We start from the raw sequence: 144,179 nt of genomic DNA, 5'->3' as shown, positions 1-144,179 counted from the left end.
GGGCTGAAAAAACTCACGAGGATGGAGCTTCCAAACAACACATTAACCCAATCCTTGACTGTCTGCAATGCATTCCTCTTAGGAGACCTAGTTACATTTAGGGTTTACCAAGTCTTACAGTCAATCCCCTGAAGTAAGGTGAGGACAATAAACATTTTGCTTCCAAAGAAGCAAACTTGATGTTACTTCCACACCACTCAGTTAAGCTCACATCACAGTGCTGTCTTGGTCCCTGTTAACAATCATAGAGATATCAGACATTTCATAAGAATTAGGTTACAAAAATGTAGCTGAGAGACATACAAGGACATAAAAATTCCAATGAGATAAAAGCATCCCTGTTTACATAGCAATTCTGCTTCATTAGACTCAATGTTGTTTCATTATATTCAATGTCATTTAGTTTTGATGTTCATTTCAAGGCTGCTTTTTTATACTGATGCAGAGAGAGGGAAACAGTAAGCAACTCTGTGCTGAATGCAATGTTGAAATGGGTTTTAATATGCAATAAAATGTACATATTGTGTTCTAGTTAAGAAAGAGTCACTGTTTGCTTACATATGTTACTGTACAAAATATATCCTAAAATCAAATTAGCCTTCACTAAATGCCACAAGTAGAGAAACTCTTGATTGAAACTGCTCAGAGACTATTCAGAATAAAGATATCTTCTTTACCTATTTATGCAAACTTTCTGCTAGGTGACATCCACTCCTATTCAGGGTTTTAAAGAAAGTGATTTTGGGGGGATGAATTTCTCTTATTAGTATTGAAGCATAAATCCATTTGGAGTCTTTTGCCAATGGCAAAAATCCAAGGGACATGGGCTGGTACCTTGAGGCAGAACACACTCCTCTCTACACTTTCTTAAAATGCTTTTCATCAATTTTCTTACATGCAGCAGCTCTAAGCCACTAGGGGCTTAATTTTTCATTTTATTGTATGCTATTTTGCACATCTTGCTATAGGGTTTCCTTGAAAGCGCATAAACTCATTTTAATTGTTCCCAGTGCTGACTCCCATTTAATTAAACGGTAGTATTATAGCAAGACTTACTATACAGAAACTGAGACTTTTTAAAAGCTGTAATGGAACACACAATAGATGTGTCACATTTTAAAAGCCTAACTAAATATATTGTTTCTCTATGTCCTCAGCATGTCTCTCTCAAGTGTAAAATATAATTTTAAATGGCTGAGATGTTTATTTCCATGATCATGAGCTGGATCCACAGTTAGGGTTGTTGCTCCCAGCAAAGCAAAAGGAGCATTTGGTAAAAGCATGTGTGGTATGGGGCACTGAATATAACTCAGATAAGTGAAAGGAGTGAAAACAAGAGGATATGTTTTGCAATTTGTGTTTTTCATATGATGTCCTTGGATGAGAAGGGGAGCCGAGTCAGGCTTGAGGAGGCAGGTGGAAATGCAGTCCCATTCTCTCCAAACGCGCACAGCTTTCTGGCCTTCTTCCCGCCCAGCCTGAGCCTGACCCCTGCAGAGGTGAACAGGGGTGGAGGAGCAGTGAGCCTTCCCACCTGACCAAAGAGCCTTCAAAACTCAGACAAACTCATCATAAGGGTGTTGCGGGGATTGGGCTTTACTTGCTTCCAGGCAGGGAGCAGGGTCGGCTGTTCAATCAACAAGGAGAACAGCAGGGGAGCGGAGCAGACCAGACACGGGAATGCTTTCCTTCAGGGATGCCTCCCAGGACAGGCTGTTCCAAACTGCCCCTGCCTCAGCGATCTGCCTCATAAATAAACGCCATTTGTCTGAAGCTGACTGAGATACCATCTCTGCATGAACTTCCCTCCCAGCTCAGGAGTTGTGGTATTTTGTTTCTTTAACCACCTCACACGATAGCTTTCAGATGCTAAGAAGAAAAAAATTAGAGTGATTATTATGACAAAGCCGGATAGGATTTTTTTTTAAGCGCCCAGCATTATGCAGACTCTGCTCCCAAAATGGAAGCTCCCAGCACTTGCAGGGATAATTAGGCCACAGCCTTCCTTTCTAAGAGAAATTCCCCTTTGTCCATAATCTCAAAAGAGAAGAGATGTACAACATTTCAGAGACAAGCTGAACTCCAGCTGAGAGGAATGATTTCAGCCTGTGAGGCCGAATCCCACCACCCCAGTGGTGTTTCAGCAGAGGAGAAAGCACAGGGCTCAGCTCAGAGCTGCTACTGCCGTGAGCAGAATCATTGCACTTCATCCCTTCTGCACAGTTAATACAATCACAGCTGATTTTAAGGGCAATCAAATACAGCAAGACCCTTAAAAGGAGAATAATAAGAGGCACCAGGGGAGGCAAATTCCCTTAGAGATCACTGGTGATTATCCTGGAAAAGATAAGAAAATTCAGTACAAGCTAGATATCAAATGTAATAACTCCAGCAAAATACCTTTTTATGGCGAATCAGAAGCATAGTAGTTATTTAGTCTTTGGCATCTATAACCTCTTACAGTGAAGAATACATTGTAATTATTTAGTCTTAAATAAGTAATCACTTTTTTCCTGCTTTAATATTCTGAAAATAATTATATTACTTGAGGTTCATTAACTGTTTCCAGCAGAATAACCAGCTTTATTTAATTAGCTGGATGAAGCTTCTTAGTTACTTTCTTTCTTTCCATCACTGATTAAGCATTAGTTTCAGAAGACTAGCAGCTATTTTCTTCCAGTCAATATGCTCTAGTTTATAATCTTTTCATGGGAGAAAAAAAATTACAGCAAATCAAACTGAAATGCTGTGATTACTTAGAGAAGACATCAGTGAGAAATAAGGTTTGCTGAACTCTTTCATCCACTATTCTGTGCTTAGCAGTAGAAATAGTAAAATGCTCAAAAGAAATGTGAATAGTACTTGTAAGGGATCAGGTTCTCTTGCTACACTATTTTCATTGAGCAAGAACTGTGATCTGGATATCCTCCACGGAACACTGTAAGGAAATAAGTATAAACCTGATGTAATACATCAACTGTGTATTCCACTTACCTAGATTCGATGCCAAAGCACATCATTTTACAGGTTGAAATATGAACTGTTACTGTCCCAATCCAATTCCAGCATGTGGAAGTGACCATCACATTACAGACATTGAATATTCAGGATTTATTCTTTTCCTTCAATCTGAGTTTAGGAAATTCCTACAGCAGTCAATTCTACATGTTTTCTGCACAAGTGGCAAGTCAACCTTGCCTCTGCGTACTTCAGTTGACCAAAAAGGACAAAATATTTAAGTCTGTACATATGAGACCTTTTTGGCAAAGTACAACTCCTTGGATGCTACCCTGGAAGAAAAGGCTGATGAATGGGAAGGAAATAGTGAAAGTAAAGCAGAAAGCAACTTGGAAACAGAAGCTATACATGTGTTTACCAAAACCACTATCCAGGAAGCAAACAGCCCTGCCAAGGGGAGGTAAAGGGTTGCAGGCTGTGGTCCCTAGGCAAGACCTGGGCCACTGCAAAGCCAGCACAGGGAAGCACTTTGCTTGCTCAGCTGGCAAAGAATATTTTTATCAACAGTTTAGATTCCTATCTGACCAGTCATGCAAAAGTCATTAGCCACCTCCTCTTGCTTAAAACCATCTAACCTCCACAATGCTGAAGATCCAGACTACCAAAAACAAATGACCATGGGATGATAACATGACTTCTACTGCATTAAGAGAATTAAATTTATGGAAACAAGATCCAACCACATCAGCTGTCAACTACTGTCTTATCTTTCTTAAATTTTAGCAAACAGAGCTTCCACATCTACAAAGCATATAAACACAAACATGAAATTTTATATCTCTCTTTTCAGCAAGGAAAGAAATAATGTCTCAGCTTCTTTGCCAGTTTATTTTTGTACCCTTCACAAATCGTGTTTGTCTGCAGCAGTAAAACCAGAACTTTCTCACTGTCCCTGCAGCACATTTCCTTGGAAGCAAGCACAGCAAAGCAAATGCATGTGCCTACTGCAGACTTCAAAATGGTGCAGTGTTTTGACGTGCCATGGGTTTCAGGTAGTGCATATTAGTAAGCGGGATCATGATTGGTATAGCAAGGGCATAAATCTATCTATTTCATTATGAATAATAAAAATTTGAAATGCAAATCCAAATTGTTTTAACTGAGAATTGCAAATTTCTATGGATTTTAATTTTTAATTATTAGTCATTGTTACCTTTTCTGTGCTCAAGGCCTTTTCTTGCACATATCATAAAAACACAGACCTAAACTGTCAGTTATGCCAAAGATTCCTTTACATTTGGCAACATAAACGTCTACTGTGTACTGCAGCTACAGGAGGTCTTTTATGACTTGGGTATAAGGAGTCAAATTTAAGGTAGACCAACCTCTTTCTGTCCTTGTTTTGACAATAATACACTTGACTACAAGAAAACTGCAGATATGCCAAACAGCCAAAAGCAAGCCAGCGAGAACAATTCTGGCTCCTAATGTTTCTGCTTCTGAGTCTTTACCTTTTTATGCTATTTTATCTTTTTATGCTATATTTTGCTTATTTGCTGAGCGCAGACATTCTACCAACTAATGTAAAAGCCACCTCTGACTGCTGTGGTGCATAGATGGATAAGGGCAAGCTCTACTCAGAGCACTGAAGTAAAGTAAATCACTCCTAACACATACATTATTATATGTACTTTCATGGTGATCAGGAAAACAAATGTGATAGGAATTGACTCTAATATTCGTACATGTCATGGATGTTCACATAAGACCCACTGCAGCAGAGGGAGCAGTGCACTATAGGTGACTGACAGGGAGGTTTGGCAAAGAGCTTTCTGTTTATTTGCACAAAGTCAATGCACAACCAGCAGACAATCCAAATTCAGGCACCATTTAACACTGTTGTCAGTACAGTTGTTTACATGATCTCTTTGAGTATTACATATATTTTCACAATGGGTACATACAATCTGCTCAGAACTCCACAAAACATGCCCATTTATTGTCTGAGTATTGCAGGAAGAAGGATGAAAGAGAGATAGGAAAACATTTCTCTTTCTTTTTAGACAAGTGATAGGGTCATGAAGCAAGAAAAGATTTCAGCCTCTCATTTCCTCCCTGCATACGCAGAGAAAGTCAGAGAAAAGCCTTTACAAAAGGACTTGATGTGTGCTTGTACAAAGGATGAGGGAAAACTGATAGCAGGTGGCACTTCAGTTCCTATATTCCCTGAGTAAATTCAGAGTTGGAAGATAACTTAATTTCAGTCTGTGAAGAAAAGTTTCTCCTTTAAGCATAATACAACTAGACAGGCTACTGCTATTCCCTGCAAAAACAATGGTATTGCTTAGTAGCAAAATCTTTCAGTGCAAGATAGTAAATACACAAATTCTGAAGGATTAAAGGATGAAGAGATTTTAAATTGTTTTTAAACCTGATTTTGTTAAGCATGTTGTTCCACTTCCTTGTCCCTCAAAGTCTGACTTGCAACAAAACTGGAGGATAAAGCCAACAGCTCAGAGTCAGATATGGCATTGATTTTAGACACCAACTTCATTGACTCCAGTGAGTCACTTCAGGCTACCACAATAAATTTGCACGAAGAGCAAGTTCACTGGTGCAGTTTAGCCAGTCTGTAAGAGAAGATCCTCATTAAACAAAGGGACTCCTAATTATAGAGAACAACTAAGACCTGTAGCGAGTATTAACTGGCACAGCTTTACTGACTGGAAGTTTGGAGAACTACAAAAATTTCTTTTGAAGACTTGTGGCTTTGACAGCCATTTCACAGATACTCCTTCCCTCCAGCTCCGAGCCTCTCTGCCTGCTCTGCCATGCTTTTCTGTACTTTTTTGGCATATCACAGCTCTGAAAATTATCACTTGCTTTAAATTTTCTAGTCCATGTTCATAGCCAGCGACTGTGTTTGTTGTTGTTCCTTTTTAATTTCATGTTGTCATCTTGACTGAGTAAATGGCAAATCTTTCAATAGGTGATGCATTTTTCAACTCACCATTTACAAAATAAGACTCTAGTGCTCATAATCACAGAGGGGAATTGGGAGAGTAGGAAGAAAGCAAACCCTAAAAGCCAAAATAATAGTTTAAAAGTAATTAAATCCTGCCATTTACTCTTTTCTCTTGCTGGAGTAGTTTGCAGGAAAGCTACATGTGATTTTTAACTGCTTAGGACTATCAGAACACACAGTTCTCAGTCTGAAAATATGTGGCAGCTTTTGGCAGCACAAAAAGTCATTACAGTCAGTCCCCATTCACTGTCCACCCAAGCATAACCAACCTGGCTTCCGAAACTGGCCTGTTGGGAACAGGTCATCTGGGAATTTTTGAAATAGCTGGGCACCAGGAGCAGTTTTCATCTACTCTTTTAAGGAATCAATAAAAATTCTTTTCCCAGATGTTTGTATGGCACCCTGCAACAGGGTTTCATTGCATCTTGGTAATTTAGGATTTTCTTTCCCTGCTGCCTGTAGTTAAGGACTTTTTTTAATCTGTTCCATCTGTGAAGTGCAATGAATTTCAGACAATCTTTATAGTGACTGTCCTTCCAGTTTAAATCTTAACAGAGAACTTGTTTACCTGTGCTTACTAACCCGGCTGTGGTGTAATAAATAATTTAAATGGAATTACAATTCGGTTGTAAAACATCGAGAGATGCTGACCAAGAACACTATTACATTATAAGCAGAAAACTCTTGTGCTATAAACATTGTTCTTATGCATTATACACAGTATAACGTCAAATATTTTATGCAGTAATGGAGGCAATAGAGGAGGTTTTTTCTAATAACATTATCAGTGTATGGAGTTATCCTGCATACAACAATATCTTGAACCTCACAGTGGACCTGATTCTGCCCTGAATTAGACTGTTTTCATTAGGATTCCTTTCATTTTTTACTGGAAAAGTAAACCTGAATACTCCTTGGGAGCTACAAACATGTGTGTACATGTGAGTTATATATCGTAACAGCATTTGGACAGTATTACAAACATGATATCTTTCTATGGAACAAGGTTACCACAGATGGTACCCCTGCAAGGCTCACAGGTGTCTGCTGACATCCCTTCACCCCCAGCCATCCCCATTGTTCACAGCGAAGTCCCTGGACATACAGAAGCTGGTGGGACTTAGAAATGATGGATGAAAGTCAAAATATTTTATTACAGTCAAGCAGAGGCCAGGGCATCATTGCAGTAGCTACTTTAAAACCATAACATAAAAATTCTGAGGTTGCAGGCACAAAGGAAGAGGTATTACCATCATTTGACAAAGAAGAATTCAGATGACAGATTTGAAGATGACCACACTGAAGCATCTGTCAGAGCCTTGCGACATGCCCACACAATCTGGGTCATCTGCCTTCACACAAGAAAGTGCCTCCTTCTCCTTATTCAGCTGCAAGTCACTCTTCACTTACATAAAAAAACACAGCAAACAAACATCAGTTCCTGAAACATCCCATGAATACATTCACATTATCTGGGGAGATAGTGCTGTCACCTCTAAAGGATAATACAGGGATCAAGAACTGTATCGATATGATATGGATGGGACCAGAGGGCCTGCTAAGTTACAGAGATGACAGAGCTGCACAGCATTACTGTTCAGCCTAAAAAACTCATGTTTATGCAATTTAACTATTGGCAACTTGGGACTCTAGTGAATTAAAGCAAAATAGGGATGCTATCCCATGTGGAAGGCCTTCTGAGGTATTGGAAGGAGTGGCAGCACACTGTGATACTGTGCAGGAATGGTTGCTGAGTTTAGTTAAATTTAGTCTTTTTCTTGTGATTATCAAGAGACTTCACGAGCCATAACAGAGATAGGATTATAACCCACAGGCATTGCAAAATTTCATGTTAGGGAGTCAAAGGAGAGAATTAGGTCAAAATGATCTGAAGCAAAATCTAGTGATATGGAGGGAGAAGAGTAAAATAAAAAGAAGGAAAAAAATTCCATACCACACACATCTTCAGAGAGTGGGAAGGCAAGTGTCACAGAGGGATGAAGCCACTGAAGTATAAAGCAGGCATGATGAGGAGATGCAACGAGGTAAGAAGCATGTAGTTTTCCACTTTACAAAACTCTGCTAACAAGTACCATGTGTGCATCACCACATTCTTGTTGTTACCCTTCTGCTGCAAGTTTCCAAAGCACCTTCTGAAGCAAGAAAGATGATATGACCATTGTTGTTTCTTTGGCCATAGAGGTAAATCTTACTACAGACTTGACAGCTAAGTGGATGAGGAAAGTTCACATGATCTTTTACACTGTCTGACAAGCATGAGCTGTAATCTCCAGCACACTGGCCACAACAATCACCTGGCTAAAGCTGGCATGTTTACCAGACCCAGAGGAGGACATCTGCCATCCCCCAACATTGTCCTTCTTCTTTATAAGCTCTGTAGACCCTCCATTCTGAGAAAGAGTCTGAGAAAACCCACACAGAAAAGCAATTTTTACTCCTTGATGGATAAAATGTTGGTTTGATTTATTCTTCTTTTCCTAATTTATAGACAAAACATATGAGTGTGCCAAAGTGGGGTAAAGGGATGATTCTCTGTGTCAAATTCTGATCCCAGCTGTATGAAAACAAACTTTTGCATTTATTTAGTTGGTATTTACACTAGTGTAACCAAATGAAAAAATTATCTAGTCAACTCTGATCTGACTCTCACACTATGAAAATTGAAAGCACCAAAAATTCCTGTTTAAATAGGCAATTTTATGCAATAAACAGCACTGTAAAGTAAGAACCTAAAGGGCAGATTTATAGACAGAATTTCAGCCTTTTTACAGGCCATGAAACCTACTTTTTTGGAGATAAAAATTCAGTTTAAAGGTTGAGGTTAAATTCCAACTCCCAGAAACCTAAGAGACAGAGGGTTTTTTTTTCAACTTTGCCTCTCTACCCTGTGCCCACAGACACAAGCCAGCCTACTGCACAAGAGCAGAGAGGTACTCATGGCTCTGGAAATTCCTGGGTGGCACTGGGACAGGGATCCCCAGGGCCATCCATTAGGATGCATTGTCTAAGCCTAGAACATGACCAAAGAGCTACAGGTATCACCTCTTAGTACCACAACTGCCTCATTTTTAGGCAAAAACTTCCATTCTTTCTCCAATAGACACCTTATCCTAAGAGGGTATTTTTCTATATATCTCCAAAAGCCACTACACGGTCCTCCTTGCAAGCCTATCCCAAAGCTTCGCTACAAGGCCTACAGGACTAAGGAAAAATAAAAGTCACAGCTACAGTGACGCTGCTGGTGAATCAAGGTCCCTGTTGTCTGTGCACACAGGCACTGACCCAGAAACCTTCTCCTCTATTCATTACTTCCTGTCCATGCTTCCACACGCTCACCAAGATCTGTTTGTACAGCACTTCAGTACTTCTGTGGCCCATACTGACTGTTCCCAGGCACAAGTGTAACACAGACCACAGAGAAATCATTATCAAATCAAAGGGAAGCTAAAAAGAAGCAGCTTTTCACCCACTTCCAACAGACAAGAGGGAACTCATGTTATCTTTACTTCTACTTGTACAATTAACACTCCTTGGTTTCACTTTATCATCATGGGGCATTTTCCTATTTGAAACTGTTTATTAACCTGAACAAATTTTTTTACTATGTGTTTACATTTAATCATCCAGCAAGCCTGATTATCTTGAGTACTAATAATAATCAACACATTACTAACATCACTTTAGTTTTAAGCTTTATGACTAAACATTGCAAATTAATTCCAAGTTAATCAGTTTAATTAGCTATGCAAATATATTTTTGGCTTAAAGCATTAAATCAGATTTAATTTGCTAAGACAATATTCGTTGGGAGTTTATGCAATCCATTCTTGCTTTCCATTATTTAAGGCACGTTACACTGTGGGATTTCTATAAAAAATCTAAAAATACTAACTGTTAAATTTGTGCCTTCATTTGCAACTTCTGTATTATTACAAGATCTGAAGGCAAAAATAAAAATCAAGTAAGTCAAGGAGACACAAAAAAACACTTTCCCCTAAGCAGAATATAGAATGGATTTAGAAGCATTTAAAGTTATATCTATCATAAATGTCTCCCAAGATCACTGTATTGGGTTTGTCTTCCTGCAAGCATAGTAATACGGTGTCAGAGCGCAGAACAGTGATCACACATGTGTTTCAACTCTGAAGTGTGAAAGTGTGAAGCAAACTCACTCAAGAGAGCTGATGATGCTAAGGTGCAGAATTAGTCCTTACAGAATGTGCAGACATGCAGACAGAGGATAGTTTGTAAGAAATTAGTACTGTGGATAAATACTCGGCTGATCCTTTAAACTTATTCAGGCACATTTCCTTTACATCAGTGGATGTTTTGCTTGTGCAGGAACACAAATATCAATGTCATTGAGTAGGGAATCAAGTACCTGGCCCACTGGGCAGGAAATTATTAGAGATTATCTCAACACCAGGTTCTTAATCCAGAAAGCAAACAGGGAAGTTGAGTACTTGAGAACCATATGAATCAGTGGGCTACTCTGGAGACTTGAATGAAATGCAGCAGATTTAGCTGTGGATGTGCTCCTTGCCACATCATATCTGGGCCTGCAGGTGGAGAGGTGAGCCCCCAAAGTACCAGCTCACACAGAAATCACTATTTACCCCTGTAAAAGAAGGAAATATCAGTGATTAAAATTAACTTGAGGTCCCCAGGTGCCATTGATGAATGACTTGGCTTCTAGATGCCTCAGCTCTTAATTTTCAGCAACACTTTCCTATGAGGAGGAATGCTTAAAGTACTGGAAAAAGTGCTAGAAGTGCTGAACATAAAAGCACTATGTAAAAGTTTGCTATCTATTTAGGTATTGATGATGTTGGATTTATCCCAATAGCATTGTGGAAACAGTAGATCCATGCTTGGATGTTCTGTTTTCAGGAACACCCTGACATTTCAGCTATCGAAATGGAATCCTTACAGTCAGTTCTGTGAACACCAATTTGAATGGCGACAGGACCACAAATACAATGCAGAGGCAGTGAAGGGTGCAAGTTATTAGAAGCTAGTTATTTGCATTTTACATCATGTCTTCACATTTCTGCCCTGTGCATTTCTTACTTGTTGAAGAGTTAAACTTATCTAAAGATGGGCCCCAAGCCACAAAGTATGTACATTTGTGTACAGTTTTAGGGTTAGTAAGCAAAGAAAGAGCAGTGGAAATTAAGAACTGAACTTAGACCTAATTTTCATTTGATGGATTATAACTATTACAGGACTTCAAGAGATTTCTCTATTTCAGATATATCTTGGTCTATCAAGTACTTTTGATTTCAGTGAGAATGGAACTATGCCTCTCAATTGTCATCACCACAGTCAGACCATGACTGGATGTAAAGGAGTTACACTCTCCAGTCACCCAGAAACTTGCCCATACTGCCATGTGAGCTGACTTCCCATCTGCACTAACAATGGTCTTCCATTAAATGGTCCTTTGGGAAATGGATCAGGTTCGATCCGCTCTACTTGAATTTGAGAGGTGACAGAAGGGTCTTCCCTTTGCACCTTTGGTATGCATAACAAGTGAAATAATGCCACATTTGAATTCCCTGTGCTGAGGTGCAGCTCTCCCATGACATCCCAAGGCATTAGGCCAAGTGGACAGGAGAGACTCAGACCTATCCTCCTCTCCCATAGCAGCTTGTGCTTCTCTTCTGGAACAAAATTTCTGAATCAAGACTGAGCCTTTACAAACCAAACAAAACTTCCTGCTGATATTTTCCATTCTTTCTCATAAGCCATCTGCCTCAACTTTGGTTAGATTTGGGTTGGCACCAAGCCTGTTATTTAAACCAGTGCTCTCTCAAAAATATGATTGCTCAAAAGGAAGCTTCCTGGATCACCCATAATTCAAACACGTTTCTTTGGCATATCTAAATTGCATCAGTTATTATACAGAAGCAAAATCACATCTAAAGACTGATATATGGCTAGACCCTGGGGCAAATACCACCCTGTCACAGCTATGTGAACCTGGAGTAACTGAACTTAGACAAATGGACTGAGTTATAACAATTGGATTCATCTTTCATCATGGAAAAATGAAAGATGAGAGATGCACCCATCTCCTGTAGCAGCTTCAGCAAGTATTTACTTCTTCAGCAGATCTTTGCAAGTCAGTAGCTATTACTCCATGGATACACAGACCCACAAGTAGCTGTATTTACAACATTCTTCTAGACCCAGTGGGATTAATAATTCAGTCCTATGAGTGTTCAACTTGTTTCCCATGAGATTGATCACATGCATGCAATTTCAATAACTGAAAAACATCCCACACATCAGGGACAAATTAAAAATAGGCAACCACTTCTTCTTGTTATAGTACTTGATTCTTCACAAATACTCAAAAATTTAAACACTCATCTCCTTCAGTCTTTATTCATTACAAATTAAGATATTTGCTTTTATTTTCATTCTGAGCCCCTTACTCACTTCAGCAGAATACAGATCTGTGCAAAGGTCTCATGGATACATAAGGAGTAATGAATGCTTTCTCCTTCTTTTAGGATTTGGTCAATCAATCATTTATTTAGTTATTAAAGATTAAAGCAATAAAAAAAAATTTAAGAGACTTTTTTCTTGTTTTAATTCAGTTTCTCAGTTACTCATCTAAACAACATGGCAACTCAAAAAGTAATGAGGAAAGGTGTGAAAAGGAACTATCTTGACCTCTATATTTTTTACAAACAAGAGATGTGCTGAATGAATTTCATCTGTGGAGCTGCAGCAATTACAAACTCACAAGCAGTACACCCTGTTCCTAATTATTTTAACAAAAAGAGGCCAAAGTAGAGGATTAAAGTAACTGACATCCCACACAAATATCATTTGGCCCCATACTAAGCAGCTACACCAAAGTGTCCTCATGACAGCAAAGAAAGATTAGGATCCTGTGGCCAGCCTGCCTTTGGGAAAGGGACATAGCACACCCGAGAAAAAAGAGAAAAAGAAAAATAGGGGAAGCTCCATTAAAAGTCGTTCTGATATTTATCCCACCAATATTCATCTGCCTAATTTTATCTGGAAAACACTCTCCTCTGGCAGCCATGTGTCCGTGCATATAGTGCCACATTTAGTCTGAGCCAAAATGAACGAGGTGGAGGCAGGAGAGTTGAGCCAAAGGGTGCTTGCTGTGTGATCTGGGCATGCAGCTACTGCTGGCTGCCTAAGACAGAGTTCTTTCCAGTTCCCTTTCATACCCACACATGCTTCATCTGTGCATGGGTGAGCAAGCAAAAGGCAGAGCAGCACAGCTTCAGACCTACAGCTGGTGATGCCTTTGGCTTTTTGGGCTGGTGTGTGCAGATGGAGGAAGGTAGGTGAGTGTGGGAAACCAGCGTAGAAAGGAGTAAGAAAGGATGCTGCACAGGAGCTGGAAGTGGAGAGGAAAAACCACATCCCCTGCATGCCAGAGTAGTGGGGTAGCAGTGCCTGCTGACAGCAGGCCAGGGAGTGAATGTATTTGGAGAGCCTCATCGACTTCAGAGACCTGTTGTTCTGGGCACCTTGGGCTGGCAGGGCCAGAGGAGGAGCAATGGGACTGGAGTGAGCTGAAGTGTGCCAAGGCAAAATTTGCTGGCACAAATGCAAGGATTGGTTTTGGAGGGAACAGTAACTTCCTCCAACTCAGTGGAGGCCTAGGGACAGAGCCTGGAGAACATCAGGGAATGCACAGGTGGGAGGTTTTACATGGGAGAAGAGCTCAAGAAGGACAGTGGGACTTTCCAAATTAACATATAAAAGTAGACAATTATTTCAAATCCAAATAAATAAATAATCAGAAATGCTGCAATAAGATGTAAACTGTAGCCCTTTCCCACTTCATTGGACTTTGGTGATGTGAACCATTACCCAAGAACTTGCTTTTATCCTCTTTTGGCTGATATGCAATGAAGACTCTGGTCCTGATCAGTCTGAAAACAATTTCCTTTCATCCACAGTAGGCTAAACTCAGTGGAAGAACAAGTAACGGCATAGCCTGATAACAAAACAAGTAGTCAAGTTTCTTGTGACCATGTGGCATCTGCTGATCAAGTAACTGCTATCATTACTGTACGGCTACAGCAAGCCTGTCCCAGGAAAGTTTTGCCATTGGCTTCTACAGGCTTGAGAATTAAAACCCCTTTGGACACACAGAGCACCTACCCAGCACACTACCTCTCTGCTAGTTAGGGAAGGCAATTATGTGAGGGTCATTCACAGAACACAGATCTAGAGCAAGTGATCAAGCCCTGTTTGGTGCTAACCCAGAGGAAGGAAAGAAAGACCATACCAGAAGCCCTGACTTCCAAGCAGTCAAGCTGAGAAACTAAAGGAAACAGTGAAGTCTGCTGGAGAAGACAGTGCGAGGATTTAAGTGGAAGCTTTTTGCATCCGTATATCAATGAATACCTGGGATTCTGCTTTCATAGATATACAAAAAAAAAAAAAGTGTTCCAGACATAACTGGTGGAATACAAATCTCAGGACATTAGCAATAACAACACAAATAGAAAAATGCAATAATGTCACATCAGCAAAGATCCCTCAGCTAATCTGAATCAGAAATTATAGATGAAAAAATAGGGACAAAAGTTATAGTAAACTAAACAAATAAGAAAAATTGCCTCTTACCTTCCTTTTTGCAATGCAGCTGCTTACGGGTGCCCAGGCTCTTGCCAAGAGCTGTATCACTCATTTGGGAGGTGGAAGCCCAAATCCAGAAGTCAACAGGAAAGGCACCAAACCCAGTTTCCCTTTCCCTTACAGAACGCAGCACTTTTTCCCCTTGTGGAACTCTCTAATATACAAGAATGAGTCTGCAAGGATTTCCTCCTCCCAAATGATAGGTGTAGGGATTTGCAACTCTGTATCCTGAACAGATGCAGTGTTTGCCTCCAGGAACCTGGCTCTAGCGTGAACTGGCCTTCATATTCATGACTTTTCCCAGAAAATCCTGACTTACTCTGGATGGCTTTTTATACATTTTGCATGATTTGGGATTGCTTTCTTGGAGGTGTTTAATTCCTTCCATGAGCTTTACAAGAAGCTTACAGAGCAACTTCAGAGATGGTTGCTGCAGCTGCAGTGGCTGGATAGGTAACAGGTAGACAGAGAATTTTGGTGTCAGCCCCAGTTCTTCAGCCTCAGGTGATACCATTAACTTGTGCAAGCACATGTCACAGCTGAGCTCAGGTAAGACATGAAAGAATTGGGGTCAGGCACCTCATGTTTACACTACATGCATTACACTACCTCGCTATACATACCAGTGAAGAACTACTGAAAGAAAAACAAAAAAGGAAAAAGGACAAAGAGGTGTATGAGACTAATGCTAAATAAGCCAAAAGTGCCTGTCATTTAGAACTTGATTCCAGTCTCACTTCATGTTAGTGCAAATCAAATTGTCTTTCTTTGTTATTTATTTCTGCCAGTAATCATTAAAAGGTTTTATGAAATAGTCTTTCTTTAAGGCTACTAGGCACTGTATATTCAGAGATAATCTGCTTGTCAAGATGGTTGAAAACATTCATCTTTCTGGATTTTGGCCTCAAAATGCAACACACACATCTCCTCAAAAAACACAACATCTGCTCTAGCTCATTACCTAAACAGGTGACAAAATCCATTAATTTGACATTGAGTTGGGGAAAAAAAACCCTTTGTAAGTCATATAAGGGCAAGCAGAAATCGTTCCCCCATGCTTTATCATTATTAATGCATTTTCTGACTGATGGCCAATTACACAACGTCCCACACCCTTGGAGAAGATTACACTCAGAAATATTGACCTTGAAATAATGTCAATTGGGTGTCACTGGAAGAGGTAAGAAAATGAACAAGTTGAAGATGGCTAGCAGTATTTCTATTTTAATCAAACAGCAAGATTTGGCATTATTTTCCCTTCTCTAAGACTATATATATTTGTACAATTCAAGAACCTCCACTTTAATGAACTCCCAGGAAAAAAATATAGTAAGGGCAGTTCTGACTTTTTATCAACAGATTGGGAATTATTTTTATGTAATGAACTTGTATTCAATATTAAGATAATACATAATTATTGAAATTACTGCAGTCTTTTTAGACTGTCCCCTATCCATGTCTGCATTGTCAGAATCACACAAACTGGTGTGTATTATATAGCAAGTGAAACTCAATGTAATTGCAGCCCTTTTGAACCTGAAAGACCATGAAATACTTGAACCAAAATCTCAAGATCTAGGCAGCATGCCATTATTTTCTCACACAGTATCCAAGTATCTTGGAAATGGAAAAGTATAGAAACTTGGTGGAATTTTACCCATCTAGCCACATCTACTGTTATAATAAAAAATACTCATTCTGACTAGAACCATTAAAAAGAGATCAAATGTGCCACAGGTACTTTTTTCCAGGGTGACATGCCACAGCACAGAGTTAGTAAGAGCATACACATAGATAAAATTAGCAAGGCTGGGTGCAAAACTTCTTCTTACCTTATGAACTTTGGAAGTCACATTTTGGTCTCATTTGCAGCAATGTTAATCCAGAATTCAATCAAATTCAAATTTATGCCATTATAAACGTGAGCAGAATTTAGCTCTTAAATTACAGCAGCCAAGCACAACAGATTTTGTTTCCCTTGGAGTGTTTTTAAGCTCCTGATACAGAGACAGCTTTTATGTCTTTAATAATCCCTTCTTCCTGAATTCAATGAGGTAAGCATCAAACACAATTCAGAAATGCAGGACTTCCTTCATTTCTCATGATGGTTTTAATTTATTTTGAAATAGTCTTTAAATCAGTGCATAATACATACTAAAAGTGACAGAGGAATCAGGCTCAGACTTCATTGTGAATGGCTCAAACCTGATTGCAAATGGCTGTACCACCCTCTTTTGACATTTTGAGATAACAGACAAAAAAGAAATGAGAACGTGAAAAAAAGTCTTCAGAAGGAGGAGTGAAAAACTTCACTGTACTTAATTATTGGATTTATCATCCAACTGACATATGGATTACTGGATCAAAGACCAGGGGTTTTGTCATCTAGTGAATAAAGCTTACAACCCATCCTGCTTCAAAGCTTATACAGCCTTTAGGCTTTGCTGTGTGACTTTGCATATAGAAATTCACAGCCTGCCTTTTCAGTTCTGTGCCCCCTTCAGTCACTCAGACATTCTTGCAAACAAGGTGCCCGCTAGCCTCACTTAACACCTGCAAGTGTATGCTCACATAGAGTTATAAATAAGTAAGACTTCACTGATGGATCAGTCAGAGAACTATGTACTATGGCCCAAGTGAGAAAAACCCCACTCCTTGACTCCCCTAATTTACCCTGTACTGCAGCGCTGGTACCATCATTGAGATCCCTGGGTTAACTCCCCAGTGCATTCACAGCCTCCACATAAAGATGCATAATGCTCCCAAGACAGTCACAGTCCTCTAATTCATAAAGGCACAAGCATTAAGCATATGACATCATATTCATGAAGAACCAACAGCTCTAGCACTACACTGAAATCACACACAGTAAAGTTCTGGGGCACAGTTACAAGTGTAGAGAGACCTGACCAGAAACAGAGTCTTTTCAAACTGCTTATGAAGAAGCCACAGGCTTCATTCTCTCTCAGTGTTTCCCAAAAATTTAATATATTTTTGTCAGGAGCTGCCACAGACCATAGCGCAAGGCTGCCAGGCCAACTGGGAAGGAAGCATCAGTCATTAAGTAATTGGGTAAATAAGAGAGACACACATTCCTTAAACATTAACAGAGACACACATTCCTAAAACAAACCCGCCTATTAATCAGGATCCAGGAGGATGGATGTGGTCCAAAGTTACTTACTACTTGCTGCTTTGCAACTATAGTGACATATTTTTGATAACATCTTTATGGATGCATTTCTCTTTGGAATTCTGGGCCTGGTTAAGGCAAAAGAGTGAAATGTTAAAACTTCAATAAAAAATAAAATAATGGAAAGGAGCTGAAGGTTTTCTTAAATTTGAAGCAATACTTGACTAAGCTGGCTCAATCACTGTCAACTCTAATTCAATTGTAATTAACACAGCTCAGCATGTTGAACAGTGTACTAGCAGGGCTATATCAGGTATTCAGGGATGTCTTGGACGAGGCCAAGGTAAGTTATAGGATAGAAAATAATGAGCCACTTTAGATTTAGTTCACTAAACAGTACACAGAAAAGCACTTCAGCTTTCCAATACATAGTGAAAAAAACTATCATGCAGAAAACAGTAGTTCATCAGTTTTATGTGGTAATTCAGTGAACAATGAGAAACACCTCAGAGCTGAGCACAAACTCCTGTGATGCCACACTGCCTATACCCTCTACACTGTTCTTAGTATGACACTTACCCTTAGGATGAAGTGTGCACTCAGGAACAACGGGATCTGAATTACCAGTGCATCATTATAAGTCCATCTGCATGAAGGATTCTGAAGCCAAAAAAACCCCCATAATTCCTCATGGCAGATGTGTGGAGTATCAGACATTTCTAACAGAGTTCTGGTGGAAGAAATAGTGGAGCATCTGTGGGCTGCTCTGCTCGTCACGCAGAAAGCACAATCCATGGCAGCGTACATGCTCACTGTTATCTTCTAGAAACTAGAAAAGCATATGTTACAGCAGATGCTGCAGTATGATTTCCCCCCTTGGACTCTGTTAAGGGCATTCAGCTAATTGTAGCACTGTAATGAGCTGTGTTCTGTATCTCAAAAGCAATTTTTTTCTACACGTGAGTATTCCACTGGCAGTACTTCTCTAAGGAACTGCAAAAAGGCATGTTAAGGTGAATAAATGCAGAAAGAGAAGGAAAGATAGTAAATTGGAATAACTGGCCTAAACTGGGTCTACCATGACTGCAAGTTCTGCGTTGCCCTCTAGGAAAGCAGGCCAACAGATTGCAACCCTGAATGAGAAACCTTGTATTAGCTCCTCCAAGCCAGATTTCTCAGTCCTTGCTCCATCAACCCCACATTTCACATCAGTGGGAGATCCAATAGAGTAAGGACTGTGGGGTTTTCTTGTTTGCATTTTTCGCCTCTGCAGAGCAAACCTACAAGCCACAGCTGCAGCCTCAGCAGCTGTTATCACTCCTGCCATTTCTGTGTGCAGGAGGGCTCATGTAGACTTCTGCACAGCGGCCTTGAGGCAAGGATTCAGGAAAGCACTCCAACATGTGTAAAGCAATCCCTACCTCTGCCAGCACTTGAGTAGAAGAGTAACAGCAGGCATATCTTTAATTCCCTGTGACTTCAGTGAAACTTCAGCCCATCAAAGTTAAGCTCCCACTTAAGTACAGACAGAGCAGAGATGGTTTCCTGAAATGTTAAATGTATGTGTTGCCATTCATTATGATTATATAGCCGTGTATGAATGTAACTGTAAAATTCTTTGTATGTGCAGTTACAGAGCTGTATAAAGCTCCTCTATGTATGAACTGCTGTTATTCTTGAATCTGCTAATTTAGGTTAAACACCATGTGTTTATATGCCTTTACTTATGGATAATTACTGCTTCATTTTGGATACGTATTAACTCAGGACCAGATGTGCAAGACAGCATGACTAATAATTGTGTCTTTCCATCAGAAATACAGCTTTTGCTTACAATTCTAATTTAGGTATGTTAAAAGTAATAGGGTATCAAAACATTTATATATATATATGGCTAACATTTCTCCATTTCAGGGGCCATGGTGTTCAGGGATAGGCACACTTTTGGGGGAGGGCAAATTTTCTTCTCCCTATGTGAACAAGACTCCCTATGACAGCTTAGGTTAGTTAGTGGGCTGAATGCAAATCAATGGGCTGAATGTAATTAAGGGTGTATGATTCTTACAGATTATTAAATGGTTTTTGCTGTTGATCACAAGATATATATACTCTGTACACACATGAGCATAAGACACATTGTCTTAGGTTTGGCCTAGTTTTTACTCTTTTCTGTATAAATACATGTAGTTAGTTTCAGCATAAACCTGGTTTGAAGTAGTTTTTTCGCTCTCCCTCTTCTCTTTCCCTTAGCTGGTTGGGGGGAGGAGGAACCCTTTTCACTCTGTCCTGGACAGTTGGCGTTTTGCCAGCTCAACCCAAGACACACATAAATAACAAACTGATTTATAATTACATGGCTAATTGCAATGCTCTACCAAACTTGCTGAAAGAGGGAAGGGGAGGCTCAGAGATCTGATATGTCTTTATATCCACACAAATCCAGCCCACAGAGAGCCTTTAGTCATAAAATACCTCACAGCACTTTACTTAGAGGTCAAAATGCTATAGGCAAAAGTCAAGCAGGTAAAGAAAAAGAAATGCCCCTACAGTCTGTGCTAGGTAGACTGCAGCTCCTACCCAAACTAGCTTGAGCTAGCCAGCTGTCATACAACTGCAGCACACATCTCAGGGCAGGCTGAATGCTGCAACCAACACTGCCTAGAAAACCCCCTTAACACAAAATGGATATATCTAAGCTATTTCAGCCTGTCCCTACAATTCACCATTGCAACCCGAATGAAACCCAGCAAGCCTCGAAGGCCACAGGGGCTGTTCACAGTGCCATGTCTCCCAGACGTGGCACAGGCAGAGCAGTGCCACTGCTCCTGTGCTCCTGGCAGGGACCGTGCTGAGAAAAGTAGTCAAGTCCTCAAACAAACACCTTCGTTAAAAATATCCTCGAAGGCATCTGAGCATCAGTGAAATCCTGCAAACCACCAAATGTTGCACATAATGCGGGCAATCCACAGCACCTGCCAGGCAAAGAATGACAAAGAGTGACAGCAGGTGTCACTCAGCAGTGTTGCTCCCTATGCTTTTCCAAGACGGCTTGTCAAAGAAATTTTCTTTCTTTTCTTTTTCTTTTTTTTTTTTTTTAGATGATGCACTGTTTTGCCTGAGTTTGGGAATATAGGCAGCTTTGTGGACAGACAAGCTATCTGGCAACATGGAGTTTGCTTCTTGACATCAGAAACCAATTCAGAAACCAAGCTGCTCCCTAGGAACCAGTGACTTAGCAGAAGTCTGGAGAGGGGACTGGGGACTTTCTTTCTAGCTCTCTGAGTGTTTCCTTCCCAAATCAATGTATATGACCACGCACAAATAATGCAATATAACCAAACTTTTCTTCACTGATTGCTCCTCCCATACGAAACCAAGTTGCAGGATCCCAGAAACCTGTTACTGCTCGACACTGACAGCTGAGTGTTGGAAAATGGTCAACAGTACCATATGGACAGCTCTCAAGGAAATTGCAGGTCCTCGCAAGAGCACAATGTTAGCCCACATTTGTCAGCTGAAATGGTTCAGTTGGTCCCCCAGTTTCCTAATCCTATCACTTTCCTTGATTTGAAAGGTGATGAGGAAGTGGAGAGGAGGAGAACAGATCAATATAAAGGCACATGCTAGCTGGAATTAGGTAGACCATCCATCAGAATAACCCTTCTGTACTGGTGGATAAAAGGATATGCCAAGCATAGTGGAATAAAGTGACAGAGCACACCTCATAACCATTGCAAGGTCAGAATAAAAGCTCACATCCCTATCCGTTCAAGTGGAGCATATGATGCTGAAGGAAGAAGGTTGAGTGGATGGTAGGGCTCATGAAAGGGATAACAAAGCAGGGCTTTGCCACCCTACCCTTCTTTGCAAGATTTGTTTCCAGTTCCTGATCCAGACGGACACAGGTCGTGTTGTTGAGGCCAGTCCAGAGGAGTTGCTTAACAGTTGCTATCTCCAGCATACAGTCCCTGCTAAGAATACAGGGATGCCCCTGGGTTAGATGTCTTGTGCCTCATTCTAGTCTGACATTTAATTCCTAAACACCAAAACGTGTATAAGGCTATATTGTTTGATTCCATGATTTTAAAGCAACAAGAGGAAGTATTGTGTCAAGCAATTCCCATATTATATTGTGTCGTTCCCTCAACTCCAATTGTTTTCCTGGGTATACTTGAAGAAAGGGGTAGCTTTTGATGACATACCCATACCCTTATACTTGTTTTACAAAGCCTACTTTATGGAACAGTTATCTTTTTTGGTTGTTTGCTCCATCACTTCCCATAAAAAAGGTCCGTATTTCTAACTATAGCATCCAGAAGCTACAGTTGTAGTAATAAACAATAATAACAACAACAGTAATAATTATAGTTAGGTGAAAACAGTCCCTTACAAAATGAATGGACCTTTGTGAAGATAAATAGTCTTTACAACATGATTACTGCTTTCACACAAAGAGTATAATTGATCATAAAGTAACAAGTCACACAGTATAAAATGCCTCTCTGATCACTCAGCAGGCAAATTATAATTCTTCATCAGTGATACAGTGATGGTGCATGGAGCCTCCAAGACAGCATTTGACATGGATATTTGTAACCCAACTATTTCCATCTTCTAACGAGGTTGTTATATCTGCACGATAGGCATTTACCCCATTAAGGGAAATGGACATATATCCCCCAGATATAAACTCCCGAAGCAGTTAACAGACAGATGAATGAGAGTTTCCAAGGCCCACACCTTCACATCACTAGCTTCCACACTAGGGATAGGGAGTGTTGAGAAGCTCATGATGCGTGAGCATCGCTTGTGCTCCCTCCCAACCTTTCTGTGGCAGGACAGTGGGGACCAGAACTTCTGAAAATCCAAGGAAACCTTCTGCTAGCCACTTGTAGATTTTGCAGCCACCTTCACCAGTAAGAACACACCGACGCAGGATGCTTTCCGAATAGCCCTGGGGGCCGGGATGAAGGGAGGGTGGAGGGCAGCGAGCCCGCCCCGAGGCGGGGGCGGGAGGAGGCGGGGGTGGCGGCCGCGTCCCGGGGGCTGCGGACGGGCGGGCAGAGGCGAGAGGCGCGAGGCGGCGGAGGGGAGCGCCCGCCGGCCATGGTGCCTGTGCTGCCGCCGCCGCTGCTGCTCCCGCTGCTGCTGCTCCCGCTGCCCGCGGGCGCGGGCGGGCGCTGCCCGTTCCGCTGTGCCTGCAGCCAGGGCGCGCTGCGCTGCCCGCCGCCGCCGCAGGGGGCGCTGCCCGCGCCTGCCCGCGCGTAAGTACCGCGGGACCCGCGGATGGACGGGGGGACCGGGAAGCGGGTCCGGGAGGGACATCGGAGTCTTTCTCGCCGGCCCTGCAGGCTTGGAGCATCTCTCACCTCGAGGAGGTGGGGAAGTTGGGGCTAAAGTTTTCAAACAAACCCAGACGCGGCGTTTGGTTGTCCCTCTTGGGAAGGAGACGCACATCCTCTCGGGACGTTTTCTCAATGGGTAAAGTGTCTCGATCTCCACTGCCCTCAGTGACAGAGGAAAGGGGTGCAGGTGTTTCAGGTTTTTCTATGTTCTCCCGCTGTGGCAGGAAGTACAAGCTGTCGTACCTATAACAAAATCAGCGCTTTGTAGTGGCATGGTTGCCTTTAAAGAAACCTGACTAAAAGGTTGAATTATGGCCTTAAGCCTTCTGTCAGATCTGGGATTTGTTTTTTCTTTCACAAATCTGTCGGACTTCTTGCAACCTCTTCTCCCGAAGTTTGTGTAATTAATTCTCTCCTATCCTGAGCATGAAAATCCTCCTCACTGTGCTCATTGCTCCTTTTTGAGGTCCAGCTCACTGACAAGTTATTAATTATTTTCTTTTCCCTCTCTGTTAGTAAAATAGCTGATGTGACTTTTGACAGCTGCTTAGATCTTTGTATGGTGGTCCATCATATCTTTGTGCCTACCCCTTACCTGGTAATTAGGATTACATTATAACTAGGAATCACAGGCATTCCCTTTCCCACACCATACTCTGAGCTCATGATCTAATAGACCAGACCAAATAATTGATATATGTAGGTATTCAAGTGTTGTTTGTTGTTTATTGGCTCAATTTCAGCACTGATCTAAACAATCATGACATCAAAATACGGGATTAGAGGAGCAGCAGATAGAATGGTTGCCATTTCTAGGATCCCTTGGCCATCTGTGCACAAATGGCGTTTTCTTATTGTGCTTCTTTTGGTAACAAAGCCTGTGTGTTTTATTTTCATCTAATTTGTTTGTAAATTTAATATGCTCTTGAAATTCCCCAGGGATGATACTAACCCTGATCTCTTTCCTTTCTGCCTACCTCGAGAATTGCTAATTTTTATTAATCTAGAGTCATCTGAAACATTTTTTCCAAAATCAGAGATTTTAGAAAAATCTCTGTCCTGAATTTGGTTTCTCCCTATTTCCCTGTTTTACCTTAGTGTCAGAAAAAGCAGAGCCTGTAGAAGCTGAAGACACTCTCTCTTGTTATTGCAACAAGTACATTTCTTCCCTAGTATTCATACCACACGTAGCAGAGGCAATGGATCAGTCAAATCCAGGATGCCTGCAGCAGCAGAAACAAACGGAGAGGATAGTTTTTGCAGGGATTTAGCATGTTTATCAAAAACTCTAAACTTCTCTTTTTTTTTTTACTCTCTTATTTCTCCTTTTTCCACCTGCCACCCCAAGAAGAACCACATCTCAACCTCAGTGATTGGTTTAAGACAGATAATGGGTTTATGGTTGTGGCCATTTATGCTTCTCCCAGAGCCACAGGGCTAGGGAATGAACAAAAAGAAGAGGAATTTTTCCTTTCAACCTTTAATATCATGTTTAATCTTGATGATTGTACACGAAGTCCAGCTATTAGGCTGGCTGTAGAAAACAGTTCAAACGAAATTCTGCTCAATACTCTTATAGAGAAAATATTTATACTTGGTAAAAAATCCCTCTTTCCATCTGCATTCACAGACATATGCAACTCTTTCTACTTCCAGGCAACAACCAACCTGATTTATTTTGAACCCAAAACTATAATATTAAATATTCATTTCTTTGTGGTTTTGTTTTTGCTTTTGTTTATGTTCATCATGCAATTACGAAGCTGTACAGATGAATGGAGTCACTTAACCCTACAGGTGTACATGTATTCTTGCTCTTTTATTTAGTTCTTATTCAACCTCTTTTACTTTCCTTTCATCTCTTTGATTTTCATACTGCTGTCTTATCCATTTAGCTGTTGTCTTCCCCCTCTCTTACTCCTTCCCCTCTCTGTTATTCATACTGCTTTTTGAGCTTTGTTAGTTCTGACTCCCTCTCTTTCCATACTTTACCAGTGTTTCTAGCTCTCTTCTCCCTCTGCACAGCTCTGTGCATGAGAGACAAAGCAGGAGAATGTTAATTTTGTTCCCTCATAGTCACATGTGTACCTGTGTGCACAAGGGGGGATTGCAGTGTGGTGCTTGCAATGCACTAATAATTTTGGGGAAAATGCTATTTCAGGTTGTTCCAGCACAGTTCTTAGGGTGCCCATGTTCTTTCACCGGTGCAACTAAAGCACAGAATTCAGGCTCAGAAAAGACCTTCTTAATATTATGGTCACTCAAGAAAATAAACTTCAATATGTAACTCCAGATATATCTGAGCAATTCAGACCCTGATGCTGTAATGAGCTGTGCTTCCAAATGTACCTTCAGTAATTTTTTATATCTCAAGTATGTATCCTGTAGGGAAATTTCAGCCATTTTTTTACCTGAGTTATTCTTGCCATGACATATTATTGCTGAAAAGAGTTTTCAAAATTATTAGACTTCTGACAGGTTGCAGAATTATGTGTTTTATACAGTCCCGAATTGACCATATTTTTCTCAAGCTCCTGTTTACAATTTGGACATTACACAAACACTATAGAACCTCCATTATTCCACATCTTTGTATGCCATTTTGGCTATAGCAGCTATGTGTCTCCTTAGTCTCAGCAGAAAACTAATTTGTAATACACTGTTGTATTTTGAAACAAAATATAATTTTCCTTCTTTTGAAGTCTTATATATACTATTGGGTTTTTAAGCAAAGTCTAGATGGAGAGGTACCCAACTTCAGCTCTACAGTAATGGGCATTGAATACCTAATACCTTGCCGCCCCTTCAAAAAACTTCACTTCATAGTGAGGTTCACTTTGCTGTCCCTGTATGCAGAGCTTCTGCAGTAGGATGAATGGCACATGATTAGGCACCAAATCAGGAAACATGAAGTTCAAAACTTTATAGCAAAAGCCTAAAGAAGTATTAGCAGTTCTACCATGTCTCTACTAGGGGCGTATTTGGCCTTTGGGGATTGTCAGAAGCATTCAGTTTCAGGGCCAAAGTGTCTTTCATAGGAGATATTTTATCAGTCATCATCACCTAGTGGAGGGTAGTCTACTCTGGATGCTTCTGTGATATATCCAGCATCATAGTTTGCATTTCAGGTAGGTAATGTCCGATATACAGGGCTTTAAAAATCAGTGCCAACCCTTTACATTGCCATTCAGAAGCTGATAAAAATCCTAAGAAAACTGCATTTCCAGTTGTGGTTTCAATCAAAATTTTCAATCCTCTCAAGTCAAGTCTAAGGACACCACAAAATAAAATGCTTGCCAACAAGAGTCTACCTTACGTGTTCACCTTTTTGGCATTAAAAATGCAAGTAACCCTATAAAATGGAGACACTAAAATATAACAGCCAACCCAGCTACAAGAACTCATTCATACCTATTGCTATTGGGCCTGTGGGGTTTTTTATTATTATTATTTATTATCAGTTTAACTAAACACTTTTTGCAAAAGGCCAATTCCATAGTACAGGGATTTCCTCCAGGGATCAGGTTAGGAAACCTAAAGCTTTTATGGAATTAAGAAAAGGGGAAATATAACCCCTATTTTTACCAAAGAAAATAAGGAAGACACAGAGAACTACAAGCCAGTCAGTCTCACCTTCATGCCTGGCAAGATCATGGAGCAGATCCTCCTGGAAACCATGCTAAGGTGCATGGAAACTAAGGAGGTGATTGGTGACAACCAACATGGCTTCAGTAAGGGCAAATCCTGTGCCTTACAAAGGGGCCTTCTAGGATGGGGCTGCAGTAGTGGCAGATGAGGGAAAAGCCACTGATATCATCTATCTAGACCACAAAGCATTTGACAGTGCCCTGCATAACATCCTTGTCTTTAAATTGGAGAGATGGATTTGGTGGGTGGACCACTCAGTGGATAAGGAATTGGTTAGATGGTTGCTCTCAAAGCTGCAGTCAGGGGCTCAATGTCTGAGTGGAGACCAGTGACAAGTGGGATTCCTCAGGCTCCAGTATTGGGCCCAGCTCTAATTTACATTTTTGTCAGCAACATGGACAGTGGGATCGAGGATACCTTCAGAAGGTTTGGTGGTGACACCAAGCTGTGTGGTGCAGGTGACATGCTGGAGGGAGGGACTTTGACAGGTTTGACTGGTGAAAGAGGTTTGAGTCCATGCCAATCTCATGAATTTCAACAAGGCCAGTGGTATCCTGGGCTCCATCAAAAGAAGCATGGCCAGCAGGTCAAGGGAGGGGATTCTGCCCCTCTACTCAGTTCTTGTGAGACCTTGAGTACTACATCCATTTCTGGGACCCCCAACATAAGAAGGATGTGGACCTGTTAGAGCAAGTCCAAAGGAGGTCACACCTTTAACACAGGCAAATTTTGAAATACAAACCACAAAGTTGAAGTGGACAAGAATAGGTATCAGGACATTCACCTTTTTGGTAAATCTAAGATACTTTTGTCAATGTGGAAGTGTATCTGTCCTACACCAATATTTTGAGGATGAGGTGTGAAAGCTGATTATAAATTGCCTTTTTCCTTTGTTCCTAAAGTTTTGAGATGCTTAATGGAATGAGGCAATATCAATGTAGATGAGTTCACAGGTCCAGCTATCAAGATGAAATTACAAGAATTAAAACCCAAAACTCAATGAAGTTGAACTACAGAATGGCTTAAGTGCCATCATACAGTTTAACTACATTACATATTAAAAGTGCTGAGTCATCCCACTTAAATTTAATCACATAACTGAGGTGGCTAAGCTCAGATCACTGTTGCCAGAGGTTTTCTGCAGGCAAGGCTGGAGGACAGGTGGTCTGGGGTAGCAGTTCACTCCAAGCCATGTACTGTTACAACCAGCATACTGCTTACCAGCACATCACAGGGAGGTTCATGAGCTGATGTAATTAAAAGCCAAGATTTGGTTTTATTTTTTGCATTTTCAGTCATATTTCTATTTCTTCTGTAAATGATATTACTTTTGCAAGCAGTTTCACAAAAGATATGCTTTGTTTTCCACGGAGGAAAGCTGATGGAGCAAATATGAGAGGTTTCTGCTGCCGGGGTTATAGAGCAGGAATTTCTCAGATTTTACTTTTTGCTTTTTCCTGAAGTTCTTTTCCTTTTGGCTCAGAGTGTCCAGCCCTTCTGCAGGTTATCTCTACCTGTCTCTCCCCTCAGAGAAAAATATGTTCTTCAAGTCGCTTGACAGTTTCATTTCTGATTTAACCAAACCTCACACAACAAAACATGCCAGCACCAATCTAGACCCAATCACAATGGTGTGAAAAACATGCATATCCTTACAATAAAAACTTGGTTGTAATAATGCCAAGGTCATGGGTTCAATCCCCTATGTGGGCCATTGACTTAAGAGTTGGACTCGATGATCCTTATGGGTCCCTTCCAACTCAGAATAGTCTCAGAATACTACTATTAGGTAGGGGAGCATTGCTATTCTCAGTTTACTTCAGGGAGACAAGGTGGAAGGGAACTAAATGATTTGCTCCAAATCTCACAGACTGTTTGGAATATAGGTAGGAAGTGAAGGCCAGGCTCCTTAGATTTGTAACCCCTAGACATATGTATGTGTGACAACCTGCCATTATAATGTGTGGGTATGACATATATGTACATATATAAAAATACACACATATATATATATGTAAAACTTGATAAATATATAGCATAAACATTGATCAACATAAACATATGTCTTCATATAAAGGATTATGACAACAAAGAAAAAGAAGCAAATTATATGAATAGCATCAAAACATTTCAGTCAAAAAATCTTGAGGGGGATTTTAAGGATGGGAAACAAATGTCTCTTACTAGATATTTGTAATTATAATGCAAAATGGAGCAATTATCTGTTTGTACAGAGATAACGTCTTGAAATATGTTAAATATTTTCCTATGACCATTATCAAGGTGACTGTGGTCATGGCTAGATAAATTGGCTGGTAAAAGTACTGCAGTTCAGATGTGGACTAGAGTGGTAAAATGCAAATCTGTTTCTCACATCATTATTAAGTTCTCAACCACAGTGATGGGATTTATTTAAAAGGTAAAAAATCAACAATATCAGACCTGATTTGGAGTTCTTCTACATCATGTACACAGCCAGAGCATTGCCAGTGAATTCAGGATGACATGCTGCAACACTACAGGGATACTGCTGGGCAGATAGCATGGTCTAGTGAATGCAAAGATATTGTTTTATAGAGAAAACTTTACATGAAACCCACTTCTGAGGATCTAACTGTAAGACTCTATCTTCCTCTGACTGTAAATGTAGCAGCCCATTTTCATCAGAATATAAATTTACTTAATACGTTATGATTATTATTGACTTGATGGTGATTAGTCTCAAATTTATGCTGTCGAGGAACTAACCCAATATCCTTTGAATTCCATTTAACTAAGATCAATGACAAATGGATCAGGCTCCAGAGGTAAAGAGAACTGCAGGAAAAATGAAGTGACGTTATCCTTTATCGGGTTTCTCCCTACCCTAATGGTGCAATCTATAAACAAGGAAACCCCATGCCTTACAATTGTTTCCTCCCTATCTTCTTTTTTTCAGATCATTTACTCATCTCCCCGTAAAAGTAATCCCATCACATGCGTTTGAAGGACTTAAAGATGCTTTCATCATGTAAGTTGTCAGTATTTTCCATAGACTTGTCCCTAATTTCTTGCTATAAATTCTATCATAAACCTCCATCCCAAACAATATCTCTTTATAAAAATATGAAAACATGTGGCTAAAACATACTACTGATGAAAAAAAGGAAGCATTGGGGAAGGATAAACATGGTGTTTCTTTTCTTATAAAAATTATATAAAAGATCCTTTGAAAAGGTGTGATTTTTGACAGTTGTTTAACAGATCACAAAATGAAATATTAGTTTTGTTGGAGAGAACAGCCTAATAACTGATGAGAGGAGCTTTTGATTAGCAGAGCATATAGATTTCTATCATCGAAGATTACCACTGCAATGATAGCTTTGGCATTATATAATACCCAAATCAGATACTTCTTCCACATTTTGCAGTGAGAGATAAGCTTGGCAGAGGATCAGTAGGACTGAATCCTTTATTTGGTCTTTCAGTTTGCAAGTTCTGTAACGTTACACACTGGATTGGTGTTGCTTCCTGACCCTTGGCTTATATCGAGGACTCAGATCACAAAGCTGGTCTTACCCCTCTTGCTCTTATTTCTGTTGTTATCCCAGCTGAAAGATTGCATGCTTGAATCTCCATTATTTATTATTTTTTAGTTTATCTTCACTGAATGTCCTCTAAAGGACAAAGCTGATGACACATCAGTGCAGTGAAGAACAAGGGAATGACCTCCCCCAGAACCCAAGCAGCAGCACAAACACTGCTGCTTTCTTTTTGAGGTGCACTTTTTGTAGTTCTCTGCTCCATGTATCCCACTGCAATATAGTGTTATAGCAGAATCCAGTGGTGCTGTTTTCTTGCATTCACTTGCATCTGAATGATTAATGAGAACTTAACCATTTTCACACAGGAGACCAACTTAAACCTACAACATTTCTCCTACTTGTATGACTTGAGGCTAAACTTTTCCAAACTGCACGCATGACATTCTCCACAGAGAATGGCTTGTTCATTGACACTTTCCCTTCCATAAAGAGAGAATTTGATTTCTTTGTGTCATTTTAATGAATCTATCCTAATTAACAGCATAGAAATCAATGTCTCTTTTCTGAAGTAAATCTATAGAACACTTCATAATTTTATTGAGATGTAGTGTTACTTCTAAAAATGCATATTTTTAAATTATAAACATCTAAATCATCTATTTGGCAGTACATCACCCTCTGCAAATAAGACGATAAATTATTCTCACTGCCATAAGTCATTCCAACATATGTTAATGGAAAACCAGTGGCAAACAGTGGGGATCCCAAGGAAGAAACACGTTTCAAATCCCAAACCTGAGTCTTCCAGTTCTGTGAGCAAGCACTAATCCCTCCCAGCCTGTGAGTCTCTGAGGATCAGGTGGCCAACAGGCCACTTATGCTACACCCATCTTTCATTTATAAATAACTAGCGCAATACCAGAAATAACATTCTTACTGAATTCTGATGATGAAAAAATCATTAACATTTCTTTAAGAAATATATACATATTTACTATATGAGTTCTAATGTGCATCCTCCTTTGCCACTATAAATAAAATATAAAACCCCTTAGATCAGAATGAATTCTCTATCAACAGCAAAAGAAGTTGTTTTCTCATAATTGAAATAAGCTAATTCTCAGGACTGTTACGATACTGACTGATTTTGTAGATGCATTCCAGTTGTTCAGAAAATACTTTTTCTCAACAGTATATAACCTTAGGTTTACTTTTGTGCCCTTCTAGTCAATTCTGTCAAGAAAAAACACTGTTTTGAAGATTTTTCCCATATATATGCATCAACACATACTATTTACTTTCAGGCTCAGTTTTGCATAGCCCCATAAATCTTAATCTAACAGGCATTTAACAAGCATCTAATAAGTGGATTTTTTTTCATCTATGTTCAGTATTGGTTATCCTTGAGTACACATGTGGAATAGGATCACCTATACATCAAAATCCTAGAGTTCCTACAAAAACAGTCATGTTGGTCGGTGTAATGATGAAAAAGAGCCACTTCCTTTCACTTTGCATGCATGTAATGAAAATGACACTTAAATCCAAAACTCATTGATAAAGTGTGCTGAATCAATATTTGTGTGTTCCTACATCTGTGTATTAGTTGACCATAATTCTGACTTGATAATAGCACATGAAGCACCATGAACATTATCTATATCCTTATCCATGCAAATAAATTCACTAAGCAGGACTAAAAAGCTCACAGGCTTGGGCTTACTTTATTTACATTAATTCTGGCCCTTAGTCTCTATCTTACCTACAATTTACTAAGAAAATGGAGATTAGTTGTTACAGAGATGCCTATTCCAAAGGGTTTGCATTCTCTTTTGCCAAGACAGCAAAAGGTTGGTCTCTCTCAAACCCCAGTGGCACAGGCTCCCAAGATGTGGAGGCACGGACACTGCTGCCAAACAAGACCAGTAGGAGGGGTTTGAACAGCTGTGTATAAAAGCAGGAAACAGTGGAAAGCCGATTGCTGTGACTTTTCTGTTAATATGTTGCTTTGTGTCTGCCATTTTCATTGTAGTGAAATCTCTCAGAGTGACTCCCTGGAGAGGATAGAAGCAAGTGCATTTGACAGCCTTCCCACCTTGTCTGAAATGTAAGCATCAGTTAAAAAAAAGGCATCCATGTCATGATTTAGGATCATCAAGGATCATCAGTTTGCAGAGAAGTATTCTTGGACCAAATCTGTCTCTGTTATTTTTGTTGGCTGTGGTTGAGATCTGTAATGAGAAACATTTCTCTCCAAAGCACTGTATAAAATAGTGAGCCCTTTCTAAGTTCTGGCCTTGGAGATCTAACGCATGCAAAGACATCCATGCTCAGAAAATCCCACTGCTTTCAGTGAGCTCAATGACAGGAGCACAGCTCTGTGTCTACTTCTGCTGATATTGTCAAGCTTTCTAAGCAGGGAAACAATTCGAGATGACAACAGATGAGAAAAATCTTTCCTTTTGAAGATGTGGTTTTCAAAGACCTACAGTATTTAAATTCAGCTGCTTAGCATGCATAGCTCTTCTTTTGAGCATGAAAATATTACTCAAACAGAACATGTACTGGTTTTAAACTTGACCTGCATAGTGCAGGGACATGAGAAAGAGAGTTAAAAGCAATGACTAGGAGAATGCTCAGAAATATTTAGTGAAATTGGAAAGTATAAATCGGATTCAATATCTCATGACTGCCTTTTTTTGCACAGCATGACCAGTGAGTGGCTTAAAATTGTGCAACTCAGTGAGGACAAATCCATCTCTTTTTTTTTTTTTTTTAATCTTATGTGTGAATGTTACTGAAGCCAGTTACTCACATAAGTAAGAGATGCAGATTTGTCCACCTCTGACTGGGTCCAACATCCACTGGAATCAAAGGTGCATTTAGGGAAGGAATAAAATATTTGACCCCATGCATTCACCTACAGTTTATGGATAGCTTGCCATATGCCTGTCTTCGGAAACCAAAAAGCTAAGCAAGACCCTTAAAGAGCTACAGGAGGCTAGTAAGAAAATCTGTGTGAATCTTGAATGCTCTAGAAGCCTCACATTGCAAGGGCTTGATGTCCCAAGCTGCACTCAAGTCAGAATTCAATGAATGATTGGGGTAGGTGTGTTCAATGGCACTGCTGAACTTCAACTTCTCTTGCAATTTCGTATGCTAAAAGCTTTGAATTATGTAAGTCATGCATAGGGAGGGAGTTGGACTACCATTACTGGACTTTAAGGGAAACAGGTTTATCAGATTGTATAGCTGCAGAAAGTGCTCCTTGATTAAGAGATCTGCCTGGTTTTTGAGTGACCACTAGCAAGCAGGATTTCTCACACATTTCTCTCCATCTCCGTTTCTGCAGATCCATGCAGGCACCTGGTGCTACCAACAACTGCTCTAAGGAAGTCCATGGTGCTCTAAGAGGGTAAACTATCTAAGCAATTGCCTTTCCTGGCTAGAAGAGCACCAGTAATATAATGGAAACAAAGGATTATGCAAAGGGATCTGATTGTGGGGCAAGGACCAGGCACACACACATGTATGAGCTCAGACTCCAGACTCAGCCACACCTCCAAGCCCACCTGCTGGAGGCACAGTCATCATGATGGTTGCACACTTGTGCCTCTGAAGGCAGAAGCTCAATGCATTAGGCATGTCACAAGTCCAGAACACATATCCCAAAGAACAAGCAGATGACAGCAAAATGCTAACTCCCACCAGTGACCAGGTATCCAAACCAGATCATCTCAGCTCAGTGAACTATGGCAATTCAGGTGATGACTTTTGTTGGCTACCTAACAGTTACAGGCCATTTTTATTACCAACAATGCCTCAAAATGCACCTGAGAGCATACTGGTAGGCTGTTTTCTGAGAAAGCAAATCACAAGCAAAACTCAGGACCCTCACAAATCTATAATGATTATAACACTGAAATATTTTTCCCTCATTACAGATTAATCCTGAACACGAAAAATCTGCTGCACATTGAGGATGGAGCATTCAGAAATCTTCCAAGGCTAAAATACTTGTAAGAAAGAGTTCTATTCCTTTTCTTTTTGCCTTATTTTGCCTTATTCTTTTCTCTAAAGGAGTAGACAAATCACTTAAAGGAATGTAAGGAAGAAGAAGTTCTTCATGCATTATAGTACACCAGAAGTACATACATCATTTACAATAGCTTTAATCTTTGTTAACCAATAGTGTGGTCTTTCAGTAGGCAAGAAAACAAAGTAACCCAGGGCAGGGTAGGGCAGTGATGGACAAAACAGACATCTACAAAACAGCTCTGCTAAGTCCTTATTTCTAGAATAAAGCTTTCAAACGGACAGGGTACTATACAAAAGGCTAACTGAAATCTCTTCCTCACGCTTAATGTAGAGAGTAGGCATACTGCTTCTCCAGTACACTGCTTGATAATTCTACAAAACTTGTTTTTTGCAGGCCTTAAAACACATTTGAAGCCTAATTAAAAATTACAATATTTGTCAGTCACCTATAAATGCCGTGTTAAACTCAAACCTACCAAGTCGGCTTCTTGTAGCATCCACTCTGGTAATATTTTCACCTATAAATAGGAATTATGCTTTTCTCTAGGAGCATTTGTAACACTGGAATAAGACAATTTCCAGACCTGACACAGATCTTCTCATTGGAAGCTCATTTTATTTTGTAAGTAGAGACAGAAACTAACCCATCTGTGAGTTTTTTTCCATCATGTTCCTGGATCAGTGACAAAAATATCTTTTTTTTGTCTTCTAAAGGGAGCTCTGTGATAACTTGCATATGACAATTATACCACAAAATGCTTTCCAGGGGATGAACAATGAATCACTGACACTGTGAGTAAAATAATCCTAGCTCCAGTTCCTTCTGCAAGGATAACATTTCTGCTTGAGAAAAGCAGGTTGACTTCATAAAAATTTTGACATTAAGCCCCATAAAATACATACTTGAATTGTGAATTAAATTTGAAATGCTTAAGAAACATAGGGATGTTCTTCAAACTGAAGAAGAGTTTTATCCAGAAGATTACTTCGTATAGGAAAGAAAACAGAACAAGGGATCTAAATCATCTTCAATGCAATGTTGTTTTAAAAATACCATCAACAGGATATAAACTCCAAAAGCTGCACTGGAGACCAAAGTCTCTCTTCTTCCCTCAAGGATGCAGTTTCATGAAACAATGCTTTCAGAGGCCAAGCAGACTGACAGAGGTGATCTAGTGCTGCTGAGCTTCAGCTACACAGGGTCCCCCTGAAGAGGAGAGAGAGAGAAGAAATTGGTTCAAAGTACCCAATGCTGCTTCTTATCCTGCTTTTTTTCTACTTGGCTTACATTGATTTCATTGATAACTCTCCACACCCAAGACTTTCCTTTTAGCCAACTGTGGATTCATTGCTATAGCTGCCTGTGAGATTGGTGGGTTTGATGCCCCACGTGAGGAATGCAGAAAGCAGCAGAAAGCCAAGGTGAGATGTTCTCTGACAGCACAGCATGAACCATGCAAGAAATTCACAGTGCCCTTGTCCTCACAAAAACTTCCACAAAATAATGTTGAAATAGGAAAAATCACAGACTGAGCCTCTTTGCAGGATGTGGCAAGAAAAATTTGGGTTCTCCCAAGGAAGGACCTGCTGAGCAATAGAGAGCAACAGCAGGCCACCCACTTCATGTTGTAACCACAAACTCCAGTGTGGAGCCTAGTAAAGCAAACAACCCTTGAGGACCAGACTGCAGGACACATCCAAAATGGGAGCTTTGACTTGAGACAATCATGTACCAAAACCCCTGCACAAAACTACATGAATATTTGCACCTGCAAATGAGCTGTGCACTTGAACAAGAACTGCAGTTGATGGACCAGGCTCTTTATCAAGCTGATGTGCCAGCATGACAGTAACTTCAACACAGATTTTATGTACTAACCAATACCTACTGAAACCAGTGAAGGAACTGGGCATAAATGTGACTGAATGCTACTCCTACGCAATGCTAAAGAGGAGCAATTGCTTAGATTAGTGCATCATTTCATCTTATGAGCCTCTTTCTTCCCAACATGTTCTCAAAATAACTTCAGCAAAATTATGATTCTGCTAATAGTGCAAGAAAATGAACATAAAAGAGATGGAGAAAGGTGTTTAAATTTTTTACTGTAATGCTAAAGTGTACTAAATTGGAGTGAGTCTAAGTCAAGAAACAGCCAACAATTCTTTTTTCTCCCATCCTTTTGTGATAGGGAACTCACCACAAGAAGAAAAGAATTATCTTATATGCAGCTTCCTAATTGTAGAGCTTCATGTTAACTCCACCCCATGCAGTTAGCTGTAATTAGCTGAATTAATTCCTCTTCTTACAGCATGGTTTGGTGAAACAAGTAATCTATGAAGGTGTAAAGTCAGCCTGCAGTAATACTTTGCACTACAAAGAGCTAATTTAGTCTTTTCAACAGTTAATGTTTCATGTGTTTGGGGAAATTGATCCTACATATTGTCGTGGCTTTTAAGGGAATCACTAATTCCAGACTGTGCTGATACAGACACCTTCTATCAAATGTAGCCAGGTGCTCCACACACTTCAATCATCCTTGGAAGCAGTTCTATAGGCCCACTTCATGCTCTCCAAAAAGCAAGTGGAAAAGCAGCAACATAAATGTTGTTTGATTTATAAATTGTGCCAAGTTTTCTATTATGGCTTAATACTAAAGAAAAAATACTATATGCAATTGACTATATTGAATTTTTATTGGAAACACGAACACACGCATATTAACAGACCCATAGGTTAGATCTCCTAGTAAAGGAAAAAAGGCTGGACTTCAGGTGTAGAAGAGCCCAGCCTTTAGGTATCCAAGGTGGGGTGGAGTCAGGAACCCAGGATGGCATCAACTGTCCCTGTGCAGCACAGAGGACAGCACAGTTTCCACTGCACCAATCAAGCTTGGCAGCAGCACTTTGCAGAAGCTGGTAACTCACTGACTGATGGATGATGAACAACTTGCCCCTGCTTCTCTGAAAAGCTGTCTCTTGGGCTTCAGGAAGATTTGTCTGTCCACAGAAGATCTGCAATCCAGCAACACACTCCAGGCTTTGAAGTTGCTTTCCACCTGACACTTCTCTAACCCTTGATTTGTACTTGTTGGCCACAAAATCCAGGTCTTCTGCCTCCAGGTTGTTGCCTGTGTGCCAGAAACTTACCTGGACTAATGTCTTATTTCTGGATCTCAGCCCCAGGTAGGCATAGGCAAACCTCTCAGAGAGAGATCTGTACATCAGCAGAAGTTCTCTTCAGCAGCTAAACAGGACGGTGCTCAGGAAATTTAAACTGGAACTTTCTTAGAGTCAATGTAAGTTGTGCTATAGTTACCTTTGTTCTTTATAAGCTTTAAAATGAATGCAGCATTAAGGTCTGAAACTTGCAGTACATACATCTCAGCTTTTCCAAATCTTTTTTCCTTACACATTTCTTTTAATCCACAGCAAACTGTATAAAAATGGATTTGAAGATATCCACAGCCATGCCTTCAATGGGACAAAACTGAATCAACTGTGAGTATGTTTCCCCTCCTCAGTAATGTAAACAGTAAATAATAATTCAGACGCAGTCAAAAGCTCTTCCTTCGGCTTAGCTGGCTGTGTCTTGCATTTCCCAATACTCATGAGAAAACTGCATCTTTCAGTGTCGCTGTGATTTTGTTGCTAATCCTGCAGCACTTACTGGCTTTTTCTGGAATACCATCCCTTGGAATATTGCCCTTTTTAAGAGAAAAGCTCATAATTTTCAACAAAATTTCACAAATTCTGAAACTTTGCAGCAATAATGGAAAACTTGAAAACACAGCCAAAACTGAGGAACCTACAGTTTATGTCTGGAAACACAAATAGTTTCTAAAGCCCTCTCACGCACTCTGGGACTAACCTCTTTGTTTGAGCAAAACTTTTGCTGCATTTTTGTACACTGCCACTCCAATGAAAGAAACAGCCTGGGCATTCCTGGTTTAAGTGAGAAAAATTTGGAATTTATCAGATTTAAGTGTAGATGATAATGATCTGATGGCATCAGCAGAGGGAAAGGTCACATGCGAGATACAAGTCCTCCCCAGCCAGGTATTGCAACAACCACATTCGTGATGGAAGAAAGAATTGAAATAGGTGTGAGGAAGAAACCAAAAGAGAGATATTTTAAAATACAGATGTAAAGAGAATTTATGTTTGATTCCACAGAATCCTGAAGGACAATAAGAACCTCAGGTGGATACACAATGATGCTCTGAGAGGGGCCACAGGTCCAGATATCCTGTAAGTACCCACAACTCTGTTACCTGAGTGTCCCCTGGGAACTGTGCAATGCCACAAGGGCTGTGTCATCACAGCAAACACCAGCTTTGAGTCTGAAAGGAGATTTGATCTGTTATCCTCTGTTCATGAAGTGGAAACATGTCAATGAGATGCCCTGAAATTACAGGATGAAAGGCTCAGTTTGCACCATGACAGACACATATCAGCCAGTTCTAGTGTTGGCATTGACCTCCACCTCTTAGATATTTTGGCCTTTGCTCCTGATCCTTTTTCTGTGGCATATTCTGACATTGCAAACTATCTTGTTCTTTGCTAGGATAAATATATTTTTACAATACATTATTTTAGAATTTTGTTATGAAAGTGAACTAGCTGATTGCATGCTATAAGCTTCTGCTGAATAAAACACATTATCATCCTCATGATTTATTAATCAAGTACTTACTGGAGGGCTGCACTGGCTGTAACTCCAAGCAATAAAGCACAGCATGTTCTTCTGTAAATGGCACTCTGTGCTGCACGTGCCTTTTTTGTTCCTTTTATTGATACTTTATGGTACATGGCATTACTAATATCACTTCCACAACTGTAGTCTTTTTTCCCCGTTTAATGGCCTGACTTTGAAAATCCTTAGTCATGCTGATGGCCTTTCCTCACAAGAAGAGCCCCTCTAAAGTTACTCTAAGCCAAACTGCTTGTTTGTGTTGGCAAGCATTGGGTGGGGTCTTTAATCTGTAGCCATTTAATTAAAACACCTAGAACAACCCTTCAGAGCCAAGCAAAGAGCCAGGAGGGCGTCCCACCTGTTAGTTGGCTGGAGAGTCATGCTCACCTGCTTTCTTCTCTCCCTGTTTCTGGCTTGAAGAGCCAACCCTCAGTCCATGCATGGCGGATTTCAGAGAGGTCAGGACACAGTACCTGGAGCATTGGGGTTTAGTTTTCCCCAGGACAAAGTGAACTTCTTGCCTTGCTGGGGCTCCTGAGCCACAGGGATGCTCTTACCCCCATTGCTCTGTAGTTTCACAGGCCATGTTTCTGAGCTGGGTATCAGGTGCTGAAGTAGCTTTGTAGATTTACACCTTTGTGAAAAACTGAGTTGCTGTTACCTACTGTCCTGCTTTGGGGGTATTTTTATGGGTATGAAAAGAAAAGAGAATGCTGTCTTTGTTTCACAGGGATATTTCTTCAACAGCACTGGAGTCCCTGCCTAGTTATGGTCTTGAGGCCATTCAAATCTTAAATGCAACATCATCTTACTCATTAAAGAGACTGCCACCACTGGATAAATTCAGCAGTCTACTGGAAGCTGTTCTAACATATCCCAGTCACTGCTGTGCTTTTCGAAATCTAAGGACAGAAAAGTAAGTCCAAATATCACATTATTGTACTGCAGTACTTTAGAAGCTCCAAAATTGCAATCCTGTTTTTTTCAGCTCACAAGGTTTGATTATCTTTATTCCATTAACGGTGAAGCTGTGGGATGTAGAAAGGCCCTGCATGAAACAACAGATCTCTGCTAAAGTCAGGAAAATTATTTCTGTTTATTTTAGAGCAGAAATGGATCCCATCCTGTGCTCGGAACTGCCAGCAGGAACCTTATTCCAAGTTTGCTTAAAGCTTATATTTTTCTTGGTAACTGGATTAAAAAGCCTACTGGCATGCAGAAGGTAGTTCTTTATCAATAGTTTGTTGCCTTAAAAAAAAAAAAAAAAAGAAAAAATAGAAATCCCTCAGCCTTTAGCCATCTAGCTTAATTAATACAGGTGATATTATGACAGTAGAAAAGAGAGGCTTTCAATTACTCACCAAAATTAGGGTGGGACACAAGTCTATAGAAAGACATTATTTAGTTTAGTTCCAATCGTTTCAGATAGTAGACAGAATTGTTTTCCCCACGGTGGAAACCATGGCACAGGGAGAGTTTTACAACTGCTAATCTGGGACAGTCAATCCAAGACAACTGGAGCAAATTTTTCAGCATTTATGTTTCAAAGGAACCAACCCTTGGCTGGCTTTAGGCACTCAAAGCAGCTGCAAAAGTTTGAGCCATGAGGATGCCTCCCTTCTCATCTGTCTCAAATGAAGGCTACAGGAGAGACATACTGAGCAGTCAGTTGTGAGAAGCCTGACCCATGTCACTTGCATGCCTTCACTTCAGGACTGCATTACAAAAGCAGAATAGAATACAATTCTTCAGGGTGAAATTAGGGGTGATGCTGTGCTTTCCCTGCCTACCTCATTTTACTCAAGGGTTCTTGATTCTGCAAGAGTAGAGCAAAGATTCTACTGTCAAGGGTTTCCATTGCTACTGAACTCTGATTCAGTCCCAGATCAAGTTTCTGAGAAGCAACTTTAGGACAGCAAGAGAAAGAAAAAAAAAAAACAAAACGTTATTCATTCTGATAAAGACAACTGTGTTTCTGATTAATTTTCAGGTGCCTGAATTTGCAACCATGCAATATAAGAACAGGGGAGCTAAAATAAGTCACTTTCTTATATGAAGTGACTGTTCTCCTAGTAAACTGGGGGAAAAAAACCCATGCAAATCAGGAAATGACTGCTCTCCTACCTGGGGCTTCAGCAGGGCTCAGAGTAGTGCTGATGCAATACCTGTATCAGCAACAGGCTGTTACCTCCTATACAAATGAAGGAGAGGGCAATCTCTGGCTGTTTTCCTTGCTATCTATTGAAGACTATGGAGATTGAGACCTCACAAGACCTTCCCAGGTTACAGAGGCAAGAATCTGTGTGGTTTTGTATAATCATGGTCAGAGAGCTGGAGTCTGTTTATCTCCTTTTACCTCTTTCTATTGCCCTGGACTCTACATTCAGTCAACCCACCCAGTTCTAATTACCAGTGTCCCATATTCTGTTCCTCAGCACCTATAGACTGCACTCTCTGGTCAGTGAAATACGGTGATGAGATAAGAGAATAAAGTCCTCAGACTAAATATTTTTTGAGATTTATGGGGCACAACTGTGGTGTACTCATTCCCTGAACCATGTAAGGCAGGTGGAAGGTAGCATTCCGTTCCCTAGACTTTCTTGCACTTGTCTGAATGGGCAGGGGTGGAAGCAGATGTATCACATCTTCAAATAATTACAAGAAAAAAAACCAACTTATGTTGCCATCCTGTTGTTACAAGCATCACATAGGGACTTAGATTGATATATTATTTCCCTCATTATACATAAAACTTTCTATAAGCTTCCAGGTGTCTGATTCCCTTAAGAGTACATAAATGAGCTTAGTGTTTTTGCTGATTCTTTCTACTCTTGCAGCAATAAGGTAAGAGAAAGCCATTTCCATTCACAATGAGAGAGTACCTGGTCCTTACTTTCAAAGCCTCAAATCAGAGATTTTGCCAAATATGTCATCTTTCAACTTACACTTTTCAAACTGCTTTACTTCCATCATGTAAAGTCTACCTCCAGATCCCAGACAGTTTTTAAAATATTCACCCAGGGAAGAATAGCCCCATGCACCAGTATGGGCTTAGATCTGACCTTCTAGAAAGCAGCTCTGCACCTGGGCGTCCTGGTAGACAAGCTCTCCCTGAGCCAGCAGTGTGCCCTTGTGGCCAAGAAGGTCAATGGGATCCTGGAATGCATTAGGAACAGCATTGCCAGCAGGTCGAGGCAGATAATGCTGCCGCTCTATTCAGCCCTAGTGAGATGCAGCTGGAGTGCTGTCTCCAGTTCTGGGCTCTTCAGTACAAGAGAGACACAGAGCTCCTGGAGCAGGTCCAGCAGCAGGTGACAAAGATGATTAAGGGTATCTGTCTTATGAGAAAAGGCTGAGGGAGCTGGGCCTGTTCAGCCTAGAGAAGAGACAGCTGAAAGGTGACCCCATGAGCTGTAAGTGTCTGAAGGGAGGGTGCCAAGAGGATGGCACCAGGCTCTTCTGGGAGGTTCTGAGCAATAGAACAAAAGATGATGGGCAGAAACTGATGGACCGGAAGTTCCACATAAATATGAGGAAGAACTTCTTTACTGTGCAGTAGAACGATGCCCTAGAACAAATTGCCTAGAGAGGTTACAGAATCTCCCTCACTAGAGATATTTGAGAACTGTCTGGGTGCAATCCTATGCCATGTGCTTTTGGGCAACACTGCTTGAGCAGGGAGATTTGACAAGATGACTGACTGTGGTCCTTTTCCAACCTGTATATCAGGCCAGTTTCCCAGTAGCTGTTAACAGTTGCTTCTCTAAAAGCACAATAGCATAACTGCTACCATTCATACCGGTGGACAATCTGGCCCACTTCAATACAATATTTCAAAACATACCTTTTAATTCCAGATCAATTTATTTCACTGTAAAAGAATATATCATAAACAATAACCAAGCTGAAAGACCATCCTTACAACCCCGCCATGAGGTCCTGCCTATTGTCACAGTATTTGAAGCCTTCTCTTCCCACTTCCAAATGTCTACATGAATGTTTGTGCTGCCATGAGGCCAACTCTAGCTTAACATAAAAGTCTGTGAAGACCACTTGCAGAGAAGTCAAGACTTTGGCCAACATTCAACCTGAAACTTAACTTTCTTTTAATCCTTCTTGCAGACAAAATTCTTTGCTTTCCATTTTTGACAACTTTTCCAAAGAGTGTGAAAGTTCCATGAGGAAACCAACTAACGAAATACTGTGAGTACCTCTCTGCATACAGATGCTGGAAGTAGCAAATACAGACCTCACCATCCTGCTGTTTGTGTTTTTTCTCAAACAGCATGTCTTTGGCTGCCAATTCAGTCGCCCTTACAAGTTACATGGTGGTAATTTTACTATCATTAAAACAACATTTGTGATTTAAATGCTCAAAAGGAAAGGAAAAAAACCCCTCACAATTTCAAAAGCTTTACTTCCTCCAGTTTCTCTTCTGAATTCTTAAAAGGCTTTCAAAGCTGTTACTAAATATTTACAAAAGTTAAAGGACTACATGGAGACTTCCCATACCCTGAGATAACTGCAGTTGTTAGTGTGATTCAAAGAAGAGCTGCTACTGTTAATATTTTAATTTTTGCCTATAGAAAGGATAATTAGAAGCCTCTATGTCAGTAGTTTTCCATGTTAAAAATAGAGTCCCTGAGTTAGAAGTATGATGACCCAACACCAGTGGTTTATTCAGTCTAAACATGTCTTTCTGTATCATGGGAGTTTTGTTTGACAGTGTTCAGTGTGACAATGAGAAAGGCTAATATCAAAACTGTTGTGTTAGCTATGCTGTGTGACACTGGTTCTAACCCATATTCCAGAGAGAAGTTTGAGGATTTGCCATTATTCATCCCTCCACAGCTAAAAGAGAGACCTTGGGACTTCTCAGCAGCCTTGACATGGCGCCAGGGCATTGCTGTCTAGAAAAAACAAGGCTATGGTCACAAAATTCCAACAGCTAAATACAGCTGAAATGTGATTGATTGATTGATTGATTGATTGATTGATTGATTGATTGATTGATTGAGGTAACAACTTCCTTGGACATTATCTTGTTTGCTGCTTGGTGAGGCCTCCTACACTTGCCATTTGGTTTTATCTGCCTGTTTGCTTTGGATTAGCATCTGTGGCACTCCTGCTGTGCATTAAATAGTCTGCCCGGCCACTGGGCCTGAAGCTTTTTTCTTTGGTAAATCCCAATCTCAGCAATTCTCAGAGCAGACATTATATTAAGCAAAAGAAGTAAGTTCATAGGCTGAATGGCTGCAGAACTACAGCAGAAATCATCTGAAAGTCCTGAGTTCAGAAAATCACCATCATTTTTAATTAAGAAACAGAGTCAAATGTATTCCCTGCTTTTCCAGTTTAAGCCAGGCAAGTAAACGTAAGACATTGCACAGTTTTTCATATACAAAGAGAAGAGTTAGGATAAAAAGACTGGGAAGTTATTCCCAACAGGAATAGCTGAAAAGCAGCTCAGCTTCATTTGCCAGTTAAGACTCTGCTCCAGAAATGTCATTTAATGTCCATGCTTCTGTAGGTGTGGAAGCTTAAGCATGTATTTAAGTTATCCCAAAGCTACCAGTTTTCTCTAGAATTGTCCTTAATAGGAGTGCTTTCCATGTCTCACACTGCTGACTGAATGTTTGCCCACCAAACACTCAGGATGATTGCGAAGTTCTGAAATAGGCACCTGTTATGGCAGGGAAGTTCCAGAAAAAACAGTTCTTGTTTAAAATTTGTATTCATTAGTGGGCTTATTACCACACACTTAATGATCTGGAGATTAAGGAGGTCTATTTTAAACATCCAAAACATTTATAACTAGGCATTGGGTCCAGTCTAGATTTAATAAACTCCTAGCCATCAAAATTACTTAGTTAACCATGCACTTCTGTGAATATCAAATTCCTCAGCACTTCCCAAGTCATATATAGTCTCAGAAATTCATTTGCTAAGTGCCTTTCCTAGGAGAGGTAACAGTGCACAGTTATTTTAGGTTATTTTAGTCTGGCTTCTATAACTGTCTGACAAACATATATCCAATCAAACCTGTAAACTATCAATTCAAGTGTTACTGTAGTTTGGACTACAGGCTACTGGCAGCATGAAAATAATGGCTTGCTTACAAAACAATCAGGATAAAGTACATACAAGTAAGTGAGTTGTATAAGAAAGCATTCCCATGGATGTGACTGTGACCTCTGCTGCTCTTCAAGGCTGCTACCCAAACACAAAGGACCCTTACAAGGCTTCATTACATGTAAACACCCTGCAGAAACACATGTAGGAAGTCACTGTTAAAACAACTGTTATCTGTTGTATTTTACAAAACAGTGCAAGCAGCATGTAACAAATAATTCACTTCTATTTGTGGGGGGATTGTTTTTTTTAATGGTTACAGAGATGACTCTAACAACACATTGCTGCGGTCAGCAGAAAAGAAAATGCACTCTTTCACAGATGAAAACTCTCCTTACAGCTACTCAGCCATTTTTGATGATAGTGAAATGATCGGCTTTGACTTTGAGTATGACTTTTGTCAGCCAAAAGTACTCACATGCACTCCAGAACCAGATGCATTTAATCCCTGTGAAGACATCCTGGGATACAGCTTTCTCAGAGTCCTGATCTGGTTTATAAACATCCTTGCCATTGCTGGCAATTTCACTGTACTCCTTGTTCTCATAACCAGTCATTACAAGCTCACTGTTCCTCGCTTCCTCATGTGCAACCTCTCCTTTGCCGATTTTTGCATGGGACTTTACCTGCTGCTCATTGCTTCTGTTGATGCTCAGACAAGTGGTCAGTACTACAACCATGCCATAGACTGGCAGACAGGCAGCGGCTGCAGCACTGCTGGCTTTTTCACAGTGTTTGCAAGCGAGCTGTCTGTGTACACGCTCACGGTGATCACTGTGGAACGGTGGCACACCATCACATATGCCATGCAGCTAGACCGGAAGCTGCGGCTGCGGCATGCTGTGCCGATCATGCTCGGGGGCTGGATATTCTCCATTTTAATAGCAGTGCTGCCTCTTTTAGGGGTCAGCAGCTACATGAAGGTCAGCATTTGTTTGCCCATGGATATTGAAACAGGTCTTTCCCAAGCCTACATCCTGCTGATCTTGGTGCTGAATGTTGTCGCCTTCATTGTCATTTGCGCTTGCTACATTAAGATTTACATAGCTGTTCAGAATCCAGAGCTGGTAGCTGCCAATAAAGATACCAAAGTCGCCAAGAGAATGGCAATACTGATCTTCACGGATTTTACCTGCATGGCCCCCATCTCCTTTTTTGCCATATCTGCTGCCTTTAAAGTTCCTCTCATCACAGTGACCAACTCCAAGATCCTGCTGGTTTTATTTTACCCTGTCAACTCCTGTGCAAACCCATTTCTCTATGCAATTTTCACCAAGGCGTTTCGAAGGGATTTCTTTCTGCTGATGAGCAAGCTTGGCTGCTGCAAGAGCCAAGCAGAGCTTTACAGGATGAACTATTTCTCTGCTTACGCCTCCAACTGCAAGAATGGTGGCTCAGCCACAGCCCCCAGCAAAGCCTCACAAGCGCTGCTGCTACTGTCAGCGTTACAGAAGCCGTATCCTGCAGTACAAGACAAGACGTCTTACAAGGAAAATTAAACCAGAATGCCAAGAGATGCAGCACTTTGCAAGGCCAATTTTAATTATTCTAGTAACTAGGCATTATTTTATAGTATCTTGAACATTTCACGATAAATAAAAATGCCAGTCAATAATTCTTAGGCAACAACTGTTCTGATGTTCAAAGTGGTATTTTCCATTTTCTTCCTTTGTAATAATAGATGTAGAAGGTGACTGTTAAGCAAAACTTCTTTAGAAGGACCAGGGGAGCCCAGGAGTTGTCAGCCTGCTCTTGATGTTAACAGCTACTGCAGTGATTGCAGTCTGGCTTCTTTTTCTCCAGATCTGCCTCCCTGGAGTATTTAAAGCCTGTCTGGTACCTTTCATGCCTTCTTTTTCCATTTCTATCAGCTGTGCTGCCATTGGTGGGTTAAAGAAAGGGGCCTGCAACTAGATGCCTCCCTTCATTTCATCAACAGAAACTTCCAATTACACAGCCACCTACACCCAGTTAAAGAGTTCAAGCAGTGGGTTGTAAAAATGTCACCAAGGAGAAAAGTGGATCTATTGAACCTTTTTAACTAGCAATTTTGCAGTTTATATTAGATCCCAGCCTGAGCTAGTAGGTAATCTACTTAAAATATTAACCCATGCATAGCCTTGTATGATCTGGAAGTCACAAGAGATGCAATAAAACCCCACCTGCTGCATATAGGACTCTATTTTGTGTATCATATGTGCGCACACAGGCGCGTATCAGGTACACTGTAAAGGCCCCCTCTTAGCAGCAAGACAGCTGCTCCCTGCACAGGCAAGTAAGTGCTGCCTTCTTTTCTTTCTAGGGACAGTCTCATGAACAATTTTCATCTGTTCACTCTCTGACATCACCAGTGCCAATGGCATTCAGAAATGCACTGGGGACTCTTCAGCACTTGAGAGTCCAATTGCATTTCCATGTGATGAAGCAGAGTAGTCACTTTTTAGTGGCCATGTTTTCCCATTAAACTCTTTTCTTTCACCATGCAGTGCCTGATGCTAAGTGATCATGCTAAATGCCTGCTCCAGATTTGTGGCTGCATTCCTATTTTCAGTAAGAACTGAGTGTTCCTTTTTTATTGCAGCATATTTACTCTCTTGTCAGCAAATAAGTTGCCACCCTTATGCAGTTCACTTGCCAGGCACCAACACCACACCGTAATGAAGTTGGAAACTGAGATTTGTGAGCTCTTACCTACATCATAAGGTGCAAACAATTTGTACTAGGCAACAAGGTGCAGACTGCATTGAATGCCAGGCAAGATCCCCGGGGGAGTCTGCCCCATATACACTGTAAGGAGGTTACTTTCTGCACAGAAAATGAGGTGCTTAATTCCTGCGGGCAAAACATGCAAAAGCTGCAGGCTCCAGATCAAGCCTCTTCTCAGGTTGCTTATTCTTGATTGGCTCCATTTCCTCTGATGGGAGGAACACACAAGTGCTTACATTTCATCAAACAATACGGTAGCGTGAGACCTACATGATACAGTTTATGGTTCACAGAAGGTAAAGCAATTGCATTTTACATGGGCTTGAAGCCAAAGTTTCAGCATCTTGGATCACATTCTGTAAATGATACAGTATCTGAAGACACTTCTTCAGCTGGTATAATACTCACCTATGAGGGGAACAGTGCTACCTCCAGAACAGGCACAGGCTAACAGTTCTTGATGGCCACGAGAAGTGCAGATTCTGATACATGTGTAAATGATATTACTGCAATAATTTAAACATTTTACATTCTCCTTTTCAACTGAGTTCATTGCTTTCAAGTCTGTGACAGCAACAAACTTCGAAAGCACAGCTCTTGTCGCCAAAACACTGCACTACAAGCTAAATTTGCTTCACATTAATGAAAGCAATTCTTTGTTCTAGTGACTGGTCTACCATTAGTTTATAATTGTGATAATTAGAAATAGCATCTCTGACCCACTCTTACCTTCAGCTCAATGCCATGATTTTAATCAGTACAAAATCTCTGTATGTAAGCACAGCTGTAAGCACAAGCAGTTTGCAGAGGTGGGTAACAAAGCAGGATCAAGAACACAGGCTGTTAAAACTCTAGGGTTTGGCAACCAGTAAAAATTCCACATGATGCCCTGCTTTATACATACCAGCTTCTGAGCAAACAGGACTAGAATAGAATATTTAACTATAATACAAACTAAAGACACAAGTGTAAAAAAATAAAAAGCTACCTAGAGTCTCTGTCACCTATCTCAAAACTGGATTTTTGAGACTTGTTTCTTCCAACATCACATGGAAGAGTCCTGCACGCTATTTAAGACATGACAAAACAGTGTCTGCAGTGGCAAAAACTGATTTACTTGCATTATATTTCAATAGGACAAGAGTTGGCAAGCACACCCTCCCACAACATTGTCAGGAAACCACATGGAAGAGAAATAAGTTAGAATTAGCAACAACTGATAGTACCCACTCTACAATGTTGTGTAGGTAACAACAAAGAAATAAGAGAGCTGTGGACATTTTTCTTTTTGTACCTACTGTAAGTTGAACGAAATCCACCATTAAAAAAATTGCTGATTTAAGGAAAAAAAAATTAAAAGAAAAACCACAGATAAACAATAAAAGTAATTTATATAATTAAAATCTTTCTACACACAAAAGTAAATAAATAAAAGCAACACTTTAGTAAGATATTGAGATTCATGCTAGAGCTTCTTATATAAGATACAGTTGTTATTCTATCTCATTATTTTGGTAAACCTACCTTCTTTCCAGTGTAGTTTTAGACAGCCCTTTACTGAAGTATCTTTGATGGCCACAACTGGTATTACCCACCTCATCCTGTCACAACTGCAGCAATATGTTTGCTGAACTGAAAGTAGCGGCAATCAGAAACTATTCCAATCAAAAGCACTGATTACTATTCAAGTTACACTAAATATCTAACTAACCTTACATTTTAATAAGAAACATTTATTGTCAGTATAAAAATTCCTGACTTGAGGTATATTTAGTTGTAAATGTCTTATTCAAAGCTGTAATTCTCTACTAAGAATATCAAGAATACTGGAAACAAAATGTAGGGGAATTCTGCAGGAGTTCAAATAGACATTTCATAGCTCTGGACTGGGAAAACCCACTGCAAGCACTTCAGAGGAGTATCTACAGTGTTATGAATTTAGTAACCATTTTCTCAAATACAAGAAGTTGAGATTGCAAGAGTAAAACCCTTAAAAGCTTCTATACATGCTCAGAAAGGCACTGGATGGAGCCCACATTAGGGGTCCTTCATATCAAGAGGTACTGGGTTACAAAATCTAACTAAATAAAGACCCAGAAGGTGCTTGATGGTGAAGCTAAGCCATCTTCAGCATGCCTTTTGATGTATGTCAGCAAAGATTCATGGGGAAAGGTGGCAAACAGTCCTTTGATAGTTTAATTGCTAATAGTACACATGATCTATGAAAAAGCAAAAGAGTATGAAAATATCACCAATACCCAACCCGTAAAACTTACTAGATGTTTAGAAGTACAAGACCAGTGTTTAAAAAATACTTCAATCCCTGATGTGTAGCCTAGGTAATCAATATAATAGATGGACTGCACGGAGGACGCAGCAAGCTATCATAAAAATGAAGTTGCAAAACTTCAAGGCGTAAGTGTTTCAAGAATGGAACAAAAAGCTGATGAGGCTAACAAGTAGAAGACATGAAATAACTATAAATTGCTGAGGCTTTAAAAAGATTGGGCAAGAATTCCTGCTGTAATCCTTTATCCCACACATCTCAGCATCCATTCACAGAGGAACAAGTCCTGAGAAGGGGCAGTGATAGGCAGTTACAATGAAGCTTAAAACTTGGACTCCTCACCTTCACGTATGTGCAGTCTTTTAACACCACAAGATACAACAACAGCCACAACAAACCACCAATGGCTTCTCATCTGAAAAACTGGTATTTTTCAGCCAGTTCATTTTATAGTGACTAACAAAATCAGGTCGAATGCAAAAGCAACATTCAGAGACTCTGTGGTGCTTAGTGAATGGTGCATATCTGGCCCTGTCTCGTGGATCCCAGCGCCACAATACCTCTGCTTCCATTCTTTTATGAAGTTGAAAATGGTCCCATAGTTCATAATGTTCACATTTATAGAGCACAACCACCTGTGAGAGAGTGCTGAAATCTAAAAGCATCTATCATGTGGTAACAGCTGCATATCCTGTGCATTTTATGGGTCTGAAGCATAGCACCAATGCAGCTACAAGTCATCTGAATGAGGAAAAAGAAATCACACACTGTAATATTTTACCTGTCTCTGAATACACAATACTTCACATCCCAGCAGCAGTATCTATAAAAGACAAAAGAAATGCCACACTTGCTTCAGGTGTTCTAGTTCAGCATCCTATCTTTGATACTGGAGAACAGCAGATACGTCAACAAAAGCATGCAATAAACCCAACAGTTCTTAAAAACCTATCTCCTGAGGGAAGCACCTCTTCTCTTTATGCCCTCAGCAGAAGGGTTGGCACCATTATGAACAAGGGCTCGGTTTTCTCCCCTCACCATTTCTTCTATATATTAATTCTCTTCAATTCTCATGTTTCTTTTCCTTCTCAAAGCCTCTGCATCCTCTCAAGGACTAAAGATAACCAAAATGTCTCACGATGCCTTCTTTCAGCAGACATGGGAGCAGCAGCCAGGAGGGAGAGGTGCCATCTGTTTGCATGTGGTACTGCCCTTCCATCCAGCAGGATTATCCTGTTCTGAGTCGGCCTGGCTGAGGCTCCACCATTTAGTTCCCAGTATTGCCCTACAAGGAACAGGAGCTAGCCAGGAAAAACTGCAGCTCTGAAGGGCCAGGGCCCACAATTCTTTTTGGCCTCTGTTTCTGGAAAAATTAGCAAAAAGTTAATGTTGAGGACTGGTGGGAATCCAGCTCCCATGGCAGGGTGAGCTACTGCCACATGCATGTACAAGTTTCTCTAAACAAAGTTTATATTTAAGGAACACAAAAACAACTCTCTGCTAGAAATGTGTATGAGATGACATTTTATTACTATGTACAATTTGTATCATTCACAGCTTACTGGTCTGTAGTCCTGGAATGAAGTGGATATGTACAGTGGCAAACTTAAATGATTTTTCATTAACAATGAAAATAAACCACATTTTAGTGTTACATCACACTATTCATTGCATCTCTCATAGATGGTATAGAATAAGTAATAATTCTCATATGCTGAGAGCTACAGGATCTTCCACCCTCATTTCCCTTACTTGAAGTCAAAAAACCACAAAGCAACCAAAAAAACCAAGCGAGGAAGGAAAGACAAGGGGGTTCAGAACTTGCATAGATGTTGCTTTCCTTGTTTTATTTTTTAAACTCAGCAGACTTTGAAAAGAAATACATAGGATCAGCAACAACCATATACTTTTATTTTTCAAGTCACATTTTTGCTTTTAAGAAGTTGGAAAAAAGGCATCAGAACCAAAATTCATCTAAATATAATCACTTTGTAATTCAAGAAAGCAAAGAAATACTAACAGAAACAACACTTAAGACTTTAAGGCTAATCATTCCAATGATGTTTCTTGACTGAAAAAGCGATGAAATAGTCAGAAAATTACCAAAAAGACAGCTGAGTAGCTAACAATACAGTGTTTCAGTGTGCAGGTATTAACAACACATATTTTGCATATTTTTATGACAGCTTCGTTGTTTTGTTGTTTTGGAGGTTTCACCATTCTGCAACTCCAATGGCTTTTGCAAAAACATGGTCTTTACCTCCAAAGGACATCACTCCATCTTTCAGGTAGAACTTCCATTTGTTCTTAGTTCGATGTATCTGATAAAAAACAATCAAAATCAATGCCCCTACAAATATACATTAGACCATCCATTTAAAAAAGATCTAAGCACAACTTGGTTTACACACCTTGCTTTTATTTTACAATCCTGATAACCCAAAATATTCAATGGAGGCAGTACATTTCATTTGCTCATAATGAACTCCCTGCTCCCCCAAGAGAGCAACCTCATGAATCTTAGCACATCTCCCACACTCCCTCCCCACCCCCAAAAAAATGTTAGCTATGTGACAGTTCCACACCAGGAGGACAAGACAACAGTAATGGAGCAATTTCATGAGTGATCAGTCAGTCCCAAAATAAACTGCACCTTGCAAACAAGTATAGCTTAACTGAAATGCAACATTTTTCTTTTTGCATGCACAGCAGTGTTAGAATAAGGCTAAAAGCATGAAAACTTTGCTAAAAAGCAAATAATGCCATAAAAAAAAAGAATTTGCATTTTTTTAAAGACCTGAAAAACCATCTATACAGCAAAAAGTTTCATTTGATACTAAAAGACAGAATTTTAAACATCTTTAGAAAATTCCTTGGATTTTCAGTAGTCTATTTTCAACTCCGGAAAGAAAAAAAATGTGACAGCATTCTTTTATGGGTAACAAGGTAATGTAATAAACATTTTTATCTGCTTTTTACTATGTCTACATGTTTATTAAATCTGTGTAGGAGAGGGGAAAGTTACCAACATCTTTTCCCAATTCTTGTAAGTGTTAATTTCTAATAAGGGTTGATATTAAATTTCCTGTAAGACATGTCCAATGCTGAACTTCATATATTAGGGGGTTTTTTTTAGATTTTCAAATAATTTTTCAGCTTATTACAGATAAAACTTCCTGTAGATGACCATATCCAATACTTACAGCATCTGTAACATCAAATTGAGTTACAAAGCTTCAAAACTTAGTGTGCCTTTTCAGTACAATTCAGACACCAATGGCTTCATTTCAGATGCCTTTTCTATACACATCCCTATAACTGCACTTTACAAAAATACTATTTTCAGAAACACTCAATTTGTCACAGTTTTATGAAGAATTTTCTAAGCACTTTGCTGTTTCCTAAATCACAGACAACCATTAAGGCAGGCCTAGTTGGACACACAAAAAATTATCACTAGTCACTTTTAAAAGAATAGAAATCAAGGCACATTCTCAAGCAAATTATAGCCATGTTGTTCCATATTTGCTTTAAAATAAAATATGCACTTTGTTTTGTTATCTTTTAAATTACTTACATATAAGCACCCAAAACCATGCCAGAGTTTTAATTTGATCTTTGGAAGTTCAAAATAAGGTTGAATTTTAAGCAATAAAATGAAGAAGGACAAAATGGCCCTTGACAACCACTTGATTTTTCAGCCACAACAGAATTCTGGTAGGAAAGTCACTCAGTAAGTACTTCAAAGAGAAAAACGTAAAAGAAAGTTCACACATTCCTCTTTCTGTTACCCATTCCAAAAGTCTTAATTCATGTGTGAATATGTCTATGTACATCCATAGAGATGCTGACATTACTTAAAAGTTAAAGAAATTATTAAGATTTTTGCACTTTTACACATATTAATTTTGCAAGACTTGTTCCCTTTTCCTTTAATAGGCCATTCTGATTATCCTCATTTCAGAAAACAGCAGGAAAGATTTCAGACTATTTTCAGCTAAACACACAATTTATACACTCCATTATTACAGCATTAGATTTTCTTTAAAAGGCATTGACAGTAGAACAGACATGGATTTGCTGAAGATATTATTTAGAATGATTAAGGAACAAAGATAAAAGTATCTACTGTACCTTATCATACTGACAAACTATCACATTGTCGGTGTCAAACAAGTCTGGAATGTCCTGTTCACTGACATCATCACCAGAGTTTAAGGGGTCCTAGGGATTAAAATTCTATTTTATATACTCTTTCAGAACAGCATTGAATATACCTGGCATCAAACACACCAAAGAACAACAAAGGTTACCTCTGGAAAAAAAAAATCAAGACATAGAGGATATGAAGACCATGTGGCACAAACTTCATTTATAGGCATGTTTACATGCTTGCATTCTCAAAAAAAAGAACACCCTAAACAAAAACACAGTTCACAAAAGCAAGACTGCTATTTTGATAAAGGTGATCCCAGTAACTGGAACACTGATCAACTTATGTTTATTTGTAGTCCAAATACTACCAGTTGCTTCTCTGGTGTACAAATCTCCAGGACACAAAATCATACATCTTTAAGAAAAAGGAAAACATATGTACTTGTATCACACTGTTCTCTGTTTCATCCTGTGGTCCTCCAGAAGGAAAGGAAAGCTAGATTTGTATCCTGATCTTACATGAATATATCTTATTTAAATCCAAATTTTTAAATTATATCTTATCTAAATAAAAAGCAGAACCCCATTCCACAGAGGGCAAGGTTTTACAACAGATCTTCAATTCTGATAATTAAGTATTTTAATTAACCCAATAAACAAATGATTTTTCAACATTTCTTTCATTTATCCTCACTCCTCATAATGAGCTTTCAAGTAATTTCTCAGCAGTCCCTCCTGTCTCCAGAGGCATGTAACTTCACTGTGCATCCCCTGCATTAAACTAACCAGGAATTATTCCATATCCAACAATTCTACAGTCAAGATGCATCAACTGTTGTTATGTGTTTCACAAGGCTTAAAGGTAAATTACCTCCTCAACTACATCTATTTGGAGGTCTTCATTATCACCACCACTGCAGCTAGACTCCACGTTTGAAGTACTGTCACATTCTTCATCATAGTCTTCCTCATCATCCAGAACTTTTAGATCCTCTGATTCAATAATTCCAATGAATTCATTCTCTTTCTTATCTTTTGTATGTGGTATTTCTTTATTGGAAGAAACATCACCAGTACCATCTAGCTGGATTATGCCTTCAATGTCACTGCAGATCTCCGTCTCTGATCGGAAATTAGATTCCGTCTGCTCGGTAGGTTCCATGTGACAGGGAAAAAAGAGACCAGAGACAGCTTGTGAATTAACAGTACAATGAAAGATACAGTCAGCACAAAGCCTGAGATTTTAGTTTAATAAATCAACCCCTTTAGGGCATTAAAAGAGTTTCAAGTCCTACTGCTTGTAAACCCTGAGTACCTTAGAAAACATTGTGATTACATCTAACCTTAAATTAAACCCATGTCAAATATTCCTCAGCAATACAGAAAAAAAATTCTCAGACTTGTCTTTAAACACTCTTGTACTCAAACTCTAAGAAAAAGGCAATCAAGCAGACCTTTAAAATTTCTATTGCAAAAAAAAACTTTCAATAAAAAAAAAAAGCTACTCCTCTGCCCCCCAAAACAGCATTTTTTATTTTTGAAATAAAACTCAAGATGAACTGATCCTTCTCCCTCAACTCAATAAAAATGCTTTGTTTAAATAAGATATAAAAAGTTGGGAGAAACCGTAAATATTTCACTTCAAGTGTTCATAAAAGTGCTAGAATTCCTAAGTAGAGCACTCACAGGAGTGTAAAAGGGCTTTAATGTTTCAGCCATCTTCAGTTTCTCATTAAATCTTTACTGTAGCACTTAATTCCCATCCACATACACTTTTTAGTTCAAGAAAATAACACTTTGTTTTGACCTTCCATTCTTACTATTGACAGTCTTTGTCATCCTGCCATCAAAGTTCAGATGAGCAACATAACATGCTTTCTATTTGCAGACATTTGGCATTACTGTCATTAAATCTGCATTTAATAAATTTGCCTCAATCACATATAAGCAGTACAACTCAGAGTTAGCAAGCCAGTCTGAACTTCAAACATCTTCAAGATTTCTGGAACAAAAATTAGGTAAGGTCAGGAAAGCAGTTTGTTAATTAAAGTCATTCTAGTTTTTCACACAGCTCTAGATGAGTTTTTTCAAGACTTTTTCCCAGGGAAATAAATTTTCTTCCAGCAGATTTTCATGTGTCAAATCTGACTTTTCATCCTCAATGAATTCTCAATGCAACTTAAATGCTGTTCATACATTATAGGCTCAAACTAATTCCAGCTGATACTGCAAAAGCATTTTGCCCACAGCTGACCAGTACCCATATGCCAGAATTATATGGAAATTCTCAAGGAGTCATTCATGTCTGTTTAGTCACCAAAAAACCCAAACCAAACCAACTACCATCCTCAAATACATTTTACTTATTCATTACACTTCACATTTTTAGATGGACATTCTCATCCAGCACAATATTTTAGCAGTAATTTTGATAAATTCTTAATGTAAAAATAAGCAGTTAGTTACTGCTCTTCTAAACAAGCTCAAGAATGAATTATAAGATGAAAATAATTTTAGTCTTACAAATTAGAGGTTCTAATTGTTACTTATGGATGTGTTAAAACAACCATCTCCAACAGATGTATTTTGACCAGCTGAGAAACAAAAGGCATTACCTTGTCAGAGGAGGCAATGCTGCCCTGACCTTTCAGAAAAGGTTTATCATCCAAACTTTCACCTGTGATAAGCAGGTCAATGATATCATCAGACACCTCCTGCTGCACCAGCTCTGAAGGCTCAATGTCCAACTGCCTCTCCACATGCAGCAGTAAACTGCTTGAGTTGTTTGCCAAGGAGTCATCAAGAAAAAGTCCTTCAGAGGATTCTGGAGTAAACACAGCTGTGTGAAGATTGTCGTGCTGGAAGTTTTCTGTGGAGTCTGCACACTGATTGAACACTGCATTAATTGCAAGTTCCTGCTGACTTGCAGGAGGCTGCTGGACCAAAGTAGTAGAGTTAACCAGGGTGTTTTTTATCACAGTGTGTGGTTCAAATGTCTGTTGGACAGCAGTCTCCAGGGGTTGCAATGTTTCACCAGCTACCTGGTAACAACAGGAATTCACCTGTGGAACACTAGCAATGCTGGCTTGCAGAACTGAAGCTTGCCCAAAGGGATGAATTATCTGCTGCATAGGAGGATGTAGAATACTGCTGTTTCCTGAGGCCTGTGTAACCATAACAGGCACATTTACGTTATAAAGTTGCCCTACAAAGAGAAGAGTTAAAAACTGTTTCAAGCAGGTTAAACTACAGGTTCATCCAGGCCACTGACCTGTTACCACTAAAAACCAGTAGCAAACACTCAGGCAAACTGTGAGAAAAAGCAAAACTTGCTCCAAGCACAGTTTCAGCACTTGAAAATTAAGCATTCAGAAGCTTTCTGAATCGTGTTTCACCATGTGTAACATCCCTTTTGGTTTTGGCCTACACAATAGCCCATAACAGTAACTTCAATCATTAATTGCAAACTAGATTTAAAACAATAAAAATCCTGTTTTGAATTTTTTCTATGTAATTTTGAAATACAAGATGAAATAATGAACTATTCTGTATCTACAGAAGAATTCATTCCTTTAAGGACCTTCAGGTATCCCTTCTAGAAAAACTGCCTAGGTTAGTTTAAAAAAAAAAAAAAAAGAAAAAAAAGACCACTCCTAAATTCTACACCTTCTCATTGTATGAAAACCACTCTAAACACTGAATCCTTAAAGTTATTATTATCAATGTTAGAATTACAATGCCAGAGCCAAGCTCCAAATTCCATTTGATTTTACTTCTCACACATAAGCTTACACACACAGAGCCACAGGTACTAATCTATAGGTCTCAAAACCTTAGGAATTACACCTGAAATAGTTATCTAGTGACATTAGTTCTCAAAGAACAGTTGTTTGAGGAAAGATTTAATGACTGAAATAAGCTTTCCACTGATCACACCTAAGCAGCACAAGCACATTTTTATACAAGCAACTTCATCAGCAAAAGAATGTAAGCAAAAAGGTTAATGCATGGTTGTATTTTATTTGAAGAAGAAATCAATTTGTTCCTGAAGCACTGGAGCATCTTTACCTTTTTAAAACATGGAATATTGTCCCTCATACAAGAGATAACATTATCTATGTTGATCTTGCAGAAGTACACAAATGACACACTAACTAATCAGTGCAATTACTTCCCCCACGCAGCAATTATGAACACAAACTACAAAGGAAGAGGAGGGTAAGTGGCTCAACCCACCTTTAACTTCACATCTGTTTTATCTACAGTTATAGGGATGGTCTTTCAAACTCCACAGTGCACTGTAATATTTTATATGTCCTCTTTAACCTTACCTGGTACTGTCTGTAGCGTCACTCCAGCTGGCACATGTAGGGGATACGCAACAGCCGAAGGGAGAGCAAGAGTTGCACAGGCTTGTGAGGGCCTCTAGATACATGAGAGATGGCTTTAGTAAGAAATAGTGCACACTTCACCCCCTGGGGCCCTGACTGCCACACCTAACACATCCATATGGAACACCAATGAGGGCCTTTCATCTTTACTGAAAAGTTGCTTCATGCTTTTGAGACTGAGACAGATGAAGAGTATTCTGCATTGACAGGGTAATGATTTGCCCTAATTGTTTCCTACTTTCCAGCTATCATATTCTGTGTTTGTTAACAGAACAATTCACATACCCCTTCCATGTACCTACCACCCAGAAAGTTATTTATCCACTCAGAGCCACTTTTTCCTCAGTTTATGCATTACTCCACATAGAACAGACTCCTTCCCTAGGCCTATGGAGTCATTTCACATTCTCTTTCCCTCCCGGAAGGCAGAGTTGGATATACGGTACCCTTTCAAACCAGCTGTTTCAGAGAAATTCAAGTATCAGGAAACTCATATGTTGCAGAAACATCTTCCCAATAGTGTCAGGAGGCACTCAATAAGTTCATCAAGTTCTGACAATTAGTAGCCCCTCCTCAAAGACATTTTTCCATGCCCAGAGTTCAGAACTTATCAACTCTAGTAAAATCCATTTGCTTCTGGAAGATTTCTACACCTGATAGATAATGCTGCTCTCCCAGCTTGACTAGTGGTAGTATTTCCAAACCATGGACTATTTTAACACCTAGTAATTTTATTTTTTTAAAGTGTCTGTAGATGTGCATTTCCACTAGACTTCCATCCCATAGGCTATATACAAGCAACCATATCTTCCAACACACCTCTGGCTGCACTGCTTGCAAAACCAGCTGGTAGATCCCCATCCTTTTTTACTACCCAAACAAAAGCAGCAGTGTTACAAATCTCCCCCTCTAAGCCTAATAATAAACAACAATCTAGGTGTTCAGGATAATCAAAACTGAAGTAAAATATCACTACAGCTACATACCTGTTCTGCTGCTGTGAAATGCTGAAAACCTCTGCCAGCTGGGATGACAAGTGAAGCTATTAAAAAAACAAAAGTCACTTTACAAAAAAACATTCATTTCCTGAACACAGTTATCTTTCAATAATTTACAAGCACATCTGAAACTAAAGCAAACTTCAACTCATACTCATTAGACCAACAACTAAGTGAGCACGGGTATAGCCTTGCTAACATGAGGAAAATGTGCAAGTATTTTTCTGCACCAGATCAAATCCAGTGGTGCTAACAGTAGGAACAGCAGAACAAGATTTTCAAAAGCACTTAATACTGATTTCAGTGGAAGGAAAAAAAGAAGCCAAAGGGAAAAAACTTTTCCGGGCTTCAGAAAGCAAACAATTTAGGTAGCCCTTACTACTTTGAAAATCTCTGGACATAAGGCAATTCCAATCCCATTTTTAAAGCTAAATAGATTCACTGGCTTTAACAGATTCTTTTGCCTTAATATTGTCCTTTAAAAACTTAGGAGTAACAAGGTAATACTCATTAAATATGACTGCCAGTAGCATGCAAACCCAAAAGTATATTCCCTTTGACCACATGGAATAAATAAAATATCTGCCTCCAAAAACAATTTATTCAACTATGAAGACTGTAAAAAAAAAAAAAAAGCCAGATGAAGAGTGTCTGCCCAACACTGAAGTGTGCTACAACATAGATCTTCATTAAAATCATCTCATGGCTTTGATCCTTTGTGGGCAAAGGTCCTAACAACCCTCTCACTTTGGGGTAAGTCTTAGCTGAGCATTACACTCTACCACAACAATACCACAGTGGTCAGCTGGACTTAATTGAGAAGAATAGGTCCTGATGTCAGAGGCTGTGTGAAAGTCAAGTACTTCTCTGCAACGGGAACACTGCTTTTAGAAAAACTAACAAATTAAAACAAAAAAGCCCTCTCTTCTGTTTGAGCAAGAGATTATATTTTAACAAATTGAGAACCTCATTAAACTCCAACAGGACAGCAGAGCTGCATGTCACAAACCTGCCATATAACCTCTGCACACACCAGGACACACATTAAAATGGGAGGCAAAAGCTTAACCCTACAGGTAAATTTGCAACTGAAGGGCTACACTTTTGGACTGCAGACAAGAACACTAAAATTCTCTGCATGATTTGCTACTGGAAATAAGCATGAGATCAAGAAAGAGCATGTAGACAGAATTCCATTAGCTTACAAAGTTTAATTCATCCTTTATTGATCAAATTCTGCTTTCAAATTACTGTTCCACATCATGCCATATATATACATAAGCACCACAAACCAAGATTATTGCAAGTCTTCAAAAAATATCCCTGAATTACTGAACTAGTCTTAAGTTGTTTCCACTGTGCCCAACAGCATCTGACCTGTTGAAGTCTGCAGAACACTGGGAAAACAGCATGGCAGCTGCAGGGTGACCTGTGCAGAACAGTGACCATGTCTGAAGAAGCCTTCTGTTGCTTTAGACTGTGTCACCTTGGTTTCCCAAAGCTGCAGAAAGATTATTATTAAGGTTAACAAATATCAGCTTTAAAAACAAACCACATCTAAAATGATCAGGTATTCCTAGTTTTTCCAAGAGCAAATTGACTGATTCTATCCAATAAACATCACAGTGATCACTATTGAATTTCGACTGCCAGCCACCAACATATCATTGATAGGACACTTGTAACTCTAAGTTAAGGTAAAAGTTTGCACGTTTTGGGTGGCAAAGAAATGGATGCCTACACCACTTCAAAAGAAAAAAAAGAAACAAACAGAGCTGCTATTTATGCAGGGGAACCCAACAAACCTGCTTCAAGTCTTTCAGAACCTGTTCCTCTACACCCTCTTCCGCAAAGAGTTCCTGCACACCATCAATCACATCTTCAATAATGGACTTGTACAGGTTTTGCTACAGTAAAAAAAATATATATATTTTCAAGATGAGCATTAAGTCATTAGAAAAGATAGCACAAAATCTAATCTCCCTGTTTAAACTACTGCTCCTAACTGAACAGCAGGAACAGATCAGTTTAATAAACTGAATGTCAAATGCAAAGGTCTGCAAGTCCACTCATTCATTTAAATATAACATCCCTAGAACAATACTGGATTAGAGCTTCAAATTTTTGGTCAGGCTACAGAAATGCTTAAGAAAATCCTAGAAACGTTACAGAAAACAATAGCTGTGCTCTATTTTCAAACAAGCATGCCCAACCATTTTGTATCATTCTAGAATCACTGCCTTTAACTTAGAGGTCAACCAACAATACAAGCTATTAAAAATCAGATATGCCAGTTCTATGAGGAGCAGAATATAAGGAACTTACAAAAAATAACACAAATTTATTTATCTTTTCTTTGTGGAAACAGTCTGATTCTGCATAGTGGCTTAGCTTTGGAAATGTTAACATTACCATTATCAATACATATCAGTCATCTTATATTGCAATAGCAATTCAACAGAACATTTTATTCCTTCTTCTCCTCACACCGATGATTAAATCCTAATGCTTTGGTCAGACCCAACAGCAGACACACATGAGCTTTAAGATTCATATACTTCAATGCAAATGTAAGACATTATCTTTTAACAATTTAAACATTAATCTTGATTATTGTCACCACCAGAATAACCTACACAAAATCAAAGATGACGCTAAGATATTTTAGGAAACAGAATATTCTGAGTTATTCATTTTCAATTTTTATCACATCAAATTAATATTTTACTGCTCTAATGTTGTTCTAAAGTGCAGCTGATAAAAAATTGGGGTTTTTTAAAATAACAGTTACTAAGAAGTAACACATTACACTTTTTGAAAAAGCAATCAAAACAATATAGCACTACTTTAAAACAACCATACTCATATATTATTTCCTAGCTGAGGTTAGCAATCGCCAAAAATTCTCCCTGCAACATTTCAGGATACTAGGAAGATGAAGAGGGAAAAAAGTTTACTCTTGTGTCACTACACTAAAAGCTGTTGATCAGCACAGGTCAAATGTTCTGCCTTCACTGTTAATCCAGAAGAGAAACTGAATGTCAATCTTTCAGTGGGCCTATTCCTCTCCCCGGGATTGCCAAACTAGAGTACAAATATTTATTATGCTACATAAAAACTGAACATAGCAACCGTAAAATTCAAACACCACATGCTTCCAAATTAGAGAAAAATGGGTACAGAGCAGCCATTATTGTACTCCAGCTTTATCCCTTTACACGCAGGCACTGCTTTGCCAGAACCAGGCCATACATATCGGGAATTGTCAAACTCCTTTTCCTTGTGTACAGTGGGGCAGCAACGCCCAAAGTGAGCCAAAAAGTGAAGCCTCCAAGGCTTCCCAGGGATTCCTGTCCCCTGAGGGGCTATGGAAGCAACACCAGAGACAAGAGAACACGCAACCCGCGGCAGGGTGAGAGCCGTCCCTTTCCTCCCTCTAGCTCCCCAGTGCCTCACGACAGTCCCTGACACAACTCTTTTGCCCACAGTGTGCCATTTTCAACACCGACAGATGGGGGGAGGGGGGGTGGAGGGAGAGGAAAAAAAACAACAGCAAAAAAAAGCTTTTTAAATCAGCCCAGGGCTGCTTCCCACGCTACTGAATGAGAGGAGGCTCTTCCCAGGGAAGCCCTGGGCCGGGCACAGGGAGAGGGAGGCGATTACCACCCTTTCCCCCCTCTCCCGCCCGGCCCCTCACCACGGGGCTGGCCTGAGCCATGACGGCGGCGGCAGCGCCCCGGCCCCGCCCGCCTTTAAGGGGCCGTTGCCATAGACACAGCACGGCCCCGCCCGGTGCGCCCCGCCCGGAGCCTCTGCGGGCACGGCCCAGCCTGTCCCGGCCCCGCCCTGCGTGCCCGGCCCGGAGCCTGTGCGGGCACGGCCCGGCCCGGCCCGGCCCCGCCCTCTGCGCCCCGCCCGTAGCTCCTGCGGCGCTGGGCATGGCCGAGTGCTGGGTGCCAAACCGAGACACACACATGGCCGCTGCCCGGAGTAGGATCCAAGCTTTAGGCTGAAGCTTCCCTTGAAAGATGGAAAAGGAGGACTTGTCTGGAGAGCCCCGTCGTGGGAGAATGCTCCGAGGAAAGCTGGATACAAAAGCGTATCAATTTGCTTTCATAAACCCCGAAGTCGTGATTACCTCCTAGACGGGGGGATAGCTGAAGCTACCGGTTAAGTAGCAGCAATCTGGTACAACTACTCAAATTATTGCTTACATTTACAGCAATCTGTTCATATGCTAATACAGGGATTTACCAATTTAGCAGTTACTCATCTGGAAAAATGTTCATTAATCTCATACATGTAGGAGAATATATACTTAGGTATTTATGCACCCACAGTTGCGTTGCCCTGGTGACTCAGAACCTAGAAATGTAATCTTTTTCCTTTCTTACTTTTTAGTTAGCTATGTAGTTACAGTGCTGTTTGGCTTGTGACAAGGAGACTCACTCATTAAGCTTTAATTTTTAAGGCTGACTTATTCTGAAAAATGAAAATATTATAATGAAAATACTAACAGACCCTTAATTATATAGCCAGAACAACACCTACAAAATAAAAGAACCAACATCCATAATAATATTCTAAGTTTCATTTTCACGAGTGAGACAAATGCAATTTGTTATTGAAATAATTTTGCTCTGCCAGAAAATATGTTTAATGACACTGTCTGGGTCTTGAATTAAACAGCAGTTGCATATGCAGCTGTTCTGTATGCCCTGCATCTTCATGAGGAAAAAGAAACCCATGTTGTTTTGCTTAAAAAAAATAATCAAACATGGGTTTTTTATAGCACAGTGCTCATTTGAAACTGTCTGGGCTAGTGCATACCAAGAGTGTCCTTATTCTTCTCCTGTTTTTTCCTGTTATGAGCAGGAAGGAGCTGCAGCCTTGAGAATCTTGCTGGGCCCTGAAGGTTGCAGATGGTGATCCTGCAGCTGGGTCCTGCCTTCCTCAGCAGGCATAGACCTGATGCAGAGCCTTCTCCCTGCCAGCATACTGTACAGTGCTTCTAGAAAGGTGAAAGTGGAGAAAGAAGATTTATAAATGAGCTCCCCATTTTCTACCTTTTGTTTATCTAGGGATTATAAAGTGCCTTGGAATTTGAGCAGTTTGTATGTCTAACTTCAGAAAGAAGGAGAGCTGGGGAGCTTGAAACCAAAATACTCCTCAGCTGTCTTAGATGGTGGTTGGGTTACTTTGCCTGTGTTCACAGGAAAATTTGAAGACCAAAGCAAATTATCCTCACATGCACTTCAGGTGGACAGCATGGCTCTCTATTTGTATTCCCCCAAGGTAGTGTGGGCATACCCTTCTGTTCCAAATTATACCCTTTGCATTGTGAATAACAAAAATCCTGTTGCTACGGTCAACATGTCAGCTCCCTTCATGCAGGAGACAGCAGACAGGCCCACTTACTATACACAGCTATCACTAAAGTAGAAATTGGGAATGGGAATAAAACTTTCCAAGCTGCATAGGGAGTTTGTAGAGGGTGCTTTCTCCTAACCAAGGGGCTTACTGCTTTCATTTGAGATCTAGAAACACACCTTACATAATTTCTTTTACAAATGCCTAGAGAAGGTGTCTTTTCACCCAAGCACTGCAAACAGTGTCAGGTGAGCAGCATGAGAAAGCCTGGTATGCACTGCAAAAAATTCAATCATCTCTGGGCAAGGAAGAAATTTTAAAATATCTGTGAATAGCATTACTCATACTGACTGGCTAGCTTTGATATGGTGATCTTAACCTACTATCAGTGTCCTGCAGTATAAAGTGCAACCCTGTCGTCATTTTTATGCTTATGTAATTTTTTAACATTTAGCCCTACTTTCAAGAGAAGAAACTGAGGCGCAGGCACACCAAATATCTTGTCCGAGCTCACAATTGGCAGTGGGCAACAGCATCCAGGTTTCACCAGTCTTGGTTCAGCTTCCAGCCCAGCTCTCCCCGTTGAAGTCTCTTTAAAGCTCACAAGAGTTTTAGAAATGGGGCTATCGAAAATATTAGCATGCTGTTCAAACCCTCCTGATTTTTCAGGGGTTTTGTGAGCATTTGGGACAGTGCTGCTTAAGGACACCTCCAACATTTGTTTACTAGACAGGTTTTAATTTGCAATTATTTATACTACTCTTGATACGTGATGTCTAGAGAAGATTTATTTTGGATTATGAACATTTTTTTTTTAATTTACCTTTTCCAAATATCTTCCCTGCAGAAACAGAGAGCCCTCAGCACACTCAGATACTTGGTCATGAATGCCCTCTCCTGTTTAAATCCAGCATTGCTGCTGTAGAGGAACACAGCCATTCAACCACAGGACTGCAGAATTCTTTCTTAAAGCATTTTTACAAATACCATCTTGCCTGTTCTTTCCAAGCAAAAATAATCATTCTTAGGAGGAACCAGTTGCAGAATCCAGACAGTCCTCATGGAAATACCATGACATGAGCAAAGCTGTGATTTCATTTTAAAGATATTCTCTAACATGCTCCCTTTTTGTTCAGCTGTTGACTCATAGATATACAGCACTCCAGCCTCATAACCAGTTTTATTAACACCATGATTTTTTTACAAGCTCCATCATTACCCTCAGGCTTCTGAGACAGATAACACCAGGACCTGTGATTTGTTCCTTTTTCATTTATCATGTGTGACTCCTGTGTCTTCAAGAGCCTCTTTTTTCACCCAATTTAAACCACTTTATCAGAAGAACTACAGAAAGACCTGTCTCTTAATTCAATTTAATGACAAATTTTCAGGACATTGGGTGGCTTATGAAGGGCTCTGACCTGTACAAACTGCTATATAAAAATGGCAGTCTGATGGATTGAATATACTGAACAGTACTGTATATCTCAGCTGCTCAGTAAGCCCAGAGACTTGTGTGGTATGAGTAAGCCTAATTAAGGGTGAAATAAGCCTTGCGTCTCCTAAATAGATATGCCTTATGTGGAGAGAAAGTCTCAAAGGGAAATAGCAGCCACCAGTCATTTCACTGTCCTTATTGTCATTCCTGTTTTCTATCACACTCCTGCTGCTGTCCAGCTCAGTGCTCACCCCCTGTTCCCTCACCTCCTTTGCTGTCTGCCTTGTTTCCCTGGATGTGACATACAAAGGTTTATACCACCCTTTTTCCCCAGAGAGACCCCAACCTCCTGCCCTGTGTCCCCAAGAAAAGGCACAGTCCCAGCTCCGTCCTTTTTTGTCCACTGCCTTTGCCTTTATCGCTCTCTTGAGTCCCTTCCCTGCCAATCCAGTTTTACCCTCCTTCACCAATGGTTGAAATCCCAGTCCTTCCTCACCTGTCTGCAATTGCTGCTTACCTGCTCCTGGGTTCCCTGGCTATAGTGGGAAGGGACTAGCTTCCAGAGATGTGCAGAACCACTCGGAGGCAAAGTGCAGCGGGAGAGTAAATGTCAGAGACATCGTTTCTCCTTATTTGAATTAGCTGCTGAAGTTCAGAGTGGAGGAGACTGTTTCAAAAGTCTAGCACTTTTAACGTGAGGTTAATTAAGAGCAGAGCAGCATGTCTTTGTCAAGGTCAGTTTGCTCTGTCTAACTTGGCATTTGGTAATTTCTAGTGGAATAAAGCTGAGTGAGCACATCAGCCCCTTTCACCACCAGTGGGGTTTACAATACCAACCAACCAACTAAAATCATGCAGCAAGTGACTTGGAGAGACAGGCTGAAGCACAGGTTAGCAGTCAGGCTCTCCTTTGTACTGCCTAATAGATACCAATTTAACTCTACAAAAGAGTAACTCAGATATATGGAGACTAACCTGCATTGCCAATATTGGGAGTGGGTAGCATTTATGTGCCCAAGATCATATTCCAGAGATTCCTTTTCTGAGCAAATGTGGATGGACTCCTGCTATCCCAATACTTAAATGTACACACTTTTTCATTCTTCTTTGTTTTTTTCATCTTTTCCCCGCAGCTCTACTTTCGTGTGTATCTACCCAAAGCAGATCTTCAGCACCCTACTTTTGACATTATAATGACACAATTAACAGCAAAGATACTCAGTAATGGCTTTTCCATGAAGGTGGCTGTAACAACCTTTCCCTTTTTCTCTCCAAGCAGTGCATGGCTCCCTTCATTTTGGATGAACTGTCATCTAAATCCTGGTATCATTACTTAGACTGTAGAATCTACTCCACAGTACAGATGACTTGACAGATGACAGTCTCTCCCTAGACAGCAGTCCAAGAAAGTTACAGTGGTAGCTTACCCCTGGGTATAACCAGGCTAATGCCTAAGTTCTTAGATTAAATTCTCCCTGTTTCACTGCTGGGTTTTGTTTGATATTTTCATTGCACCCCATATGGCATGACCATGTGTTTTCCCTTGTATAAGCAAGATTGCCCTGTGCAGGAAGACAAGTCACCATTGCCAGCAGCTGTGCAGATGTGTCATAGGGATTCTCAAGGGGGAGCAAGTTCTGCTTGATGCACAATGGCAGCATATACTTGATGAATGCAGGGCCAGCTACATGGCACAGTGCTGACCTGAGCTCCGGCACACCACAAGCAGTGCCAGCATGGCTTGTTCAGGTAGGACACCTCTCACTGTGCCACATGAGTCCCACAACCACCTGCTGTGTCTTCAGTGGCTCTGCCCATGCCCCTGCTCCCTTCTTCAGCTGCTTCAGCTCCTCCTCCCCACCCCAGGAGATCATTCAGTTCATTTTCCTCCACTCCCCGCAGCTACTCACAACTTTGTTCTCAATACCTTCCCTTGAAAGCACTTCTCTATGTGGCTTCTTCACCTCTTTTCTGTTTCAGTCCCTCTTACAGTTAAGCTTTTCAACTTGACTTAGAGAGGCATCAGTTCTCCTTAGCCCTTGCAAACAAGCTCTGCCTGCTGCCCATTCCTTCTGCCAGCTGCCTGCTCAGTCCCTGCTTCCTCTCTCTTACAACTGCTTGTCACTCATCAGAGGTCTCTTCTACTCCTAGCACATCCCCACTGCTGCTTTTTTCCCCTTGGACTTTTACTGTTGAAAATGGAAATGGAAGTGAAAGTTATTCCATGTTAAACCCAAAAGGTCAGCACAATGCAATGTAACACTAGACTACACTCACCCACAACCAGAAAAACCTAATCACACTGGGGTTTGGGATGGCAAAACAGAATTTGAGCCAGTGCTTTATTTTTATCAGTAAGGCTCCAACAGGGAGTGTGAGCACAACTTACAACATGCTATGACTGTTATTGTAAAAAATTAAAGGTTGCTTTTACTAAGGGAAGAACAGTGCTATAAAATAGCAAATACTAGGAAGCTGTCCCAAAATAAATGTTTTTGTGTTTTCATTTGTGTTCTAGCAATTTGTCATCTCACTTTTTCATGTACCTGGATCATATTGTGCACTGATACTTTTAAACATTGCAAAATGTTTAAGTTCTGTAAGGGGACTACTTTTGCTAGACACCTGCTTTCCATTTGCAGGTGCTCATTGAAGGATAGAAGACCACTGAAGTGAGAATGGATGTTAACACTATTTCCTAGAGTTTCCCAGAATAGCTGGCTGCTTTGCTACAGGCACAGCAGCATAGGACAAGTGGCATGGTTATTTTATTCTTTAAACCCATTCTTTGAATGCTGCCTCACAAACCTGCCATATTTCCCCACAGAGGTTTCACAGTTTCCCTAGTAACAGCTCATTTCAAGAACAGGCTTTGAAATTTGTGAAAGACTTCAACAGTTGTCGCTACATTATACTCAAATTTCCCAGAGACCAGAGGGAGCAGTCTTAAGAAAAAATACTGGTATTCTCTGGGTTACTACTGCTATGCAAATGAGGCAGGAAATGGGGCTGCTATAAGCAATCATCAATGAGACCCCATCTGGAGTACTGCATCCAGCTCTGGGACCCCCAGCATAAGAAGGATATGGACCTGCTGGAGCAAGTTTGGAGGAGGGCCACAGAGAGGATCATAGTGCTGAAGCACCTCTCCTGTGAAGACAGAGAGAGTGGGTTTGTTCAGCCTGGAGAATAGAAGGCTCCAGGGAGACCTTATAGCACTTTCCAGTACCTAAAGGGGGCTATAAGAAAACTGGAGAGGGACTTGTAACAAGGGCATGTAGTGACAGGACAAGGGGGAATGGCTTTATAAATTGAAAGATGGGAGGTTTGGATTAGATATTAGTAAGAAATTCTTTACTGTGAGGGTGGTGAGGCAGTGGAACAGGTTTCCCAGAGAAGTTGTGGATGCCCCATCCCTGGAAATGTTCAAGGCCAGGTTGGATGGGGCATTGAGGTACCTGATCCAGTGGAAGGTGTCCCTGCCCATAATAGATGATCTTCAAAGTCCCTTCCAACCCAAATTATTCTATGATCAATGGAATATAGTGCATTGTTAAGCTTTCTGCAACTAGCTTTATCTAATATGAGGAGTGATCTTCCCCACTCACAGAGAAGAACTGTTCTTTCTAATAAACTGCAATACCCAATGACTGGGATCAACCAGTTAATTATAGTAAATGTAAAACCAGCTTGATAAATTTCTAGTGAAGGGACAAGATACCGCTAGTTTTAAATACAACTTTATTTTTTTAATCAATATGCAATCTACAAAATGTTATTACAAGATTATCAGCATGATCTGTTTGTACGTATATTGACAAAAAGACCCTAATAAAATTATAGTTTCCATTAAAAGTAACAGCACTGCTTCAAAGTTATCAAAATTATTGCTAAGAACTACTAACTGCAGCAGGTAGTTACTGTGTTTAGTTAACAAAAAGACAAATGCAAAATAAAAGTATGGACACCAATACTGCAGCTAAGAAGTCTGTCAGGTAAAATAAACACAACCAAAAGTAACAAGTGAAAACATGTCTTCAGATTTAAAGTATTTTTGCACAATTAATACAGAATCTGGAGGGGGAAAAAAAGCAAGGAGCATAAGGATGACAGTGGCTTGGCATCAAGTTCAATGGAGTGCATCATCATCCTCATTTCTCAAGAGCTGCTACACGGGCAACTGGACTATTCTTCCCAATCACTGCAAAGCTTCAGCTCTGACACCTAGTAACACCTCTTTTCCTATCTTTTGTGCCCTTTTCTGGTTGGAATAAGCAGGCATAGCAGGGTGCTTACTTACTAACATCAAAAATCTTCTACAGCCTATTACCACTATTCCTTTCTTCTTTTATTTTTGCCTCTCCTTTATTCTTAGAGTCTTTGATGCAGTTCCCATTTTGTCAGTTTAAAGACTTCCATTGACTTCAATGGGTGTTTGAATCCAAAATTACATCAAGTACCATTTACCTACAGTAATGCATTTAGTATGAGAAAGATAAATGCAAAGATAAGGTTTGTCGGTTTCAGCAAATACAACACTTTGTAGTTAAGGCAAACACACTATAAAAATAGCTGTTCTCATTGATTTCTGTATTAAAAACATAGTATCACAAACCTTGCCAGTCTTCTGTGAAGAAAACACAGAAAATATCTAAACACTGCCCCATAGTAAATGTTAGCGAAATGTCTGCATCTTAAGTGACCCAAACAGCTGGAAGCATTTCAGTGACTGCAGGCGCTCTCTGTGGGAAGCAGAGATCAGATACACCTGAAACCTGTTTTCTCACATGATGCCAATGTACCTCATGAGTTATTTAAAGCTCCAGTCCTTCTGCCGGCTGGACACTGATCATCACAACAGCTTATAGCAACTGTTCTTCATCTCCATTCCCTTCCCAAAATTACAGTTAGACTGCTTATAGCCCAGATTTCTAAAGAATCAAAGCTCGTATGTTTATTCGCTATCAGCTGCTGTCATGTTCATGGAAAAACGTTAGCAAATGAGAATATTTGCTCACTAGGTTATACTCAAGGGCACCAGACAATGCAGAAAAAAAGGGAAGCCAGGGTGTTTCTGCTTTGGCATGTTGCAATAGAATAGGAAGTTAGAATTTGATGGGGGGAGAAAAAGTCAGACAACACAAACTTTCTTCTTTAAACTGCAGCCTATTTTTAAATATTCTGACATGAAGGCATATAGACATCAGTTTGCTACTGAACAGGGCAATTACTCAACCTTAGGCTGCACTAATCATTAGGTTTAAACTGAAAACCATGTATTAAACAGAATAACTTTTTTTCAGTGTAGCAATATTTCTCTGGAATTAAATCCCTGTGATCCTGATCAAATTCCAATTAAAGTTAATGGCAAGTCTTGCAAGCCTCAGATGGAAATCCAAGTGTTTGCAACATATATAAAGCTGTAGCTTGACCTTTTTATGTTAATGAGATCAGTAAGTCTGAATGACCATTTGCACCATACCAGGTACAATACAGATTCACTAGCAGAATGATGACTTGGAAGGTGGTCGTTCATCATTTAGGCTACTCACTCAAAACAGTAGCTCATATCTTGAAGGGTCACACTACACAGACTTCTTAAACACATCCTGAGACACAGCAGACACCTGAGAGAAGAAAAGCAGCCATCGCTTCTGCAGGATCTGTAACACCACCAGGTACCAAATGCCCAGGAGATGAGTGCTGCAAATGGAGATCCTAAGGTGAAAGATTTCCTCCTTCTTAAAAAACTAAAACAAAAAGTAGTGGCCAGGTAAGCAAGACAGGCGTTCGAGAGTAAGCACTGTTAATAGGTTTAGTGAATTAGATGTATTAATGGAAATCAAAACAAGTCAGCCTCAGACAAAGGTTTGCACAGGTATTTGCAGCACATACTTTGCTTCCTCTACTGTAGCTCTAGTATAACCATGGACTTCAGCAAACTGCAGATGTTGCCATGGTGCTAAGTATAAACACTGCCCTGCCACACTCTATGCCCCTTAGTTCAGCTGAGCAGTATGTAAACCAAAATTAAATATTAATAAAACACACCAAACATGACTTGAAGGTGCTAATGGCTTCTCAAGTCAAAATATAGATGGAGGATGCAACAGCTGAGTCATTATTTGGATCACTACTATACTCCAATGCTTGCTTAGATTTATAACAATATAATCTGCTAATAAAAAGGGATATATAGAGAAGCCCAAATACCGTAATAGTCTATCTGGGGCTTTGGCAATGCAATACCCATAAAAAACCTGCCCTCAGGACTTACTATAAAATCTATTACCCATTTCATTCTCAGCTTCTGAATGGGGGGAAAAGTTTATTGTGATGAACTAGGTTCATATTATGGCCTTCTGTTTTCTCAGACTGGTAATTTTCTCAGTACGTATCCCACATATTTCTACTTTTGGGGAATAAGATTTGTCTCTATTTTTACATAGTGTTCATATAAACAGTTACAAGCTGCACAATATATAAAGTGAGGCAGTGCATTACTATATTTTTGTTCTCCACTAATTACAATTTGATGTAAGGATAGTTTTAGGAAAACTGCAGCCAAAAAATTATCAGGAGCATTTTTTTAATTTATCAGCCTGCAGAAAATGACCAAGGGAATAACAGCTGAGGGGAAGTATTAGAACCTTTCCTAAGTGCCAATCATTTGTTGAAAACACATTTAACACACTAGCTGATGAAGCATCACAGCTTCATGTCTCTTGTGACAGTCCATTCCTGCATTATTTCCCCATGGAAAATGCCTTCAGAGCAAGTAGCATGAAAACATCTCCCTTTCTATGTATGAAAAAGACTGTCTTAAACGTTACTCAAAGCCACAACTTCTGCAGTTTCCAAACCAACATCTGGAACTTGCATCCTAAAGGAGACTCAGAGAAAACAGCAGCAACCAGCCTTTCCCTCTGCTTGTGGGGGAAAACATCCTCTGGTGTACATTCTTAAAGCCTCATCAAATAAAATGAGCCTGGACTGATTTACGCTCGCTGAGGATCCATCCCTTATCTCACTTGCTACAGTAGTGAAAAAGAATTGTCTAATAGTGGCACAGAAATTGCAATCACATCTGCTGTATGGTTTTTTGCCCATGAGATTACCACTAGTGAACCTATGAAGTGATGAGGAGGAAACAGTCACAGCCACAGAAAAATGAGGAATATTATTACAGAGGAACTTTTCTCATTTTACGAATGAAATCACCCAGTTTACAACTCATTAATTAATGCTCTTGTCAGGAATAGTGTTTTGACTTGTTCTGTTCACATACATCAAGGGGAGCAGAAACATGAGGGACTTGAGTTTTCAAACAGCACTTAAAAATGTAAATGGTCCTGCTGGACCTTACATAGTTGCTGGTCTGCACATAAGCGCTCTGGAAGATTTCATTACCAAATATTACATGTCCAAGTGACATGAACTCTTTGAGTAGTGCCATTAGTTTTCAATATGGAGTATGAGATCATTCCCAACTCATAGATGCACAACAGGAAAATAATATATTACAATCAGTCAATTAAATGTTCACATCCTGCAGCTCTTTACAAGGAGAGCTTACTCATACCAGTATTCCCATGACAGGAAGTTTACTTGAATGCAGGCCAGTCAAATGAGTACTGATTTGTAGAATCAAACCCATAAGCACTAAAAAAATTCAATGACCATGTTGATTCTAAACTAGGTCACTACGCTTCTTCTAACAATAGAATTTCCTATGTAAAATGATTCCTACTAATATCCTATGACGGTGCCTCCTGTCCTCTTTTACTGCATTAGGCAGTTGCCAGCCTTATCTGGGTCTTCTCCATCAAGCCTAATCCACTTCTTTTCAATTTCGACCTGTAGATAGAAAACAAAAAGAACCAGGTAGAATTAGCAAATAATAAGACACTGAAAGTGTGAACTGCAGCAATGACATGAAAAAAAACCTTTGACACGGAACCAAAACATTTCCAGACCCAACAGATTTCAAAACCACAACTCCCAAAAATAGCTCAACTGAGGAAAAACAAAGCTGCATTCACAGTTGTTTTTCAGCATCATCTTTGAACAGAGAAGGAATTACTATTTAATCATTCTTTTCCTCAAAGTCATTATCAAAAGAACATGCAAGATATGTTTAGAATACAAAGCACATTTGCTTCTCAAATACTGTATGGGGGAGTGGAGAGGAAGAAGAGAAGGAAAGCATGGAAAGCATAGCCCCGAAAATACCTGGCAATTGTAAAAAGCTTTCTGAACAACATGTTTCTGGGGCTGTAGATCACTCTCTAGTCCCAGGGACTTGACTTCTGTTCCTGAGGCATGGGTATCATGAACAACAAACTGGACAGTAGCAAATGGATACCAGTCAGATGGTATTTCCTGATCTGATCCAAGCTCCAATTTGTAAGACAGGCTGTGTGGATGATCTGAACCTTGGGGAAAAAAAGAAAACGACCAGATCATCAGTGAATTATCTTTTCTTTGCTTAAAATGTCAGGTTCATCTCCTTGCGAGAGAGGACAGCTCTGCTTTTTATGCATACAAACCAGTTTTCATGATATAAGATTATTTTATCTATAATATTTTGCTACTTGGACATAAGGTGTCCCCTTACTCATTTTTTCTACCTCAGCACACTTTTTCATAGTCACTGCAGTTTTACAAATCAATTTATGCAAGATTTACCACATCCTTCCAGCTTCTGGCTGAGAGAAGAATGTTACAAACTTAGGGTTTTGTTGCTAAATTCATACTGTTTGGAAGAATCTCAGTTTTCCCTTAAAAATGCATTTCTTACACTCACAGAAAATTAAGAACTGGAAGGACCCAGTGTAGATAAGGCAGAGATGCTGCCCTGTGTGCAAGCCCCCTTTCCAGAGCTCTCTGCTGCAGGAATTTTACTGGAGTGTTTATTTCAAGTACTACAGCTATCTTGTGTAACTGCATTTATTACAGTATGTCTACAGCAGGAAGGTAAAGGTGCAGCTCAAAGTGCTGGTCAAACAAGATATATGCCAGCTGTCAAGCTAAGGGCTACCTGGACTCTCTTTCTAGCTTGGTTAGTTACAGGAAAAGAACATACCCCATTTCTTTTTCTTGAGAAACGAATATTGCTGTAATAACTGTCATGTTATAAAGCAGAGTCATGAAGGACATGTGCAGCATATTCTAAATTACTTTAATCCAACCTTAGATCCTAGGGATCACTTGCTTTAGCCTTTCTTACATGTGGCAATGATACAGGAAAGCACTTCTGGCACAACACAGGTGAGAGCCTGCTTTCCAAAGCAACTGAAGTCAGCAGGTTCACTATGTGCATGAAAGCAATATAATATAACATAATGAAAAGAATCCTCTCTGAATTATTCAGGGCAAAACACAATAATTCTGTGTTTCTCCCTCTCTCCAGGACTTTTATCATCAGCATAGACAACTAACTACACTTTGGCTGCAGGCAGAAAAAAAAATAAAGCAGAGAAAAGATTGGCTGTATTTTGTCAAAGGCAAACCTAGCACTGCATATTTGGTTTTCATCCATTACACTGAATGGCATCTCAAAGTTCAAGCAAAAAGGTCCTATTCTTTATGCACTGGCTTCCTCTGGTGACAGGAATCAAATTTGTATCAGAATGAAGGAAATACTGAAGATGGAGTTAACATACACTGAGCTTTATCTGTCCCATGGGAAAAGTCATGGTAACATTCCACATCCACACTCTCATAGGCACTTTTCATGGTAAAAATAAATAATAAAGCTACACCTCCATTGCTCCTAGGAGCCTTGGGCTGGATGTGTTCTCTGGTCTGTGCTGCAGATTTTCCCTTAAACCTGCCTCCCAGTCTGCCCAAGAGTTCAGGACATAGTTTTCATTTAAGCAGTTCTGTCACTTGTGTCTCTGACTGCACTAGAACAAAGTCTAATTCCATAAATCATCCTCCAGATTTCATTTCAAATCTGGCATAAATCAAAAGGCCCCCAAAAATCAAGGCTTGAAGAGCATAAAATTCAATTATTCTTAATCATACTAAAACAGTTCACATTTTATTTTCCTTTTGATTAACTATATAATTAGTATAATTAATAATTCCCTCCCTCTTCCTAGTTGTTACAATCAACAGCATGTGACTGCCTGAAAGAAAAGAGAAGGGAAGGGGGAGAAGGATTAGGCAGTGTCCTTTGGATTATCAGCACCTAAACTTCAGATGGGGAGGTCTCTGACTCTTTTTCTCCCCCCTTCTTTTTAACATGTTTAATAACAGCAACAATAATCAGTAGCTTACAAAGCTGTTTGCTGATTGCAGGTGTTCAGTGCCCCAGAGATACACAGAAAGGAACACAGCAACATTTACAGCCACCATGTCAGTGAAGAGACATGTCACTGAACAAGTGCAGTCCTTCACCAGCTGGACTCTGTATGTGGCTAACTTACAAGCATCCTCTGCAGTCTTGCTTCCAGAGGTACATCACATTCCATCCTTATCTGAAATGCTGATTCTTTACATGGATTTCAGAAAATAGTGCTATATGCACACCAGCTAGAATCCTGCACTATGGAAGAGTATCAAACACTGGCCAGGAAGTCTCACAGGTGCCTTTGAAGAAATATGTATTACAATGGAGAGCCAGCAACCACTTCCCACATGGGACAAGATGCTTCTTTCTACCAAAACATAACTATAAGACATAAGGGACTGGTTACAGAAATTGTAGGAAGATGTAATGCAACTCACACTCATAAATGCAAGGGCAGATCCATAAAAGGGACTGGTAGGGATGACCGCGACAAAAAAATGTGTAGGTTCCAAGTTTTGGGAATGAAGCTCCCTTAAGTATGTCCAATAATAGCACCTTTATGGTGAAACAGGAGAAGTAAGCACTCAACAATGGCCAATGCCAGCACAGAGGGAGAGAAACAAAACCAAGCAGGACAGGCTGGAGAGATCAGATGGAAGAACTTCACCCCTCCTTGCAGACCTTGCAACCCACCCGCCTTACCAGTCAAGGTACAGCGTTTTACAACCTGCCTGCACTTAAAAAATTACAACCACCACCCAAACCATGCCCATGACCAAAAGGAGCAGCACTATTACCTCCATTTTATATATAGCAGCCTGCTGTTTAGGGCACTTGTGCATGAATCAGGCTCAGTCACACACACAACTAGACAGCAAGGCTGGTGTGGGGATGGAGTGGGAGGGACTGACTGCAATTCAAGCTAAATCAGGGCTCTCCACATGTGTGAGACATTGCTCCTCTGAGCATACCACAGGACAGGGTCCTTCAGGGCAGTAAAGCGCAAAGATACCCAGTTTGCAGGGAGTGCCATGCCAGGGGCATGCAGCATGTGGCTAAAGGCTCAGGACAGTAACATAAAACACAGACACCAGTAAAACTATAACATTAGGGATTTTATTACTGAAATAGAGGAGGGAACAAAGTCAGAAATAAGGTTTACAGCCACCAGTCAACTGCTTGAGAATGAAGCTGGAGCACTGAACAAGTGTGAGGAGGTGCTGTTTCATCACTCGTGTATCCAGGGACAGGCAGATCTCTGTACCTCAGATCTGAGCCTTGTCCATGATGTGCTGCTGCTCAACTCGTGCTGTGTCCAAGCCCATTTCTCCTGCACTAACACTCTCTTGGTCCACAGTCCCTCTTCCAGTCATGCTGGACAGGGTGGAATGAGGCCTGTTGAGGTGGGCCTCTCTGTCCTTGAATCCTCCATCATACCACACAGCTGTGGGGGAAAGGATTTGTTGTTTGGAGTCCATTTGTGGTAGAAGGAAACTGGCATAGATCTAAGGGCTTTTGGATATCAAATTTAGCATATTTCAGGCCTATGAAGAAACAAATAGCAATGGGAATCATCTGGAAAATTATTTTGTCTTGTGAGAAAGGGATCCCAGAAATAACCACGACTTCGAATTTTCCTGGGCAGGTATCTGATGGTAAATGTTGGATGATAAATGTCCATTTGAGTCTAGGCATAAATGGTCCACAGTCTAGACCATTCCTCTTGGTCTGCTGATGTTAGACATGGCACAGTTGTGATTCAGTACCACATAGCCCTTAAAGAAATCTCTGGGTTTATATTTCAGCTGACCCACACCCATGAAATGGTCTTGGTGTTGGGACGCAGTGAGTTCTGGGGTGCTTCCTTTTCCTTAGGTGGTAACCTGCAAAGGTACAGACAATAGTTTTGGGATCTCAGTAAGGCTACTGCCTTGGGTCCTCTGGAGCAGTCTCCACTGGACCTTTTAGCATACTCCTAAAATACAGGGTGCCCCCCAGTCCATTTGTCTCTTGTACCAATGTCAATGTCAGAAGGAGGTACTCACTTCACTTGTGGAGAAGTTCTTCACCTGCTGCTGAGCTGTGCTAGGAGTGCAGAGCAACTTCTTTCCATCAGCTGTCAGATGACAAAGTGACCAACCAACACTTTGGAAGACTGAACATCGCCTTAGTTTCCACCTAAAAGTAGCTGGTCCTTGCCATTTCTGCTCCATGAAACTACTGCTTCCCAGGCTTTGTATTACACTGGAGTTAGAAGAAGAAAGAGAGGCTGCATGTACAAGATCCTTTTGCAAAGCAAACTGTAATGCAGTAATGGCCAGAAGGAGAGAGGAGGTGATGCTGTGGAAAGATGAGTGGGTTGGAGCAGGCACAGTGTATGTAATCTGCACACCATGCTAAGACAACATATTCAGATGCAAGCCCAGCTATCTAAAACATAGCCCAACAGGCATCGTGGACACATGAGCACCTGGTATAATGAATCACTCCTGAAAGGCAACCGGACAACTTAGGGAGATAACTGAGCTTTTACTAGCTGACTTAGGAGACAGAAACCCTGTGGTCTACATGTCTGTGCAACTTCTTAAGAATTTTGTCAATTGAGAGACTTTTGTCTGTCCTGATCATCCAATCTGGCTCTTGTATCCTAAAAACATTCAAAAATCTTGCTCTCTTTCTCTAAAGAATACCAGTAAGAAAGCCAAACCAAACAAACAAAAGATCAGTAAAACTATGAAACTAGATTCAACAATATCATTTAGCATTCATATGGCATTTCAAAAGCAATTAATAATCTAACTTTTTGTCTATTCACATTATTTAGCCCTTATTCACTTGTGTAAGTAGAACTCAAGCAACCTTGATCTGAGAAAGGTTGATGAAGACAAGCAATTTAAGCCAATAAAATGTACTGGTTATTTTAGTTAAGTAGTAATTCTATTTTTTGCGAAAATTGGTCCAGTTCTAAAAGTCTTATTTTGGACATGAAAACATCAACAATTACTAAGACACAGATTTATAACATGATGGTTAGAAGTTAGTAACTCTGCAGCTATGTCTAAATGGGTGCATTCACCCAACCTGCTGGGAGAAAGGCATAGGAAACAGGCGAGTGAGAATGGTATACCACCACCAAGGAACAGTTTGCAATGGTGCTGGTGCCAGAAAGAAGTGGCTGGGCAGGGATGGAGCCCACCAGAAAAAATCATGGCTTGGAGTTTTCACCTAGGCAGTTTGGAAAGTAAGAAAAGCAGCAGCTGACTGTTTCTGGGGACCACATCACATCCCACACTGGAGTCTCATGCTCTGATGCTAAAGGGACTAAAAGGCTGCCAGCAGCCACAAGCTTCCCTGGCTGCAATTTGCTGTGTTGTTTAATCACTGCTTCCTCAGCATGGCTCCAGGATGCAGAATGAAAGAAGAAATAATCAGTTGAAGAGCTGTTGCTTTACACAACAGCCTAAGGATGGAGGTGTCACAGCAGGAAACACCACAGGACTCCAATTTACACAGCAAGTGATTAAAATAGAGCATTTCCAAGTCTAGTCTCTCCTCTGCTTCCTGAGTGACACAGGTGCATACAGCTTCTCTACTGCAAAGACTGGCCTCAATACTGTGCTAAAATCATAATATATTCTGCATTTCCTTACACAATCCCAAATTTCACAAACATAGAATCAATTTGCAGAAATTTCATTCAATCAGCAATTCAGTCTGTGGCTTTTTTACTTTTTTTTTTAAATAATGCTAACATTCTGACTCCAAACTCTGTATGTCTGAATAAGCATAGGGAGCTTTTAAAAGTCTGGGGTATCTCACAGCTCATATGAACTTCACTTGACCCGTTTTCCAAGGAAGTACTTTAGTAGAATCCAGTGGATATGAACATATTTCAATATCTATTACCAAAGCCACAATGTAACTGTAGGAAACCTTTTCTTTTTATTTTTTTAAGAAGTCTTGAACAAGGCTTTTTGAAAGCAAAAGCCTTGGCATATTTTTCCCCCTGAGATAAACATATTATGAACGTTTACATATTTCTATTAGTCTGACTGTTTCCAGATTCTTGGAACGCCTTGGGACAACTCTATTTTTAAACTCTTAACTATGTACAGAGCACTTGATAAAGAGGTTTCAAACTTAACCAGGCAGTATTACTACTAAAATGTTTTTTCAAATGCATGAACATTTCAAGGATACAAATGATCTTGCAGATCTCAGCCAGAGGAATTATTCAAATGTCAAAAATTTTAAGTTACTGGTGAAAAATAATTTAAAGCTGTAGAATGCCACAAAGAACAGTTCTTACTTAAATTTGTAGTTAATTGTGCACATCAAAATCTTAATGTGAAAGAATTACAGGGAATTCAAAACTTTGGAAGACATACAATCATCTTTAAAATTGCCTAAATTGCTGACTTGATTTTGCAAAACCAAACCTACATTAAATAGAAAAGACTACTAAAAGCTACCCAAACAGTTAGTCCCATAAGCCTTGGGAAAACACATGGGTCACAGTAGTATGGTGCAAATTCTTGAAACCTGAGGCACAGGACACCATACCCACAGATTTGGAAGACCTGAAGAATCTTCTTCTGCTTGCTAATTCTCCTACATCTTTTCATCAACTCTTCTGCCCTCCCTGTCCATTTTCCAGTCTTCCCAATCCCTCCTTTACTGCCTCCCCTTATCTTCCCTCTCTCTGTCTTTTCTCTCCCCCCACAATTAGTTCTGGCGTGGCTCTCTGCCTTGTGTCACCACGTCTGCTGATGCTGCATCTCCTCCGCCCTCCTGCTGCGCACCCATTGCTTGGCAGACACCACCATCTCCTCTAAGCCGAGCAGAGAAACCCAGGATGTAAAAGGGAGGGCTCAGCCAGTTCAGGAGGAGCCATATGGCATTAGCCACAGGTCCAAGCGAACCACAGCTTCCTCTAAAGCAAAAGAAGGGAAAAAACAGAGATGGCATTAACACAATGTTGTTTCTGACTCTGACCACAGCAGGGTTTGTGCTGTTCCTCTCATAGAGTGCACCAATGAAAGAGAAAGGCACAATCATTGGAGCCTTGAGACCTCATTACCTGAGCAAGTCCCAGTCCACATGCAAAGGGGACCAGTATTTCCATGCAAGACCATTAGTAAACATTCTAGCTCTCATCTGTTTGTTGTAGAATGGTTATAAATGCTGTTCTAATACCACAAGCAATTTAGTTCATATATAGGCTCAGGCTAATGCTCCTGTGTCACTTTTTCTGTCAATCTGTTACTTCTGTCACTGAAATATCAATCTTTATTCAAATATCAAACTGTAAAAAACCTAAAATAAAGTCATAATTACTTAAACAAGTGGACAGATTAACGATAACTTAAAATTAGTTAAAAATGAGGGGGGGAAATTCTTGAGAATTTTTTTGCCTTTACTCTTCTTTTATGTTGTTGTTGTTGTTGTTGTTATTGTTTTTTTAATAGTTTTGAATGTTAACTCTTACCTGCAGACATATCTAGCTTCAGAACCTGGGAGTTAATATGTCTACTTATTACTAGCATGCCTGAAACCAGGACTTAAAAACATGAAATCTTTTCTGGACATTTTAAAGAGGTAGTTAGGATAATACAAGACTAGGAAAATCCAGTAACACACATTTACTCCCTTTTTAAAAGTACAGACATTACAAATACTTTAGGCAAAATGCTTTAACAGGTGCCCTTGTCTTACACAGACTCCCAAAGCCTCAAGTACACATAATGTATATTCAAGCAAAGGATCAAATGCCTTCAGTCTACAGAACTTGAAGCAGGATACTGTATTCCTCAAGAATTTTAATGCCTTTATAAAAGTAGTATGCCTTTAAAAAAGTACTGATAACGTGACTAAAAACTGGAATTTGAAAACCAAATAGTTATGTTTTTCTTCTCCAGAAAGTCTATTTTTTTCTGGCAAATTAACTACTTTCATGTGTGCAACTATAAATGCAGCTGTTTTTAGTGCTGCAAGTTTTCAGTGAGGTACCACCACCAGAAAGAAATGAGAATAAAGTGGGAGGCATTTTTTGTCAGTGCAGTTAATGTCATGGATGTACAATCTCAATGCACAAACCCATGAAAGAGGTAATAGATATCAGCCTTTGCAAAAGCACAGTCACCTTCCTATTGGAAATTTGACCAGAGTACCTTCTAGTTACGTATTATGCCTCCCGTCTCTCAAATGATGCTGGAAAACCAAGACCCAATAGTGGCAATACCACCTTTTCTATTAACTGTGAGATAGTGGGTGGACAAATCATTTTACCAAAAAACTTTTGCTTCCCATCCCACCCATTGCCTAGCTGGTATAGAGAAAGAATAAACTCTTCCCTCTGTCTCTTACTGCAGACTTGAGGTTTACTCAGAATGATGAGATACACTTCCGTGCTGCACAGTTAAAATGACTGAAAATAATACATCTGCCTCCATCAAATACATTAGGAAAATATCCTTAAAAAAATAAATAAGGCTATATTCTCTTTTTTCTAAAAGATTACTCCAGCTTCTACCAATAGCATCACACAGGTAAGAGCCCAAACCACAGTAGCTGATGGAGGTATACAAGCACAAAAACAGTGAAGACACACACCCAAGCCCATCACTTTACAGCACAAATATTTACTTGAATTTTTATCCGGAAGCCTGTCAATCTTCCACACCACAGCCCTGTAGGCGCTCTCGTATTTTGCTGTTCCAACTGAGACTTGTATTACAGGATCAGATTCAACCTCGTGTAAAGCACCAAGGCACGCTCTCCTATTCATTTTTGCTTTTAGGGACTTCTGCCTTTGGAGGTTCATGGTCCAAAGGGCTTTGATCCACTGTGTGGGAACAGGAAAGCGTATCATAATGTTTTCACAGGGTAAACGTGTTGGGTTCAGAGCAGTTGAAGACATGTTTATAAATGCCTGAAGTTCAATGTATGCCCCCTGAACCACTACCGCAGCCTTCACGGAAAAGGGAAGGTCTTGCCCATTATACCGTGTCCTGAAACGCATCAGCTCCAGCCTACAGGCATCCAGGGGTGTAAACTTAATTATCCGTGACTGCTCGAATTCCTGCACTTTGACACAGTTATGGAAGTGATAATCAAGAATATCGATCCATTTTTTCTCCTCCTCCTCCTTGTCAAAGTAACGCTCATCCCTCTTCTGGAGCTCTAGGTCATTCAGGGTTAGAAAACAGTCAGCACCTCCATTCACAAAACAGAGGCAGTAAATGTGGGTGATGACAGCACTTTCTACAAGTTTTCCTTCTGCCTTAGTGACTTTCCCCCAAAAGTTATCCACTATTTCCAGAGTAATTTCTTGCTCTTCATAATTCCTCTTTTGTCTAGAAACAGTAGGAAGTTTCATAAGCTCTTCCTCAACTGTTACTAGGAAATCAGTGAAGTCATTATAATCTGTGGTGCCCAGCTTCAACATCTGCTCAATCTCTGGCTCATGGATCACTTCTACTTTGGGATGATATTTCCTTTTCTCTGTGTATGATATGCACTCGATCTTCACGGTATGGATTTTTCCCGAGACATTGTAGCTCTCTAATTTGGGTTCAGATAGCTTACAGTGTGGCTGCAGCTGGAATTCCTTGAAAGGTTTTTCCAGGCCCTTTTCATAGTACATCTGCAATATGCCTCCAGCTAGGACGCTCAGGTAAATAGGGCCCCATTGCCGAGATGACATCATGTTCTTCTTTTCAGGAATCCTCAGCATGAATGGCCACCCATCTGCTCTGCGGCTCCTGAAGAGGCTCCGTGGGATAGTGGGGGACAGCCTGTGCCATGCCTGAGTGCTGGAGATGGGTGGGGTTTCTGCAGTGTCACAGCTATCAGCTTGCAGGTGTTCAAGCCTCTCGCAGATGTAACTGAAGGAGCCCTGGTTAAGGCTTTTCTGATCATGACAAGATTCTTTGTCTTTAGGATGACAAGTGCTTCTGTCGAACATTCTGTCCTTCCTGTGCATGGTAACATTAGCTGGTGACATGCTGAGTGAGCATCCTTCCTTCCAAAAAGGACTGGAAAAAGCACAGTCACTCTGGATGTATGGGAAGCGCCCTGGAGCTAACTCCTCACAGTTCCCTGATGAGTTAGGGCTTTCTTCATCTGCTGACTCTGGGACCAAAGCCTTAACTGGATGGTCATTAGGTGAGGTGTTCAAAGGAAGGTTGCTTGGTTTCTGCAAGGCTAGGGATGAGCAAATTCCCGGTGATGGAAGGTTAACATTTGATGGCCATTCAGGGATGGGATAAAGCATGTGAATCCCAGACTTTGGGATGCATGGGTTTCCTGGGTAGTCTCTGGTAGGTGTAGTAAGTGGAGAGTTGCTGGGGGGTCCAGGACTTAGGTAGAAATCAACTACAGGAGATGAGAGTGGAGTGCTGCCTGTAGAAGACGACCTACTTGAAGACTCATGCACACTAGACAGATTGAGTTTAAGGCCATTTGCTTTACAACTACTCTGATTATCAAGTGATTTCTGAGGTGACTGGAAGAGTGGTTCATCATCGAAAGTGACCCAATTTGCTGGATTTGTGGAACACATCTTGAAGGAGAAACTTGAGGCACTTGCACACACATCACCTGCAAACCATCTATGAAGAAAAAAGAAACATGAGTAGAAATAAATTCTCTTGAAAGACAAAACAAACCTAACTCTTAGAAAATTCAAATCACACAAAGCACAGATTTGCAAGCAGTTCACAAATCCAGTGTACTTTGTATTCTACATGTATAACCTAAAATAGCTGTGCAGAAACAGATAAACTGCCCACAAATCCCTCCTGCTCTCCCATGTTGGGAATCAAAGTGTTGTAAGCTCTATGAGCAGTTCAGAGCATCTGATGTACGCAGCCTCGCAATCAGAGAGCAGAAAGCCCCACAGTGGTACAGGACTGCTTGCATAATGCTTTTAGCTTAATACTACACAGCATAATACTATACAGCTTACATGCAGTTTGGAATATGGACAGGGACTTTTCACACTAGGCATCTGCTCCAGGTAAGGTTTCCCCTCCTTCCTCTCATCAAACAAAACAGCATTTTACTAAGAATGGTGCAACCGTTCCAAAAAAAAATCAGGAGGGGTGAGAAGGGATTGGGTTTTTCAGTTGAAAGCTGTAGCAACTCAGGGCTGATGGCAAAGATACACATTCTACTGCCACAAAGTTAAAACCAGCCCATCTACATTACACACGCAATGAGCGGCCAGTTCCTGGGTCTCTCCCAGGCAGGTGTTCTTCTTCTGCAATGGACACAGGCAAACAGAGCAGTTGCATGAGCATCCCCAGGTGAGAAGCAGCAGGAGTGTGTTGTGGCCACCAGAACTGGCCTGGGACTCATCAACCACTCCATGCTGCCATCTGAGGTGCCTTCTGGCAGGAACAGCATGGGTGGACTGGTACCAGATGCCTTCCAGACCTGGGCAGGAATCTCTTTACATCAGTTCCTTCAACCCAGACTCAGTATCAGAGACTGGACATGTTAGAAAGAAGGGTGGAGAAGCATTAAACTTATAAATAAGAAACTAGTCCAAAGAATGAATGATACATTCTTGCTGAAGGGTGGACTACAAGCACCCACCCCAGATAAAACACTGGTGAAACACAAGTCAAGGCCAAGTAACAATATACATATCTGCTAAGCACTGAATTGGCTGGTGGCCTGGAAAAGAGACAGGTCTTTAAACCAATTAATAAACTACACTTCATCAAAGTGTCTTTGGTAAAGGACTCAGCTGGATGTCCTCTGAGCAGGACTGCAACCAGTAAATAATTAATCTTGCCTTTTTGGTTTTAAATCATGTGCTGAAATTTAAATGTGTTCACTGTTTCCTTATGCGGAATGTAGTCTCCAAAGGTTTTCCTCCCCACTGCTCCTGACTGATGAAGGAGCAGCCAATAAATTGCTAATGCCTGAGGAGGAGCAGTGTACATACAATGAAGCACCATGGGGCACTTATAAACATCGCTCATTTGATAAAAAGTTATTCTTGTTATGTCAGAACACATTCACATTTGCCTGAAAGCACAAAGAAGGCAAAGTTCATATAGACAAAAACCACCTGCACATGTATTATTCCATTAATTAAGGTCAGCTAACGATGACTTAAAGCTATTCCCCTTCATGCACAGACAACTGCAGTTAGGCTGCTTATTAACCGCACAGTACTACAGCATTGCAATCATGTAACCATAAAAGCCATTCTTTATCTGTAACATTTAGAGAGCAGTTCATTTCTAGGCATGCCACAGTTCAGCCAAGTGAAATCTTACATAATAAGTCACTATTTTTATCATTTCTCCATTCTTTCTTGGCCAGTTTATAGAGGTTAAGAAAGTGCCATAACCATGGCACAGCCCACTCACTGCAGCTGAGCAATGACAGCTTGCAATGGAGGAGGACTCTGGTCCTTCATTACTTTTTGAACTCTCGACCTTTTTGTTCAGAAAAATATTTGCACTATGCTAGTTATTTTATAAGCACTCTCCACTTACAGAGAGAGAGAAAAGGAGCAAACAAGTTACAAATTATTATCATAGCTCAGACACACACAAGGACCAGTGTATCCTTCACTCACACAATACTTGATCAAAATAAAGTGAAGCAATGGAAAGAAAAATCATAGCTATTTGTTCTTGGACTTGGTCATTTTTCCCTCTCATTACACACTCTTCTCCTTCTCTCCCTCAGTTGCCACCATGCCTCCTTCAGTAGTATATATTGATCATTTCCAGGCTGAGAAATTTCAAAGTTTTCAGCCCTTGCTTCATCTTAACAAGTCTCTTTTGTTAACAGCAGCTTATGTGATGATAACTCGGGGAGTGGATTTTTTTTGTAACAGCCAGGACTGTGGGATAGCCTGGTACACAGAGCATAAGGAAACAGCCTCAAAGGCTGCCATTAAAAACTCCTCTGGCATTTACAAGAGATAAGTGACCACCAGCAAGAAAAAAAACCACACTGTGGATGGGAGAGAGGGCCTTTCTCTCCGGAGGGGCTCTGGCATGATGCCAGGATACCATGCAAAGCTCGGCGGAAATGACAGCAAACTCGGCAGCCCAACGAGGCACAGCCCTTCAGTGGAACCACTGCCACGCTCAGCAGGAAAATCACACAGCACCGAGATGCACCAGTGAAACAGAGATCATAAAATGGGTATGTAAGTATACAGAAATGTTGTTTACAATAAAGAACACACTTTGCAGCATGTTCTCCTTTCTTGTTAGAAACGAAGCTTTTCAGTGTCCTCTATTATTTCCAGATGGTTGGCGGTTTTTTTCCACAATGTCTGTTACTATTCAGTTTTTTAAATGTGATGTTACAGATTAGTTGTCAGGCTTTTTTCCTGTTGCAAAACAAAGAGATGCTTGAAATCCACCTGCCAAATATTTAACTTCAGTCAGTGTGTGTCAGTAAAGAAAACCTCTTTCATGGATGGAGCTCTCCTCTGCAGTCACAATACTCTCAGTGTACCTGTTGGAGGCTGAAGCTTTCCGCTTTTGTTACTGTCTCAGATACATGTGAGTTTTTTAAAGAAAAAAAGGTGCTCTGATAGCAAAAACACACAGGCAAGAAGTGTTGAAATTGATAGTGGTTCCCCAGTTGTTGCTCACTGATCTCCAAAACTGACTACTAGGAATGAAGGAAAAAAGTCCAAACGGATTTTTACAAGCTGTTTGTATAGTGCCATGCTAAGAAAAGAAAACACACTCTCTCATGTGTTATGGGCAGCACCATTCATATAGTATTATAAAAAATATAAAATCAGTCTTACGCTACTTTATATCACTTGTTCTGTGATGGTTTTACATCTGCGCAACACATTAAAGTAATGCTTTCAAGTCCTATTTTGTCCTAAACTGTGCTCCAAATTCCTTCTTATAAATTGGGATAGTCTTCCTTGAAGTTGCAGTACATTTGGGCTTCAGGATGGTTATGTTTTTCCTCCAGAAGGCAAAGGTCCCTCAAGGGACCCACATAAATGTAACCCCAATGCTTTCAGTAGCAGGAAAATTATACAAGATGCCACTGATCTCCATTAATATATATGTTATGTGGCCCATAACATTTAAATTACAAGCATGTGTGGTATCTCCTTCAGATTTGTGACAGGAAATACCATTTTTACAATATTGAAACTGCCAATAAAAGCTGGCTGAAATAAAGTTGATCCTAAATGCATTAATTCCAGTGACCCCAAAAGTTGTGACTCATCTCAATTGATCTTTTGCTGAAAATAATCTTTCCATTTATCAGATTAATGCACTCCCTCAGCATTTAATGAACAGTAGTTGGAGCTTAATTTCTTCATTTTAATACCTCAAGGACAGAAGGAAAAGAAACCCTATGCTATTATTGAGAGATTTCACAAGCTATAGCTATTACTGGGTTCTTTGTTGCTTCAGAAATCCCAGATCAAATTAGCAACAAAAATACTCAACTTTTGTGCCTTGCTGGGGCTGTACTGTTACCTCTGCCTACAATGAGCACTAATAATAACTTCCTACTCACTCCGTGGTTCAATTCAAGATGTTGATTTTGGTACTTTTAATCCAGATACACCTCAGTCCTCAGCAAGCGGAGGATGCTGACTTGCCATCAGCAATGTCCCCATCACCCTGATGGTGCAGCCTCACATCACCTCCTTCTCTGCAGGGAAACAGCAGCATCTGAACCTGCACAGTGCATGATTGAACCCCCTGTGCATCTCATTCCCAGGGTCTTTCCTAGCATTTGGCACCAGTCAAAACCCTCAAGCAAGTCCCTTCTAATTTAAATGCAAAAGTCCTCTTTTAAAATACTGGAAGAGCATGGGGTCAACTAATGGGGAATTGCAGGGAAACACTTCCCTTCTGTGAAGCATAAAGCAAGTAAACACAGTGTTTAATAGACAGTACTCATGTTCCCAAACACACAGAAAGGGATAATTGTATAAATATATTCCTTACGGCCTCTCTAGCTCCAGAGGCCATCAGGGATTCAAAACTATTAAGCCATACATCTTCTAAACAAATTCTCTTTGCAACACCTGAGCACGGTGCGATTTGCACCGTGGGGTTTTATTAGGCAAACATCAGCCTCATAAATTGCTTCAAGCTCAAAAAAACCTCCAGATTTATCTACAAACACTGTGACAAAACAGTTAAATAAACCCTTCAAAACAAGCTGAGCTCTTCTCATGAGCTATGCTGCAGATAATGCCTGGTCATTTTATTTCCACCATTTCAGAAAAACTATGGACCTCATACAACACTACATGTCAATTGTATTTCCAGGAACAAGGTCGTCTGTTGCATACAAGCTATATAGAAATTTAGTGCAAAAGTGCATACTGTGCAGGCTGTGGTGAAGCTGTCCCATAACAATACCATATGAGGTTTGTTACCATTTCTTGAACAAATACATAGACAATTCTTCAAGCATTTTGCCACAAAGTGTAGTAATCTTGAAAGGAAGTGCAAATTCTCTGTGGTTTAAGCAATAAAGCACATATGGTACATAAAATACCTTAAACATTTCTAAGCCCTTGTGATAACCAAGTATAATATGGCAGATTTATCTCTATTTTACAGCCATATTCTTTGTATTGCCGTTTTGGTTACTACTTAACTCCGCAAAAAAACTTGAAGCACAGCTTCTACATAAAATACTGCTTGATTTATGATGCTTTGCCTCAGATTTTATTTTGATACTACATAAGGCCACACTTTTATTTAACTCTGTTCCACCTCTCCTAGACACACAAAAAACTTTCTCCAACATAAAACTCTGAAATAAACATCAGCAAAAGGCACAACTGATGGGAAATAGGAATTTCTTGGCTTTCACTTGTATTTGGGATATATACATGGATTAAGCCTCCCATTACATTACTCACTTTTTAAAAAGGAACTGGTGTAATAGTCAAAAATATACAACAACTTCAAAGTGCAATGTGACCATATATTTACATTGCTTGCTCTCTGGGGCATAGGCACAGCTGGGAGAAGTTTGGAGCTCACAGCTAATCTGTTTAATTTGGAATTCCTTCCTCTTGGCCCTGAGAGCTGGAGGAATTAAAGCTTTCAGCTTTTGACAGCGCACACGTCCCCAGAGCAAAGCCAGGCGTAGCTCTTGCAAACACCTCTCACTATTGCTGGTTCCTGCCCGAAGTCAGAGGGGAGGTTACAAAAAAAGTGGTTGGTACATGCACACACAAGCTTAAGAATATTAACATTTTTAAGGACATCAACACAAACGTCACAGTATGTTCCCAACTGGAGACCACATTGATTTTCCTTTATAGGTAAAGGGTATGGCAGAGGCTGAAACCATCTGTAGTGAGGATGATGTCACACTGTCTGGGACTTGGGGGACTCCCCACAAGAAAAAGTACAGACAGCTACAGCACTGACACTCACTGCATACCGGGAGAGCATCGAGCATCCAGCCTGGGCGGGATGCTACACACAGGCACTGGACCACAGAGGCCTGAAGAAATGCCAACTCCTCTGTCTCTGAGTCACATCTCATGCTTTAAGGGCTATAAGCAGATACAAGATTCACACGGGAGGGGAAGGGGGAACTTACAGGAAGCTCTCAAATGAAAAATGAAAGAAAAGCAGCCAGATTCACATCTCTGCTAATTCTTCAAGTCTGCTCAGCTGTGGCTGAAGTGGGTCTTCCCCAAAGAAGTACCTCTTCTTGCTCAAAGCAGGAGGAGGTTAGATGGTGAAGACCTTCCAGTTTATATGAAAATTTAGCATAGCTACTCAGAGCAATTCTCATCTTTCCCATGAATAATCACCCAAACCTCAGCTGCTATGCACTGTAAACAAACTCCTTTTCATGTCCAGATCCATTCTAGGAGACCTTCCCTAACACTCAGATGTGAAGTCATTCCAAAGCTGCCTCAAAAAGACAACAAAACACGATGCATGACTGGTCTTGTGTGTAACACCATCCAATTCAACCACTCTTCCCAGACACAGAAAGCTCCGATTCCCACACCCTCCCTCACCCCACTCCAGCGGCCACACCACCACGGGTGAGTCAAATCAGCTTTGTCCTTCAGTATTTTCTCAGTGAGGAACAGAAATCAAGGCAGGAAAGCCTAGAGATAACATTTTACTGCAAGTGTCCATATGACTTTATGGAGACAAGACAAAGATATTTTCTACAGGAACCAAGAAATTTTTAAAAACCATGGCAACACAGTCACCTGGGATCTGCACTGCCATTCCTCTCAATGGTTTTTTTGCAGAGCTTGTTATCAGGAACATAACTTTGAGAATGGGATAAGATGAACTAACTAGAATAAACTAAAAATAAAAAAAAAAACACATAAATGAAATAAACTAAAATAGATATATAATTTAGTTATTATTGGGAAAGATCCCATAACGGTGACCAGAAGCCGCCATCCTTGGAAGTCACTCAAGATCTTCTCCATCAGTGCACACAGCCAGGCATTGAGTTGCAAAAAACAACAGCAGTTCTCTTACCCTGCAGGCTTCTCTCTCTCCTGAGGAGAACTATAAGTTTACTTGTGGCAGTTCCCATACTACTTGCTGTGACTTAACCCATATGTAAACACATTACAAAACACATGAGTCAGTGAATGAGACAGCATGGAGAGGTCAATCAAAGCCAATCTCCACCTATGAAACACTCAAAGATCCCAGGCTTGCAATGAGCACTTTCGAACATAAAAAAGTTTTCCCAATTTACTGCTAGATGTAACTATTTTGTTTCAGGAAGATGCAATCACATCTTACATCACACCACCAAATCTGGGTAATTCTGGAACATAAGAGCCTGATACAGGTACACTTCTAGCCTGTTTGGAATTTTTTTCAATACAACCAAAGTGACAAAACCCACACTTATCTCTGGTATATTATTATGTCTAACGCCAAGAACAGCAAACACCAGTACTCGACACAAGTCAAAGCATCTTTCTTGGGTACATCAGTTCTAAGTTCAGTTCCTCCAGATGACACGCTTATCTGGGATGTCCAGCATTTTCCTGTTTATAGGGCGGGTTTCCTATCTCAGAAGGTGACAGACTGTTTCAGGTTTAAGTAACACATGTGCAGTAGTGATTCTGTGCCTCTTTGCATTTCAGGCTGGTAATGGAGAAGGCAAGACAGGGTGTACCCATGCTCATGCCCCATTTTGCTGGCAAACGGGATGGTCAGGAAAACCCTCAAGAGGACACACACTGCTATCAAAGTCAGTAGGAACATTTTTACTAGCTCAAATGAGAACAAGATTAAATCCTAAGAACCACAAAATGGTTCTCTATGTTTTACTCTACACCTTTAACAGAAGAAAACTCACTTTTCCTAGAAGAAATAACAAAGAGCCTGATCAAATCAATATTAAGTACTCTGGTTTTTACCTCTTCCTTTCCGGATATCGAAGACACATAACATCTATGAAGATGTGATTGCAAGGTGTTACACAAGATGTGATTGCATCTTCTGAAAACAAAATATCTTCAAGTAACTGTGTATTGGTAAAACTTTCCTCCTTTTTATTGTGTTAGAAAGTGCTCATTGCAAGACTGTGATCCTTAAATGTTTTTTAGCTGGAGATTGGCTTTTGATTGACTACCCTGTGCTACTGCACTTAATTTCTTCCTATTATCTAGTTAGACAAGATATTTAAATAATTTTAAATTCACTTCACTGTACACATGCATGTTTCTCTCATGTATACAACACATCCCTCCATGGGGCCTTTCTTCTTCCCACAAGTGAACCCCACCAATTAGAAGATGGATAGGGAAAAGACAGAGGTAGGTGGTTGAGCTGTGGGGAGCAGTGTGGGTGCACCCCTGAAAGGTGCTTCTGTTCCCACTGCCATTCAGTTTACTGGGCCAGCCCTGCTTTATCCTCTCTGAATCACACTCCTCTTCGGCATCACCATAGTGACTGCATAACTTACACTCTGGAGGCAGATTTCGAAGAGCCAGGGGACAATTACAGTAGAGTCTCATGTAAATGGTTTATTGACACGAGCTGACATTTTACTGTATGGACAGTTTGTTGGGTTATTATAATAACTAAAAAAAATAAAAGGAAAACAAAGCCAACAAATCTTCAGTATAGTGCTCTGGCCTGGAAGAGACAGGAAAATGAATCTATTTTTATTTATAGTACTTCTGCAGGTCACTAAGTTAATGGAATGTTACTGCATCTACTGAAGCAATTTTTAACTGTGTTTAGGAAACATGTTATTATTAGGAACACACGCACATCCCACAAAAGTGCTCTGGTCACAGCAGTTCTGCAGAGGGCTCTGGCAAGTAGTTTAACTTCCCAAACCTCTCCCCTCCCCCTGAGCAGAGCCAGAGATTTATAATGGGCTACCAAACAGCCGAACTGCAGTTATGGGTGGCTGTCCCACTTCTGTAATATAAACAGACCTTTTTTTTTTTTTTTTTAGGATTAAGCAGCCCTCTGGATTAGAAAAAAAAAGCCAAACTGAAAAAAAAAAGAAAAAGAAAAAGCCCAAGTGCTTTGGCACACAGATCACATATCAAAATACTAAACTGTCTATGGTTAGAAACAAATTTAGACCTGGTCCTCTACTAGTGTTTGCAGTGTCCAAGGGAAGGGATGGATGAAAATCCACACAGAATACATGACACAGAAGTACACTTAAAAATCCTTGCCACTAATTTCAGAGTGAATAATAAAAGGTAGCGAAGCTAACAGAAATACTCTATTTAGCACATTGACTAAACAATACATAATGTTCTCTTTTTAATTTATTTTTGATTCAGAGTCAGTTTTTATATCTACATTTAAAACTACCCCTTGCTTTACTGCACAACACACAAGTGCTAATACCTTCCTGGAGACTAACCCATGATCCAAGATTTGCAGAGTTCTCTAAATATGAAAAGGACTCCCAGACAGCTATCAGTAACATTTTCTGACAGATCAATTCTCTCCTCCACTGTGGGATACTCCCCTTCTCCCTGCCTTAAGGCATTATAGGAATACTAACACTAACAAGAAGTAGTGTTCCAGCTGAATCCTTGTTTATTTGGATAGAGCTATTTTTTAATAGCAACTGATGACAGTCATGTCAGAAAGTATAATTCATAATGCAGACACTAAAAAAAGCCTCATTTGGGTTCCCCTCCAGAAGTCTTTTAAGACAGACTCGTGGGTAGCCTGGATTTCTGAAGCAAAAGACATCAGCTCATATTTATAAGAATCAAAACCATAAGAAACGGAGTGGTAGAGGGATCTTGTTTACCAAAACAAAAAATACTCATTAGGGAAAAGGAAAACAATCAAACATGAGCACAAAAGCAAGGACCTCGTCCCTGCCTTTGGGCGGGTTTTCCCAGTGGTGTGATTTACAGCTCCAACATCAGTTAAGTATAATCTCTGGCCACACTCCCTGTTGTACAAACTACCACTGCTAGTCAGAGCACAGCACTAAGTTGTCCTCAACACATACATATAGTCAAGAAAGCAGCTAATCTTTCCTCCCAACATTTTTCCCTGTGGGTGCTTCCAGCGCACAAAACCAGGCAACATATAGTTGTCTTTACCTACCACTTTTTCTTCTTTTACAGATATAGAAGAGTCTCGGTCCGCAGACAGGGAAAAGTCAGTTAACAGCAAAATGAACAGTTTATATTTAAGAGCCTCAGGCTGCAAAACTTCTGTTCCCTCCTCCCTAGACAGTCATTACCACTCTCCCAAAAAAAGCTAAATCCTGTTTGCAGAGAAATCTCTCAGGGTTTCTAGTCCACTCCACCTCACAGAAAAAAACACTGAGAAAGCATAGAATTGTGTAACTTAACTTTTGCTTGGCTCCATAAAATACCTCAGTCAGCAGTTTTCTCAGCATACCTATTTGCTCCAAGTATCAGAACATCTACAGCTTTAAACAAAAACTTCACTGCAAAGCCTCCCTTCAGTGAGTGCTTACCTACAGCCAGAAAGTGAACACTTTCTCTACTTTTTCTTATCTACAGTACACTTGAGACACCATCTCTGGGGTTTGCACTAAGGGTATATACGGTAAGTGCAGTCTAATCATTTCAGCCCCATGCAGCACATCATTCTGCATCCGCCTCAGTTGTTTTCCCAAAGCCGCCTGCCCCAGCTGGATTTACGGGAGAGATTTCTGCTGCAAGGATTTCAAACACCGCCAGCCTACGTGCATAGTTTAACATCATCAGCTGAACCACTAGGAAATATGAGAAAGGCTCCAGGAATTCAATTCACTTCGAGTATTAAATAAAAAACACTCCTCGATTGCCCCAAACTCCTCCTTAACAAGGCAAAAGTCGTGGGAAGGCGATTCAGCAGGATGCCCGGACCCAAACCCTACCGAGTTCCGCTGGGATTCAAAGCGACAGGCAAAGCCATCCCCCTTTCGCCACTTCCACTTTAAATAAGAAAAGGAAAAGGGGAATGGAAAGGGGAAAGAGGAAAGGAAGGAAAAAAATAAGAAAAGAAGAAGAAAAGAAAAGAAAAGAAAAGAAAAGAAAAGAAAAGAAAAGAAAAGAAAAGAAAAGAAAAGAAAAGAAAAGAAAAGAAAAGAAAAGAAAAGAAAAAAAAGAAAAGAACAGAGGAAAGAAACGGAAACAAGAGGAAAGAAAAGAACAAGAAGCCAAATATTTTTGTTCTTTGTATCATGTTCTTAAACCAAAACAAAGCAGCCCCATCCACCGGCCCGTTTCAAGCCAGAACTTCGAGACTGCGCCGCAACTCCCGGGAAAATTCCACTTCGGACGGAGCCCCTCCGGGCCCGGGAGCAGCGGCCCCCACGCAGAGCCCCCCGGCCCTCTCTGTGCCCGCTCCCCACATGATCCGTGCCCGTTCCGTACCCGCTCCTCACATGTTCCGAGCCCGCTCCGTGCCCGCTCCGTGCCCGCCCCGGTCACCGCCGCCGGCAGAGGCAGCGGCGGCAGCACCGGCCGGGCGGGGGCGGTGGCAGGACAAGCTCCGCCCGGCCGCATCTCAGTGGGAGCAACCCCCAGCACGGAGCGCAAGCTGCTGAAAGGCAGGAGACTCCGAGGTGAATGAGCGCTGTCAAAGTTCCTCTGGGGACAGGAGTTCCTCCAAAGACATATAGCACAAGGCTTGGAAAATGTCCTAATAACCAAGAGGATAATACAGTTGTATTATCTTAAGTAACAAAAGGTCGTTCTTATCCGGCGCCCTGTGCATCTCTCAGCTACACCTACCAGAGGTACCATGCCGGAACACTGCTTCTAAAAGGACAGGACACGCAGGTAGAATGGGTAGGATGAAGAGGGTGAAAATGCCTAGAAAACCCTTCAGAGAGTTCCCAGGGACATGGAGCAAAGCTGCCAGGGACTGCAGACCCCAAATTACCCACATGAAAAGATACCAATAGCAGTGATAGCTTACTTAGAGCAGTGAGTTCATTTCTTGTGTAATCCAAAAATGTTTGTAAAGCACCATCCACCTGTTTAAGCTCCACTGCTTTTCAGGGGGGTTGAAATTTCCCTTGTGTTTTAATAAGGAAGGATGTCTTCTGTAAATTGTTTTCATTTGTCCTATTTATCTTCTCTGAAAAGTTTTCTTATATTTTCTCTGAAAATTAAGCAATTACTACTTTGCACTATGCATGGGAAATACTATTCAGGCTTTGTCTGCATTTGTGGTAGAAGTGTTCAATACAGTTTTCACTACAAATAAATTCTTCCGTAAGCTAAATGCAATTATAAAAATTGCACTATGACACACACTGGCCATCCATGGTTTTAAAAAAACTGGGTTTATCTTAATTCAAAAAAATGCAATGCTAAATGTAGTTAGGACAGTTCATGAGTATTTATGATGTCAAACCAAGTAAAGATACTGGTTGTTAAAATTATGCTCCAAATGAGTTTTACTTTTGTAATACCAGTACCTGCCAGTTTGTAGCAGAATCTTGCTGTTGTTCATATTTCTACCTCAATATTGCATAAGGGAAAGGACCTGAGGATTTCCTACACAGACAGGTAGTGGAGTTTTCTTAGAATCCTGGTTTGGGTTGGAAGCGTCCTGAAAGATCATCCTGTTCCAACCGCTCACCATGGGCAGGGACACCTTCCACTCGACCAGGTTTCTCAAAGCCCCAACCCGTATAGCCTGGATTTTTTTCACCATAATTTAACCTGTAACTTGCAAGCCAGTGAATTTTAACATTTATATTTTTCTCCCCTTACAGGTCTTTCTTGAGTGCCACCAGCCTGAGGCCTCCAGACTCAGACTGCAGCACTGCAGGCCTCACTAGCACAGGGTTAGACAGCTCCTTCTGCCATTCCCATCCCAGCATACAGCCCTGGAAGTGTCAGAACCTGATCCCAACCTCTTTCCTCTGGAAATCCATCCCACTATGCCTTTTGCCTTGAAAATTCAGGCTTGATGTCAAAATTGTATTTATGGTCTCCCATAAACAACACAGCCTTCTGCCTCTTCCCAGGACACACTCAGCCTCTTAGCAGAGGGAACCAGAGGATCGATGCCTTCTGTTTTTCCAAAAATTTCAGGAAATTATGAACATTTTCTATTGTATTTCTAGTATTTTCTACATACTCCAAAATGAGTCCTTTAGACTCTCACGTACTCCTGCACGACAATCAATAAAACCTTTTCCCTGTTTAGCTTTCACATGAGCCCTTTCTAATGGTTTTCAGGTGGGAAGGGTATTAATTTCTCCTATCTCCTTATCAAACTCAGCATGCCTAAAATTAGTTTGGATTTTCCTTTGTTGAGACAAGTGTATACACTTTCAACACAAGACCATTCTCCAGTAAATTCTGCTACCACCTGCTCTTCCTCCAAAATACTTATGTGCCATACAACTCAAGCATCAGTGAAAAAAATCTGAAACTGAGATTTAAAAGACATTAATATAATTTGACTTTAAAGAATAGCATATATAAAATGGATTATAACTATTAAAATTACTTGTACTGTAAATACAACTTGAAGAGCATTTCATATACAGTATTGTTAAAGGCAGTTATTAAACTCAATATTTTACAATGCTAACAAATTCAGTTTACATTGCTGACTATATTTAAGCTGATCTTAACGTGATTTGCAATATATTACCCTTCTTATAAAATTTTTGCTCTCTATGACTATTTTGTCAGAAGTGAAACCTGTCAGTTCATATCTAGCCAAAAACCAAATGTAACTGGACACAGAACACACTTGTTCCTAGACTTATTTTAATTCTTTGCTCTACTAGTTTGCCTTTTATTTTAGCAAGAAATTCCTGCAAAAGTTCATCTTAACTGAGAATTACTTTTGTGTTTTGGTTTTAAAAGGCAAATTCTTCTTCTCCCATTTAATAAAGTCATCTTTCACTTAATAAGATTGCTATTTAAAATTTACAAGCTTAGTGTATTCACTATTTAAACAATGTATATCTACTACATATAAATTGCTTATAGAATTTAGCACACCACTTTTGTGAGAAATCGAGTGCTTGTTGCATTCAGATGCTCTTGATTTCCTGAGCTAGATCAATAATCCAAGAAAAACTTGTTCTTGCCTACTTTTTTGGACTAAAAATAAACCAGACTTTCCAGACTTCAAATGAAACCTTTGGTAAAGTTTATTCCCCATTTCCAAAGTGTGTATTTTCTGTCCAGCCCTGCTCACGCTATATTCAATTTGAAAGTCACTAAATAGAAGTATATTACGGCTGTTCCTTATGCCAAAGGCTGCAGTTAACGAAACTGAAGTTCTCCATTCGGACTGCTTCAAGCTCATAACTCCATTAATCTTTCTTGAAGAAAGTGTTCTGCACAAACTGAAGCCTTTTAAGTCCAAGAGAAAAAAAACTTGAAGCTTTAGTGGGAGGCCAGACAAGGATGAAGACTCTTTGTAGCAGAAAGGGGAGATTGAAGATGTTCCCATACTCATTTCAGAAGAACTCTATACACAGAAAGTCTGCAAGAATCTACATGCCATCACACACTACCTTCCAAGTCAGAATCCATAGTGCTTAAAATATCTGGAAATTACCTGTACTCTTAAATACTGTGGATTTAAGTCTTTTCAGGACCCAGCTGTGTTGTTTATGAAAGACCATAAAGACAATTTTGACACTAGGCCTGGACATCAAAGGCTTCTTCATTAGTTAAGATCTCAGCAGCTTATAAAGTTTCAGACTCACAGGATGAATCAGACTTAAACCAAGTATAGATGAATCACGATTTCTCCTGTTGCCTCTGCAATTTCACATAAGATGCTTTTAACTACGATTCTTTTAGGGCTCTTAGCATGGTAGTTTGCCATGCGAATCAAAAAGCTGAGTGATTCTGAATTAGCATTGACATGTCTAAAGCTGCCTACACACAGAGCAGAGGCAGACAATGAAAACTGCCCCGGGCAAGTTTCCATCTGGTTTGGTTCATAGCCCCAGTCAGGCCTTGGTTTACAAAGGTCCCCAAAAGCTTTTCTCTGTCACCCTTTGCAACCAAGCCAGCAGTTCTGCATACACAATTACAGTTAAAGCAAGTTTCTGATTCTCCAATTAAAAGAAATATTCAGGAATTCGGGGAAATATGGTCTCTTCTAAACAAACATGGTTTTTATTCACAGCTGAGCAATGCTGCAAGGAGTACAGAGGCAAAAAATGGAGAGTAACACAGAACAACCATTCTTAATCAAGCAGCATTCAGCCTTTGTGGAAGGAAGTAATCAGACCTCTGGCAACAATTACCATTTTTTACTGCACTAAGCTTTATTTTTATTATGACCCTGCTGTTGCTAAGATAGTGCTCTCAAATTACCTTACATACAGACAGTATTAAGTAACAGGTTTGCCCAGGTTACAGGGCCAGATGGTTCCCCAAAGTTTAATATCCCAGTGAATTCATATTATTACAAAACCTCACAGCCCTCACATTGCTCACCCAAGCCAGTAAATCACTTCTCAAGTCTAGGCAATATGTGGCTATAAAGATTATTTCCTTTCCTCTTTGCAACTAATGCTTTGTATGTCTGAGCAAATCAGTTCTTCGGAGTCATCGTGAGCACCGTTAAAGATGATGGGCCTCTGCTGGGCCAAAATCAGCATCCAGTAAACACACTGGGCCGGAGACCTTCACACCAAAACCTCATCTGTCAGTGAGGGAAGGTAGAGCAGGTGGAGCAGGAGCAGTACAAGTGTGGATTAGAAATGGAGCTGCCTCAGTGAAAAAGGGAAAATAAACCACATAAACAGCTGAAGTATTTCAACAAAGATGGGAAAACCAAATGTTTCAGTCTTGATATTTATGCTGCTTGGAGTGCTCCTAGATCACATCCATCATGAAGATCTTGGCACCTCTAGTACTGAAATGTTGAGCTGGTTGAAAATGAATCTGAAGAAGTAACAAATGACATGACAAACATCACCATTTTTAAACCAACACTTAAGATGATCGCTGTTTAAATCACAGATGTATACTTATGTTACAAATCAAAATAATCACATCATTGTTAAAACAGCAATGAGATGACACCTTTGCATAGCTTACAATGTCAGCCTAAGTAAGACTCCTGTTTTAGAATTTAATCTTTCAGGTAAGGAAACCTCTGACCTGTAAGAGCTAAAGGTCTTTTAAAATAGGCAATGTATTTGGTGCTTCTTTGGTTCTTTCATAACTCATGAAGCAGTAGATCTTAAGAGGGCAATTCTGAAGTTGAACTCATTCTTCATTACAGCAAACAGTTATTTTGACCACAGAACAGTTACTAGAGATGTGCTTTCAGAAATCTAGGACAGCTGAACATTTTTAAATCCTTAAATGTGTTAGTATAGCTTCAAAACAAAGTTCAGAAGGAATTTTTTTAAAATACAATTATTAAACCCATTAAAATAGTGCTGTTTTCTGAATTAGTCACCTATATGAGTGTGCAAGATTTTTCATGAGGTGCTCAACATTACGGAGACATGAATTGAACACTCTAAAAAGGCTTTAGAAACTTGTGTTAAGTGAACTGTCCATTAAAAAAGTTAAGTCATTTTTCTTTAACCCCGTTTTACACTGTATTGTTCTAAATTTTTTTCCACTTTACAGCAGTTTGTCCTTAGTTTCCCCATTAATAAACTAGTAAGTCAAGCATTCACACTGTACGTTTTTGAAGATTAATTCCAGTATTAGTAACATATCTTTGCCCAAATTTTGTACATTCCATGATAATCTGCACATACAATTTCATATATAAAGTAGTTCAAACTCCTATTTCTGGAAAATTTTGCCTCAAACATGAATTCTTCACTGCAATGTTGAAGTCAGGCTTCATTTTTTTAATAGCATAGCCTTGCACAGTGGCCATTTAGACATTTAACAGCATTTGAGCTAGTCAGAAGAAGATTCAAAATCATCTGGTTAGCAGATAATAAGCACAAGCTAGCTGGGCATTTCCACTAGACCCAGTGCCACTGAGTTAAATGTAAGGTACTATGCCTCTTTACAACATTACTACAGCAGAATCCAAAATATTGGTTTAAATTTTTTTCCCACATTCTGTTTTTGAGTATTGATAGTTTACAGCTGTGTAGAACTTCCTTGAAAACATTTTCCTGAAAAACTGCAGGCAGCTTGAGTGATCAAAATTTTCTCCCTCAGCATGTTTACTACTGATTGGTGAGAGGGACACACAAATACATTCCCAAATAATATTGCAAAGATAAAATGCTAATAAACTAATGTACATTGGAATGTTACCTCAGTGCCTATACATTCTGTACGAATTCCAGTTTGGATGTTGGGGTATACTCTCTTGTAAAACCAGTTTGAGATAAGATTTTATGCAAACTCTACAGACACTATCTTCAAAACATATTTTTACTTAGACATGTCAACAATGCCTAAGCAAAACCTTTTTCTGAATGCAGCCACCTATGAAAAGCAGCATCAGTAACACATCCAGTAATTTGATTCAGAGGATTAAAGTAGCTGAATTAGTACCTTCCCTGCAAGATAGAAGTCCTCAGAATAGGCAGCTTCAAAAGACGTGGAAGAAAGCAATCAGCTTCCAATCCTAACTGAAACAGCTGAAGCTGCATCTGCTTCCAAAAAATGCTTAGAAAGTAAACACTTCCCAACCTTCATTTGCACCAGCACATAGGTTTTAATTCAACATCATGCTAGTAAGAGACCATGCAGGCTCTCCCCATCTCCTCTCCCTTTTCATAACTACATTTATTTTGCATTTCTAAAATGAAAAACTATCAGAACAGTTCCACAGTGGTGATCAAGCAGACAAGAAGGCAAGAAGTGCTAAGGTGGGCTCGGTGTCCTTTGCACACAGCAGCTTTAGGTACAGAAATGCAGCCAGGCTCAAAGAGAAGCACTGCTGAGAGTAACTGGACTGGTGTAATTACTTCAACTCACCTCACCAGCAAGAGCTGTTAACACCCCACCGCAATATCACACTATGCAACCTGGGCACAGCCAAAATTAAAAAAAAAGTCAGGCTGGTTTCATGTAGTTGATTTTATTATTACATACTGATAATACATATCAACACTTTTGATATCAGAGTAAACAATTATGGGACAAGTAAGTGCCATAATGCAAATTATGGAACAGAACATCAGTGTAAAGTGTGGAGCAGCACAGCACCTGATTAAAAAAAACAAAACTCACAAAAAAAACCCTAAAAAAAACCCCAAACCAAACAAACCAAAACCAAAAAACCACCAGTGCTGTGAAAACTCATGGTGTTAAACTTCACTTAGAAAAAATTAAATCTTAGGAGATTTAAAGGTCACAAACTTCTGAAAACACAGAAAAAGCCATGTGCATCCCCTCAGTGAATTCATCAGGACTTAGTTCCATAAAGACCTTTTGCAAATTCAGTGTTTAAATCTTTTACATATTTTGTATTCTTCTTTACTGTAAGAGAGCACAGTAAGCTGATTCTATTCTACACACATTGTTTCACTCTTTTGGGGCAAATGACAAATCACAGTTTCCTCTAGCTTTAAACAGCTGCTTCAACCAATATATATACATACACGTGTAAACGAAATGTTATGTGTAAGGGCTTAAAGCAATTTGATAGAAGTATCCCAATTCAGGTAATTTGTGCTCTACTTCAACATCCAAAGTGCCAAATGCAAGCAGGAAAAGTTTTCACTGTTGCAGTCTAAAACAATAATCCCATTTACTTGTGTGAATTTGTAAAAATCCTTTCAAGCCACAATTCCAATTAATTCAAAAGGGCTGAGAATAGGAATAATACGTTTACAGTAACTGCACAGCTTGCATGGCCAAAAGAAGTCTCAAAACTCATTTTTAAACTGTTATTAACAGGCAATGGAATGTACACATTTTGACAATCAACCATGTAACTCAAAAATAGACAACTACTGCACAGATACGAATTTGTTAATACATAAACATATTTGAAAATATACAAAATCTGAAGTTATTACATGAAATCAAAACCTGGTTTTAAAAAGTGCACAGTAAAAACTGAAGGTAATTACTATATAAATTATCCACAGAGTGCGTATTTCCTGATTTAGAGCCAGCATTAAGTTCTGTTTTATCTGTTACAAGTTCTAAATATTTTAAAGCCATTTACAGCACCAATTCAGTTTTTACTAGACCCAATACCACCCTCTGCTTCCTGGAACAAACAGGAACTGGATAATGAATGGTCACTATCTGCATCCTGTGCAGCAGCAGCTTCCAAAGACTTAGCTGTAAACTATCGACTTTTGTTCTTTTTAGAATTTCCCTGCAACAAGAAACAAATGAACAGAACATGTAATTCAAGCAAGAAAATTTAGACAGGTATCATACAAAACCTAATGTCTGATAATTTATGCCTACAGAAAACAAAGTTCAATCAAAGTGAAAATAAACAGTCCACAGACTTAACATTGGCAGCTTGTAGCTGCTTGCTCAGAACACCCCACTACTATTATAAGCATAACAGAGGCAAATACCAGATATTTCAAACAACGTAAGGTACTTCAACTGAAACCTGTGAAAGAGGCATTTGAGGTACATCCCAAGACACTCCATTGTATTAACATCAATATTGTAAGGGCAGTGCAGGCAAGTCAAATCACAATTCAACTTTAAGTGCTATTTCAAATATATCCTTATAGGATATTGCCTCAAAAAAAGAAAAAAAACCAATCCCCCATCTTATGATTTTTGATTTTAATTTGGTCTGTACAGATTATTCCTAGCTTAGAAAAGAAATTGTTCCACAGCTAACAAATTCATATAAGACTTGCAATAATTCCACAGAGAAAACACATAGCTTAAAATAAACTTTACTGCATTAGTTACTTACTGGTAATTCTGCATCTGTCTATTTCCTTAAGATAACTTTTGTTTTTAATCTAACAACTCTCTCCAAGTGATAAAGGCTTTAACTGCATCACTTTGATTTCAACTGAATTGCCTTCTACATTTGGTAACATTTGAAAACCTGTGTGGCTTCTGTTGTGAGATTCTGAGGTACTTCCTTACAGACAGAGTACCACTTCAAGTCCTAAAAGTATGGCAAGTGAAAAATTCCAGAAAATGTTTTATAAAAACATAAAGTGCTATGGTGAGTCTGCAGCCAAAAGCTTCCTTCCAAAAACACCAGAGCTTATACACCAAAAAGTAATTTTAAAGAACACAATGCCAAGTTAAAACACTCAGATATCTGAAGAAAAATATTTCTATAAGAGCGGGAAAGATTTTATTCTGAAAAAAACCAAAAAATTGCCATCATGGGACCTTTAACCAAACATGGATTGTCTAATTTGTTTTTTTAATCCTTCAGTAAAACCTGCTTCCATGCACTCCATGATTAAGGACAAAAATGCTAATTTATTCATTTCACAGCCAGATGAGCGAAGGATAAAGGCCTTCACACCTGTTCGTCCCTTGAAGCACCAGAGAAAGACATGGTTTAAACACAGCCTGCTCAAAACAACAGACTTCTGCATTTTTCATCATTAAGTCAGAAACTTCTTTCTGGTAAGTGGGTAGACTCCCTGCTTGGAAAAGGATTTAAGTGTGGCCTTCAAACTCACAGAAGAATTCAAGTGGCAACTTTTTCATTTCTACATAAGAGACAGACAAGCTGGAATATGGAAATAAAATAGAGAAAGAGACTAGCTGCCAAGAACAGGGTCTGCTGCAACCAACAGGAGTGCAGAAGGGACACTCCTACACAGAAGTTAATCATAACCAACTGCTATCACTAACTGGATTTTCAAATAGTTCTGTTTTCACTACCTTTAAACAAAAAAAGGTGCTGATCTGCCATCAGAGGGTACACTTTGAAAGCCTAATTGTGAAGCAGTGACACTAAGAGTTTGTTCTTTTTCACATTTATGTTTCGCAAGAATTTTTTCTTCACTGAAATATGCTGGAGGAGCAGGTTTGGAGTTTCCTTTCCAGTTGGCTGACAGTAAGAACTATAGTTTGGGAACTGGTTAATTAAAAGACAGGACTGTAGGAACACCAAATGTAAACCACAAATCTCTAAACTACAGCCAGTGCCTAATGCCAGCAACTGCCAACTTACCTTACCAGCCATCTTTAGAGTATCAATTTCTTCTCTTTGTTTAGTTAAGGTTTCATTCATACTGCAGAGATGGTCACTCATCATACTTAACTGATCCTCATAACTTCTCTTTGTCGTCATCAATTCATCCTAAGAGAAAAATAAAATAACCAGAAGCCTCTGCTCAATATTTGTGACAACTGGCAAAGCAGCCAACTTCTGCCTCTGCTTGGGAAGCTACACTTGTGATGCTCAATGTGTGCAATCCAGCTAAAAAAACTGCTTTATGAAAGAAAGCCAACAGCTATTTTTTTTTTACCTCAAGTCTCATGCATGGTTTGTTCCCTTTATTTCTGTGCTGTTTCCTTTAGATTTCTCCCCCCAGTTTTTATGGCTTACATGAAAGAGTAACAGCCAAGTTTTCCAACACTGCCTCCAGCCAGGAAACAAGTAACATTTATAAGGTTAAAGCACAGCCTCCACATAAACACACATGGCATACAGTGCTGAAGGAATCAAAACTCCACATGCAGTTACAGAGCTATGATATCGCTTGGATTAGAGAGACATGAGGGGATAGTGTGGAACACAACAACAAAAGGATATGCACACTTTAGGAAGGACAGGAGAGAAGGGAAGAAATCATGCATTATGTGAAGGAGTGTCTTGAAAACAATTAAGATCTCATAAGTAGGGATCGCAAGAGAACAACAGGGGAACATGGCAGACATCTGCTATGAGCAGATAAAAATATCTCATCCACAGATCCTGATCCTCATTAGGGATTTTAACTACTCTGACATCTAGAAGGGCAGCAAGGTGGAACACAAGCAACTCAGGAATTGTCTTGAGTGTGGCAAAGAACTTCTTGATACCAGTGATCAGCAGGACTAAGAGATGCTCTCTGCTGGACCTGTTACTCACAAATGAGGAAAACCTGGTCAGGGATGTGAAAGCCAATGGTAGACTTGGCTGCAGCAACCATGAGTTAGTGGAATTTAAGATCCTGAGGGAAGCAAGCAAGATGAATGGCAGAATTAAGGCAACCCTAGATTTAAGAAGAGTAGATTTTTGCTTGGTAAGGTCCCAGGTAAAACTGCCCTGGAAGTTACAGGGACCCAGAAAAGCTGAATGATGAAGCTCAAAGCTCAGTCCAATGCTTAAGAAGGGGAATGACTGTGGCAGAAGACCAGCATGGCTGTACAAGAAATAGTGCATTCAACAGCTTGATCTGAACTCCCTTTGCTCTGACCAAAGAAGGGGATCAAACGACCTTCAGAGGACCCTTCCAACCTAAACAGGTCTACCATTCAATATTATACAGACTACTAAACATACAATGTGCCTGCTATCTTTTCTTAGGAAGTTTAATATGTAGTTGGAGATTAACATCTTATGCTGATGGATATTGGATATTGATTGTGGAATTGCCAAGACGAACAAACCAAAAGAGTGTTCAGAAGAACTGTTTATGGGCATAACTGTTCAAAGTTTATAACATTATGCTCACTGCCTGTATGGAGCAATTTCAGTATTCACCATCACAAACAGGTGAGCAATAAAGATATCAACTAAATGTAAAGAAAATATGAAAGAATTTAGGAACTGAGTATTTATATATACTTTATTTAATATTGGCTCCTTTCTTACCTGTGTGGAAGGACAAAGCGAAAAGACATTCACAAGATCTGGCACAAAGGCAATTGTTATTAACAGCTTCTTAAAACTTAGCCCAAAGTTATCGTTGCTTAATACTAAGGTATCTATCTCAAAAAATCAACCTGGCATTTTTCAAACCTTTCAGGCCCAGGTGCAAGAAGGGATTAAGAATTCCTTGTATCATCTGCAAGCAGCCATATAACCACATCTTTTTTACATTAAAACCCCCTCGTTTTCATGAGAATCCTTGAGATCAAATGTGCTAAAACACAGGCTTGGCTACTATAGCCTTTTCCTTGCAAGAATGTTCCATTTCAACTTTATTATACCTAGGATTTAAAATGTATTACCTAAGGCTCTTCTCTACATACCTTTAGAGATTTTACATCCCATAACTAAGGGCCTAGTAATGGCATGACAATGCTAGATAGTTGTAAATTTTTTCTTCTAAGTTCACCTTACACATGATTACAAAATGGATCTATTACATTATATAACAGTTTACTTGCCTGTAATCTACTGATGTTTTGACTGGCTAACTTCAACTCTTCCGTGAGAGACTCCTTGGACTTCTCTGCTAAGGACAGTCTTTTGGCAAGTGCTCGACACTATCAAGAGGAACAGGATAGGGAGGGTAGAAGGGAGGAAAGTTAGTTCCAGAGTATTGCCTTGTGGCATCTTGAAGTGACTACTTTGATTCTTCCATCTTTCTGTAAAAGATTTCAAGAAACTTAGAGGTTCTGCACAATTCTAAACACAAAGGTAATGTAATAATTAACAATAAATATTTCACTTTACAGAACTACCATATTGCCAAACCTCTAAATACTTGCTAAGAAATTTTTCATATGTAAAAAGCAACACAAACAACTCACTTCATACACTGCTCAAATATCAGAGAAAGGATGGTTCCTCCATACTATGTTGTCTACTATTAAAAGAATATTTAAGAAGATTTATTCTGGTAACATGGAGTTTTGGTATATTGCACATCAGTTAATTACACAAATCAAAATGGCCACTACTTTCAAGAAAGCTACCTCATGAAACCATAGATACAATTAATCATTTTGTTAATTCTTGAAGCGTAACTTACACCTAAGAACTCATTTTCTCAGAAGAGAGATGTTTTCATCACTTCATGATACGCTCATACATTTTTGAATATCAGCATCACTTTAAAATTAAGTCCAAACTATCTAGGTAATTAAAGCCAGCTACTTCAGCTTACATGAACAAATCCATATATAATACACATTGCACTTCTTAATACACTCAAGACAAGGCTGCCAAATAATTTGTTTAAAAAAAGTCCTTCTAGAGTATCCATTTTTATGCATACTAGAACACAGCCACAAAATAAAATACTCCAGGAATAGATTTTTATAAAACTATATGCTCCATGTATTTAAACTCACTGTGCAAGGCTGAAGAAGAGATTTACTGTTTTCAGCATAGCCACTGCCTGCATGCTCACCTCAGCATGAAAGTGCACCGATTTGCTGTCAGCAAGCTGCAGATGAGAGGTAAGTTCTGCTATCCTTGCCATATAGTGGGTTTTTATCAGGTCTTCACGAGACTCAACATCTGGAGGCTAGCAAATTTAAGGAGACAGTATTTATGTTAATAGATTGAATACTTGCATCACAACATTGCCCCTAGACAGACTTCTCTTCTTCCCTCCTGAGGGCTGGTTGCTCTACTCGAAAGTATTAAATTCCTCCAACATAACAGACAAATAACAGCAGGTCACACTGCAAGTTGTGACTCTTAATGTCAGACTTCCTGGAAGGATAAAGAGCTGACTGAAGAGGTAGTAATTTAGCTTAATTTAACATATCAAGTGTCTGATGAAGACGAGAATCCATTGCAGAAGTGGATTGCTTTCACCTACAAAAACTTACTATCTTTTCCCAACAAGAAAGAATTCCTTCACAGAAGGTCACAAAAGTCAAAACTATTTCTATTGTTGTATGTTCCAGAAGTTTTGTAGACATTAGAACTTAAAAAAAAGAAAATAAAAAAGCCAAAGAAGTTGCTAGTTAACTGTAAGTTACAGTAACCAACTGGAAGCAGCTTTCACATGAGCTGTCATTACCTTCAAGTCCAGCACTATGCTGAAGGTTTTAAGAGCTTGTCTGAGTTACTCCCTGGCTCCCTAACTTTTTTTAATCATACCTTCACAATAAAAGGAGGAGTAAACTGAAAGACACATCACTTCCTTCAGTACCAGAAAAGGGAAAGCACTGACTTATTCTGCCAAATTCCATCTGAGGCAAGTGTTACATTATGGCAGTGCTAAATAAAGTGGCAGGTGGTTCAAAGTTTGTTTCAGTATGACCTCTGGCTTGGGATAGCCTGTACACCAGCCACTGCAGTCAGGGACTTTTTATCAGCTTGAGCCCTTCCTTAAGAGTTAAGACTTGAGGCTTGCAATCCAGCCTGGACTACTGAAGCACAAACAGACTAAATTACAGAGAACAGACCTGGATCACAGCTCACTGCTCCAGAATGCTTAAATGGATATAATAACAGTTCACTAACATAAAAAGAAAATTAAGACATGTGGATTTCAGAAATTTGACCATATCGTATACAGAGACTACACGGGTGACTCGCATTATATGACAATATTCTTGGTAATTAGACCTCTGGAATAAGTTTAACAGCATCGGAATTGAAGTATTTAGAAGATGTTTTTTGATAATGTTTAAAAACAGATTACCTTTTCGTTATCAGTAGTTATAGTCAACATTCCAATCTAGAACAAGGAAGAAAATACACTTAACGATAAGCACAAAAACAGACACCACAGCTGCAAGTTATTATGGTTTCAGTCACAGAAGAACTTTAAACTTAAAAAATCTTGCAACAGTTCAAACTGAAATCAAATTTAAGTACTTCCACCTGTTACATAAACAAGAGTGATTATACAGATGCCTTGAACACAATTAAAGCTGACACCGACTCTCCAAATATATTCCCTGTCTTACTATGCACTGAGGGAAAGGCAATAAAAACAAGATGCAGCTGGGCTTATATGATTATGCAACTGCTTGATCGTACGAAACTAATCCAGAGGTACATTAGTCAATTGAAACACTACTTATGTTTAAGAGCAAGGAAAGCCATCTTGGATTTATTGAGTACCTTCTGAATTCCTTCCTTTCTGCTTCAACAAAACTCTCCACGAGGGGTGTGTGCCAGTAATTACTTTCATGGAAGAATATCTTCACAGAGAATCAAAGGGGTGTCCCCCCCACCCCACCCCCCCCGATCTCAATAGGACTTAAGACTGAGGTTCATGGGAAATAGTTATACAATATGTTGACCTGTGAGTTACATTAAGCATTGTGCCTGGATAAAACAATTCTCCTCCAACTTCTAAGGATTCAAATAGAGGATCAAAAACTTAAGGTGCCAGTTTACTTCAAAACAGAGGACTTCAAAACAACCCACCGGTTATTTTTATCCTAGAGCAGGACAGTGGGGAGATAAAAAAAAGAATTCCATTGAATGCTGAGTAGATTGATTATTTCTTAGAGATGACATTGCTGTTAACACCATTTCAGAAGTGGTAATTCAGGGGAATAGCCAACCCATTTTAAATACATGTAGTAAACAAGAAAAAGCCACTGATGAACACAGAAGAGCAAGGACAGAATCCATGCTACATCCAAAAGCAATTGCTGAACCCAAACTGACATACAAGTCTTACAACCCATTTACAAATACTAGTTACCTACTTCCATTTGCTTTAACATACCTAGAAATAAATAAAAGTATTGGAAACTCAGAGGGAACCCAAGATATACACCAATTGCAAGGCTTCCTAACTACTGAGTCAGAAAAACCTAGAGGGTAAGTCCCTAATAATTCCCCCTCACTCACATGAGTACAGAACTCCAAAAATATCTCCAAGATACTTAAGACAGCGAACAAAGTCTCAAAACACAGACAGTATTCGCAAGCAGCTTTTCAAATACAAGGACCCCAAGCGTGAATGCTTTCAACACAGTCAAAAGGCTTTCATTGTTAGTGTTCCACGGATCAAACAGCACTGCTTCTACAGAAAGTAGATTTTTCTCTATTGAAGTAAAAAGGTCACTCACCAGACTAGTACTCTTAATGGGTTCCCTCAGACTCTTTTCTGTGGTTTCCTTCTTTTGTTCTGTTACATTTGGCAAAATGGAATGCTCCTGTATAGTTTCAGTTAAATGTCCACTAAGAGAGTTCTTCAGTTTTTGGTTTTCTTTCTCTAGCTTTATTTTAGCTAGTTGGGCCTCTAACATCCAGTGTTCCTTTTCTTGTTCAAGTTTTGCAATTTTCTCCAAACTCTGCTGGACCTTTAGGAGGGAAAGTTTACAGTCCAGGTTATTAAACCCAAGGAGAAAAAAGCCACACAGAGGAAATGTTTGAGGACAATCTTATTTTTAACCATTACATAAGTAAGCTAACAAATAGAGCAGCAGGTAAACAACTACTGTTTCAAGCTGGATGAGTAACTGCAATCCACTGTCAAAAATAACCATGTTTTTTAATTAGTTTGCACCACAAAGTTACAGCACCATAGTGTTAGGTGAAAAATCAAAGCGGAGAAGAATTTTATAAAAACCTGAAAGATATGTACCTGGCATCAGCATTACCCTTTTCTATGCTAGAAAGACAAACTCTCCTCTCCCAGCTATGTCACTTGACACAGACAGAACCACCCACTTTGTCCAGGTAAGAAAACAACTATAGAACAGAACACATACAGTCACTCCACACATTTCTGCTGAAGTTTATTTCACCCCTACTAACACACTTTCAATACTGGACAGTACAAACCATCAAAAAAAAAAAACCAAAACCCTACAAATACAAAAGAAAAAACAAAACAAAAAACACACACCAAAGTATTTTCTTTTGTAAAAGTTCAATGACAATGAGTCAAGCACAGTCTGAGTATTCAGGCTAATAAAGAAGTTTAAGTATTAATCAGGTAGTCTCATTCATATGAGGAGATGGGTAAACTGTGTAGGCCTTTTAAATACCATGTACCCTGCCCCTGCTTCACCTTTCAGGAAAAAAAAATATATATATGCACAGTGGAAGACAGAAACTGTATTCTATTACTCTAACTGAAAAGAAAAATCATTGTTGTTAGCCAGTGGTAATAAATCCTGCATAGTCAAAAAAGGAGTCAAAACAGTACATAAGATTAGAAATCAATCATTCAGTATGCCTTATTCTTGTCTTTTCTTTGCATTTATTTGAATGATTAAAGATTGCCTGACTTCCTGTACCTACAAAAAAAGGTATCAATGGCATAATCCAGTATTTTATAACTACATGTACGTTCTGCAGGTACAGGAGAAAATCCAGTCTGACAAGGATAAGTTTTACTTTCAAAACTCTACAAGACATCTGCAGTCTCATTTTAAGCTTCACTATATGCATTTATACCTACAAATGACCATAGGCATAAGTATGTGGAGGGTCTTTGATATTACTTTACTTTTACAAAATACACTATCATATGTTAGTAAAATTTATAGCAATACCTGTTGTGCGAGCCCTTCTCTACTTTCTGTAGAACTCAGGAGAACTCTGCGATTGGCTAAAGCCTCTTCATAAGGCACTGAATCTGCACAAGGCTGCAGAAAAATAAAAAAAACTCAACATGTTACACAGTAGATCAGAATACGTATTCTACAGTTATTTTCTTACTGCCCTCCTTCCTGTATAGTAAAGGGAAGAAAAACTATGTTCCAAGTGCTTAACAGTGAATAGGAAAAAATGGTTTGAGCTCACAAGAAACACTGCCCCAAACGGTGCGGTTGTTTAAAGTGCTCAGAAAACTCCTAAGTGTCAATTAATCATCAAATACATCTTAAGGTCCACTTTACAGACACTAAAGTGATTTAGTAACAACTGTTAATCACATCATCACTTAATTGTTAATTTCAATGGAGACAACGGGGAGATCTGGCAGCATTCAATCCTTTGGTTCAACATATTTTTTCCAGTGTACTTCCCTTTCAGCTGCCTTTTTTTCCCGTTGCCCTCCACTGTGTTCCTGTGAATGCAAGTGTATGAGTATGATATCATTCACTCCATATTCCTGGTGAATAGGGAGGAAAATTAAATAAGCAGCTACCCTCTTCTCCTTGGAGTCTTGGCACAGAAATAATTAGTGGAAATGGGTAATGGCAGAATTGGCACATAGTCTCAGTTGTGAGGGCAACTATGCTCCCTAGTTTTCAATAGCATTATTGATCTAAGGGTTCCATTTCCTCAGACAAAAATTCTCATTCAGAGAATATAATCCATTCCAAATACTGAAAATCCTTAGTTTGTATTCTCGTTGGTGTAACCAACTCAACAGAACTGCACTTCCTCTGTACAAGCACGGTAGCTGAACAAACCTTCTTCAAAGACTTCATGTAAGCAGCTGCCTTTTTCTTGTACTGCAGCATACACTCAGCTGAGATAGGGCTGATGAACTCTGTTCCTCCTTTAGGGCCATAGCTCAATGAAGTAGTGAAGTGATCCAAGTTGTTACTGAAGAACGAGGCGATCTAGACATATCAAGAGAAGTCACTTTTTGAATTAAGTTGATCAGAAAGATGCATCAGAGCAATTACTCCTTCAAAAGACAAGTATTCAGTGAAAGTGAACTTGGCAACAAGAACTTGAAACAAGCTACAGGCTCTTCCACATAACCTGGACCTTACTAACACAAAGCATCCTCTTCCCAGTACCTATTTTTATCACTCATTTATGAGTTGTTTTTTTAACTTGTAGCCTGAAAATAAATTAAGAACAAACCTGATACTATAGACTATTAGTATCAGAGGCACACCCAGATTTTCCAGATCATTCAAGTCAAGATTACTTCTTTTTCTTAAAACTCTGCATGAGTTAAGGAATTACACTAAAACAAAAGTAGCCATTACCTTGCCTGCTCCATTTGTTAAAGCCGCAACAGAGGATAAAATACAGTCATTTGTAGTTACGAGTTTCTGTGTGGCTGTTGGAACATCTTGCTCTAAAGTAGCTTTCTGACTGTAGTGCTTGGAAATATCTAGAAAAGGAAAAAGACACATTTAAGTCAAATTCTGATTTTGGTTGATTTCGGTAACAATTTTCAAATTTAGCTTTTGACTTCAGGCTTCAAATGCTTCTCCCTTCTCTAAGTTGTACAAAAGTTTAGTCTGAATATTCTTACTTCTTCAGTACAGTGCCTTAGACAACTGCCTGTGACCACAGGGAACAAACATTATGGCTGTTACACAAGGCAGAATAAAGGTGTATATTTAAGTGTACCCTGTGTCCCAAAACTCAGAGCTATGTAGGGGATCCAAGCTCACACTGAACTAGTGTTTAATGTCACAAGTATACTTTTCATTTTCAAGTATTTACAGTAGGACACTCAAAAGTAGAATTTTTTGTCACATTCAATATCCAGGTGTTAAGTTCACGTGACTTCTAAAGGAGAAGTATTTTAATTCTGTCAGGCAAAGCTAAAAGACTATCAGAAGTTTAGAACGTTACTTCCAATATTCTAATTTTTTTTCAGGTAAAATTAATAGAATTTACTGTTTACTCACTAAGAGAATGTACTAAAATTTACAGAACTCCCCTTCAAGGAGAACCTGGGTGGGGGGAACATAAATAGGAACACACAGAACTTTTTGAAAGTCCTTGCCAAAACCATCTTAGCCTAGGTATGTTGATTGATTTGAACAGCACCAAAATTTAAAAAGAATCAAATATTTATCATGTAAGAACAAACATGCTCAACTTGGCCTAATTAAAAAAAAAAAAGCAACTGTTTGACAAGTAAATATTTTGCACCTATTTTACAATAAAGTACTATTGCTACAGCATGGAGAAGTCCCAGGTCACCAACACCACAACTCATAATTTGAGACAAGCTTAAGCAGTTAGAAATTAGTTTAGATCGAGGAAGAAGAGAGAATTGACAAATCAAGCATTCTGGAGCATGGAAGTGCGAGATGTTAAGCACATTTCTGTTAATAGCTAATGAATTCTACCAACAGTTTTCTTCAGTACTTTTATTTTATTTCCTTTAAAATATAAGTTGGGTTGATTGTACACTGCAGTAACCATATTAAGAAGTAGAAAGTATTTATCAATAAAGTTATCTATTCTACAAAACTTTTGGTTTCAGGTCTCATTTTGTTTGAGGTACAACCTTTAATACAATTTTTTTTTAAAAAACAGGGACTCTGCAGAATGGAACCATGCTATTGATCCTATTATTAAAAAAAAAAAGCTTTTATAATTTTAAACAAAATATTTGAACAGCTGACTAGCATAAAACAACTCATGTATATGGATCACTTTCTCCCTGGGAACAGCTACACAGTACAGAAATTCTAGGGCATATGGAAACATCAGTTTTTTTAAAAGTTTTAACCAAAAATCACTTCACTGAAAACATAACACATCCATGTTCTTCTGATAAAAGGAAGGTAAACCATTTTCCAGGAGGACATTAAATTTCAAAAAGATCCCAGACTTCTTTGTAAGCTTTGGTATTATATTAATGTTAAAAATAGTAACCAACCTAAAAATAGTAAGGGAAAATTCTACTTTGAAGGCAGGTATTAAGGCAACAGTATATATGTGGGGGAAAATATGTACATTTAACAGCATTCCCATCTGTATGCCAGTTTCAATACAGCAATGAAGCTTAGAAAGTAAAGTGATACTGCTCAGGAAGATCTGGTGAGCCATGATTAAATAATCCCACAACTGTAAAACCCAAGGCTAACAGAATAATGAAAACCATGCATGAACATCCAAAGCAAGTGGTTGGTAGGTTTAGTTTCTCATCTTTGTTTGTAAAGGCAAAACAAACCACATCTATCATATACTATATGCTCAACATTGTTACAAAGAGAGTGTATGTGTGGCATGTTAAACAGGAAGCAGAGCTGAAACACAGCAACATTCCTGTATTCTCACCTTTTAAAACATCATGGAATCCATGAAGACTTGCAGCAATGTTTGTGAACACAAAGTTGTAATTTGTCCTAAGTAGTCCTTCTGGGTTTGTACCTAAGAGTACCACATAAAAAGAGAAAGCAAACCACAACACTAAGATTTGTCCATGAATAAGAAGAGGTAGCTTTGAAAATAATTCAATTTCCACCTACTAGAACCATTTGCAAAGAGTGTGAGTCACAATAGATTCATTTACTTAAAAATTTCTCCTTCGATATCAAATGTATATGTATCAAATTTTGCCAGAGCAGGCAGGTAAAAGACTTCCAAGTTGCCTAAATTTTATTAGATTTTACAAATATCAACTATTTTGGTCTCAAAAACCACTAACACATGCAGAAATACTTACATGGTCACTGCTGTACAAAGGAGCATCTGGGCCCTTCTAAAAGAGTGAAAACTGAAATAACCTGAAGCTATACAATAACCATTTCCAGGTTACAATAATCTTCTGGTTCCAGGATGCATTTGGAGATAGTTTCCCCATGCACACACACACATACACACAAAGGTTTTACCTGATTTATTTAGTCATTATCGTGACAGTTGTAATAATCTTATGAACAGAAGAGGTTGGAAGTGATGATTAGTAATAAAATGTAGTTTATTAACAATTTCATAATTAAAGGATGACAAACTATAAAACCCCACAGTCGTTTCTTCTCCTCTATGGTTAACTATGACTATCTAAAATCTGGTACATGGGACTGCTCGGTAATTTCCAGGCCTGCACTATGTCCATGTCTATCCAGAAGGAGCTGCGTGGAACATCTACAGCACACACTGTGTCCCAGCCTGGATAAAAGAGGGTCCAGCATGACAGAGCACACTGCAGAACTCGCTCATCCGGAGTTTAGACTGCACCTAATGAGCAACATTTGTCTTGTTTTCCTCTGTCACAGAAGTGGCATTTGGTGTGTGTGTGTATGGCTTAAAAAACCCCAAACCAGACAAGAAAAAACAAAACAAAGCCAAAAAAACCCACTCAACACTGATCCAAGAAGAAAACCAGAATCTTCTAGTCATAGTGTAACCAACCAATCCAAAACTGACACTTACTTGGTAAGGCCAGAAGACTGACATATGTATGTAGCTTCTCAAAGACTGAAGTCAACCTTTTCATGTCTCTGTGTAGCTCCATATTTCTAGCTCTTAAAGCAGCTGTGCAAAGAGAAGACTCACACTCTTCTTCCAAACTAGGAATACATGAATTATTTTTTAAAAAACGAGCAATTATCTTTAAAAAACAAGTTCATGAGTTTTGGAGTAGATAAGTGTTCTCTACATCCCCAGTCCAAAGCAACAAGAGACTAGAAATTTATTTAGAAAGGTTAACAAAGGTTATCCTAGCAGAGTGACTTAGCAATACATGAAAATTACTGTGTGCATCTCCACTCTCATGCATTTCAGTCACAAGCCAGGAACAGTTTATGCTCAGGGCAAGGAATTGATCGCATCAGTTTAAAGACTTTTTCCTCCACTACATTAATTATTTTATCTTTTGCTTCCTAAGGAGCATGAGAACAGGTATAAAGGAGGCATAAATCAAGTCTTTTCTTCTCCCTTAGTCCAAGTTAAGCAGTTCTTTACATCTATAATTCCTTCAACCAAGTCAGGAACAAGTATTTTCACAGCAGAAGGGATGTGCATCTGGCCAGGTTTTACTATATTTACTGAACGGTAAATAATCCTCAGATAGGCTCAAGGCATTAACAGTTTCAGTATATCATACCTGAATAGCATCAATGCTATTGAACAACATTAAGAAACACTAATGAATAAAATACATGGGTTTAGCTCTAATGCCTTAAAAGAAACACGCCTAACCTCAAGGCTCAGAAACCATCACGAAAAAAAAAGGCAGCTCTGCCTTTTAAGCCATAGTGTGTTTTAAGGGTTGATTTAATATTTGAGGTTTAGGTGTTGACAAAACTGCATGCCTGACACTTACGGCACCTTTAAATTTGATCTATCAAGTAAAAAGTACCTTTTTAACTGATAAGGAAGAATCTTTCTTAAAAAGCACAAGTAGGAAGCTAAATGTTCTGAGAAGGCCTTCAATTTCACTGTTGTTTCCTGGAAGGAAAAACAACACATAAGTGGTTTTGTGCTGTAAAAATCTTCTTTGATACTAAAGGCAAGAAATCTTTACCAAGACTGTCACAGTATCCTCCGTGATGCTCTCGAACAAGTGCAGCATTCCTTCCTCCAGAGGGCGAACGTACGAAGCGTTTTCATGGAGATACTGTGAGAACTGAGGACACAGAAGTTTTAAGATGGTGCTTGCTGATAGCTCTTAAAAAATCTTTCAAGTTAACAACTCAACAGTCCATTTTAGCAAACCACCTGTCTTCTTAAACGATGCCTAAGATGTCATTAATAAGATATCAAGTGAGGTCCAGCAACCACTCCTACAGCACACACAAACACACCCTGAGGAAAAGGGAGAAGTAGTGGAAGTCCAGGCAAAACCACATCTAGAGCTTTGCACCCTATCCCATTTTCAGTGCCATGCACAGCACACCAAGCCCTTGCTTTTAAAGTTTAAACGTTGTTGCATTCCTTTCTCAACTCCATCAAATTAAGGCTAGAACCATGCACCATTAAGCCACCAGAATAAACTATCCCACCTTCCTGCCAGCTGTTCTTTGCCTCTCAGCCCTGTGTAAAGTACTGAAGAACTAAACCAAGATAAAACTGAGAGCAAGAGATGTGTTTTTAGCTTTCTCTGTGTCCAGTCCAGTTTTCAATATGTCTCAAAGCATGCTTAATCCAATGCAAAGGATGGAGCACTAACTAATCAAAGGAGAATTCTTACTTCCAAACACTGTAACAAGGCCCGGGTAATAATGAAACTTCAGTTTCATGAAACTGCCTGACTTTCCTGAAAACTGCTTAAGTAAATTCTATGGCTAATATTGCCCTCAAAAAAGCATACCTGACAACAAAGGTGTGTGCTCTTACACACAACCAAAATATAACAGCACCATTGCCTTTCCATTTTGATACCTCAGTATCTCAAAAAGCTTCTTCCACAGATTGATGTAAGCAGTGAAAAGCAATCTTGGTTTTTATTTAATTCCACAGAAAGACACCTTCACCTTTGATTATTTAAACCACAACAGCAGCTAAAGATCCCAGGCAAATAAGGCACAAGAGATTTTAATTTCTTGTATTATTACAGTGCAGTAACACAGTGTTAAGAGAAAGAGTGAGATGCCAAGCTCTCATTCATGCATGCAAAAATCTGGATGGAATTAGCGAAAATTCCTAAATCTAAGGGGGAAGAAATAACACATGCAGAATGCTCCTGGCTTGTGCTGCAAGAGAGAGGACTTGAGTTATCTGGCATGATGCTGAAGACCCAGCAGAACCCAGCAATACAATACTTAAAGAGAAAAGGAATACTTAAACCTGGAAGGGAATTGTCCACATCTATTTTGAGTGTTTGGTGGGGAAAATAGCTCGAAAGCACCAGACAAGACCTGGAGTTGGGGAAAAATAAATCAGTGCAAATCTGCTAAGACACTACCTGACACTCATTTTCTCTGCCATTAAAGGGAGGCTTTGATCCATTCAGTGGAGGAGCTAAAAATCACACTGAGAACACTTGCCAAGCAAATTGGCAAATTAGTAAAAAATATAGGAGCAACTATAGCTCCAGTGAGTGACAAAAGATGCTTCACTGCTGGAAAGTCCCAACAAAAGCCCTGAGAAGTAGCATGCAGAGGGAATTAGGTCCTGAATACACAGTAGAGCAGACGACATAATTATGAAAACAAATCCTGAACTACTGAATCAGAGTCAATTACCAGAAGAGTCAAATTACAGCTCTGTTTAAGTTGTATATTTCAGCTGTGCTGAAAAGCAACAAAGAAACGTTAACTAGAGTGTTAGGGGGGGAAAAAGTCCATGAGATGTCATATCTAAAAAACCTTATTTTCTTCTCCTAAACTGCATAGTGTCTCTAGAATCCAGCCACCACACTGGGCCACATAAACAGAGACACAATTCCTGCCCCAAAGAATTTGCAAGATAACAAAGCCGCAATAGTTTTCCCAGGAAGGACATGCCATTTTGAGTGCTAATATCTATGCTGAACCTCTGTAAAAGTGTATTCTTGACTGACATAGTTGAAACAACTGAGAAGGCAAATACCAAGGGGGTTTCTTTAGTGGATAAACACCTTCACAAGAAGATTTGTTACCTGCAAAGATATTAAAGGTGGTTTTCCCAAGAACAAGAAAGTTCCGTGATAGTTAACATTGACACTACATGCATTGCAGCCACTTGATCAATGCAAATCGCATCAAACTCAGTAGCTTAAGTGTGAGCCCTACCAACTACTAAACTGAAATTAATGTCTGAATCACAAAATACTTTAATGCAGCAACTTAAATGCACAAAGATCCGCTCACGCTTCGAAGTCAACTCTGATGTTAATGCAATTTTATTCCAAAGCATACATATATGCAACCCCATACAAATCCTTGTGCACAAAGTTCTTCATGGCATAGAAAGTCAGAATATGCAGCTTAATAGCTTTGAATGATTCTCAGAAAGTCTTCCCATGGAAGTGTACTGAAAGAGATGGGTCAGATCTCTTGTACTAATTTCAACACACTTTACAGACTTGAAGCTTCAGAACATTTATAGGGAAGGTCTTTACACAAGAAGCCCCAAATCTATTTATAAAGTTATTTTTTTAATAAAGGAACAGAGTCTAGGTTCTCTCCTTCATAAGACTACCTTCCATCCAGTTTATTTAACATCACAGTTAAACACTTTAAATACAAAACCAGATTCTGTCTCAACATCTCCCATGCCCCAGTGCATTGATTAAAACAAGCTCTGTTTAGCAGTGCAGTATTTGTGTACCATTATTTTAAAACAAGTTGGCTGAACTTTTAAAAAATGCATCTCAATTTAGCAAATAAAAAGCAAAGCTTTTATTTGATTATCATATTGCTCTTGTAGCAGAGGCACAAAGGAGGAGTTCTCTGCAGCTACACCTCTGTCAACATTCAGAGAATTCACCCCTGAAAATACTTCTCATGCAGACTCTCAGGAACACACTCACAGCATTCCAGTAAAGTGCAGAAGTTTGCATGACTATGATTACTCAGTCATTAAAGTCTACCTAATGTAATATACTTGTAGCTGAAATTTGTAAGCTTTACCTTCTGATTTAACGGTGATATAGTGTCTGTTGCAGAATCAATGGGAAAGATCTGTACCTTCTGCTCAGTGTATGTGTGGAAGTTCAAGAGAGCTGTTACAAGTTCTTGAACAAAAGCCAGTGCCTTGCCAGCAAGGTCTCGCAACTTCAGCTGTAAAGACAGTTATAAAATGACTGTATTTGAAATGTAGCTATTTAAATATGAACAACCCCCCCCACAACTATGTTTGGATACAAAAAATTGTTATCGGTGATTTCTTTCTTTTTAGTATTTCAGCCTAAAATACATAGCAGCAATTAACTTAAATTTTAAAATTTATTCATAAACTCAAATGCCACACAGAAGGGCACATTGTTGTATGATGACAAAGTATGTTTTAATTTCACACAACTGGTGATACTTTACCTCATTTTTCAAATCACAGGCCACAAGAACACTCAGAGGTCAATACAGTTACAGAATCTATCTCTGAAATTTCTGACAACAGCTCAACACTTGGTTGCAAGAAAACCTAAATTTAATTAGTAACAACCAGTGAGGTTTTCTCCCAGAATTAAGTGTATGCTTCTCTAACCAGTAACACTCAATTCTTATTCTCCCACCTGGACAGAACTGAGCTGCTGCTTACGAATAAAGTGGTTCTGTGGCTTTAGTACAGTAGGAAGGTACCCCAGAAATTAATCCAAAATGGAATATAGTCAAGAGAGAAGAAAACCACACTCTCTTGTGAGGAGGAGACAGTAAGGTTAGAGTGACATTTCAGCCAAGAATTACTTATCCTTCAGAAATGTATTCCTAATTCTTCAATGAACTGTTAAAACAAGTCAGTCTTGATTATAGATCTGCAATGGTGGTAATTAATTTAGTCATTAAACTCAGTTTGTGCATGTTAATTAGCTATTCAAACAATGAAAACAGACACTATTACTGTTCTGCTGTCCTTTACACAGCACCCTGTGCTAATGCACCAGCATTTTGTCTCCACTGGCAAAGCCAGTCATAAAAATCTGTCTTGAAACATTTTCAAGTCTGTAGACTTTGAAGTATGAGGCTGCCTGACACAGTTCTAGCAGAAAACAGTAACAGGAGAAACTCTCCATGTGGTTATTCAGATTTTTCTTGAAACTCAGCAGCAGCGACCTGAAACTTAAGGCTACTTTCATCACAAAACTGAACAGCAGGGCACCTGTTCTCACAGCAGATGTATTAGGAACAAGGTCTCTTCGCAGGCACTTCTGAAGAATCGATAAAGCAACTATTTGAAATTCTTCTGCAGTGGCATCTGAATACATTACCTTGAAGGTTCAAGACATCTCATAGAACCAAAGAGAAAAACCACAGTGCTGCAGAGCCCACCCTCAGTGAAAGCAACACAGGAAAATTTTGACTGCATCCAGATATCTGATTTGCTGCTGTAAAAACCCTCAATATATTTACCTATTCACAGAAAACTAATACTCATTTTCAATACTGAATAAGTAACATTCCCAAGGAAACTCATGAAATCACAGTAGTGCACAGAAACTGTTTATTTAAAAAAAATATTTAAATTTATAAGGGTTATTTTGCTGCAAGTAAGAGGTGTTTTGGCAAGACGTATCCCATAAAATGTAAATGAATCCTGCAGAGATTTCAGAGAGACATGATTTATTCCTCAAAAAGATTATGACTAGTGACAAGCAATGTTAACTAATATGACATTCTTGAGTACACACCAAAGTGTAGTTTTCAAATGCAAACATTCTTTGGAGCTCAAGTGACATGACTGAAGAAGTTTGGTTTGAGGGAAAAGGAATTTGATAACAAACCTATTTTTTTTTAACAAAAGGCTCTAAACAAATGTAGTTTTAAACAACTTTAAAAATTAAACGTTCAAGTTGTAGCTTACTGCAGGTTGACACAGTAAAATATTTCATATAACCTTAGTAAGACACAAGAATTAAACCCTTTTGTTATTCTTTTTAGAGAGGAATATCTGAGTTAATACCTACAGTGATCATCAGACAGAAGTCAATGGATTAGCTCTAGTAAGGTAAGCAGACAACTTGACTCCTTGACATAAGAACAATATACACTACCTTTGCAAAAGGGCAGAGGCTCTGTGGATAGAAATGCCCCTAGAACATCATTACAGCAGCAAGGCAGGCTACCTTCTGCTGCTTCAGGTCACCAAATGACTGGTTTTATCTCAGTATCTGTGTAGAAAGTTGCATGTGAAACCACAAAAAGTGCTTACCTGGTATCTTCTGTTGTGCAACGGTACATTCAGAGCATTGTATCGATTAGATCCTATAGGACAAAAATTGAGTTTACACTTATTAAATTGTGGGGTTTTTTACAAGACACTGGATAGTAATTTTTAAAAAAAAATAAAATTTCATTGCAGTAATCTTAAGCAATGAAGCATGTAAGCAGTATTAACTAAAGAGATACAAACAATTGACTTCAATAAGGTAGGCCTAAATATCCCCACTTAAGAACTGTTTCTGTGACTAAGTGGAGAAAAAAGCAGTTTCATACTTGCCAAATTTAATCTTCTGAATACCCTGAATTTGACAGCTAAGAGCAGAATCCTCTTGCCCAAAGAACAGCAGTCATCACAGACAAGAGTAGAACGAATCTTTTAAAAGAAATCACACTTAAAGAATTCAAGATTATCTTCACATTTCAAATACATTCCAGGGAGTGCCAAGTAAGACTAATCTATTTTTAATGGTCTGAACATTTTTTTAAAAAAAGCTCCTGTATATATACTTGATGTGCTGATAATTTATACTAAAATGTACTCTCCATGTATTTCAGCATTTTACTCCAGTCATGAAGTAACTAGACTGATGACTACAAGCAGGCACAATTTTTAGAGAGGCAGAGGGATAGCTGTAAGTAAAGAAAAGCTTACAGTCTTACAGATTTAAAAGGGATCAGATCCATCTTCAATTAAATTGAACAACCACTTCAGTCTAAAACTTGCACTCAAAGGAAACTTAGAGCTTTTTATTCCTTTTGTGTCATTCACATTTGGCTATCAACACAAGGGAAGAAGTAGTTGTATTCAGAGGGAAAAAAATTCTGTACAAAATTACCAAATCTTTCTACTCTGGAAATCATGATTAACAGTCAAGATTGTTACTGAAACTACTCAGCTGGTAGTTACACTTAAAGACAACTACAGAGCCTACAGGAAGACATCTGGAATCCATAGCAAACATCTCCTGACTTCCTCTCATTCTTCTACCACTAAAGATGTGTCCACTATTTGCAGTGTTTTATACACAAGCAAAACCATTATGCTATGGTAGCTCAGTGAGCAGGTAAATTATTTGCATTGAAGTTATTATTTGCTACAATGACACCACCTATTAATAAAAAAAAAAGAGCTAAAGAAGACAGAGAAATAGAAACAGGCCAGGCAAAGTTATCTTTGTGAGAGGAAAGAAGTGAAAAGGGTATCAATTAAAGGCACCAACACCTAAGCACCATGTGCTGTATAGGAGTCAACATTTCCTAAAGAGAAGATGTTCTGGTGTTCCTAAGCCAAGACTCAGAGGATTGCCAACCCAGTGGAAAACTTCTAAGTCTCACCCTTGCAGCACCTGCCAGATCAGCTATTAAAGGCTGTTAAAATATCATCATCAAGTTTTACATTGAATGAAAAATTCAAAAGCTACTAATGAAATATACCGGAAACTCAAAAGCCCGTTTTCACTTTCTGCTCTTTCTTCACTGCTTTCAGCTTTTCACTATTCCAAGTCCTCCTGGTCTCACTGCTGCAGGAGTGCAGGCAGTGCCTGCCCAGCCTTGTGTTCAGCTACTTAGGAAAGCACACAGTGCACAGCACTGATCCGGCACATACTAAGCCAAAGCAATGCCAAGACTGAGCACTCCTAAATTCAAGGTATCCTCTGCACTTCAGTCTTTCTAGTAGCAGTTGGAAAGGAAGCACAAAAAGATCCATTGCTTCAGGTAAAAGTCCCCAATTTTAAAGGGTTTTTTTATCTTGAAAAGACAAACAAGTCTGAGACAAACTACAGATAAGAACTAGTCTGAGTGTCCTCTGATCAGACATGAGACACACTGATAAAATCCTCCCTAAGTACAGGCCATTACTGATGCAATGCTTCTAAGTCAACATGTCTGCAGTCACTGGTTTATTCCCACCTTAACCTACTCTAGCTCATGAATATACCCTGCCAAAACCAATATTCTTTAAGGTAACTAATTTTTACAGAGAAACCTTTAAGTTGACAATATTCTGTCAATACCAAGCAAGACAAGTGAAAAATTACTCAAAACGCTATAAAGGTTTTAATTCTCATTATATATATATATATAAAAGTTAAATATTTTAGGATTACCGAGCAAGACTATGACAAGTATTGTGAATACTTACTACAGTTACCTCCAAGTGTCTGTTCAGATGTCCAACATTTCTTACAGCTAACACATTTTAATTCATAAGGCGTACTTCCTCCAGAGGGATACCCAAAAAATCAAACAAGAAACCCAGACCAAGGCAATACGTACTTGTGTCATTAAAAGGTACTTTTTCATTAATTATGCACAGTGATTCTTCCAGTCTACTGCCCAAAGCTGCTTGAAGATTCTTTAGCTGTTGCTGGCTAAATAACAAAGAGACAAACGAAAAACCACACACACACACACACATTGTAAACCTTTAAAATTTAATCTGTTCACCAACACCATATCTCACCATAAGCATTCCTTGAGTCTATAGGTATCTTTCTCCTTCTAGAAGTTAGATAGAAACAATAGAATAGGAATCATTTGTTCTCCTTTATGTCCTATTTAATAAATGACATTGTATTCTAATCCCTAATAAATGCAGTGAAAGATGCAACAACCTTGTAAATCAAGTTTCATTCTTGAGAAACTCAATTTATTTCAGAGTTAAAATTTTTTTCCTATTCTGCAACTATTATATAAACTATATGAAGGCATTCTTTTCTACTAGAATTCAAGTGGGAATGTAAAAAGGCCTTCAAATTAGTTACTAGGTATCTGATGTGGTATTCCAATATGCAGATGACAAGTTGCCAATAATTCACTTAACTATGTCACATCACTATTTGAAATACATAACAAGCTCTTTAAAATCCCATATTTAAACACTGCGATGATATAGACTGTTCTGACAAGACTTGGCAATTATGTTTCTGATGCATTCTCTAGATCCACTTCACTTACATTTGGTTGTGTATATAGATGTGAACCTAAGCAATTAAGATTACTAATATAATTAGAATAGATTCCTGAGAGAAACAGTAACATATCCCAGCATTATATACATACATCAACAAAGGTCACTGCATATTCAGACCAAATTCCACACCTTACCCAACTTAGGGCCTCAAACTCTTCAATGTTTTGCTTCCCTTTTGACACCTAGAACTTCTGCACATATAGCGGAGTGGGGGAAGGTGTCAGAGTGACAGATTTTTCCTTTTTTAAAACACTTGATACACGGAAACTTATCAGGACTATCAAGGAAAAATAATCCAAAATAGATAAGCAAGATATGAAGAAACTGGCCAATAAGTAGCTCAAGCACATTAACAAACATTTTTCTTGGAAAGCAGCACCAAAACTGTGTACAAAGGGTACAGCATGCACTGCAGTAGCACTGGGCATGATAGAAAATAAAGACAAATGCAAATGTACAGATATTTCCTCTTCGTACTATAAAGGAATGATAAACAAGTAGTTTGATATGTTCTGGTTTACATTCTGCCCTTAAATTTTAAAGGCATGTACCCTGTCAAGTCTCATATCCCCTGGCTTTTCTGAAAAAAGTGTGGGTATCAGAGGCAAATGGATCCCTTCCCCTGAAAAAGTGGTGAAAATGAAGAGCAGTATTCTTAGAGATATATTCTCTGATTTTGGTGTTTAAAATAAAGAAGTGTGGAGCTTGATTATTTTTAAAAGCCTTCCTTCTTTAACAGCAGGGGCAATATTTACAATGACATTAATGACCCAGTCATCATAGAACCTGATAGACGAGGTCTGAACTGAATAGAAGCAGATTAAGACTACAGTTTTCTAAACAGCAGCCAAACACAGCTTTCATCCTCTTTCACAAGTCATTTTTAGTGAAACCCTGACCTGTTTTAGAGGAGACTTATTGGATTCAAGTATCTTTGCATCTATCAAAATAATTAAAATACATCCTTCGAGGTTACCACACAAAAGAAGGAACGCTGCATCTGAAAATTCGCTATGCATCTTATTCATTAAAGAACTATACTGCACATATAAAATGCAACTTAAAAATTAACTTCAGAGAAATGCACCCTAACTTGATTTGGCCCACTTCTCACTTTCTACAACTTGTCTTCAAGTCAACAAAAGCATTCCAAAACTAACAATGCAATTTTTCAACAAAAACTTTCAAATATTGCAGCTGAGCATGTTATACCTGAAGTAAAAACAATTGTTCAAGAAGCTTTTGCAGTGGAGGGGGATTTTTTAAACTCTTTTCAGTTAGTTGTCTTAGTGTACGTTACCCAAGCTTGGTTTTTAGAAGCAGTTTTTACAAACTCAGATAACTTTGTTTCATACAAGTTCTTTACTTTCTATACTTTTCTATTACAAAAAAGTCTTCAAACTTTCATCAAAAACACTGCTACTTAAAAGGGCTTGGAGACAAAACCACTACCCAAAGGCAAAATTTGTGGAATTCAGCAGTTCTATACACTGCAAAAGAAAAAGGGGGTTGACCTGCACAGGTCAGACTTGAGTTCATACTATAATTTGAGTTTTATCAAGGTCTTTTTTTCTCCCCTTTTTTTAAAGGTATTATTCTTTAAAAATAATCCAGTTAATGTATTACAGCAGTTATTTCTTTCAATCAAATTTTCATTATATTAAACAAAAACACTTACCATTCTTCAGTTCGAAGCCTACAGTCCTTAGCTTCTCTTTCTAGTGTCTGAGACTTGATCTTTATGCAAGAAGATAATCCCACAATGTAAATACTGACACAGCAAGACATTGCATTTCAAAACTTTTCAAAAGTACTTGCAAGTAAGAGGAAACTCCTTACTTCTAATTTGGCTTTATCACTCTGCAGCTTTTCTATGGCATCCGTGTATTTCTTCGTTAAACTGTCCACCACAGCTTGGTGCTGGGCAGCATCAGTCTCCAAAACCTCAAGTCTAGTTCTCAGCTCCGCTTCTAAACGTTTGTGCTGCTCATCTGCTTCAAAGAACTAACGGAAGAAAAGCAAAGCTCTTAAAGCTTCATTTTACTACTGAACACAGTCCTGTGAGTTACACCGATTGCATTAGCCAGTTCAGGTTAATAATAATTGCTAGTTCTCAGAAAAAGCGAACTTGTATTTACACAGAAAAGATTCAGAAACCAAGTATTCATTAAATATATTGCTGACTAATAGCAGACACCTGAAAAACTGAACTTGAGCCATAAGGACTTTTTCAAGTTTTCTAAAGTGAAATGCATTCTATTTTTGTAAAGTAATTCCTGACAATTACAGCAACTTGCAGAAAATATTTTCAACTTTAAATAATTCTGAACAGTTCATGAATTAATAATAAGTTTCCATGCTTTCCAGGCTGTTTTCAGTACAGTAGCTGTCACCAAAAGTTAAAAAATTAAAACAGAAAATATGCATTATATGAATGATTCCATTCTTAAGAATCTGAAGTCAAAAGACTTTCTTATTTGCCCAGTGAATATCTTTATAAACAAGCTGATCTAATCTACAGTTTTGCATACAACCAAGCCTCTAAACACACTAGTTTTCAGACAGCATTTTATTTGCCCTATCCTTGTTTGTGTGACTGCTTTTCTGAACCAAACATGAAACCTAAAAAAGTTTAACTCACAAGTATATGCAGTCGTTCATTCTCCTCGATTTTCTTCTGAAGATCTTCATTGAAGACACTTTTCTGTTCTTGACTCAACTGAGATGAGGATTCTGTACTTTTCTGGGAGAAAGAAAATGCACTCATTATCTCCAGGTCTCTGGGGGCATTCTGAAGCCCCACCCCAGGACTGTGAAAACACTTCCTGTCGCTAATTCCCAAAAGAGGCACATGAGCACATTGACTGAGGTATCAAATGGTAGGCATATGGGACACAGCATGAGCCTAAAAGCAGCACTTTTCCTTCACACCCTTGTTCCTGTTCAGTGGTAGAACACTTGACTGCTGAAAGCCTCTACTCAGGTGTCACATTCACACAACCACTTCCATGGGCAGCTGCCCATCTGAACTCATTTGAATCCTGCACATGTAAGACATGACATGCAGTCAGTCAGTAATACACAACCCACAGGCTTGTTTGGTTTGGCAGCTGTGTGTAAAGCACATCTGCCCTCAGGTATGAGCCAGACTTGCTCTCAGCGGGCTGTAGCACAAGGTGGCACTGGAAAGCACAGGGTGTTCCCTGCCTACCAAATATCCTGAGAATACAGACATCTCTCTTCCAACTGTTTCTTCATTTTTCATCCATTTAATCCAAAACACTCAGAGACCACCAGTGAATCCCATACAGCCGTTCTGCTCTACTAGACTGATGAAGAAAGGTAGTATCATCACAATAAAAAAAAGGGAGACTCTTTGCATTTAAACTTAACACCAAACTTCAAGTGCTTAGGACAGATGGGGCAGCTGAGCCACATCTGCATCTGATGCCAGCCTGTGAACTACACCTGAGATATGGACACACATTCTCGTTCTACAAGCAGTGTAGTCTGACACAGATCATCGATCTGAATCTCAATCTAATTAATTTCAGATGTGATTTACATGGTCTCCTAATGACAAGTCACTGAAGTAAGGGTGACATGGAATTTAGTATGTACATACTCAGTGAGACCCTACAGGTAAAATTAAAGAGAACATATTTAAAAGGCAGTACACTTCTTAAAAAAGGGGAAATAAAGCTGTGAATTCTGACAGTTGAACAGGAAGGAAACTCCATGGCAATGGTTTGCAAAGCTACTGAAGACAAGCTGACGTCTTTCAAAATTTGGAAACGCATCCAGTGAAACACTGATTTATATAATACAAAACAAAAGAACTGAAGGGTCAAACTGCATTTTGAAGAACAATCTACTATAGTGCATGAATAATGTAGTCAGAAGTACTAGGCCTGTCAAGGGATTGGAGAGCAGAAATACTGACAGGAGTTTAGGGAAGAAGTAAGGAAGATGACTGTATTACTACTAAGTTGAACAATTTCTTTAATGTCAGGCTTGATAGCTACAGCATATTAAGAGCTAACCAAAATGAAAAGACGACAGTAACTAAGAGGGGTTTCCTCATAAGGAAGGTAGCAAGAGATGCTTGAGAATTAGAGAAGTCCAAGCACACCATCCCTGGAATTGTGATGTTACCTACAGAAGGCACAGCTGATCTTAGGATATGGTATTACCAGGTTTAATCAGCAAACATTTTGGCAGAGAAAGAGCACAGTACTGAAATTGTTCTGTCATTTTGAAATAATACAAGGAATACTAGCTAAAAATTTAGATTACAGAGCATTTGACAAGATTCACAAGCTACAATCACAGACAAAAGTTAACCATGAACATCAAAACTACAAAGGAAGGAGGTGGGAATAGGAAATGAGGAGTGATCAGTTTTCTTCATAGCAGCTCACTAATCACAGAGCTCCAATACACTTCCCATATCTAAATATCTAAAAAGGGATATGGCAATTCAGTATCAGTCAGGTGACAGACTAGAAGAACAGACAACTACTCAGCATGTATTCTATGTATCAATACCTGCTTTATGGGTATTTTCACTAAAGGATAAGGCATTGACAGGTGAGGAGCAGACATTTGCTAAGCAAGTTTTTTTTGCCTTTAGCACATACCTTGCTTTTTTTGCCCCTAGCTTCACTTAATGCAAGTTCATCTTGAAGTAACTCCACCCGTTTGGCAAGCTGCTGATTTCTAAAGGTCAAGCTGTCCATTTCTTGTTGTAGTTTTCTCAATGACTGATCCTTCATTTTCAGTTGCTCCTAAATGACAAAAAAAATTAAGACTTTTACACTTATTTTTATGCATGCTTTTAATAAGCAGTAACACATTAAGAAAGTGAACAAACTAGAAAAAGAGGCAAAAAGTATCATTTTTAAACTAAATGATATCACTTCCTTGAGCTGCCCACAGATCATACTCAAGTAGCTACCTCATTCTGTATCCATCATCAAGAAGCAACATTCCACTTTCACAAAGTCATCAATTACGGAGAACAATTAAGACTAGTTGCTAAACAAAAGTTCTTCTAGTAAATCAACTGCCTTCTTTATTCCCTTAATCAAAATACTTTTGAGTAAAAAGTATCCCGTTTACCTATTTTGTCACAGCTTCATACATCTGACATGAGCAGTTTTCAGAGATTACCTTCAGTGAAGCAGAGTTTGCTTGCTCATCTACGACTCCTTTTTTCAGAACTTGGTTCTGAGCTCGAAGCTGAAAAATAAGACAACAGAGTAAATAAAAGCCATTTATCAGAATGTGCATAAAGCATCATATTCTCTCAGGAAAGCACTAGATACAAATGCTTTTTCAAGTATTTTTTACAAGTAGATAGTAGTGATATCTGGTTGGGAAAAAGGTATCCAATGCCAAGAATCAAGAAGTTACCTTATCACCTGAATATTTTGCTCAAATAGAACCTAATTCTTACTCAATAAATACTTTTGAAGATTAGTTACTTAAATATAGTTAAGGCTTGAAGAACAGTGAATAAATATGGAAAAGTTGCAACTTCTTCCTTGACTACTCAAGTTCTTGGTCATATTCAGTGCTATTCCTGTCACTTCCCTCTTCTCCCCAAAACTGTTCATAACTGGTTCTGGAACATAAGCAGGGCTCAAAACTCAACATCTGTATCTACTCAAGAGAACCTGAACAATACTCTGATGCAAAAATACTTACTACCTGTGGAAGGAGATGATCCAGAGAGAACAGCTTGACATGAAAAGGCATGGAAAGCATAGAAGGAAAAGCCCTCTATGACTTACTTATATAGTTCACAAATCTGAGCTAAAAACACTGCAGTGAAAAGTGATACTCAAGAAATCTATTTCCCAGTGACTTCACAGAGTACCTCTACCCTGCAGCAATGAAGATACCCACAGCTCCATCTTCCCATTCCTTGATAATTGCTTGAATCTTGGTTTCTTCAATGGCAGTGTGCATTCATTTGACATGTCTGAGTCCAGCTGTTGCAGATATAAATTAAAAGGGTTTGTATAGTGTTTGGGAATACCCGTCAGATGCGTAATAGGTAAGAATCAATGTAACACAGCAATCGCTAGCGGTGTCAGTGGTGACTGACTGTATTTGAAAGGTCAGAAGGCAGCTGGCATTGCCAAGTACAGGCCTTTCCCCTCCAGGATTCCCACTGTGCTGCTCAGGCATCCAAAGGCAAGAGAAGAAACTTCCAAGAGCACCACGGAAAGACTTCCAAGCACAGGGTTTCCCTAGCAAGAAAAAGCAGTGCAGTAGTTTTCCACACCTGTTTTTCTGCCACAGTTGCTAATGCAGAAACACATCAGGTGCAGTGATTGAAGCAGCTCAGCTGTGTTGCACCAAGACACCCAAGCTGAAGAGGCTGCCACAAGCTGAAAGCCTTTTAACTGCTCCTTCATGATTGCTGCAACTTGTGTGTTTTCAGAGTCTCTTCCTCCCCTCATCCATCTTCTGGACTGCTCTGTGAACCAAGGGGGAAAGCAATGCATTGGCAGGTACTTTCCCTGGCACTCCTTGAGTCTTGTCAAGGTCTTTTCAAGCAAAGAGGCAAACTGCTTCCCAGGGCTACTCCCTGTTTCCACCTGCACACAACAAGCAGCCCACTGAACAAGTGACCACATGCACAAAGACATGAAGTGTCTGCAAAGGGACTCCCACAATGACCTGTGCTGCACAAGAAATGGGATGAGATGAAAAAAGCAGTTCGTGCAAAGAACCAAAGAAACATCCCGGGATGAGAAGTGCATGATGAAGTTCCAAGAAAGCTCTCAGAAACGAGGGTACTACAGGAAAGAGGATCCAGCAGCTGGAACTTTTATACAGTCAGAAGTCCACATTTCAAAGTTTCATTCAGAAAACAAGCAGCAAAATCCCTCATTTTCCTTATCCTCAGCCACAATTCATTTCCAAGGTATAGTACAGCCACGGTATAAAGCAACAAGACACAGGAACTGTGACCTACAAAGCCTCACAGTGAATTCAGTTTTCTTTAAATGATTCTGTGGTAACATTAGAAAAGTAAGTATCTGTGAACAATTTAGACTGAATACAGGGGTTTTAAACAGCATTTTCAAGAAGAATAAAGACACATAGTTCTGTAAGCCAGGGAAGGGTGTCACATACAGTCAACTGCCTTGTGCCAATCACTGATGCTGGACCACACAATGATGCTTTCTTCCCCAAGGAAAGGCTTTCCTCCCCAAGGCTGCTGAAGGACTGTGCCATTCAAAACCAACTGTCACCTCTTCCTTTCAGTGATGAAGAAAGAAGAGCTCTGTGTTAAGCAAGGCTCTGCTACTTTAGAAAGCATCTCGGGCACCTTGTAAAAGAAAGACATTGTTCACTATGGGATATAAGTCTGGGTAAACAGTGTGATAAGCAGCACCAGAAACAGGATGCAGTCACCTAGGGTAGAAGAAAACAGACAGGAGGGAAGTGTGGGATCCAGAGCCTTCACTTCCAAGACCCTGCACACACGGCTGAACTCCCACACCCGTCATAGCAAACTCACACATGTGAGATACAAGACCAAGACCTCAGCAAGTGTTCGCACACAAAGATAACCACGTCTCGCGCCAGACCAGGAAGCGAACAAGGGAAAACACCGGCAGTGTCACTACCCTGGTACAGCTGAGCCCGCTATTTCTATTCCGGGATGTTTTGCAGCTGAGGCCGCGCCTCTCCACTCCTCTCCGTGTTCTCTCGGCACCTGAAAAGCCAAACCCGCACTTGCCCTGTCCGGGCCCGCCCCCGCCTCATCCCCGGGAGGCACCTCCGGGCCCCCACAGGAACCAGCCCCGAGCGTTGCGGGCCCCGCGGCAGCGGCTCCGCCAGCGGAGCGCCGGGCCGGGCTGCAGTGCCTCGTACCTTGGAGTACTCCTGGGCCAGCTTCTGGTACTTGCCCTGCAGCTCCGCCGCGGCCGCCGCCATCTCCGCCGGGGTGGGCTGGGCCGGGCTGGGCCGCACTCGCCGCTCCCGCCGGCCCCGCACGCCGCGAATGGGCAGACGCACTTCCGGGTTCGGGTGGCGGGAACGCGATGACGTCATCGCGTCGAGAGGGCGGGGCTTTTTCCCGCTGGCGCCGCCATCTCGACGCAACTTCCAAGATGGCGGCACGGAGGAGGGCGGGGCCGCGCGGGGCTGGTCACGTGATGCCGGCGGGAGGTGCGCGCCCCTGTTGCCGTGGCAACTGCCGGGGGTTATGTCGCGATGGTCGCGACGCCGGGAGCGCGGGCGGTGCTCCTGTGCCGCGGCCACATCCCTGCCTGGGCACCGTTCCCGGGCCGGTCCCGCGGCTCCCCGGCCAGGGCCGCGCTGTCGCCAGGGGGAGCCCCGGGCTGGGCACCGCGGAAACGGGACCTGCGAGGCCGGGGGGGGAAGACCCGGAACAAAGGACGGTGGAGGCGCCGCTGCCGGCTCGCAGTGGGTGTCAGTGCCGGCGCTTTGCTGCTCGGCACCGCTCGGCGCTGCTTCTGTGCCCGGAGGAGACTCCTGGTGTCCCAGCGAGGGCAGCACGGGCGGGCCGTGGCACTGCAGTGCCCGCACTGTGCTCTCAAGCTACAGGAACTCAATTCCGCACTCTCGGGGATCTCAACAACATACACAGATACCTCGAAGACCGGGGCCAAGGGGATGGTGCCAGACTCTTTTCAGTGGTGCACAGCGACAGGATGAGGAGCAATGGCCATAAACAAAAATGCAGGAAGTTTCTCCTCAACACGAGTCAGAACTTCTTTATGTTGAGGGTGGTAGAGCACTGGAACAGCTGCCCAGGGAGGCCGGGGAGTCTTTGGAGACATTCCAAACGCACCTGGATGCATTCCTGTGTCACCTGGTCCAGGTGACCCTGCCTTGGCAGGGAGGTTGGACTGAATGGTCTACAGAGGCCCCTTCTAACCCTAAAAATTCCGTGAATATGGAGTATCTGCACCCTGTGTTTCCCAGGGGGAGGCCCTTCTCTGATCCCTCCAGTGTGCAGGTCTTTGTTTCAGAGATGCCTTTGAACTGCTCCAGCATTCAGCCATCCTCGTTTAAAGCGATTGCTGAGGCTCTGCTAATTATCTCCTATTTGCTTCTTTATCCTCAGATTTGCCAAACATTTAAGCGGGTATACGCCATCAGCACTCCTCGAGCAGAAACTGAAAATGTCATAATAGGGGTATCTGATCCTGCCAGATACTCACTCAGTGCAGGATTTCATTTCTGAACATGACTGGAAACAGATGTGTAAGGAAAAGAATAATAAGGCAAAAATTTGATGAGATTTCACCAGTATATGCTGAGCATCTGGTGATTTCCAGGTTAAGGGCTTCCTGGTTGAAGATAGAGATGTAACAGCAAATTATTATTTTTGTTCAGTTTCCATGGTATCATTTTTTTCTACTTGATTTGAGCACAGTGTCTTCATAGCTCTTCCTCAGTAGTGGGTAATGCTAGAGGTGCTAAATCATCATTTTCTTACTTCCTTTTGTCTTTGTTCCCTTTAAGTAGGAGTAGATAGTAGGTGCCTATAATGGAAGCTGATCTTTTTCCTTAGTCTTGAGGCTTTGATGGTGTGTACTATTCTTTTGCTTATCACAGTAGTGGAGTTGGCAAGCCCTAAATATGATATGGTGGCCAGATTGGTAAATATGTTTGTATCTTCACAGAAGTTTCACTGTTGGAGGACATGTCACTGATCCATATTGTCAACAACAGCACTGCACATTTTTAGGAAGTCTAAAAGGGGGAATAAGCAAAACACATATTGTCATTATTCCTCTGATTGACCCAAAGACTGTAAATAGCAAAACTGGAATAAGAAATAAAGAAGTTCTAGTTTTTAACAATTAGAGTCATTATATACTACTACTTCCATTTTGCATTCCCTACAGAAGTTCTTAGCAAAGTAAATGGAGTTTGCCATTGTTGTTCAGCACATGAGGATTAAAAGCAGCATGCCTTGTATGGTATGTCCTTACATGCCAGTGCAGTAAAATATATACTGGAAAATTATTAAAAGCCTTTACAATTGATTCCAACCTGTAGTTTTGGGTTTGTATTTTCTAGGGTGTGTCATGAAATGTTCCATTGAAATACTTTGAACACACTTTGCTAGATACTGTAATCCTGGTTGTGCTGCATTCAGAGATGCTTTTGTGATACAATTTTATCTTTCTATCTGGTGCAGTGAATGCTGGCAGGGAGGTTTCACAGCTGAAAGCTGGGAAAGGGAGCTCAGAGAATTACAGTGCCTCATTGTAGGGGAATGAATTGCTTTCCCACTGACAACTGGAACTGTTTCTGTCAGTGTTTCTGACTGGGCAGCAAGCAGAGTGGAGGAGCAGAGAATTTATTTGCCTGCATCCATCCAGAGTAGCAAGATCCAAGTGTACATTATATAAGCCATTTATCTTAGGAAGTAGTGCCAGTTTCTTAAAACACAAGTGAATGAAGTGAATCAAAAGCTGGGTGTTTCTACTGCTTTAAGGCTGAGAGCTGACTGTGGGATTTTTAAGCTCACCAGAACAGCTCTACTTCAGGGTATTTAAGCATCAGGCCAGCCTCCTGTATTTTAAAGTGGTACTGCCTCTTACCCAGCTTCTTATAGAATCATAGAATCGATTGGGTTGGAAAAGACCTCCGAGATCATCAAGTCCAACCCTTGGTCCAACTCTAGTCCATTTACTAGATCATGGCACTCAGTGCCACATCCAATCTGCGTTTAAAAATCTCCAGGGTTGGTGAATCCACCACCTCTCTGGGCAGTCCATTCCAATGCCTGATTACTCTCTCTGGAAAGAATTTTTTTCTGATATCCAACTTAAATTTCCCCTGGCAGAGCTTGAGCCCGTGCCCCCTTGTCCTATTGCTGAGTGCCTGGGAGGAGAGACCAACCCCCACCTGGCTATAACTTCCCTTCAGGTAGTTCTAGACAGTGCTGATGTCACCTCTGAGCCTCCTCTTCTCCAGGCTAAACACCCCAGCTCCCTCAGCCTCTCCCCATAGGGCTTGTGCTCCAGTCCCTTCACCAGCCTTGTTGCTCTTCTCTGGACTCACTCCAGCACCTCAATATCCTTTCTGAACTGCGGGGCCCAGAACTGAACACAGTACTCAAGGTGGATCCCAGAGTTCCCATATAATGCTAGGAACATGCAGTGCTGTAAGTTACCACTGTTCCATGGTGGTGTTTGGTGAACAGATTCAAAGTTCCCCAAGCATTCAGGAGACGGACATTATGTGGCTTGTTTGTTGGTGGGTTGTTTTGTTGTTGTTTTTTTTTTTACTTTCTCGCAGGCAATTCTCAGATTTATCCTTTTGATTTTCCAATGCAGCTGCAGTGCTGCTTCCCCAAACTTCAGCTGTAAAAAATTGTCTTTGCTGTTCCGTTTCCTCTCAAGCATGTTCTTAATTCTCCTCTCTCCCAGGAGATCAAGGTTGCCCAGCCACTGCCCCCCAGAGCCGCACGGTGTGTTTTGCAGCAGCTGGAGCTGTGTGGCTTCCACGGCAGTGACTCACGAATTGCCAAGGATTGATTCTGTTGACAGAAGTTTGGAGGGAGAGAGGTCATGGGAGTGGAACGCCAGGCAGTGTTGGGTGGTGGTGGCCACAGGACCCCCAAACCACTGCCTTCTGCAAATCCACCCACATGAATATAAGTGCAGGTTATGGCAGCAGAACTTAATGCAAGCTAAAACATGACATGTCGAGCGAAGAAAAGGGTTGTGGCATTTTTGTTTGTCTTGTTAGTTTTCATGGGGGAGAACAGAGAGCAAAGGATAGGCAGTGTAACAGAGGCTGTCCTTCTGTCTGTGCTCAGCAGCTAATACAATGGGTGCTGAATTTTAGATGCTGTCTCAAGACAACTAGTTTATTGAAGAATTACAGTGATTGTTTAAAAATGTCCTATTTTCAAGCTCGTTTGTCCTCCCTTCCCTGCTCAAACAGTGCCTTCCCCTCTGTCTGATTAATCCAAACTTGTACTCACAGACCCTGTGAACAGGTGCAGGTAAAGAAACAAACAAAGAATATATTTCAAATTATCCAGAATGTTTTCCTTTGGGAAAATACACTCCATTGTCATCACTTACATACTTACAACTATTCACCACAAAAGGGTTTCTAAGATACAGAAAAAAATTCAAAAATATTGGAAGGGAGCCATCTTCAGTCATCAAACTATCATAGGCAGTACATAAACCACATCCTCGGAAGCTGCAAACACCCTAAACTGGTGTTTTGTTTCTGTTATCGTAGCAACGGCAAGTCAGAACAGCAGGGTATGTGCTCACAATACGCTCGTTATTTCTCGTGGTGACTCTGTAACAATCTGCTTGTTACATATAACCTTTCACCTCTTCAAAACCTGATGGTGCTGATAAAATTTTAAAAAAGCACCTAGTAAAAAAAAAAAAAGAAACGCATGTACAGATATGCACTCCACATGACTTTAATTATTATATTCATTATCATAATTTCAGTGTTTCCATAGCATTTAAAAATACAAATGAGAACAAGTCTCTCTCTCTCTCTCACGTACCTTCCCAGCCCATAGGATAAATAGGTTGAGTCATCTATAGGGTGTGTGCATGGGCGGGGTAGCGGTGCCTTTGTACAAAAAGAAATTGCTGAGAACAAGAAGATGGAAAAACAGAGCAGGCAGCTGCCTGTGATAAGTCAGAGTTCAGCTTTGCAGCTCACGTTCCTCTTGGGTACAACAAATACCAGTCCTGGGTGCAACAGCAAGAGCTATACCTCCCCAGCAAATCCTTACTGATACTTCATAAAACAGCAGAACTTAGTATCAGCTGAAGAAGTTTGTTTCTTACTTTTTTTTTAAATGTGGAATTCCCCCTCTTCCAGGGAAATGAAACCTCTTCCCTAGCTCCACCATCTTTTATTGAAGGTCCACACATGTTCCACAGTCTTGTTCCTTGATTTTCTTTACACTTTCAGGAGCCATAGCTGAGAAGCTTTGGCCCAGCTCAAACTGCCTGCACTCAGTTTCCACAGTCTTGGACATTTGCTGGAGAAAGAAAAATAAAAGCCATGTACATGAAATCCTGAGAGAGAGAGATTGCCTGAATCCATAGAGAAAGATAAAAGACTGAACTGAGGAGCATTGTGAAGATTGTACAGTGACACTTTCACTGAACACCCTTCCAGACACAGACCTGCAGGTCTTGGACAGAAGTCCCAACTCACCCATGTGTGTAACACCACAAAACCCAGGAGCTGTTTCCTGCAGCAAAGATGGCGAGGGTTTGTCTTGATTCCCTCATCTCCAGAGACAGACATGTGAGAAGAGACAGGAGAGAGATCTGAAAGATTTACCAGTAGTTTAGGAAACATTTTTATCAGAACTATTCCCACTTATGATTTTCCTGACTTTCAGAAAGAGCTCAAGCCAGGTCTTTGATGTGTAAAGACTGTCATGGAAAAAGAAGAGGGATGGAGGAGACATGGGCAGGGTTCCTCACTGAGAAAGCACAAGGGGAAGGCACAACATCACACAGAAGGAGAAAGCAAGAAATAGTTATTTGTACAAACAAGCCCAGCAATGGGAAAGGGAGCTTGAAGCAGTGGAAAGGGGCATACCTCAGAAGGAATGAGAGGCAGCAGGGGAGTATTCCTATCAAATCGACTGCTGAAATAGTGCCTTGTTGGGGACAGGTTTGTCTTTGTGGATTAGTAGGAACTGGGAAGGAGAAATAGCATGAGGACCAACACAGTGTTGGTTTTGAATCCTAACAATGGGAGGAGGAAGAATCTTAGAGGGGATTATGAGGCTCAGATGACCTATATTAATATTTTTTTAAATTACAAATAATCTAATTTGGGTTTGGATTTTTTGTATTGTTTTTTTTTTCTTATTGTATTTGGAGGGGTGACATGTAGTCCTCAGCGTTTTTTCTTTTTTGTGGTTACGATCCTGACCAGTAAAAGCAGAGTTACTTCAGCTGAGTGGGATATCACATAACTTGAATACACTTACAGGGGTGTGTGTAGTAATTAATCACAAAGTGACAGAGTTGGTCAGAAATATTTTTTATGATTGTTTGTAAAATGCAGGCCTCTACATTTTAGAAAGAAATAAAATAGCATAACTATTAAAAATGTAAATATGAATAAATAAAGATTAAATATATTATATGAATAAATATAATTTACTATAAAATATAAAACTTTTTAGAATTGCAGATAACTATTAAAAAACCATCACCACCAAACAAAACAACAAACAAGCAAAAAACTCACAAACCAAACACCAAAGAACCTCCTCCCTCCAAAAAAAAACCCAGACCAACAAAAAACCCTCTATAGGTCTTCATTATCTGTAAATATTCTGTGCAATAATTTAAACGTTTTCTATTAAAAACCTCTTACATTTCAAAATTACATCAGGTTTTTTTTTTTGGAATGGCCATAGATAAGATGGTAAGCTTCCTGACAGAAGAAATTCAGCACTAAACAAAAGGACACATAGTATTACTAAAAATTGAAGCTTATTGCCTGCTTCCCATGCACAAGCATTCATTCATTTGAAATCCAGAGTGACTTAGAAGCAGGAGTGAGCCACTTGCACAAGCCAGCAAAGAAAGGAAGACTCACAGAACAATGCATGATTTTCATCTCTAATTGCACCCTTTATTTCTGTGTACGGATCAGCGCTAAAATGAAATTTGGTATCAAGCTCTGTCTGGGGCACTTGGGCTTCTCCTCTTTATGAGACATTATGTATGATAAATAAAACACCAACACTGTGAGAACATGAGTATTTGTGAAGTTGGACACCAACAAGTAGGGATTAACAACCATATCGGAAATAATGAACCTTGACAGATCTAGGGTTAAATACTTTAAAATTAGATCCTGCTGAAAGCCGAATCTTGTCGCTTAGCAACGGCTGCATAGGATGCTGCTGTCACTCAGCGAATGCTTCTCTGGGGAGTTAACATTATGCTCACAGAAACTGGGTTATGATTGGGTCAAGGTGACATCATGCAGCATGGCGTCATTTTTTTAAGGTAGCATCCAACACAATCACACTCAATCTAACACCCAGATTTCTGTAGCCACTCAAGAGATTTAAGGAAACATCTCTTCTCTTGGAAGTGCTCAGCTCTGCCTACACCTTACCTGGCCCAGAGAAGGGCTCACAGAGTCTGCACCAAAGGGCAGGTCCTGTCAGCCAGCACAACATAGCCAAATCCAACAGGTGGATTTTTAATCTTTTCAAGTTACTCAGTGCCAAAAGAAAAGCAAAATGCCTGCTCTTTGGGGAGGTCTGACTGTATTCAGAGCATGGAAACCTCCACCAGCTGTTTGGAAAACACTCATGAAGCTTAGCTTATGAGAGAGAATAAAATGTACCCTTAACTGAAAATTTAGTTTGCTGAGGTAATTTTAGCATTTAAAACAACCAGGAACCTACTGGATCTTAGTAAGAAACCAAGATATGAAGTTTAATTAAATTTTAAAAAAAGCCTTTGAGGCAAAAAATCTGTTTTTCAAAGTGATCCTCTGTTAAAGTTGGTACAGACTCCTACAGAGATTATTCTGAATGCCTGCCTGCCAGCTGCAAAGCACATAAGCACATTAGTGCTTCTGAGGTTGGTCTGATAGGAACCCACCTGCATTTCAAGGCTGGATACAGAAATTCGGTCTTCAGTCCAATGCTGCCCATTAGGGCTTGAAAAGTCAAGATACCATGGAAATGGACATTATGGCAACCAGCATAAAAGCAACACTAGGTAGACATACCTAGTTTTAAGAAGCTGGATGTGCTTCTCTGATTGTTGAAAGAGCACAGACAGGTCCTTCTTCTCTTATTTGGACAGGCTTCATCAAAAATGAGCTTCTGGTGAGCAGGAAGGTAACCAGAAGGGATCACAAAGAGTCAGGATCATGCAGACCTCATTAAATCAATATCCAGTTCATGAACTACCAACTTTTTCTGCTGATTGCGGCCTCATCATTTGGCAGTGATGGAGGAGAACAAAGATAGGGACGTATTAGTTGATAATAAGATTAGTCAACTGCATGTGACAGGGTAAAGGCCATGCCAGGCCTAGGACATACAGGCACAAGTGCTGCAACAGCAGAGAATTATTAAGGCCAGGTTCAAAGGAAAGCAATCCAGAAGAGCAGTTTTCACTCGTCTTGTGTATGTGCCAGCAGACTGAATTCAAACTGAAATTGATGTACAGAAAAGTGGTTAAGAGGAATGAACATCATGTCTTCCGAACGGAAAACAAATAATCTTGGTTTGTTCAATAAGTCAAGAGTCTAAGGAGGGAATTGATTGCTTTTGTACTGATGCAATAGAAAAACAAACATGCCAACGTTTAACGAAGAGCTGTTTAAACTAATACTGGCAGAGGGCAGTTAATAATTTTATGTTAGTGCTAAGTAGTTTATAATGGTAAGAGTAGGCAGCTTTCCTGAGGAAAAGAGAGGAAAAGAAACCCAGCTGATCTGAAGACTGAAAATCTAAGCAGAGGTGATATTGCTCTGCCATCTCAGATGCAAGAATGACTCTCATGGGTAAAAACAGGGAAGAGTTTTTATGTCTAAATATGCTGGGAAAGTTCACAGTACCAACAATGCTGGACTACTGTGTGATTACTTTTAAGCACACCAGATGTTCACAGCTACATGTATTTACTCAGACTGCTCAAACTCAGAACACTTACAGGTAACTGTAAGCTTAAAATCTGTGAAAAAGTAATCATATTCTGTGTCAAATTTAGACAGCCATTTAAATCTAATCCATGAAGTATTT

The 144,179-nt window shown here is 39.8% G+C and overlaps 3 protein-coding genes across 8 annotated transcripts; 1 reads left to right on the top strand and 2 right to left on the bottom strand.

The window, feature by feature from the left end:
- The first annotated feature begins 22,854 nt into the window (after window positions 1-22,854).
- Window positions 22,855-46,995, top strand: LHCGR (luteinizing hormone/choriogonadotropin receptor). Of its 4 annotated transcripts, none has more exons than XM_071580330.1 (12): window positions 22,855-23,038; window positions 29,706-29,777; window positions 32,324-32,398; window positions 33,644-33,706; window positions 34,236-34,310; window positions 34,877-34,951; window positions 35,044-35,121; window positions 37,759-37,827; window positions 38,503-38,577; window positions 39,753-39,938; window positions 43,145-43,225; window positions 45,417-46,995. In XM_071580330.1, exons 1-12 carry the CDS (start codon window positions 22,881-22,883, stop codon window positions 46,651-46,653), a joined length of 2,244 nt encoding a protein of 747 aa, XP_071436431.1. In that variant the 5' UTR covers window positions 22,855-22,880; the 3' UTR covers window positions 46,654-46,995. The 4 variants fall into 4 exon arrangements, with proteins under 4 accessions (XP_071436431.1, XP_071436458.1, XP_071436448.1 ...); XM_071580357.1 differs by lacking the exon at window positions 45,417-46,995 and adding an exon at window positions 43,834-43,965; XM_071580347.1 differs by lacking the exon at window positions 33,644-33,706 and having other exon boundaries at window positions 45,495-46,995.
- Window positions 46,996-52,214: 5,219 nt separating this feature from the next.
- Window positions 52,215-96,743, bottom strand: STON1 (stonin 1). 3 transcript variants are annotated; one of them, XM_071580389.1, is made up of 11 exons: window positions 96,658-96,743; window positions 83,442-85,408; window positions 74,732-74,934; window positions 61,497-61,598; window positions 61,069-61,192; window positions 59,680-59,735; window positions 58,634-58,727; window positions 56,918-57,507; window positions 55,174-55,446; window positions 54,282-54,371; window positions 52,215-52,468 (listed from the first exon to the last, which is right to left on the bottom strand). In XM_071580389.1, exons 2-11 carry the CDS (start codon window positions 85,357-85,359, stop codon window positions 52,361-52,363), a joined length of 3,558 nt encoding a protein of 1,185 aa, XP_071436490.1. In that variant the 5' UTR covers window positions 85,360-85,408; window positions 96,658-96,743; the 3' UTR covers window positions 52,215-52,360. The 3 variants fall into 3 exon arrangements, with proteins under 3 accessions (XP_071436490.1, XP_071436470.1, XP_071436480.1); XM_071580369.1 differs by lacking the exons at window positions 52,215-52,468; window positions 54,282-54,371; window positions 55,174-55,446; ... (3 more) ...; window positions 61,069-61,192; window positions 61,497-61,598 and adding an exon at window positions 70,230-74,356; XM_071580379.1 differs by lacking the exons at window positions 52,215-52,468; window positions 54,282-54,371; window positions 55,174-55,446; ... (3 more) ...; window positions 61,069-61,192; window positions 61,497-61,598 and adding an exon at window positions 70,230-74,356 and having other exon boundaries at window positions 96,669-96,727.
- Window positions 96,744-103,265: 6,522 nt separating this feature from the next.
- Window positions 103,266-135,478, bottom strand: PPP1R21 (protein phosphatase 1 regulatory subunit 21). The gene is given in 24 exon segments (XM_071580315.1): window positions 103,266-104,536; window positions 106,334-106,462; window positions 108,481-108,579; window positions 109,449-109,565; window positions 110,697-110,732; window positions 112,084-112,317; window positions 113,518-113,610; window positions 114,382-114,534; window positions 114,913-115,040; window positions 116,951-117,043; window positions 118,049-118,185; window positions 118,977-119,065; window positions 119,142-119,243; window positions 122,170-122,319; window positions 124,406-124,458; window positions 126,694-126,788; window positions 129,069-129,127; window positions 129,230-129,394; window positions 130,032-130,133; window positions 132,031-132,177; window positions 132,563-132,631; window positions 135,284-135,386; window positions 135,388-135,442; window positions 135,445-135,478. Coding segments are annotated over 24 exon segments (2,457 nt in total). The 5' UTR covers window positions 135,464-135,478; the 3' UTR covers window positions 103,266-104,506.
- Between the last annotated feature and the right edge of the window lie 8,701 nt (window positions 135,479-144,179).

This window comes from Pithys albifrons, chromosome 2 (genome assembly GCF_047495875.1).
Source record: "Pithys albifrons albifrons isolate INPA30051 chromosome 2, PitAlb_v1, whole genome shotgun sequence".
NCBI classification, from domain to species: domain Eukaryota; kingdom Metazoa; phylum Chordata; class Aves; order Passeriformes; family Thamnophilidae; genus Pithys; species Pithys albifrons.
Note: the sequence above shows the minus strand (reverse complement) of the source record. Positions and strands in the feature narration are given on the sequence as shown.

What these genes read in the sequence shown, in the direction of transcription:
- LHCGR (XM_071580330.1), top strand. Translation starts at nt 22,881, where the DNA reads ATGGTGCCTGTGCTGCCGCCGCCGCTGCTGCTCCCGCTGCTGCTGCTC. An exon ending in CTGCCCGCGCCTGCCCGCGC is followed by an intron (nt 23,039 to 29,705) that starts GTAAGTACCGCG and finishes TCTTTTTTTCAG; the next exon opens with ATCATTTACTCATCTCCCCG. An exon ending in CTTAAAGATGCTTTCATCAT is followed by an intron (nt 29,778 to 32,323) that starts GTAAGTTGTCAG and finishes TTTTCATTGTAG; the next exon opens with TGAAATCTCTCAGAGTGACT.
- STON1 (XM_071580389.1), bottom strand. Translation starts at nt 85,359, where the DNA reads ATGTGTTCCACAAATCCAGCAAATTGGGTCACTTTCGATGATGAACCA. An exon ending in GCTTCCGGATAAAAATTCAA is followed by an intron (nt 74,935 to 83,441) that starts GTAAATATTTGT and finishes TTTTTCCCCAAG; the next exon opens with GTTCAGATCATCCACACAGC. An exon ending in TGTTCTGCAGACTTCAACAG is followed by an intron (nt 59,736 to 61,068) that starts GTCAGATGCTGT and finishes TTTTTTTAATAG; the next exon opens with CTTCACTTGTCATCCCAGCT.